The sequence below is a fragment of the Mus musculus genome, chromosome Y (genome assembly GCF_000001635.26).
Source record: "Mus musculus strain C57BL/6J chromosome Y, GRCm38.p6 C57BL/6J".
Classification (NCBI taxonomy): domain Eukaryota; kingdom Metazoa; phylum Chordata; class Mammalia; order Rodentia; family Muridae; genus Mus; species Mus musculus.
Window position 1 is genome coordinate 64,256,136 of NC_000087.7, and position 144,179 is coordinate 64,400,314.

Below are 144,179 nucleotides of genomic sequence, written 5' to 3' on the forward strand. Positions count from 1 at the left end.
GGCTGGCTTTCTATTGCCTGAAAAGCGTGCTGCCTCAGTGGTTCTGTGGCTCCGCCTGTCCCAGAAGCTGTCCAGTTCTGTGGTGCACTCTCTTTCCTGTTCAGATTAATTTCCTAAGTTCGGCATAGTCCCTGAACCCCCGCTATTATAATTAAGGCTGCTGTAAACACTGAAGGTTTACTCATGATATGGTAGAGCATTTTGGGGTATATGCCCAGAAGTTGTATATATGAATATTCAGATAGACTTATTTCCAATTTTGTGAAGAAATGCCAGAATATTTTCCAGATTATGGAATCTGGAAAACACTTTGCAATCCCACTAGCAAAGATAAAGTGTTCTTTTTTATCTACATTTGCTCTAGCAGCTATTTTCACCTGACATTTTGGTCTCAACCATTCTGATTGGTTTAGGATGGGATCTCAGCGTGGTTTTGATTTTTATTTCACAATAAATGAGGATGTTGAACATTTCTTTAGGTGCTTCTCAGGCTTTTGAGATTCCTAAATTGAGAATTTTGTTTAGCTCTAGAGCTCATTTTTTCATTAGGTTGTTTTTTGTTTTTTGTTTTTTGTTTTTGTTTTTTTTTTTTTTTTGGAGTCTAGCTTCTTGAATTCTTTGTATATTTTGAATATTAGCCTTCGATCAGATGTAGGGTTAGTAAAGAACTTTTCTCCATTACTAGGTTGCCATTTTGTCCTATTGACAGTGTCCTTTGCCTTACAGAACCTTTTCAGTTTCAGAAGGTACCATTTGTTAATTGACCAAGATATGCTTTCAGACATGAACATGGCATGACTGTCCTAAAAGAGGCTATGCCATCAACTGACTGAGACAGATGCAGATATTTACAGCCAATCATTGGTCTAAACCCAGGAACCCCTATGGAAGAGTTTGATCAAAGACTGAAGGAACTGAAGGGAATTACAACCCTATTGGAAGAACAACACCATGAAAAAACTAGATTTCTCAGAATTCTCAGGTACTAAGCCACCAACCAAAAAGCATACATGTACTAGTACATAACCCCTACTATACATATGTAGCAGAGGATTGCATTGTCTGGCCTCAGTGCGATGAGGGTGTGTGCTTGTCCTGTGGAAGCTTTATGTCCCCAGAAAAGTTGAATTCTAGAGAGGTGGGTGGGAGAGTAACATTTTAGAGAATGGAGGGAAGTGTGGTAGGGGCCTCATGGAGGGAGTATGCTGAAGGGGATCACATTTGAAATATAAATAAATAAAATAATTAGTAAAATTGATAGTATGATATAGTTTAGAATATCTTCAAAACAGGAGCATGAAAGTAATTGGATATAGGAAGATAAATTTAATTTTAGAGATTTTAGGTATGGTAGTCAAAATTCTTTAAAGAAAAAACTGGAATAATTATGTGTGTGTGTGTGTGTGTGTGTGTGTGTGTGTGTGTGTGTGTGTGTGTGTGTGTGTGTGTGTGTGTGTTTGTAGAGGGATTTATACACTGTGGTCCAGCCCAGGTATTTAAAAATAGATGTCTATGGTCAGATAGTAAAGGAATCCAATAGATCTTCTGTCCACAAGACTGAGTTTCCCAGATGTTCTTCAGTATATGTTGGGCTCTCAAAGAAATATACTCTAAAACCTTCAAAAGAACAAGCATACCTGTGAGAATGAAGACAAAAAGGCAAAAACCAAAGGGGTCTTCTATGTGCTTTACATAGGCTAGCACAAGAATATGTGTCCCAGAGTTAGGATAGGTTTTTAGACCTCAAATGAGGTAATGAACCGAAAATCACTTATATCCAGTGCTTTTCACTTTCAGTTAATTCAATATTCAGTAAAGTTAATAACTAAGACTAGCAATCAAAAAGGTAGAAGTCATAGAAGTAATATGCCTGGCAACCTATCTCCTATATAACAACCAAATAGACAAGTAATAAAGTTCAGACAAGTAAGCTTTATTCAATAATAAAATATTGGGAAGACAAACAAGGGAATAGGTGTTGCAAATTCTGTCTTACAGTTTAAACACAGTGTACACGTTTAAACAGGAGGTGGTATATTTATGCCCACCACTGACATGTTAACTCAGTGCCTGTTCTATGGTCACAGTTGTCCATTTAGTGTGAAAATTTTACTCAGAAGCAATTTACGCCTCTAGCTGTCACCATAGCTTCAGTCTTATTATGATTTGAATATATAATATTTTGAGTAGGCTAATATATTTAAACAGTTGGTCTCCAGGTAGAGACAGTGTTTGGGAAGGTTATGGAACATTTAGGAATGTTTTTTATGAACATTTCACATATTGTTCTATAATGAATATTAGCAAAAAATCCAATATATCTAGAAAAGAAAGAAAAAGTAGTTCAAGTCTAAGTGGATCCCTGATGCAGGAACACAAAGTCTAACCCTTGTATGTTCTGTTCAACTATCTCAGCCAGGGAATCTACATTTCACTCTAGGTGTGCAATGGATTTTTCTAAGCATTGGCTGTCTTGATCTGTATCTAATATAAGGCTGTATATTTATTCTCTTACAATGTTAGAGCTGCTATCCCAGTGCCTGCACTAGGTAGCCCTGCTCCCAAAATTATAGCCAACGTTAGGGAAATATTTTCTCTCTTCTGTCTTTTGAGGTCTCCCCCAACATGCCCTATTAGGTTCTTCAGCACTATTTCCTCTGAATAATAGGTTATGGATGGCACCAATTGGACTAGAATAGAGAACTCCTTTGCAGTAGGGGAATTAAGAACCTCTCCATGCACACACAGAGTCAACCCTGTTGAACAGGCCCACCATGCCTGTTCAGGGGGAAATAACCCATTTGGAATGCACCATGAGGGTATTTTGGTTACAAATATGTTGATGTGACAAGGGAACTTTTCCCAGGCAGGTCCCCTGTCCTGATATGGTCTGTATGGTTAAGGTTCTTCTCTTGGGACCATATGCATGCAGTGTCTCTCTCGGACTCATTATATTTAGACATAAAACCAACATCTTCATAAAAAGGGTTTCTGGCATAATAACACAGCCAGCAGAAGATGGTTAGCTCTGGTTGGGAACTGGTCAAAATCTGAAAGGTTTTTAGCATCCTTGACCAGAGCAGATCTACGGGGGCGCAGAGCCTGCTGGGGAAGGACTGGGAGGTCAACAAACACTGGTTTGAGAATAGACTTTGGCATAGGTTTTTCAGGGCAAGACCTCTTGGTATAGGTTTAGTGTTTGCCAAAATTCGGTTTGGTCCTACAGTCACATTCAGGGGGTTTACTATTGGTTTTATCAGGAGCCTAATTGTGAAAATGAGTTTGAGGTTTTTCCCCCCAATAATATAAAATCGGAGGCCCCAAGGTTTCCCAGTTTCCCAGCCCTTTTCCTGCTTTCCTAGGCTGGTGAACTTTAGTTGAACTTCAGATTCCCTCCCCTGTCAGGTGACTGCAATAAAATTTTCCATTGATGCCTTCTATCCCGATGTTTCACAATCCCAAAAAGCATAATAGAATTGTTCTGGTTCCCCATATGCCACAGTTCTCTTTTCCCCAGACATATACAAAATTCTCCCTAAGTCTACTTCGTGTATGAATGTTGTAAAGTCTGTTGGGAGTCAGGCCATGAGTTATCAGCAAGCCTGCACAGATCAAACGTTAAATATGGAAATCATGACATCCCAAGTGGTTTTTCTTTATTAGCCAGTTGGGCCCAATAACCCATTTCAGTATTCTCAATTGTCCTAGTCAAGTCATAAGGCTGCTGCTGGTTTTTGATCTGAATGGAGACATGGACTGGGAACAGCAGCACATGCAGTCAGTAAAAACAGCAATCTTAGGACCTAGGTAATTTTAACATGGAGGGATGAATAGGACTCCAGCTCTTTTAATAGTATGAAAAGTGATCATTGCAGAAAACAAGGATGAACCAGTTTTGTGATACCTTAGTTCTAGGATTGTCATAGACTTCATAAAAAATGAAAATTTAGCACCAAATATGTGGAAACTAATGAGGGCAGGGGAAGGAAGGGTAGGAAGGATAGCCCACATCTGGCCAGAGTTCCTCCTATGCTCTGGGCAGGCAGACTTGGGAGAGCTGCTAACCCTCATGGCCTCTCTCCTGCCTTCCCATACCTGAATGTGTTCATTTTTTTCCTCCCCCTCCCATCTCCCACCTAGTTCTCCCTCCCTCTCTCTCTCTCCCTCTCCCTCTCTCTCTCTCTCTCTCTCTCTCTCTCTCTCTCTCTCTCTCTCTCTCTCTCTCTGCCTCGTGTGATTTCTTTCTTCTCCCTTACAAGTATGATTGAAGCATTCTCACTTGGACCCTTCTTGTTGTTAAGTTTGTTGAGTTCTGTGGATTGTATCTTAGGAAATCTGTACGTCTTTGGCTAATATCCTCTTATTACAGTTCATTTTTCTTTGAGATTTTATTTGTATTTGAAACAAGAACAGTGTTACATTTATGATAAAAATGATAAAATGTTGAATAGATTCACAAAAAGAAATCTTAGTAATTTACTGTTTATTTACTATTACCTGGACGTTTTAATCATTATCATAGAGTATAAAATAAAATGTGAATGTGGGAAAGAAATTTAGAGAATGAATTGGAGGGTAAGGATGGAAGGTGTCGAAATTTCAGTTTTGTTGTTATGAAGAGACACTATGACCACAGTAATTCCTATAAAGCAAAGAACGTTGCTGGGGCTGCCTTACAGTTTCAGAGGTTAATTTCATTATTGTCTTGCCAAGAATCATGGTAGTTTTCAGGAAGATTTTTGTTAGAGCCGGAGATGAAGCCAAGAGCTATAAATTTTCATCCACAGGCAGCAAAAAGAGGCTGTCTACACACTGGCCAGACATGAGCATATATGATCTCAAAACCTGCCTCTAGTGACAGCCTTCCTTGATTGAGCAGCAGAGTAGAGCTGGCCCTAGATTTGGGGCTTTCTGATGAGCTGCCTGGTGGGCATGGGCATGGGTACCTGGTCCTGACTCTTGTTTGATGTGCAGTGGTTTGGACAAAGGAGAGACCCTTTCCATCCCTTCTGCCCTCACCACCCTTGGCAAGAGAGCTGTCCCTGATGGGGCCATGAGCCCAATCACCTCTTGCAGCACTTGGGAGATTAGGCCATGCACCTCATCTGAGCAGCAGGGAGGGAGTTGGCCCTGGTTTGGGGGGTTACTGGTGAGCATGCTCAGAGGGAGTGAGAATTAGAGACCTGGCTCCATCCCTTACCTGCTGTAGCACTGTAGAGTATGACCCCTCTACCATGTCTGGGAAGCACAGTAAAGCTGGCTTTGATGGCAGGGGCACAAATGAGAGAGCACTGAGGGTATGGTAGCATGAAAGTTGTTTCTGCCCCTTTTTGGCTGCAACTTTGGAAAGGGAAGCTTGGGAAGGGCAGGAAATCTCTCCCAGATGGTGGTAGTGTGGCAGAGCTGGTGGTCTGATTAGTCAGATCTCTCTCAGGCCCAGATCCTGGGGTTTGAATTGCCCCACCACAACATTGACCCCCATTGGTGAACTGCTGAAGTAGATTAAAATGGCCACCCTACAGATCCCATACTACAGGATCTCCATAAAAAAGGGCAACAACAGGATATCTGAGAGGAGTTACAGTTATGCATTAGTACTGATAGTATAGTAGAAGGCAGAGAGCTCTTAAGACTCATTAAAATGAACAACTTGGAAACAAAGAAGTGTAGATAAAAGTGCACACTGTGGGATATACACTGTGACATTATAAATTCCAGGATGAGATTCTTATTCTGGTGGGGTGGTTGCAATGATGGAAGCGGAATACAAGGTGATGAGGAGATAAGTGGGACTGGGTGCATGATTTAAAACTCAGGAAGATCAAACAAAAAGTTTGAAAAAGAGTACCAAATTTTCAAACCATTATTCATTTCTATGTTAAAGGGAAAAAGTAAAATATACACAGGGGTATACAACTATCTTCATAATATAAAAATAAAAAAATACTAACTTTTCTGACATCTAGGTTTCTACCCTAAAAATTGAACTAATATCATGTAAACATGACATTTTGTGAGTTAACATATTTTATTTTGAAGAGTTATAGTAAGCTATAGGTTTAGAAATAAGTTAGATACGTGCACAAGTGTGTGCATGTGCATGTGTGTGCGGACACACACACACAAATACACATAAGCTTATGCACATAATCCTGGATATATGGTATATAAATCATGATATTTTTTTTTCTGTTCAGGAAATGTGCAACAAAACTGAATTTTTTAACATATTCTATTTTATTAATATTTTATTCTTCTTTTTCTTACAAAATCTACGGTGCAGATACCTATATCCCAGCTAATAGTTTTCTTGTAAATATCTAAAACAATTCTTGCTGGTATGGTAGTTAATACTCATAGCTACAGCCATAATTGGAAGACCTTTGAGTTAAAAAAAAAAGCCTAAGGTAATTGTTGAGATTCTCTTTCACGACAGTAAACTATGCACAAATACTTCATTACTCAATATTTTAAATGTTAGCAAGATAAATATCTATGTTACTATTTTAATTTTTTTACATATGTGTGGTTCATAATAAGAATGTCAGTGTTCAAATACAATTTTCTTTACTGATTTTTATTTTGGGCGTTTTAGTTTGCATAAACATTTTCAGAGTAGCAGAAGCCTTATGAAACAAAGGCTTGAAACATCTGTTATTCCTCCTAAATTATACGTCCCTACTGAATATTCATAAAAGGAAAGTATATCTCAAGCTTAATTATTTAATCTTCAATTTTTGTTTTAGATTATTTTTATATATGCAGAAACATTGTCAGGATAAAGTTTTCATATACCATTTATCTCTTTTTTCTTTAATAGTAATACTTTAAATAACCATAGTACATTTCTGAAAGTAACATCACTACTATACTACTTGCTAAAGTATAAAGTATAAAGAAATATGAAGAATGTCTTTATGCCAGGATACACCAAGAAAGTAAATCCATAGTCAGCTAAACTATACATAGACTAAACAAAACTAGATATAGACCTTTATGTTATGGGCAGTAGAGATGGCTCAACTGGTAAAGTGTTTCCTGCCAACCCTGACAGCCTGAGTTTGACTCTTATGTCCTATATTGTAGAGAAATAAAAGTGACATCTGATGTCATCTGAGCTATACATGCACACCATGGCATTTCTTCACAGGCATGTGTGTGTTCACATGCAAACACACACACACACACACACACACACACACACACACACACACACACACACACACACACACACACAATCTCCACCACCACAACCACCACCATACCAAACCACACAACCGAGGGGGAGGGATGGAGGGAGAGATGAAGGAAAGGAGAGGGAGAGACAGAGACAGAGACAGAGACAGACAGACAGAAACAGAGAAAGAGGGAGAGAATACTTCATTATCTCTCTTTAAATAATATATTTAGTCTCGACAGGTTTTCCCGTCCCCTTTGTGGGAGTATTTTAGCTAATGCCATCCTTCTGGAGTCCTGGGAAGCTCTTGCTTTCTTAGCATCTGGGACTTTCTGTTTTTTACCACCAGTTCCTCATCCCCCAGTTGCTATACACCCCTGTTCAATGTCCTTACCCTCTGAACAACTCTCCTGTCTTCTCCCATTCCTGATTCTTCCCCTCTTTTTTGCCCCCCCTCTTCTCTTCTTCACAATTCCCTCCCATCATCTACGTCCCTTGAGTATTTTGTTCCCCGTTTAATTAGGATGGAAGCATCCACTCTTTGGTCTTACTTCCTCCTGAAGTTCATGTAGTTCATGAGTTGTATCGTGGTTATTCCACACTCTATGCCTAATGCTAGAGCGGTGAGGTAGGAGTGGGTTGGAGGTTGGAGGATCACCCTCATAAAATCAGGGAAAGGGGAGATGGGATATAGGGGTTGTAGATGGAAAACATGGAATGGAGATAACATTTGAAATGCAAATAAGTAAAGTGTCCAATTAAAAAGAAAGTATTTAGAAACAGTGTGAATAAGGATGGCCCCCATAAGGTTCATATATTTGAATAAGTACTGAGTAACATAATTGAAAGAGTAAGCAGGTATGGCCTTGTTGGAATAAGTATGACCTTGTTGAAATGGGTATAACATTTTTGGAAGTATTGACACTGGGTATTATTTTGATATTTCAAAATGTACATTACAAGACCAGAGTTTCTCTCTTCTTTCTACCTGAAGATTCTCTCGCTACTGTTCAATTAACATGTCTGTCTACATGCTACTGCACTTCCACCACAGTAAGAATGAACTAAATCTCTGAAACTGTAAGCAAGTCATGATTAAATGGTTTCAGTTTACAATATTTTCCTGGTGATGGTATCTTGTATTAATAGAACACTTATTAAGCCATAGGATCTCACTACATAGCTCAAATTTCCTTGGAAAGTATGATTTTGCTGCATTAGCCTACTGAATACTGGAAATAAAAATTATGTCTTACCAATACCAGTTACTTTCCCCTATTGGAACAGACTAGCCTAAAGATCTAGTGTAGAAAATTATTTTCTCCACAAAAATTTCGTTTTTTAACAACTTCACTAACAATTACTATCTCTCATTTTAAATTCCATTTTAAAAATAATTTTGTAAATTAATTAGTAATGTCAAAACTATCTTCCATTCACTTTCCTATTCTGTTTATTTTCTTATTCTGTGTAATGCTTAAGACAAATATTCATGTATATTCTGATATGGTATAATTCAACATGTGAAGCATTAACCAAAGTGGAAAATGGTCCATGATCAAGCACTTACCTTTGCCAAACCTCTAATCATTAATAGGTCCTTATGATATCTTGTTGAAATTCATAGCTATCATAAAGCTCTAAAACTAGAAGAATTTTATTATTTGTCTGTGTTCACAAAAGAGTATTTAAAGAGATGTCTTAGTAGTTAACTGAGATTGCTATTGAATGACAAGGGCAGAGTTTGAATTTACAGCATCCATATTGTTCATACAGCAACAATTTGGGCAATGGGTGTAGGGATATGATTCAAATTTAGAAGGGGATATTAGCAATACTATTGTTAGAGTTTGCTGGCTTCAAATATAGCCAAATCCTGTTGTGTATAACTCCAGAGGAGACACCCCAACCTAACCTTCCTGGACTGCTTGGTTCATAACGCTTTCTCTTCGCACCCTCACAAAGTTCAAATACACTCACAGAAAGACACACACATACAATGCATACATACATATATACATACATACACATAATACACCCTATTTCAGATAATAAAGGACACAAGTTTAGGGCTTTTCAATGATCTCTCTGTTAAAATATAGTTCACTGCTAAAACATTTTATCACATAAGGTATCTTATGGATATCTTCATTGTGAGAATAATCATATGTTATATTTTGCATTAATTTTAAATGCATCAATTCACACAATAAAATCAGACTTCTTTTTTATTTTTTTTAATTTTTATTTTATTTATTTATTTATTTATTTATTTATTTATTTATTTATTTATTTATTTATTATGGTTTTGTGAGACAGAGTTTCACTCTATAGCTCTGGCTGTCCTGGAACTCACTTTGTAGACCAGGCTGGCCTTGAACTCAGAAATACACCTGCCTCTGCCTCCCATGTGCTGGGAATAAAGGCGTGCACAACCATGCACAGCATAACATCAGACTATTTATTTAGTCTACAATAACCTGCATGAAAAATGAAATGAAAAATAGTTATTAATGTTGTTTAGTGACAGTTAACATTTTAAATTAATCTAGTATTTAAGGTACAGATGGGAAACATATTCTCAGACAATTAGCATCATGTTACAAAAGATTTTATCTATAATTTCCAATATAAGAACTTCAAGAAAAGACATCTTGTCTTAAAGAAATAATATTCTTGAATTGGAGAGATTGCTCAGTGGTTAGGAGTGATAGCCAGTACTCTTCGAGAGAAAACATTTGTTTCTCTACACATTCTTTGTAAGTTGAAATCATCCATGATTCCAATTTCAGGCGGTCTGATCCATGTACCAGACGTGTAATCTGGTGGTGGGGAGCTCTTAGGAACTCTAGAAAGTCCCAGAGAGCTGGGATGTGAGAGGCTCCCGGAACTGGGTGGTGATCTTAGCCGAAATGCCCAACAGTGCGGAGATGGAACCTGGAAAGACCACCTCCAGTTAATAGACAGGGCCCCTAGTGTCTCTAAAAACAACTGACTGAGACACATGCAGATAATTATAGTTAATCATTGGACGCATACAGAAGAGTTAGAGAAAAGTTTGAAAGAACTGAAGAAGATGACAACCCCATAGGATTACCAAGAGTGTCAATTAACCCAAACTCCCAGGAAGATCTGAGAGACTAAGCCACCAGACAAAGAGCATACTTGGGCTAGTCCATGGCCCCTGGCACATATGTAGCAGAGTATTGCTTTTTCCAGCCCAGTGGGAAAGGATAGACTGAATCCTGGAGAGACTTGATGCATCAGGGATGCTGGTGTGGGATATGTTGAGGTGAGATGGGGTGGGTGTCTTGTGGAACACCCTCTCAGAGGAAATGGGGAAGATGAATGGGTTGAAGAACTGTAGGAAGTGGGATCAGGAGGTGGGATATTTGGAATGTAAATAAATTAAAATAAAATACAAACTTACTGCAGCATCAATAGCTAGTCAAGTCATTGCTTTCTTCATACTTGTCAGCAGTGTTGATGTTATGAAAATTTTAGAGAGAATATGATTTCATTAAATGCATCCGTGTCTCAAAAGAAGGCATTCCAATTTTGGCATACTATTAATAACTCCAAAGATAAGCTAACGTTTTAGTGTGGGCTTTAGTCTGCTCATTGCCACATGCTTTCAAATAGTTTTTTATTAATAAATATTTCACTAAGTTTTGAAATTACACTTTTATTTAGCAAATGCTGTCTATTTTAATGTTTTGTGTGACTTTGAATCTTATGTTGACTTCTATCCCATTGTCACTATTTTTTCTACAGTCTCATGCAACATTAAACAAATGAGAAATTAAAATTTTCACATCCCTAATTTTAAAAAGGTTTTTTGTTTCATAGCTCTTTTGACCTTAATGTTGAAACTTTGCTGGTTTTCTCAATATTAGTATCTGGTTTTGCCAATAAAGCATATTAATTAGGTTTACTTACCCAATAGTTAACTTAATTTTAATTTGTCTTGTTGTATTTATCTTCTAGCCATTCTAATCCAAAAGTTGTTAATCCAATCAAGACATGTTCATGCTTGCATCTCATGCAAACAAATATTATTTTTAATTTCCAGGTGCAGTATTTATAGTCAATTGTTGGGAATGACTGTGGGTGAAGTTAACTGCCTTGTCAGCCAGAAGTCCTTACTAACAAAGTTTTGGCCTTAGTGGAAAAGTCCTATCTTAGTTGAGATTTCTGTGGGAAAAGTTGAGGCCTGTATAGGAAAGTACTAGTCCCAGTTAAGAACAAATAGCTATAGATCTTGTGGACAGGTACTTAGCAACCCACTCTGTTTTGTTCCTCCTGCTGAACTTTTTTTACCTAGTCAATATCCTGCTTTGGGGAATAGGTGCTTTCCCCCAGAAACAAAGTGATTTCGCATCATTTTCACTCCCCATTTCCTGTTTCTATTGGTATAAAACCTGCCTGGGAAAAACAAAATTTGTCAGCTTGATCAGGTTTTTTGTTGTTGTTGTTTTTTTTTTTTTTTTTTTTTTTTTTTTTTGTCTTGCTGTCCATTCTTTGTGTTTCTTGTTCCCCATTCTCTCCTTAGGTGGTTTCTCAGACCCTGTTCGATTGTTTCATGGGTCAGGACTGTTGAGATTCAAGAATGCTCATGGTAAAAAGAAATTCTAAATGTTACTGAAGGACTCACCCATCTCTAAGCTCAAAGAAAAAAATTACCCTAATTCCTTCCAGGGCTGTGTCTAATGAACATTAAGATATTTTTCTAACAGATGCAGAATATAAAAATCCCTTCAACATATTAAAAACATTGTAGTTATTTGGTGAGTATATTGATGATTTTAATATTCTTACACATCATTGTCATTCACAAAGAACAATTTAACAAATTAAGAATCTGTTGAATAATGCCTTGCTATGTAGTATAGGAGGTAGCATAAGATTTTAAAATTTGAAAAAAAGTGATTCAAAAAGCTTTAGTGTAGTAACCAATTGATTTAATATTAGTATTATAAAAACACAATAAGTATAAAAATCAAATCCAGTTTCCTCCCAGTCATCTAACATCTCTAGTTATTATTTCAGCACTGAAATTCAGCATGTCATCTAATCCCAGATGCATAAAATGAAGACTATAATATCTTAAAATAGTATTGATGAATATGAGATACAATCTATATTAAGTAAAATTGTTACTTCACTTATGTTAATTTTATTAAGGCAATATTTTCTGATAGCAATCATACTTATTTTTATACCTTAGTAATTTTAATAAACAGGTATTTAATTTTCAAATTGGTAATGTCAGTTTTGAATTGATTTACCAAATCAGTTGAATTGTAAATATTTACCAATATTGGAAGATAACTAAAAGTTTACATTATTATATTAGTTATTTCGTACTTGGAATGAACACATGTCTGTAATGAGATGGTCTCTTTGAAAAGAGAGATGTTATAACTCTAACAACAAATTTGTTCTTATTCTTAAGTGGAGAAAACTTATTTATTAAGTTTCATAAAAATATGGTTTCCTCTTCATTCTCTTCCAGACAAAATGGTGTTGAACATAAGAATTCACAAGACTGTGGTAGCACAAATGAAACCTGTACAAGTTCAAGATAGATGAGATCCCAACACTTAGATGGGGAAATGTACATAGACTCTGTTCTAAATTGAGACCCTCAGGCATATGAAAGAACTCTTTTTTTCTGATGGAATATTGCTGTGCATGTCAACCAAATTCCAGAGTTGACTAATACCTACAGAGAGTTGACCAACACATGTTATTTTTGTGGACTTCTTTGATGTTGTTTGGTTTGGCTTTCTCTCTCTCTCTCTCTCTCTCTCTCTCTCTCTCTCTCTCTCTCTCTCTCTCTCTCTCTCTGTGTGTGTGTGTGTATATGTGTGTGTGTTTTGTGTGTGTGTGTGTGTGATTTTCTGAGGCTTTTTGATTTCATGATTTTTTGTTGTTGTTGATTCAGGCTTTTTTGTTTTTTTCATTTAGAGAGAGAAAGAAAAAGAGAGAGAAAGAAAGAGAAAGAACATTAAATTGGGTATGATGGTTGGAAAAAATCTGGGAGGTATTCAGGGATGGGACACATGCTCAAAATATATTGTATGAAAAATTGTTAATAATAATAATAATACAAATTACTTTATCCTAATCTCTCTCTCTCTCACACAAACACAAATACACATGTAGTTATGTATACCTTTTAAATTCCCACAAATCATCATTGCAAAAAAACCTCTTAAGTTCTTAGAGCAGCAACAAGGCAGTTCATCTCATTTTTTGACTCACCATGTTAACCCTCCAAAACTAGAGTACTTTCTGTTATTGAAACTCTTTGTTCAAATTAATGAGCTTTATTTTCTGTCAGACATAATTATCTCTATAAACTGGGCTTAGAAAAAAATAGCATAATATATGTAACAGGATAGGGTGTTGTCTTAGTCAGGGTTTTTATTCCTGGACAGAACATCATGACCACGAAGCAATTTGGGGAGGAAGGAGAGATTTATTGGCTTACATCCCTAAGGAGGTCAGGTCTGGAACTCAAACAGGTCAGGAAGCAGAAGGTGACGCAGAGGCCATGGAGGGATGTTCTTTACTGTCTTGCTTCCCCTGGCTTGCTCAGCCTGCTCTCTTATAGAACCCAAGACTACCAGCCCACAGATGGTCCCACCCACAAACGGCCTTTTCACCTTGTTCATTAATTGAGAACATGTCTTAGAGTTGGATCTCATGGAGGAATTTCCTCAACTGAAGCTCCTTTCTCTGTGATAACCCCAGCTGTGTGAAGTTGACATAAAACTAGCCAGTACAGGTCTATATACTATAAAATCTGCAAGACAATATGTTTTTTCAAGGGTTGCAGATTTCTAAAGATATTTTGGTTACTTTGGATTTGTAGGAACTTGACTGAATATTATAAAATTACTTACCAGCACTTCTCAGGGTACCCTTAAATGTGAGTCAAACTCTATAAAGTAGAGAGCATATCAAATACTCGAAATAGTTTAAAGCACAGCACGATCAACTTGAGTTTTCCATCAAACAGAAATGCATTCTTTTAAACTGAATTGGCTTTTATTTTATTTTATTTTATTGAATTTGGAAAAAAATATTTTCAGAAAGAAGGTGTTTATCATTAATCCCCTTGAGTTAAGGCAACATTAAATGGAGAATGGAGGCTAGAAAATGTAAGACATATTGAGAGAATTTGGATGTCTGTGGACAAAACATTTCATTGTGCATACATTTTATGTTTTTTTTTTAACATCTTATGTTCATATTTTTAATCACAAAGTCACAAGTCCTTGAAATGGAACTTTGTACAATGAAGTTCATACCAAAAATATATATGTTGAATTTGTTTAAAAATAAATTAACATACCTTAGAATTGGGAATGATTAAAAAGCTTTGGGAACTCTGTATGTTTTACATTCGCCAATGATACTAGTGTTGATGAAACATGGTCAAACGTTTCAGATACATTAACTGAGATATGATGTTACAGCTATGGTCCAATGAAACTAGGTTACCTCTTGGGCCAGTCATGAAATTTGGTGGCAATGTCTACATTTTTCTAAATTTAATATATGAAAGATGCAATACTAAGACAGTCTTTAAGAAGAGCTGAGGCCAGAACTGTGTGACAGAGTTTGAATCCTGGCAAAGAAGCCCCAAGAGGCTGTTGCATGAAGTTATGAAGGTAAAGTTTAAGCTACTGTAGAGATTCCAGAGTATTAGAAAGGCCAGGATGATGGGACATGATCTAATATCTGGACAAGGACATCTGAAGGTGAGAAATGGAATCAGTTTAAATGCTGAGAAATTCTGTGTGTGCTGAAGATAGCATATGTAGAGGAATTGGGACACCAAAGCTGATTTCTCCATGGAAAGCCCCAGAAATGGAGGATTTCCTTTCTCTGCTTGATTTTGGCTTTTTGTATAATCATCACTTTCTATTCCTAATACTTATTTTTATTTTGTGATAATAATTTTTACATTATTCTATTACGCATAGCAATAACATAATTTTTTACAAGATATCACAATACATTTTTTGATGTGGTAAAAATTTTAAAGACTATGAGGACTTTTAAAGTTGAACTGTATTTTGCATTATTAAACACACAGAGAACTTTGGAAATAAGGGTTGGTAGTTCATGTCTAAAACATAATGTGATGTGTCTATGTGACCGGTTAACAATGAATGAAGCTGTGATGGTTAATGTTATATACATAAAACAATATAGAATTGCCTGGGAGGGAAATCAGAATGAAGGATTGTCTATACTACTTAGTCTGTGAGCATGGTTGTGTGCCTGCATCTTGATTACTTTTAATTTATATGGGAAGAACTTCCCTTGTTGTGGCACCATTATTTACGATGGGGATTCTGGAGTGTATGAGAATAAAGAAAGCAAATTAAGTTCTAGTAACCATACACGCATCAATTCCTTGATCTATACTCTTGATTTGTGTCAAGTTTCTGCTACTTCCTGTTGCACTGATGCCCCAACAGTGATGGACTATAGTCTGAATTTGTGTGTAAAATAAACTTTCATGTATCTTGTTTTGGGCAGGATACCTACAGAAAGTTATAAGGTGCTAACATTCTTAATGCAGTTCATGCTTGCCTCAAACTTTCAATACTACTCCAATTTCTCTTCCTCAGTGCTAGTTTTTTTATAAGCCTAATATAATATGACTGAATAAATTTTCTTTTCATTTTTAAACACATTTATTATTATTATTATTATTATTATTATTATTATTATTACTACTACTACTACTACTATTATTATTATGTGGTAGCATATGTGATCTATAGCACATGTGGAAGTCAGAGCATCACTTTGCTGAATGCAGTTCCCTCTTTACATTCATGTATGTTCTGAGAATGGAATGAAGGCCATCACAATTGCTTAGCAAGTGCTTTATTTGTTTAGCATCTCATTAACCTCCCGTTTTGTGTTTTTTTTGTTTTGTTTTGTTTTTGATATTGTTTTTGTTTTTGTTTTGTTTTGTTTTGGACTCAGAACCTCCCTATGTAGCTCAGCATTGCATTGAACTTACACTCATCCTCCTGTCTTTCACGTACATAGATATTAGGTATGCATTATCATGACCAGTGAAGTTCATTATTTCTATGCTCTATCTGGACCACCGTGAACATTCAGTACTTGGTATTCCATATGAGCTACATTGGCATACTAACTTGCCTTAGTAAGGGATTGTATTTAGGTGATAAGACATTATGAACAACATCAACTGGGAGAGAAAATGTTTTGGTTCATAGTTCAGTTTGTAATTCATCATACATGAAAGTCACACCAGAAACCCTAGACTGGAATTTGGAGCAGGTAAGACCTGAAGTAGAGGACATGTAGAAAAATTGCATACTGGCATATTCCCCATGTTTTGATCATCCTACTTTTTTTTTTTATAGCATCCAGTACCATCAGTCCAGAGCTGATACTGCCAACTGGGATATCCTTCTATAGAAATCATTAATTAATAAAATTCAACAAAGCCTTTTCCAGGCAAAAGTTTGGTGGGGTTATTTTCTCAATTGAAATTCAATATTCTCAAATGGTTCTGGCTTGTGTGAAGTTGATATTGATTTAGACAGAAGAGGACATTAATGATTATAGCCATAGGCATGATGTGTTAAGGGTAAGAAATGTTGTCTTGGACTTATCATTAACAGGAAGGCTTGCAGCTGGCGAAGTAGATTTGGTAGAGTACTTTATTCTCATGCATGAAGCCTTGGGTTTTATCTCTAAAACTGTATCAAGTAGAGCATGCTGGTACCTCTCTTTAATACTAGCTGCTCTGGAAAATGAAAGCAGGAGGATCAGTGGTTCATAGTCATATTGAGCTATTAAGTGAGATAAAGGACAGTCTGAACTATATGGAATATATCTCGAAAGCAAGTAAGGATTATAATACTATATAATACCAACACACAAACAAAAGCCAGCTTATATCACGAGACTGTGACTCTCTCAGTTTTATTTAAGCCTCCCCTTACATAATCCAATAGCTCTACCATTGATCTCTATCCACAGTTTACCAGTGGACCTCATGGCTGCACATGTCTAGGGTGTAATTTATTTTTTTCCATTTTTTATTAGGTATTTAGCTCATTTACATTTCCAATGTTATACCAAAGTACCCCATACCCACCCACCCCCACTCCCCTACCCACCTACTCCCCCTTTTTAGCCCTGGCGTTCCCCTGTACTGGGGCATATAAAGTGTACAAGTCCAATAGGCCTCTCTTTGCAGTGATGGCCGACTAGACCATCTTTTGATACATATGCAGCTTGAGACAGGAGCTCCGTGTTACTGCTTAGTTCATATTGTTGTTACACCTATAGGGTTGCAATTCCCTTAGTTCGTGGGATGCTTTCTCTAGTTCCTCCATTGGGGGCCCTGTGATCCATTCAATAGCTGACTGTGAGCATCCAGTTCTGTGATTGCTAGGCGCTGACATAGTCTCACAAGACACAGCTATATCTGGGTCCTTTCAGCAAAATCTTGCTAGTGTATGCCATAGCGTCAGCATTTGGAAGCTGATCAGGGGATGGTTCTCTGGATATGGCATACACTAGATGGTCCATCCTTTCGTCACACTTCCAAATTTTGTCTCTGTAACTCCTTCCATGGGTGTTTCATTTCATATTCTGAGAAGGGGCAAAGTGTCCACACTTTGGTCTTCGTTCTCTTGAGTTTAATGTTTTTAGCAAATTATATCTTGTATCGGGTATCCTAAGGTTCTGGGCTAATATCCAATTATCACTGAGTACATATTGTGAGAGATTCTTTGTGTTTGGGTTACCTCACTCAGGATGATGCCCTCAAGGTCCATCCATTTGGTTAGGAATTTCATAAATTCATGCTTTTTAATAGCTGAGTAGTACTCCATTGTGTAAATGTACCACATTTCCTGTATCCATTCCTCTGTTGAGGGGCATCTGGGTTCTTTCCAGCTTCTGGCTATTATAAATAAGGCTGCTATGAACATAGTGGAGCATGTGTCCTTCTTACCGGTTGGGGCATCTTCTGGATATATGCCCAGAAGAGGTATTGCTGAATCTTCTGGTAGTACTATGTCCAATTTTCTAAGGAACCGCCAGACTGATTTCCAGAGTGGTTGTACAAGCTTACAATCCCACCAACAACGGAGGAGTGTTCCTCTTTCTCAACATCTGCGCCAGCATCTGCTGTCACCTGAATTTTTGATCTTAGCTATTCTGACTTGTGTGAGGTGGAAGCTCAGGGATGTTTTGATTTGCATTTCCCTGATGATTAAGATGTTAAACATTTTTTCAGGTGCTTCTCTGCCATTCGGTATTCCTCGGGTGAGAAATCATTGTTCTGTTCTGAGCCCCATTTTTAAATGAGGTTATTTGATTTTATAGGGTGTAATTTATTTGAGCAGTGGCTCTGAGTCACCTAATTTGTGGAAGACTAGCAGATTTCATACTTTGGTTATGAGGCACCTCTTTTAAGTACATTCAACTCAAACTTCCTTTAAACTGATAGATAAAGCAAAGTACTTTTCCCTATTATTTAAATGTGTGTGTGTGTGTGTGTGTGTGTGTGTGTGTGTGTGTGTGTGTGTGTGTGTTCGTACGTACATATGTATGTAAGGAAATGCACATGCCCACAGTTGCCAGAGGCCTCCTGAACCTCAAGGTAAAGGTGACTGTGAGCTAACCAATGTGAGTCCTGTGTAAGAGCAATACTCACTCCTCATTACTGACCACTCTAAACTCAAAGTGCTTTTATTCCCTGGCAACATAATCATGCCCCTAAAAATAACTCTTAAATTATTTTTGTTTGGGGAAATTCTTTTTATACTTTCTGGTACTGATAGACCTTGTACTTCTGATATTGCTCATGATTCAGTATCCAAAGTAGAGGATTCATAAAGATAAACTACTGGTTCCAGTAATTTCATATTTTCAGACAGGATGTCATATAGCCTAGGCTGGCCCCAACTTAGAATGTAACCAAGGATAGCTTCGAACTTCTAATCCTTCCAATACTAAATTGTTCCATGCAAACCATTCTATTTTTGAAAGCACCCATAGAGTAAATATTATTTTTTGTCAAATTTCTATTTATAAAAGGTCAATTCAACTAAAGACTATGTCATTTATATTCGACCTCTTTTGTAATCTTGTAAAGAATTCTTTGACAAACTATATAAATCTGTTCCTGTGACAGTTAGGACCTCTATTCTATATCATGAAAGAAATATCTGTGCAGAGGGGTTTTACTTCACCAAAGTGGACAAATATAAATTTTATTAACTATCTTTTCAGAGTTATTTATTATCAGCTATCTTTGTCTGGGCATCTCTAAGGGATAAAGTTTGATGTCTTGCTTTATCTATATATTATTCAGTAATTATGTTAGGGATATTATATACTTATTATAACTGACATACATTGTTCTGATAAATTAGAATAGAGGCTGGATAGCTATCTCAATATATTTCAAAAGCCCAAGTACACATATTTCAGGGATTCATATCTAGGGGCTAAACAAATTAAGTACAGGACTGAAAAATATTATTTATGATAATTAAATCAATGGAAAACATATTCTCACAAAAATATACTTACATATTTTTACTATATTTGTTTGTAATCGTTGATAGCTAAAAGCAGGTGTTTTATCTGGGAAATGACCAAAGCACTGGTGTGTCTAGTGCATAGATTATTTCTCAGCAAATAAAAAACAATGAGAACTCCCACCTTATCCTCTCTTTCTCCATTTATTGTTCTCCCTCTGATACACAGACGCAAAATTTTCAATTAATAGGAACTCCTCTGTAAGTATCAGGAAAGTGCTACACACTACAAAACAAGCATTGGGAAATTTCCAGGACAATACTCTCATTTTAATTTTGTAGGAAAAAAAAAACTCCCTTAGATACCTTAAAGAGGCAGAGACTCACCCCTTCTAAACATAGGTAGAATAATAGGTGACTGTTGATAAATATTCTGGAGCAAAGCAGCAAGTGAGAAATAGGAAGAGAAGGAAGAGGAGAAAGGAGAGAGAAAGAGAGAGAGAGAGAGAGAGAGAGAGAGAGAGAGAGAGAGAGAGAGAGAATGTACTCAAAAGAAAGAAACCTTTAAAAGCCAGTGTTCATTAAGAATTTATTTATTTATTTATTTATTTATTTATTTATTTATTTATTTATTTATTTATTTATCTTTTTTGATTTATTTAATCTTTTCTTCATACTCCAGGTGTTATACCCCTCTAGGTCCCCCCTCTGATTGTTCCACATTCCATACCACCGCCCACCAATTCCACAAAATTGTCTTCAACCCCCACCTCACCAGAACTACCCAAGAGACTGTCTGTGGCCTCCAGTCTCTTGAGGGTTTGGTGCATCTTCTCTGACTAAACCTAGACCTGGCAGTCCTCTGCTGTATGTGTGTTTGGGGCATCATGTCAGCTTGTATATTTTGCCTGATTGGTGGCTCAGTGTCAGAGAGGTCTTGGAGATCCAGGTTAAATGAGACTGCTTGTCCTCATACAGGGTTGCCCTCCTCCTCAGCTTCTTCCAGCTTTTCCCTCATTGAACCAGAGGGATCAGCAGCTTCTGTCCATTGGCTGGGTGTAAATATCTGCACCTGACTCTTCCAGTTGCTTTTTGGGTCATTCGGGTACAGTCATAATAGGCCCCCTTTTGTGAGCACTTCATAGCCTCAGTAGTAGTGTAAGGCCTTGGGGCCTTTCCCCAAGCTGGGCCCCACCTTGATCCATTCACTGGACCTCATTTCCATCAGGCTCTTCTCTGTTTTTGTTCTTGAAGTTCTTTTTGACAGGAATAGTTCTGGGTCAGAGCTTTTGACGTGGGATGGAAACCCCATCACTCACTTCATGCCTTCCTTATCTTTCTACTGGATGTGGATTCTACAAGTTCCTGCTTCCCATCTACAAGTTCCTACTCCCCACTGTAGGGCATTTCATCTAAGATACCTCCATTTGAGTCCTGAGAGTCTCTCACCTCCCAGGGCTCTGGTACATTCTGGGAGGTCCCCAACGCCATACTTCCATAGGTTGCCTGTTTTCATTCTTTCTGCTGTACCTCAGGGCTTCAGTTTTTTTTTTTCTAACCAATACCTGATCATGTTCTTCTCTAGTACTCCTGGTCCCCATCCCCACTTGAGACCCTCCCACCACCCCCACTCGCTCTGTGATTTCTTTTTCTCCCTTCCAAGTGGGATTGAGGTGTCCTCACTTGGGACTTGTGGCTTGATAACTTTTTTAAGTTTTGCGGAATGAATACAGGGTGTTCTGCACTTTTTTGGTTAATATCCACTTACTAATGAGGATATACCATGCATGTCCTTTTGGTTCTGAGCTGCCTTACTCAGAATGATATTTCCGAGTTACATCCATTTGCCTGAAAAACTCAGGATGTCTTCGTTTCTTAATAGCTGAGTAGTATTTCATTGTGTAAATGAGCCACATTTTCTGTATCCATTCTTCTGTTTTGGGACATCTGGGTTATTTGCAGCTTCTAGCTATAATAAACAAGGCTGTTATGAACATAGAAAAACATGTGCCTTGGGGCATGGTGGGACATCTTTTTGGTATATGCCCAAGAGTGGTACATCTGGGTCTTCAGGTAGACCTATTTCCAATGTTCTGAGGAATCTCCACACTGAATTCCAGAGAAGTTGTACCTGCTTCCGTCCCACCAGCAGTGGAGGAGTGTTCCTTTTTCTCCACATTTTCACGAACATGTGCTGTCATCTGAGGTTTTGATCTTAGCCAATTTGATTGGTGTAAAGTACAATCTCAGGGTTGTTTTGATTTGAATTAACCTGAGCACTAAGGACTTTAAACATATCTTTAAGTGTTCCTTAGCCATTTTAGACTCTTCTGTCTTGACATCTCTATTTAGATATATACCCCATATTTGATTGGTTTATTTCGTTTCTTGAGTTCTTTATATATTTTGGATATTAGCCCTTTATCTGATGTGAGGTTAGTTGAGATTTTTTTCTCCAGTCTGTAGGTTGATGATTAGTACCATTGCCTATATGGTTTGCTTACAGAAGCTTTCCAGTTTCATGAGGTCACATTTATGAATTGATGATCTTAGAGCATGAGCCATGGGAGTAGTTTTTAGGACATTTCCCTCTCTGTGTCAATGAGTTTATCTTCTATTAGATTCAGTGGATCTTATTTTATGTTGATAATCTTGATCAATTTGAAAATGAGCTTTGTGCAAGGTGATAAGCATGGATTTATTTTTATTTTTCAACATACAGACTGCAAATTAGAACAGCACCATTTATTGAAAATCCTTTCTTTTTTCCGTCATATATATATATATATATATATATATATATATATATATATATATATATATATATATATATATATATATATATATATATATATATATATATATATATATATATATATATATATATATATATATATATATATATATATATATATATATATATATATATATATATATATATATATATATCTTCTTTCCAAATATCAAGTGTCTATAAATGTGTGGTTTTCTTTCTGGTTCTTCAGTTCTAGTCCACTGATCCATCTGTCAATCTCTGTATCAATACCATGTAGGTTTTTTTTTTTTTATCACTACTGCTCTATACTAGAGTTTGAGGTCCAGGATTGCTCTGAGCCAGGATAGCAGTGGAGTCACAGAGTAGGACCCTGGCAATGGCTTTAAAATCAAAATGTCTCAGGGCTTTCTAGCTCTCAAATTGTACTGAAATGCTGATGATAACTTCTAAAAAGTACTTGGTTTTTCTGAGGGTAGGCTGGCTTAGGTGATTAACACCTGTAGCCTAACAGAGGAGGATTAAGCAATGCAGCCTTTTTTCTAGCTCAGCAGGAATTGCTGGGCTCTAACTTTGAGCCAACAAGCCAGGTGTCACTGGAAGAGAAGGAATTTAGAGAAGTGATTATAGAAGTTATTACTAAGTTATAAAAATATTTTTATGAAATTTATATAAGGGCAAAGCAGAAAGATCCTAAGTGCGGAAAGGGAAAAATTCTTCTAAGTGAGTAAAAGGAAAAAAAAAATAGTCTAAGTGGAGAAAGGCAAAAAAAAAAAAATTTTTTTCTCTCTCGATTTTCCTTGTCTCTTTGTCCTCAGCACTTATAAATATTTCAGAATACATGACCTCATGTTACAAAGTTCATCAACTGTCTCAGATCAACAGGTTCACTGAAGTTATCAAACCATAATTATGATATTAGTGAAGTTTTGTATAGGTAAACCCAATCAATATTTTATCTTTTACCCTAGAACCTATAATAAATCATTAGTTCCCTTCTGATGACCTTTGGTTAATTGTTATACAACCTCTTGGAATGTGCTCTGAATAGGAGAAAGCCTAGTTACTATCTAATAGCAATTAGCCAGTGACACTAGGAAAACTGGCAGTTCTCATTGCAGTTTTGACTATCAGAAAAAGGACCTAATAGCCCTTTTAGTTTGGGGAGAATTTTATTGAGTATTTTGCATTGATATGCATAAAAGAAGTTGGTCTGAAGTTGCCTTAATCTGGAATCAATTCACCAATAAAAACAAATAGACTAACAGACTGGCTATATAAACAATACACAACATTTTGCTGCATAAAAGAAACCCACCTCGCCCTTCCGCTCGACTCGAGACTCGAGCCCCGGGATACCTTGCCAGCAGAGTCTTGCCCAACACCCACAAGGGCCCACACGGGACTCCCCACGGGACCCTAAGACCTCTGGTGAGTGGAACACAGCGCCTGCTCCAATCCAATCGCACGGAACTTGAGACTGCGGTACATAGGGAAGTAGGCTACCCGGGCTTGATCTGGGGCACAAACCCCTTTCACTCCACTCGAGCCCCGGGCTACCTTGCCAGCTGAGTCGCCTGACACCCGCAAGGGCCCACACAGGATTCCACACGTGATCCTAAGACCTCTAGTGAATGGAACACAACTTCTGCCAGGAGTCTGGTTCGAACACCAGATATCTGGGTACCTGCCTTGCAAGAAGAGAGCTTGCCTGCAGAGATTACTCTGCCCACTGAAACTAAGGAGAGTGCTACCCTCCAGGTCTGCTCATAGAGGCTAACAGAGTCACCTGAAGAACAAGCTCTTAACAGTGACAACTAAAACAGCTAGCTTCAGAGATTACCAGATGGCGAAAGGCAAACGTAAGAATCCTACTAACAGAAATCAAGACCACTCACCATCATCAGAACGCAGCACTCCCACCCCACCTAGTCCTGGGCACCCCAACACAACCGAAAATCTAGACCCAGATTTAAAAACATTTCTCATGATGATGATAGAGGACATCAAGAAGGACTTTCATAAGTCACTTAAAGAATTACAGGAGAGCACTGCTAAAGAGTTACAGGCCCTTAAAGAAAAGCAGGAAAACACAGCCAAACAGGTAGAAATCATTAAAGAAAAACAGGAAAACACATCCAAACAGGTGATGGAAATGAACAAAACCATACTAGAACTAAAAGGGGAAGTAGACACAATAAAGAAAACCCAAAGCGAGGCAACGCTGGAGATAGAAACCCTAGGAAAGAGATCTGGAACCATAGAGGCGAGCATCAGCAACAGAATACAAGAAATGGAAGAGAGAATCTCAGGTGCAGAAGATTCCATAGAGAACATCGACACAACAGTCAAAGAAAATACAAAATGCAAAAGGATCCTAACTCAAAACATCCAGGTAATCCAGGACACAATGAGAAGACCAAACCTACGGATAATAGGAATTGATGAGAATGAAGATTTTCAATGTAAAGGGCCAGCTAATATCTTCAACAAAATAATAGAAGAAAACTTCCCAAACATAAAAAAAGAGATGCCCATGATCATACAAGAAGCCTACAGAACTCCAAATAGACTGGACCAGAAAAGAAATTCCTCCCGACACATAATAATCAGAACAACAAATGCACTAAATAAAGATAGAATATTAAAAGCAGTAAGGGAGAAAGGTCAAGTAACATATAAAGGCAGGCCTATCAGAATTACACCAGACTTTTCACCAGAGACTATGAAAGCCAGAAGAGCCTGGACAGATGTTATACAGACACTAAGAGAACACAAATGCTAGCCCAGGCTACTATACCCGGCCAAACTCTCAATTACCATAGATGGAGAAACCAAAGTATTCCACGACAAAACCAAATTCACACAATATCTTTCCACGAATCCAGCCCTTCAAAGGATAATAACAGAAAAGAAGCAATACAAGGACGGAAATCACGCCCTAGAACAACCAAGAAAGTAATCATTCAACAAACCAAAAAGAAGACAGCCACAAGAACAGAATGCCAACTCTAACAACAAAAATAAAAGGGAGAAACAATTACTTTTCCTTAATATCTCTTAATATCAATGGACTCAATTCCCCAATAAAAAGACATAGACTAACAGACTGGCTACACAAACAGGACCCAACATTCTGCTGCTTACAGGAAACCCATCTCAGGGAAAAAGACAGACACTACCTCAGAGTGAAAGGCTGGAAAACAATTTTCCAAGCAAATGGACTGAAGAAACAAGCTGGAGTAGCCATTTTAATATCGGATAAAATCGACTTCCAACCCAAAGTTATCAAAAAAGACAAGGAGGGACACTTCATACTCATCAAAGGTAAAATCCTCCAAGAGGAACTCTCAATTCTGAATATCCACGCACCAAATGCAAGGGCAGCCACATTCATTAGAGACACTTTAGTAAAGCTCAAAGCATACATTGCACCTCACACAATAATAGTGGGAGACTTCAACACACCACTTTCTTCAAAGGACAGATCGTGGAAACAGAAACTAAACAGGGACACAGTGAAACTAACAGAAGTTATGAAACAAATGGACCTGACAGATATCTACAGAACATTTTATCCTGAAACAAAAGGATATACCTTCTTCTCAGCACCTCAAGGGACCTTCTCCAAAATTGACCATATAATTGGTCACAAAACAGGCCTCAATAGATACAAAAATATTGAAATTGTCCCATGTATCCTATCAGACCACCATGGCCTAAGACTGATCTTCAATAACAATATAAATAATGGAAAGCCAACATTCACGTGGAAACTGAATAACACTCTTCTCAATGATACCTTGGTCAAGGAAGGAATAAAGAAAGAAATTAAAGACTTTTTAGAGTTTAATGAAAATGAAGCCACAATGTACCAAAACCTATGGGACACAATGAAAGCATTTCTAAGAGGGAAACTCATAGCTCTGAGTGCCTCCATGAAGAAACGGGAGAGAGCACATACTAGCAGCTTGACAACACATCTAAAAGCTCTAGAAAAAAAGGAAGCAAATTCACCCAAGAGGAGTAGACGGCAGGAAATAATCAAACTCAGGGGTGAAATCAGCCAAGTGGAAACAAGAAGAACTATTCAAAGAATTAACCAAACGAGGAGTTGGTTCTTTGAGAAAATCAACAACATAGATAAACCCTTAGCTAGACTTACTAAAGGGCACAGGGACAAAATCCTAATTAACAAAATCAGAACTGAAAAGGGAGACATAACAACAGATCCTGAAGAAATCCAAAACACCATCAGATCCTTCTACAAAAGGCTATACTCAACAAAACTGGAAAACCTGGACGAAATGGACAAATTTCTGGACAGATACCAGGTACCAAAGTTGAATCAGGATCAAGTTGACCATCTAAACAGTCCCATATCACCTAAAGAAATAGAAGCAGTTATTAATAGTCTCCCAACCAAAAAAAGCCCAGGACCAGATGGGTTTAGTGCAGAGTTCTATCAGACCTTCAAAGAAGATCTAATTCCAATTCTGCACAAAATATTTCAAAAAATAGAAGTAGAAGTTACTCTACCCAACTCATTTTATGAAGCCACTATTACTCTGATACCTAAACCACAGAAAGATCCAACAAAGATAGAGAACTTCAGACCAATTTCTCTTATGAATATCGATGCAAAAATCCTCAATAAAATTCTCGCTAACTGAATCCAAGAACACATTAAAGCAATCATCCATCCTGACCAAGTAGGTTTTATTCCAGGGATGCAGGGATGGTTTAATATACGAAAATCCATCAATGTAATACATTATATAAACAAACTCAAAGACAAAAACCACATGATCATCTCATTAGATGCAGAAAAAGCATTTGACAAGATCCAACACCCATTCATGATAAAAGTTCTGGAAAGACCAGGAATTCAAGGCCCATACCTAAACATGATAAAAGCAATCTACAGCAAACCAGTAGCCAACATAAAAGTAAATGGAAAGAAGCTGGAAGCAATCCCACTAAAATCAGGGACTAGACAAGGCTGTCCACTTTCTCCCTACCTTTTCAACATAGTACTTGAAGTATTAGCCAGAGCAATTCGACAACAAAAGGAGATCAAGGGGATACAAATTGGAAAAGAGAAAGTCAAAATATCACTTTTTGCAGATGATATGATAGTATATATAAGTGACCCTAAAAATTCTACCAGAGAACTCCTAAACCTGATAAACAGCTTCGGTGAAGTAGCTGGATATAAAATAAACTCAAACAAGTCAATGGCCTTTCTCTATACAAAGAATAAACAGGCTGAGAAAGAAATTAGGGAAACAACACCCTTCTCAATAGTCACAAATAATATAAAATATCTTGGCGTGACTCTAACTAAGGAAGTGAAAGATCTGTATGATAAAAACTTCAAATCTCTGAAGAAAGAAATTAAGGAAGATCTCAGAAGATGGAAAGATCTCCCATGCTCATGGATTGGCAGGATCAATATTGTAAAAATGGCTATCTTGCCAAAAGCAATCTACAGATTCAATGCAATCCCCATCAAAATTCCAACTCAATTCTTCAACGAATTGGAAGGAGCAATTTGCAAATTTGTCTGGAATAACAAAAAACCTAGGATAGCAAAAAGTCTTCTCAAGGATAAAAGAACTTCTGGCGGAATCACCATGCCAGACCTAAAGCTTTACTACAGAGCAATTGTGATAAAAACTGCATGGTACTGGTATAGAGACAGACAAGTAGACCAATGGAATAGAATTGAAGACCCAGAAATGAACCCACACACCTATGGTCACTTGATCTTCGACAAGGGAGCTAAAACCATCCAGTGGAAGAAAGACAGCATTTTCAACAATTGGTGCTGGCACAACTGGTTGTTATCGTGTAGAAGAATGCGAATCGATCCATACTTATCTCCTTGTACTAAGGTCAAATCTAAGTGGATCAAGGAACTTCACATAAAACCAGAGACACTGAAACTTATAGAGGAGAAAGTGGGGAAAAGCCTTGAAGATATGGGCACAGGGGGAAAATTCCTGAACAGAACAGCAATGGCTTGTGCTGTATCGAGAATTGACAAATGGGACCTAATGAAACTCCAAAGTTTCTGCAAGGCAAAAGACACTGTCAATAAGACAAAAAGACCACCAACAGATTGGGAAAGGATCTTTACCTATCCTAAATCAGATAGGGGACTAATATCCAACATATATAAAGAACTCAAGAAGGTGGACTTCAGAAAATCAAATAACCCCATTAAAAAATGGGGCTCAGTACTGAACAAAGAATTCTCACCTGAGGAATACCGAATGGCAGAGAAGCACTTGAAAAAATGTTCAACATCCTTAATCATCAGGGAAATGCAAATCAAAACAACCCTGAGTTTCCACCTCACACAAGTCAGAATGGCTAAGATCAAAAATTCAGGTGACAGCAGATGCTGGCGTGGATGTGGAGAAAGAGGAACACTCCTCCATTGTTTTTGGGAGTGCAGGCTTGTACAACCACTCTGGAAATCAGTCTGGCGGTTCCTCAGAAAACTGGACATAGTACTACCGGAGGATCCAGCAATACCTCTCCTGGGCATATATCCAGAAGATGCCCCAACTGGTAGGAAGGACACATGCTCCACTATGTTCATAGCAGCCTTATTTATAATAGCCAGAAGCTGGAAAGAACCTAGATGCCCCTCAACAGAGGAATGGATACAGAAAATGTGGTACATCTACACAATGGAGTACTACTCAGCTATTAAAAAGAATGAATTTATGAAATTCCTAGCCAAATGGATGGACCTGGAGGGCATCATCCTGAGTGAGGTAACACATTCACAAAGAAACTCACACAATATGTACTCACTGATAAGTGGATATTAGCCCCAAACCTAGGATACCCAAGATATAAGATATAATTTGCTAAACACATGAAACTCAAGAAGAATAAAGACTGAAGTGTGGACACTATGCCCCTCCTTAGATTTGGGAACAAAACACCCATGGAAGGAGTTACAGAGACAAAGTTTGGAGCTGAGATGAAAGGATGGACCATGTAGAGACTGCCATATCCAGGGATCCACCCCATAATCAGCATCCAAACGCTGACACCATTGCATACACTAGCAAGATTTTATTGAAAGGACCCAGATGTAGCTGTCTCTTGTGAGACTATGCCGGGGCCTAGCAAACACAGAAGTGGATTCTCACAGTCAGCTAATGGATGGATCATAGGGCTCCCAATGGAGGAGCTAGAGAAAGTAGCCAAGGAGCTAAAGGGATCTGCAACCCTATAGGTGGAACAACATTATGAACTAACCAGTACCCCGGAGCTCTTGACTCTAGCTGCATATATATCAAAAGATGGCCTAGTCGGACATCACTGGAAAGAGAGGCCCATTGGACTTGCAAACTTTATATGCCCCAGTACAGGGGAACACCAGGGCCAAAAAGGGGGAGTGGGTGGGCAGGGGAGTGGGGGTGGGTGGATATGGGGGACTTTTGGTATAGCATTGGAAATGTAAATGAGAAAAAATAAAAAATAATAAAAATGGAAAAAAAAAAGAAAAAAAAAAAAAAAAAGAAAGAAACCCACCTCAGGGACAAAAGCAGACACTACCTCAGAGTAAAAGGCTGGAAAACAATTTTCCTAGCAAATGGTCTGAAGAAATAAGCTGGAGTAGCCATTCTAATATAGAATAAAATCAATTTCCAACCCAAAGTTATCAAAAAAGACAAGAAGGGACAGTTAATGATCATGAAAGGCAAAATCTTCCAAGATGAACCCTCAATTCTGAATATCTATGCTCCAAATGCAATGGCATCCACATTCATTAAAGAAACTTTAGTAAACCTCAAATCATTCATTGCACTGCACACCATAATAGAGGGAGACTTCACAACCCACTCTTATCTATAGAGAGATCGGGGAAATAGAAACTAAACAGAGACACATTGAAGATAAAAGAATTTATGAAACAAATGGATTTAATAGATATCTACAGAACATTTTACCCTAAAACAAAAGCATATAACTTCTTCTCAGCACCTCATGGTACCGTCTCCACAATAGACCATATAATCAGTCACAAAACAGGACTCAACAAAAATATTGAAAGTATCCCATACACTCTATCACATCACCATGGAGGAAGGCTGATCTTCAATAACAACATAAATAATAGGAAGCCAACATTCATGTGAAAGCTGAACAACACTCTACTCAATGATAACTTGGTCAAGGAAGAAATAAAAAAGAAATTAAACACTTTTTAGAGTTTAATGAAAATGAAGGGACAATATACCCAAACTTATGGGACACAATGAATGTAGTCCCACAAAGAAAACCAACAGCTCTGAGTGCCACCAAAAAGAAACAAGAGAGAGCACACACTAAGAGCTTGACAGCACACCTAAAAGCTCTAGAACAAAAGGAGGCAAATTTACAAGGGGGAGTAGATAGCAGAAAATAATCAAACTCAGTGCTGGAATCAACCAAGTGGGCACAAAAAGAACTATTCAAAGTATCAACCAAACCAGGAGCCTGTTCTTTGAAAGTAGTATCAAGATAGATACACCCTTAGCAAGATGAACTTGAGGGCACAGGGATAGTATCCTAATTAACAAAATCATAAATGAAAAGTGAGACATAAGACCAGAACCTGAGGAAATCCTAGGCATCATCACATCCTACTACAAAAGGCTATACTAAAAAAACTGGAAAACTTGGACAAAATGGACAATTTTGTAGACAGAAATCAGGTACCAAAGTTAAATCCAGATAAGAATCTAAAGATCTAAACAGCCCCATATCCCCTAAAGAAATAGAAGCAGTCACTAATAGTCTCCTAACCAAATAATGCCCAGGACCACCCACATGGGTTTAGTGCAGAGTTCTATCAGACCTTCAAAAAAGAACTAATTCCAACTGTTCTCAAACTATTTCACAAAATAGAAACAGAACGTACCCTATTCAATTCATTCTATAGATACCACAATTACTCTGATAACTAAACCATATAAAGTCCCAACAAAATAGAAGACTTCAGACCAATTTCCCTTATGAATATTGATGCAAAAAATATTCAATAAAGTCCATGCAAACTGAATCTCAGAACATATCACAAAGATCATCAATAATGATCAAGTACGCTTCATCCCAGGGATGCAGGGATGGATTAATATAAGGAAACACATCAACGTAATCCACTATATAAGCAAACTGAAAAACAAAAACCGCATGATCATCTCCTTACATGCTGAGAAATCATTTAACGAAATCCAACACCCATTCATGAAAAAAGTCATGGAAAGATCAGGAATTCAAGGCCCATACTTGAACATAATAAAAGCAGTATATAGCAAAACAGTAGTCAACATCAAACTAAATGGAGAGAAACTAAACCCAATCCCACTAAAATCAGGGACTAGACAAGGCTGCCACTTTCTTCCTATCTATTCAATATATCACTTGAAATCCTAGCCAGAGCAATTGGACAACAGAAGTAGATCAAGGGAGCACCATGGTCCCTGGACCGGGGGATTCTGTGGACACCCACAAGGACCCACACAGGATCCTCCACGGGATCCTAAGACCTCTGGTGGGTGGAACACAGCGCCTGGTCCAATCAAATTGCCCAGGACCCTAGACTGCACATTATTATTATGCACATCCGATAGGCATGTGTGTGTGTGTGTGTGTGTGTGTGTGTGTGTGTGTGTGTGTGTGTGTGTGTGTGTGTGTGTGTGTGTGTGTGTGTGTGTGTGTGTGTGTGTGTTTGTGTGTGCATATAAGCGTGTAGGTATGTAGCACTTGTGACCAGAGGAATGCAATCATGCAGTGTCTTTCTTTATTTCTCTCTGCCATTTTCCTATGATGCAGTGTGTTGATTAGAATATCTTTTGCCCATGGGATGTGGCACTATTACAAGGTGTTGGCTTGTTTGAGGAAGTGTATCATTGTGTAGGCTTGCTTTTATGTAGTGCACAATCTCTGCCCAGTGACAAAAATTGATCCTCTTCCTTGCTAACTGTGGCCACAAGCTTCCACATTGTTGCCTTCAGACTAAGATATAGACCAATTACTTCCTTCCCCAGCACCTCCTCTTCCTGGATGCTGCCATGCTTCCTACCAAGATAATAATGTACTGACACTCTGAATCTGTAAGACAACCTCAATTAAGTTTTCCCTATAAGAGTTTCCTGTGTCATGATGTCTCTTCACATCAATGAAACCCTGTTGAACATAGGCAGTATGTTAGCCTAATTTTTAATGCTTACAAGATAATTGCAACCAGCATGCAAGCACAAAGTAAAGATGATGAATGAGTTTCTGTATTTTTTGAACTTCTGAATTTTTGAATGAATGAGGGGATTGGGAAAATTAGAAAGTTTTGGGAAGGAGATAGAGAGAGGACCTTTTGGGCTCCTGCCACTTGCTTTTGCATTCAATATATCTATTTTAAAACAACACCAACAACTAAAACAACCAACGACAGGGCATCCATACAACAGATTCACAGAGAAGACACCAAAGGGCAATACATTCTTGTAAATCATTTTTCAGCTAATGTCTGGTGTATTGAGCCTAAGGATTTTACTGTCAAACCCTGATGATTAATCACTAGATTGTATCCCCTAATAAAATGATGAATGACACTGTGGTCAATAGGACAGTTAACGTGTATAAATACATCGTTTTTCACACAGTCAGTTTGAATTGTTACTATATTTCCCAGTTTGTTTTTTTTTTTTTTTGCATTTTATCTCCATTAGTGTGTTGTTTTCAGCCCTCACTTGCTACATAGAAAACGGAATCTTTTACAATATATTTCATTTAGGGTGCACAATGGAACCTAAAGACTATTTCAGTCCATTTCAAAGTAGAGCTCTCTGTTCGCTTTCCAAAATTGAATTTAAACTGTTTCAAATATATTTTGCAGTTGTGTGGCTTAGTTTAATTAAGATTGGGGGGGGGTTATTTCTCCCACAGTCCCAGTTGTCTAAAACTGGGAAAACTGTCTAGAAATGTTGTGGAACCTTTGTGACTGTGCCCTAGGAGAAGTAGATCCGTGGGGCAAGAAGGAGCAAGCTGGGTGGTTCTGAACTAAATCTTGGATTCTAAATCTAACCAAATGTGAGAAGGGCCCATTCAGGCTCTCAATGCCACAGATGAACTTGTTGTTTCCTCCTATGTTCTCTTTATCATGACAGTCTGTTCCTCGTGAGTGTTTGCCATATACATCTCTTCCTGAACATTGATTGTGTCAGGAGTTTTGACAACTTGACTTAAAAATAAGTATTGTAAGTGTACATCTGTCTCTCCACCTCTTCCTCTTCCCCCTCCCTCCCTCCCTCCCTCCCTCCCTCCCTCCCTCTCTCTCTCTCTCTCTTTCTCTCTCTTTCTCTCTCTCTCTCTCTCTCTCTCTCTCCCTCTCTCTCTCTCTCTCTCTCTCTCTCTGTGGGTGTGTGTAGGTGTGTGTGGGTGGGTGTTGTGTCAAATATATTGCTGTCAATTTTGCCTTCATGTATTTTTTTAATGTGTGTGTGTGGAATGATTTTTCACATTAAAAATTATTCTCACTTTTCATAAATTTCAGTGTAATCTTCAATTTTAGGGAGATAAGCTTCCAAATGGCTTTTTTTCTGGAACTCAAGAAATTGGAATGCTCCATAGTTTTATGACCTGAGTGAGAATTGTCAATAGGTTCCCAGTGATGCTGTGGGGCCATACTTAAGATCTGTGTAGCAGCTAGAGGAGCCTCTGTGTTCTTTGAGCCCTGCATTTGGAGAATAACTACGAATTGTTTGTACAGTTGGCTCTAGCATAGAGACTCTTCTTTAAAATTGTTTTCTCTTTCTCACTAGATGCCATGCATTGGAAAGTCCTTCCACATGGAAACTACTGACCATATTGAATGGTGGAGAAAGGAGATTCACAGTAAATTATAAACGAAGAAAACAAAAGTTACAGCCCTATAACTGATACTCCCACAGCTAAAGCTGTGTGGAAGCATGGAGAATGTTGGAGGACTTGCAAAATTTGTTTGGATTTCATTCCTCCTCATTGCTCACATAATTTAGTACTTAATATCCTCATGATTTCATAGATATAGTTTTCTAAATACTTCTTAATTAAGTTGTGTGAATGTGTGTAACTCTGTGAATGTCTCTGTGCATATCTCTCTTTCTATGTATATTTTTCTCTGTCTCTGTGCCTACTTGTGTGTCTCTGTGTGAATGTTTATGTGCATGTCTCACTCTGTATGTCTAAGGTTCTCTGTCTTTCTGTCTCTGTCTGTCTATCTATGCCTCACATCTAAACTCATTTCTTCTCTTTGCTTACCTTCTTCTTCTATTGTTTTTCCTTCTTTGCCTTATCCTTCTCCTCCTTATTCTTTTCTCCTTCGCCTTCTCCTCCTACTCCTGTTTCTTTCTTTCTTTCTTTCTTTCTTCTTCTTCTTCTTCTTCTTCTTCTTCTTCTTCTTCTTCTTCTTCTTCTTCTTCTTCTTCTTCTTCTTCTTCTTCTTCTTCTTCTTCTTCTATGCCTTTGACTTTTTCTTCTCTCATTCTTCTTCTCTCCTTCTCTCCTCCTTATTTAACCTTCTCCTTTTCTACTTCTCCAAGTCCTCCTCCTTCCTTTTGCTCTTCCTCTTCCTCTTCTCTTGTTCTTCTTCCTTCTCCTTCTCCTTGTCGTTCTGCTCCACCTATTCCTCTTCCCTTCCTTCTTCTCCTCTTCCTCTCCATATTCTTCTCTTTCTTTTTCTCCTTCTACTTTTTTCTCTATCTCACCCTCCCTCACTCCCTCCTACCCTTACCCTACCCTCCCTGATGCATTCACAGACTCTCCTCCAGTACTACTGGTCATTTGAATTTTGTCTTGCCAAGCTATGAAGACAAGGATGGTCTCCTGAGGCATCCCCTGTTACTGGTCTTTTCCATATGTCTTTTCAATTGTCCTTTCACTGTTTTACAGATTTCTTCTAAGATCATTTTACCCCACCCCACCTCCATGCCTTGATTTCTTCTGGTGGGAGTCTCCAGAGTTTCAAACTCACATCCTCTCTGATGGTGTTCTGCCTGAGAAACCACAAAATCTGGAGGCTAGAGTTAAATTTGATCATTGAGCTTGGGGCATTGTGCTATGTACCAAGTGCCTGGTCTCCAGTCATGCTGAAGTCCTTAAACCTGATGAAACCTAATGGGTCGTAATTTTCACCTACATGGGAAGGAAGGCATTTCCTCCGTATTTCTGGAACCCTGGCTCCTGGTGAATTTACCATACCCACAAGCACTCCCGCCCTGCAGTGGCTAATGGCTAGCAGTCACATACAAAATGACCAAAGGTTCTGATTTCAGGTTAGATAACTTCTAGTTACCTAGCAACAGCAAGATAACAAGCCCAATATATGAGAGGCTACTTGGCCCTACATCAGTCTCTCATTCTCTCTCTCTCTCTCTCTCTCTCTCTCTCTCTCTCTCTCTCTCTCTCTCTCTCTCTCTAACTTTTACAATCCTTACTCTCTGTAAACGTTTACCTCTTTCTCTAAGCGTTCAACTTTCTTACTCTCTAACTTGCTTTCTGTCTTTCCTTCTATGTCTTTCCCCATCTCTCCTTTTGGCCATAGCAAGTCTAACAATCTTTTTACTCTTTTTTTTTTCTCCTTGCTGTCTAAAATAAAGCTCTAAAACATTAGACTGTCTATGTTTTTTAGGCCCAATATGGGATGCCAGAGACAAAGAATCTGGTACCATTGTCTTCCCCTAGTTCACCCCCATCCGTGTAGTTTCAGTGGATTTACACAGCCAGATGCACAATCAGGTATGCATGGTAATTATCCTTCACTCCTCCCATGTCAGCCTTCACAGAGCACAGAACCTTCTGCCGTCCATGTTCTCTCTCACTTCACCAACTTGCCCTACACCCACAGTTTCACACTGGACACTTAACATTACTACAAATTATTAAAATGTAACTGCATTTAAATTTAAAAATCATCTCCTCATTTGAGTTGGTAACAATCAATGCTTAACAGATATTTGTTAGTAGTGCTTACCTGTTGACATTGATACCATGAACTTCTTATTACTTCTGGTGCTATGTGATTTTTTTTTTCAAGCAAGATGAGGACTTGAACAATTTCTGAAATCATGTCTTTGGACTCACAGCACTTACGTGATGTAGTTCTAGTTTCCCAGAGACTTCCAGTATCTGTGATGAGCCATGAACTTGGGACATCTGCAGCATGACCCAGAGTTTCATTGGGCTGAGCAGAGAGATCTCAAGATTTGATTGCTTTCTCTGTCCAAAGTATATATATACGATTAAATTACAACTGCATAGTGGTTTTTATTACTCTGTGTTATTATCATTTCAAATCCTCTTATTTCTTGGCTGAGTTGCTAAATGATACCTTGTTCTGTGAACCAGCTGCCATTTTTGTTCTAAAGCAATTTGATGGATCTTTTCAGCTTTCCTAGTTCCATTTACTGAGAAAGGTAGCTTCTCTCTGAGGTTATGGTCTCAGAAGTTGTTGGATGTTTCAAACCCTTCCCTGGAATGTCTGGGACTCTGCAAAAAAGGAATTAAGAATTTTGAAACAAAAGTGAGGAACTACTTGGTGTCTTCTTCTTGTCCTGTGAAAATTCTGAGATCCATTCTTACAACTGGAAATATTCAAACACATTAAAATTATTCTACAATGAGAAAATCAACTGCATTATAATCCTGATACTTACTGACACATGAGTTATAAGGATGTTCTTTATTAAAAAATCTTACACTCTTTATTTCGTTCTAGAAAACATTTTCCCCCTTTTAACAGCTGAAATATCTATTTTACTTCAATTTCATTTTTAAAAATCCGTATTATTTTAAAAATTTTTGTGGTAATTGTAATAAGTATCTATAAAGTGTTGCAGATGGATCATGCCCCCTCTTTATGTGGCTAATGGAAGGTTATTTTAAAAAATTCTTCCTAATGAACATCTATTCTTGTTGTTGTTTTTGTTGTTGTTGTTATTGATGTTGTTAGATGTTATTACTTGACTTCAGGAATGTTTAATGCTAATGAGGGTCTTATTGTTCTCCAGATGTCTCCTTTCACCCTCCCAATATATATAATATATATATATATATATATATATATATATATATATATATATATTTATATATGTTTGTAAAAATGTGGTGAGTCCCTGTATGCACATTATCAAATGTTTCTGATTCAACTTGTGCACAAAGCAATCTACATTTTGTCTTTTTACATTGGTGTTCTTTTGCAGGGAAATGAAATATCAAAGCCTATCTGAAAGTAAGGATTTTTCAAAAGTCTCATTTCCTTGGGAATTCTAAATAAAAGTTTATATTCATTATGGAGAATGTATTATGAGCTTGTCAAGAGCATTTGAATATGAATTTCTTTCCTGTTATGTTTATTTTTCTTTGGTGATTTGAAGTGGAAGCTACTCACAGGAAAAAAAAAGAGAGGTATCTAAAACTACTTCTCATTATCTCACTTTCTTTAAATTGAGATTTCTGATGTTGAAGAGGAATGAAGTGAGTGTGCAGATTTTGTCCACATAACTCCCAAAAGAAAGAGCAATAGTCATGTTCCACAAACACATGTATTCAACACCCCAATTAAATTGCATGGGTACTGGCTGAATCTAAAGTCCCTGTAAATGAATGTGTGTGTGTGTCTGTGTGTGTGTGTGTGTGTGTGTGTGTGTGTGTGTGTGTGTGTGTGTGTGTGTGTGAATGTTTCCATGTGTGTGTGTGTCTGTGACTCAGTATATCTAGGTGTATATGTACATGTGTGTGTTAGGATTATATTGCTGTAAACAGACACACTTATCAATGCATGTTTTATTAGAAAACCATTTAATTGGGGCTGGCTTACAGGTTCAGAATTTCAGTCCATTATCATCAAGGTAAGAATATGTCAGGATCCAGGCAGGCATGGTTCATTTGGAGCTGAGAGTTCTACATCTTCATCTGATAGCTGCTTGGAAATGAATAGCTTCCTGGCAGTAGGCAGAGGGCATTAAAGTCTGTTCCCACTCAACATCAAATGTGTTTTTGAGTGTTTATGTGAGTATTAGTATGGGTTCTATTGACATGAAGTGTCACCAGGATCATAGTAAATTTTGAACACTTTGTAACTTCTTTTCAGATGTTTACTCCATTATTTTCATGGCTGGAAACATGGTTGCCTTCAGACAGACACAGTGTTGGAGAAGGAGATGAGTTTTAGGTCTTGATATACAGGAAGCAGATGGAGACTGTGTCAAACTGGAGATTGCTTAAGGACAGCAGACATCCAAGCCTACCACCAAATTGTTGCATTTCTTCCAACAAGATCACACCAACTCAACAAAGACACATCTCCATCAGTGTCCCAACTACTCCACCAATGTCACACCTCATGAAACTATTTCACACTTCCTGAGAGTGCCACGCCTATTGGCACTATTTATTTGGGCCCATTAACATTATTCTTAAAACTGTTCAATGGACAAAAGGTAACTTTAATGAAAGAAATAAAGAATGTTTCAAAAAATAAACAGGAGTATGTATGTCTTGGTTACTGTTCTATGCTGTGAGAGACATCATGACCAAACAAACTTATAAGAGGAAACATTTAATTGTGGTCTTAGAGTTCCAGAGGGCAAGTCCAGGATATCATGGTAGACACCATGGCAACACAGAGGCAAAACATGTAGAGCAGTAGTTGAGAGCGAACAACTTATGATGGAGATGGCAGAGAGTAATGAAAGAGGGAGAGAGAGAGAGAGAGAGAGAGAGAAAGAGAGAAAGAGAGAGAGATAGAGAGAGTCTGATGGGTTTTTGATATTTCAAGGCTCTGTGACAAATCTCCTTTAATAATAAAACAACTCCTAATTCATTCTAAACAGCCCATCACCCGGAAAACTAACACATTTGAACGTGTGATCATCTGTGGCACACATTTATTCAAAAGAATAAAGGAATGAAAAAGAAAATGAAATCAACTAATAAGTGGCCATGACACTTGGTAGTATAGTTTATATCATTACTTTTCATTTCTCTCAGGTTAGGGTTATTTGCATAACATATTTCTGATCAGCAATCATTCTCAAATAATACAAAGGCATCCTAACCCCACCACACACACACACACACACACACATTTCTACTTGATTAACGATATTGGCATTACTTATTTTTATGGAAACATATCCCTTATTCCTGATTTAGTTCAAATCGTGGGAAATGTTGATGTATAATTAATTCCTATTCATAATGGGATAATACAGAAGTCAACAATATTGAATCCATTGTTCCTTGGAGCTGAAGATTTTCCATCGATTTAGTAAAATATAAATATGATTTTAAAAGAAGGCAACACCCTGAAAAAGTCTTATTTTCATCTTTTCATTATTTACAGACCATTCTGTGGTATAAATAGGAATCTAGAGGAAGAAAGGTGTTTAAAGTCACTGACACACACACTTAACTTAGGTTTCCTTTGCACAGGAAGAAGATATATCAATCCTCTATATATGGAGAGTTTCTCCAGGACCATTAATATATAAAAGTCTTCAGGTCTCTAGGTTAAAACAACATTGCTTTTGCCTATAATTTATGCAAAGTAACCTCTTTTATACAGTTATCATATTGATGTGTGTATGCATACAGAATTATACAGGTAAGTCCAGAGGATAGGGAAGGGTATACTGTTTTTTGCTACTTCACTCCCTAATTTTCCCCTTGTGACAGGGTTTCTTGCTGAGCTAGGAGTGAGGCTGACATTCAGGAAGCCACAGTCATTCTTCTGTCTCTGCCACTCCAATTCCTAAGCACTGGTGTTTAGGTGAATGTTTGACCAAACACTTGGCTTTACCACTGGGCCATCTCCCTAGATTCTTCTTTATTTTAAATAACCTCTGGATGACTTTTGCCCTCAATGTAATGAAACTGCTCTATAAGAATTTGTTATTTAGAAGATGGCAATATAAGTGGTCTGTGTGTGTTCAGTACATGGTATATTAAGAACTACTTTCCTTAATACCTTGAGAATTGCATACAAATATTTTGATGGAATTTAATTTCCAATTATTTTAGTAACTCCTCCCAGAACAAAACCTGGCCCACTCCCACCTAACTCCTCCTGCCAACTTCATATCTCGTCTTCTCCCCTTTGTTACAACCCATTCAAATCATTTGTGTTTCCCATAAACTCTTAGACATCTGGCTACCAGTAGAGCATGAACAATCTATAACCTTCAAAGTCAATGCCTTTGATGAAAACTTACTATTCATCCTTCATCAACTGTCTATACCTTATCAGATAGCGATAAGGGATAGTGAGCCTTCCCATTCAGTGATGGAAGACAGAATGTCCTGATTTTGTGCAGAAAGACACAGTTTTTCTCTTACCTCTGTGCCTTACAAGATTTTCATTCTCTTCCTTGAGGATTTCTAAGTTTCAGCTCCTCTACTTCTTGCCTCTTTCTGTGAGTATTTGTGAATATGCATGTGTGTCTATATTACAGATGTCTCAGTATATATACAACTCAACTCATAGTGGGATTTTGCAATTAACTGCTGGCACTATCTCACACTAGACCATATTCCTTAATGCAGACTTGGTGTGGGTAAGTACCAGAAAGGAACTGGAGATTGCTAGATATCTTCAGAGTTAGTTGTAGTATAGGTGAAGTTTAGACTTCTGACCTTACATTCTGGCTAGCCCCTATGGGTTTAAGATGCATGGATAAGGGATCAAGATCCTGAACTTGGATTGCATTTTTCTCCTTTTTGAACAAAACAGAGATATACTTGAAGAGATAGATGGATCTTATCACTTTGTTTCAAATAAAGAATTCTGTGGTTAAATTGTTTTGAAATGTCAGTCATGGGTCTTAGATGAAGGCTTTGGTCCACAGTACAATGTTCATAGGTAGTACAATATGCACTCTGAAAAGTGATTGGAACCTGAGGGCTTTAATCAATGAGTTAATCAACCAATGGATATACAAGGAATGGGTAAGAAACTTGTAAATGAACGCGGTCATTTGGACATGTCTTCAAAGCTGTTTATTGTCTTTGGTCCCTTCTTGTGTTAATGCTGACTAGCTGCCAATAATTTGAACAATTGTGCTGCTTCATGCCCCTTTCATATTCATGTGATCATGGATCCTTCTTTCATTTGTGATAGTCACATGTCAGGTTCAGAGGAAACATTGCTTAATTCTTTAATTTTTTTTTCTAGAAACGGCATGCTAAGTGTAGAACCAATGTTACCTAGTTGTTGTAGTTGGAATATTCAGCCATGGTATCTGTTGTCTTTGAGACTCAAGAACTTTGCTGCTACCCACACCACTGGTCTTTCTTCTGAATTCACTATTGTATTTTAGTAGATTTCAATATCATATGAAGAACCAGAAAATGAGTGAAAAATGACAGTGGTGAAATATGTTTAGAATCATTAAATTACACACTTAAAAATAAATAAATCAATGGATTTATTTAGTATATAAATCAAACTCCAATAAAACTTCTGAAAAGGCTTAACCAAATGTGATGCTTCTCATGTGAGTTGTTATTTGTCATAGCACCTGTGATTTAGCTGTTAATAGTACTGGGTTTTATTACTTATGAATCAGACACCAATACATCCATGAAGGGGTTACACTCCATTCCCTCAGGAGAAAGAAATCAATTAAAAGTCATTGGATTAATTGATGAGAATTTTTCTGGTCAAAGCTGAGTTGGCAGGAAGTTGGACAGACTGGGGTGTCTCCCAGAAAGTGTAACACAAATTAGAATGTAGGTGTTGTGAGGCTATAAGGCATATTCACTACTTGTCACCTATTATTGAGTATTCTTGCTGTTGGAGGTACTTACCCTTCACTTCTGCCATGGAGGGAAGTGGGTCTACACCTAGGCAGAATGAGGAGATTGTGATGAGTAATGTTTGTGTGGGTTATGGAGCAGGATAAACCTTAATGTGCTGGGATTTTATTTATCTCCAACTTGACAATCTAGCGTCACCTTAGGAGAGAGAACAATTGAAGAATTGTCTCTATTCACTTGGTTTTTGGGTAAGTCTATGGGACATTTTCTTCATTGATGGTCGATGTGTGAGGGTAGGCAACTGTGGGTAAGCTCATCAGTAGTCATTTATAAAAGGAAAGCTTTTACTCTGTATTTAAAATAAAATATTCGATCAAGCCACTTGATTTTTGGTGGTTTGAATAAGAATATACCCTATAGATTCATATATATGGATATTTAGTCACCAGGGATTGGCAGTGTGTTTAAGGATTAGAAGGAATGAGAGAAGATGTGGCTTCATTGGAGGAAGTGGTTGTGTCAATAAGGGTGGTCTTTGAGTTTTCAAGAAACCAATGTAATGGCAGAATATCTTTTTCTGTCTAAGGATCAATAGTTCTCTATTGCTCCAGTGCTGCGGTCACTGACTTGATGTTTGACTAAACTTCTGTAAGTGTAATCAAGCCCCCAGTTAATGCTTTGTTTCATAATAGTTGTTTTATCCATGATGTCTCTTCACAGCAATAGAACAATGACTAAGATAGGGTCAAGCAATAAGCACTCTTTCCTGGTAATGCTTCAAGTTCCTGTTTTGCCTTCCTTGGTAATAGTCTGTAACATGTAAGCTAATAACCCTTATATTCCCAAGTTATGTTTGATGTTAGTATTCTTCAGTGTGAGAAAGAAGCAAACTAGAACAATTGCATGTCATTATATACATGAGAATATCTTACCTTTAAATTAAAATAAAATATCTACACATTATTTGTCCTTATAGGATAAGTGACAGTGGTAGTATTAGATATTTTGTTCCTCTAAGAAATTGTCTTACTTAAGGTTTCTATTGTTGTAAGAACATACCATGTCCAAAGCGCTAATTCCATAGCAAAAGTTTTATTCAGCTTATATTCCACATTGCTGTTCATCATCAAAGTAGTTTGGAAAGAAACTGAAACAACACAGGTTCCTGGAGCCAGAAGCTCATGCATAGGCCATGGAGTGGTGATGCTTATTGACATGCTCCTTAAGTCTTGCTTCCATAAGGAGCACAAGACTACCACCACAAGGGTGTCCCCACCCACAATGAACTGGGTCCTCTCCCACCAATTAAGAAAATTCCTAAAAGCTTGATCTTAATGAGGCATTTTCTCAACTGAGGCTCCTCCTCTTGCAAGACTCTAGATCTTTTCAAGTTGCTATGAAACCAGTATGGCACTCTGAATGTAGTTGGCCTATAAGGAGGTGTGGCCTTGTAGGAGTGGGTGTGGCCTTTTTGGAGGAAGCATATCACTGTGAGGCTTTAAAGCTCTGCTCAGTGTGGAAGACAACATCCCTGCATGCAGAAGACTCTAAGCTTCCTCTCCACCACTACATATGCCCAGACACTTGCATGTTCACTTCCTTGATGATAGTGGACTGAACCTCTGAAACTGCAATGAAATGTTGAAAAGCCCTAATGAAATGTTTCTAATGAGTTGTCTTAGTCATAGTGATTTTTCACAGCATTGAAACCCTAATTAAGACATCCAGCTAGCATAGAAACTCTCCCAGATATCAAAATTAATCAACAATAAAGAGTATTTTCAAGTCATTTGGCATTCAAACTTATTCTAGAGAAAAAACACAAATGATTGAGTCCATGACAAGCCTGACTAAAAACAAAAACAAAAAACAATACAAAAACAAACAAACAAAAAACAAACAAACAAACAAAACAAAAACAAACCAAAAAACCTACAACAACAATAAAACCAACCAAACAAACAAACAAAAGAAACACTCAGAGTGCATATGGGACCCATTAAGACCCCCATGAAGCACAGGGGCTACTCAGGAGTAGTGACCAACATATTGGGCAACCTCATAGAGTTTGAAACCCATGAGAACTGGCATAGAAAAGAGATCAGCACATATGCATTGAGTACACCTTCACTGTTTTATGAGAAAGAGGTCACACATAAATTTGAGACAGGAATTTCCAGGGAATAGACAGGCTGAAAAGGTACATAGGTATGTTGGGAGTCAGATGTTTGGAGGAGAGCCAGGGGAACAGGCCAGTGGTGAGCTTTTTGATGGTCATCTGGGGCACTCAACAGAGACCTCCAAAAGATCACAGGATTCATCCCAGGCAAAGATTGCACAGGGAAAGAACTCAGGATCCACGCCCTACCATATATTATCTCACAGTTTATTCATTTTCTCTTTTAAATTACTCTTTGATCTGATCAGCTGGCTATTTGTTAAGAAACCAAAGAACCTAATGTGGATATGCCCAATTTTAACTATTTGCACAAAATTTCTATTCTTCCTGGGTCTCCTGCTTCACATTTTGAGAACTTCATCTTAGAATTCATTTGTCCCTCAGTGTCCTCTAGTCCTTTGTGTGTCCTTTATTGTTTTTAAAGGTCACCATCAATTTAATCTTTCTTAACTTCTACCTGGTCTCTTTTCTGCATGTTAATATTGGATTTCTTAAAAAGATATCTCAATGGGAATAGATGACCATGTTGTCAAGAGCACTACTGTACCGCAAAAAAACTGGATTTGTATTCTTGAATTCATATCCAATGGTTAACAATCAGCTTTAATGCCAGCTCCATGGGATCTGACAACTCATGTCTCTGTGGTCACCTATACTCTCAAGCTCATGCCCTACTCCCACCCATATAAATAAAGATAATAAATCTTAAAATGAGAGACAAGTTTCATTTGGTTTCATTATTCAAATGAAACCTTATTTTGTCTGATTTCTGAATCTCTTTGGATCAGTTTTCTGGGTTGCACTTTGTGTAACAAGGCCACATTCCTTTTATCTATCACTCTTTCCCCAACTTGTTGTTTCTCCCTCAGACTTCATACCAGAGATTCTATCTATGTCCTGTCTTTCTCTGCTTCTTCCTAAAAATCCATTTTTTGATGCCATCCCTGCTCCTCTAAGTCATATCTCCAATTCCTTGCTCACTATGCAGACCACAGAATCTAAGTCCTGTCCATTTTAGCCTGTGTGATATTAGATGTATGCACTGTTCACAGCCTGCGTTGCAACTTTCATCTTCCTTTGATGTTCTTTCTTCATAGTCCATCTCTTCCAACAAAGTGTTCACTAAAAGCATGTCATGTCACACGTATTAATTTTTAGAACAAAACAAATTTTATTGACAAAGATACTGAGGTTGTCAAAGACCCATAGGTACCCAACACAGGAAAACAAACATTTTTTTTCAATCCTATAAGTTTACATTTCTGTACTTTGTGATTTTTTTTCAATTTAAGTGATATTTGACACCAGAGTATAGACATAGATATGGAGGTCACCGAGAAATTTGATAAAGTACACAGTAGGATTGGCTAGAACTTTGTAAACAACCTTTCCGAACTTTTTGGATCCATCATCTCTGGTGTACTGCACCCAGGAACCTATTAAGAAGTCATTGTCATCACCTGATCTCGCCTCAGCCAGAGGGGTCTCTGGAATGATGTGGAGGTTACCTTCCTTGTAGTCATCCAGGAGCTGATAGACGTAGAGGACCGGATCCTTCTTGTAGGAAATGTAAAAATAGTCCTGTAAGAATGGCACCTGGGCTAGCACCATCCCACTCCAGTTGTCCTCAGAGCCATCTTTCCCCTCAAATTTGTGTTGTACCTCTCTGCCAACCAGTGCGCCTGCAAGGTGGACATCCCTCACCTGAGGAAAAACTACTTTGTGAGGCAAGACCTTAAGATTTAAAATCCTCTCATCGCTGTGGAGCTCCTGTCCGTAGACACTGTCAATTCCGTCATACTTCACCAAATAAAGAGAAGGGTTTGTTGGCAGTTGACCTAGAATGATGGCCTTCCAATGGGTGACAGGCTCATTACCTTCCTTCCACCCGTGAGAAATTCTGCAGCCAACAATATTCCCCAGGGCCTGGGAAGAAGGCTTCCTCCTACTCTTCTTCTTGAGTGATGTCATGCTCAGACTCTTCAGATGTATTGTCTTCTACCTGGCTGTAGACCTGTTGTGGTAGATCACACTGTCTTGTGGCTTCCATTCCCTTCAAATATCATACTTGCTCATTGCCTGGGACTGAAGATCTTGCCCGTTTACGCCAGACACAATGCTGTTGCCTCTGTCATATATATGAATTCCTGATGGGCAATGGTTATGGGTTGGGAGTGAATGCTGGACCAAGACTCTTCTCTACGAGAACTTCTGAGCAGGTGAAGAAGACTATGCTAAACAGATTTGAGCTCCTAAAATTAATTTTATAAAAATAAGAAGTTAATAAGTCAGCCATGGTGGTACATGCATTTAATCCCAGAACTCAGAAGGCAAGGACAGGCAGATTTCTAAATTAGAGACCAGCCTGGTCTACAAAGTGAGTTCCAGGGCAGTCAGTGCTATAGAGAGGAACCCTGTCTCAACAACAAACAACAACAACAACATCAAGTAAAAGAAAACAAACGAAAATCAAACGAAAAACAAACAAAACAGAAATACAAACAAAAAATAACAAAACAAACAATCAAATGGAGAAGTTAATAGGAAGTGGTAGTGACCCATAACTTTAATCATAGTACTCAAGAGGCAGAGTGAGGCAGACCTTAGTGAGAGAAAGACAAGTCTGGTCTACACAGTGATTTTCCTAACAGCCAAATCTAAACATACAGAAACTCAAATAAAATTAACCAAGCAAGCAAACAAACAAACAAAGAAACAAAGAAACAAGGGAAACAAGGAAATAAAAATAGTGTAATTAACAAGTAATTCTCTAGAGCTCAGAATAACATACTCAGATCAACATTTATTTCTTCAGACCTGAGTAAATTTGTCTCTGATGAGGATCCTCTCCTTGAATTTCTATGTCAATTTAGGTGGTGCTATGACAATTACCCCCAATGATCAAGAAGAAGAGAAAAAAAAAAAAAGGCCAGAGGGGTCACCATGATTCTCTTGTAAGCGTAAGCTCTGAGCTAAGTTCTTGCATTCACAAATATCTTCCCAGGGACACAGCACACCACTGTCCTTCTTTATTGTTTCTCCTGACCCAGCTTCAGAATTATTCGATGAAGCCATTGCATCACTGAACTCAAGAACAACTCAAAAAGTCGAGGCAATATCAGCCTTTTAGAACTAATAACTTCTAACATGCACATGGACAAACAGGAGCTTTGGTATTTTAGTGGAATTGTGATCTAGATATGGTTAGCAAGGATAATAAATTCAGGAGATAAACTAACCTAGACCATTCATCTCCCTTGCTAATAAACATGGGGAAAGTAAAATGTACAGTAACTCACTGTAGAAGAGAAAATTTTTAGCTTTCTGTAGCTATGAGGGTCCCAATTATTTCATAAATGTACTTACCCATAGAAAAATATCCTAGTCGTCAAGATCTCCTGATAGAGACCAGGCACCAAAAGCCTGTGGGAAAAAATGACCTGGCTTTGACACACCACTGTGAAGATAGTGAACTCACCTTGAATGGATTCTAGCGCCTCCAAGTGGAATAGATGCACAACCTCCAGCCAGTGCTCTGTGACATCACCCTAGTTCAGCTTACATCACAGAACCCCTCTCAGGCTGGTTCCTTCCCTAGTTACACTCAGAAACATTCAGCATCTCGAATTTACCTTTTCATATGGCCTCCTAGAAATAATAAATGAAATCCCAACTGAAAGGCCTGATGATCTGAGTAATATTCTGCCAAAGAATTACACCCTTGCATGGTTTTTATTGTTTGGTTGTTGAATTTTTATTTATTTGTTTGGTTTGTGTTTTGTTTTGTTTCATTTTTGTTTTTATTTTCGTTCTGAGAAAGTCTTCGGTTTCTGCCTTGACAACATCCATGGTGGTTATTTTTCATGTTCCAACCTTTCCCTTGGTTATCTTTAAGCTGTGCTTCTTATCATAAATATTGCCAGATTCTTTGAGGCAGCACACTGGATAGCACACCAATTTTCACTTTATGAAAACCCACAGTTAGAGGAGGACTATTTTTATGCAAACAAACCTGGAATTTGACAGGGATAAATGACATGTATTGAAACCAATGGCAATCATGAATTATGGATTCTTTGGAAAGTAAGAGGACAACATAGATCTTGGGCATGCTTACAAAGTTGTGATAAAATTAAAAAAAAAAACCTGATATCTCCCAGTCATATTTTAAAGGTTTTTAAAATTTACCAGCACTTCTGATTATAAGTAATTTCATAGATTAAATGCAGTAAAACAGGATGAAATAGATGAGGTAATTTTACTTTTGAAATATGTGTAGACAGAATACTGGACACAGGTATGTATAAAATTTACTTACAAATTAGAGGACACTTTAATTGTTCATGGCACATAGATCTTCAGTTCTTCAAAAAAAATCGTTTTCAGTACATTCCACGGTCCCCACCACACCCTGTACATCATCTTCATAGAATATGACACTATCCATAGAGAGCTAGATCCTTCAACAACAGTCATAAAAAAAATCATTCCTTAAGGTGTGGCCACAGGCCAATGTGATGGAGGATCTTTATCTGAGATTCTATCTTCCCAGGTTGATTTAAGTTCACAAAAAAAAAAAAAAATCTAAGAAGGACCACTACATATCCATATCATCAATATTGATTGCCTCACTGTATGAAACATACATGCTATGGAGTGATTTAAAATGTCAACTACTGGATGAATGCCTTAAAAATGAGAGACAGAAGGAGAGAGAGAGAGAGAGAGAGAGAGAGAGAGAGAGAGAGAGAAATATATTTCTCATCTATGTGTATTAGTGCAGCGCTTTGTTTTCAAAAAATGGATGGAATGGTTAAATACTATATATTAGGTTAGACAAGTAAAACTCAAAATGACTATTGTAAAAATATAAATTTAATAAGGGACATTAAAAAATAGGAGGTATTTTGGAAGAGTAAGCGCAGCAGGAGGGGGGAGATCTGATAGCAATGGAGGATAGTGGGGAGGATGAAGATGGTAAAAGGACACTGTAAACCTGTGCAAAGGGTCACAGAAAAGGCCTGCGACTTGTACACTAAAAAAAAACACTGGTATAAAGTAACAGAGTCCAAATAATATTTTGATTAATTTGGGGATTATAGCTTCAAGACACTAAAAAATATATTTGTATTTTTCAACTCACTTGTGGTTCTTGCTATGTTGAACATGATATGGGTGACAGGATATGGTAAGGTGCTTCAAAGTTTGTGTATCATTTATCATCAAATGCACATGTCACTCAGTGAGCTGCAAGGCTATCACAGGGAAGGAGGTATCTAGAGATCTTAAGTGTACATGACGTAGGGAGAATAATGCCCCCACACTACTATAGATGTTGAAATAATCACATGTTTTTCCCAAAAATAATTTTCTGAAGATTAATCCCCAGGTGTGAATTTTAAATAACTGCCCTAAAGTCTGGATTTAAGATTCCTTGAGAATCTTCCAAAACAAAAGGAAATGAAGAATCTTGGTGCTGTAATTGGAGAAACAAGAGAAAAGCAAACAAGAATTCATCACATAAAAACAGACAGAAGAAGTAGGAATAAAGACATATTTAGGCAAGATGAATAGTGAAGTAGAGATTAGAGCAAGCAGAAAGGACTGAGGAGATAGCTCACTGCTTAGGCCCACTGATTGCTTTTGCACAGGACCAGGGTTCAATTTCTAACACCCACATGGTTGTTCACAACCACCTGCAATTCTAGTTCTAGACGATCTGATGACCTCTTTGGACAACACACACACACGCACACACACATATACTCACCCACAGAGAAAAAAAATATTTTAGAAAACAATTATACAAACAAAAAGGAGTCAGGTATAGTTTTATTCCCCTTTAATACCAGCACTCAGAATCAGGCTAAACTCTGTAAGTTGAATGACTGCCTAGCTAATAGGTGTGTTTTCAGAATTTTATTTTTCTCTTCTTTTTCTTTTTTTTCTTTTTCTTTTTTTTTTTTTTTTTTGTATTTTAGGACTATTTCAGTATTTGTTTAAAGATTCTAGATTTTTTTTCTTTTGATTTACTTTTTCTAATGTTTTAGGCTTTTTTCGGGCTTTTTAGTATTTTACAGTTTTCAGGTTTTTTTTTTTTTAGAGGGGGGGGTGTGTGGGAGGGTAAAGCCCTTTGTGTTATTTAGAGTTTTAGGGTTTTAATGGTTTTAAATTTGGTAGGTTTTTTGTCCTTATAAGTTTTTTGTTTGCTTGTTTGTTTGTTTGTTTTGGGTAGGGTTGAGGTTTATTTTTATTTTATTTATTTATTTATTTATTCATTTATTTATTTATTTATTTAAGGTATTTCAGGGTTTTAGGGCTTTTTAGTGTTTATAAATAATTTTAGGAGAATTGTAATTTTTGTGTGATTTTGTTCTTCTTGTTGTTGTGTTTTGTTTTGTTTTTGTTTCTTTTTATACTTTTAGTGTTTTATAGGGTTTTAGGATTTTGTAAGGGTTTTTTGTTTTCTTTTGTGTGTGTGTTTGCTTTTTTTTATAGGCTTAGGATTATTTTTTTATCTTAGGATTTTAGTTAATGTTTCAGGGTTTTGTAGGTATTTTGGGGGAGGGTAGGATTGATTTTATAGTCTCAGGATTTTACTTAGGGTTTCAGGGTATTGTAGGTTTTTTGTTGTTGTTGTTTGTTTGTTTGTATGTTTGTTTTTTTGTTTTGCTTTTTAAAGCGGGTTTTCAAGGATTTTATTTTGAGTTTCAGAGTTTTGATGTGTTTTTAGAACTTTTTAAAGGAACTTTTTTTTAGGGTTTTACAGTTCTTGTGGGTCTTTTTACTGTTGTTGAGTGAGTTGCCAGGTCACTGCATTGCAATGTAAGCCTGGTCCCAGCAACTTTTCTCATAACACTTGTACAGTACTGCTTTTCAACTTGGCTTTGTTACAAGGTTTAATGAGTGTCTTGGTCTGAATAAGACAACCTCACGTAGGCTTATATGCTTGACTGCTTGATTCCCTGGTTAATGGAAGTGTTTGGGAAGGATTAGGAGGTGTGGCCTTGTTGGAACAGGTGTGATCACTCCTAGTAAGGAGTGATCTTTAAGGTTTCAAAGTCCATACCAGGACTTTGAAACTATGTCTCTGTCTCTGTCTCTGTTTCTCTCTGTCTCTCTCTCTCTCTGTCTCTCTCTCTCTCTCTCTGTCTGTCTCTCTCTCTCTCTGTCTCTCTCTGTCTCTCCCCCTCACTCTCTCTCCTGGCTGCTTTCAGATCAGGATTCGAAGCTCTCAGCTACCTCTCCTCCACCATGCCTGTCTGCTTCCCACCATGATGATAATGGACTAACCCTTTCAAACTGTGAGCAAGCCCCCAAATAAATGTTTTCTTTTATAAAAAAAAAAAGAATTTTAGGGTATTTCTTTATTTTTTAGTTTTGTTTTGTTTTTTAATTTAATTAAGGAATTTTTAAAAATTGTTTTAAGCATTTTTTTTAATAAGGTTTGGAAAATGATTTTCTTTTCCAGTGTTTTTGGCGATTTTTTAAGGCAGAAGAATTTGTAGTTGTTGGGGTGGTGGTTTTGTATCTTTTCATTTTCTTTTTTTTTTTTAATTGTTTTTTTATTGTCTCATTAGGGATCTAGACTTGTAGAGTTTTTGGATTTTTTTTTTTAGGGTTTTATAATTTTTTAGGGTCTTTTTAGAGTTCTTGTGTTTTCTTATTTATAGAATTTTAGGGTTTTAAAAATGTTAATTAAGAATTTAAAAAATAGCTTTTTTGGGTCATTTAGTGTTTGTTTAATAATTTTAGGGTTTTTTAGGGTTTTAGGTTTTGCTTTATTGTTTTAGGGTTTTTTTTTACGGTTTTTAAATGATTTTAGGGTTGTTCTCAGTGTATTTGGCAAGATTTTTTTTTTAAGGCTTAGTGTGGCTATTGTTCTTTCCTTGTTTGTTTGTTTGTGGTAATTATTTTATGGTTTTTTGGGTCTTTGTAGAGATCTAGAATTTTTTTGTTGATTTTTTTTGTTTGTTTTTTTTTCTTTAGGGTTTTAGGTTCTTTTAGTTTTATTTTTTCAAAAATTTTATGTTTTTGTTTGTTTGTTTGTTTGTTTGTTTTAGGGTTTTTATTGTTTATTTAAAGCTTCAAGTTTATTTTCTTTTCTCTTCTTTTTTCTTTTTTCTTTTTTAGAGTTTTTAGGGTCTTTAAGGTTCTGTCTCTAAGAACATAGAAACTGAACCTATTGCTTTTAGATTATTTATAAAATGTATTCCATTCTGAAAACAAGAAACACTATAAAGTCATGTTTGTTCATTTGCGTGTATGTCCCCAGGAGCTATAGATTATGTGTGCCTAATACAGAGCTCTAAATATGTCCTGATCATACAGATTTAATTGTCACATCATGAAAGTTCAAGAACTATACTATAAAGCTATATCTATGTATCCTAGTTTATTCATCTTTCAAACAAATATAGTAGATATGTCACAGAGAGCAGAATTTATTGATCATGATTTCGAAAAAGGACCTCAAAAGTCATTAAATCAAGTATCTTATACTAGCCAAACTCTACCCATTTATCCAGTTCACTCCTGTAAGAATAATTGCACCTGGGTTTTGGTTAATTCTTATTAAATTCTCCAGTTAAAAAGGGTCTTTATTAGCCCCCTTCCAGCTTAGTGAAAAACTCCATTCACTCTCCTTCTGAAAGCAAAAGCATTTTTCTTTCACAGACTATGTTAATTTTACAACATTTGCCCCTGGATGGTTTCCATTTCCACAGTTGTGTTTGCCATGACTCAATATTTCATCTCTCTTCAGACAACTCCTCTCATATACCACAGGATAATACACAAAGGCTCATTTGTGAGTCATGCCAAGAAAGCGGAATGAACTTGGGGGATACAGAAGAGGGAAAGACACAAGAGCAACAGAAGTATCATTAAGCTGGATACTACTCTAGAATACTGCATGCTATTCATGTATCCTGGGGATCCAGAAATTCATCTAGACTGGACCCTATTTATCCATTGGTAGGATGTAGTCTGAAGCTTAGCCTATTAACTGGCAGCTCCCAAAGCTTTGAACTGATCCAATGATTGTTATCTTCCACACAATACCCAGTAGTATCCAAGCTACATTCCCTGTCACAGGCAAAAGCCCGGAAAAAGAAAAGAAAGCACTGTACTGTGTGCTAGGGTAGTGTTCATAGTGTCAATCTGCACTGAATCTATTACCACAACTGCAAAGGTATATGGCACAGGCAATCCAAGGATCACCATGCTTCCCATTTTATCTCTCCAGTCTATATATCCTCTCCCAACTCTACACACTATGCTCCTATTCCTAGGGATCATTTAGAGGTCTCATAAATACCACCATGTATAACCCCGGAAGATGAGAGATGTTTGAAGCACATCAATAGATTTTAAGTCTGACAATTGTTGATGTCATCAAAACAATTTTCTGAGGTGTGCTGTGCTTTTGTCAAACGATGGGGCTAGAATGGCCCTGCCAAGATCTAAAGCAGAAATACTAGTTTTTTGTTTGTTTGTTTGTTTTTCTATTATTATATTGGAACATGTCATCATCAATTGAACTTCCTCAGTCTAAAATAACAGGTGATACTTATAGTTATTTGCTGCCATCTCTAAAGTCTGGGCAAGGCAACTCCTGTGATTCTCCAAGCCTTGCTTCTTACCAGTTCTGGGCTATATGCTGTCAGGATAATGTTCTAAACAGGGAACTCTATGGATATCCAGATTTCAATAGTTTTCCCTTCAAAATTATAGTAAAAAAATTCCAATTGTACATTTATTTTAGTATTTCTGGTCAACAATTTCCTACTGAAGTGACAGCAATATTTACTATTTTTATATCTTTATACTAACATTATATTTCTGTTTGATTTGTAGGGGACAGGTTTATTTGAGACAGTCCTACATTACTCATGCTGACCTCAAACTTGCTATATAGCTATGGACAGTCAAAGGCCTTGATCCTCTTGCATTCAACTGCCAAGTGCTGGGATTACAGATTAGAGTATCATAGCTATTAAAAGATTTTCTATGACTGATAAAAGAGGTGAGGATTTGACTTTAGGATTTCAGTATTTTTCTAATTGTAGTCATAGTTTACATTGAATAGAGTCATTATGTGAAAGGCAACAGAGATTCTGGTCTTTCAGATTTCTACTCATTAGTAGATCAGTTAATACATTTAAATATCTGCTAAAAATGTCATGGCCTACAGGAGAACAGTAGTTTAAGATCTTGCCTAGCGAGGTTTCTGATTTTAAGAGATTCAGAAAATAGGAGTAGATTTATGAGTTTAACATGAATGAGCATGTCTTATCTAATTTGCCAATGTTATACATAATAATACAAAACATGCATTTTAAGTTTTTAGAATTATTTTCCTAAAAACATATATATTTATGACCAAATGATCTAGAATTACTCATAACAAATATTTAATATTATAAAAAGCCTAAATTTTTTTGAAATAAAATGAAACTGATTCTCTTGAATTTATTGTAGTCTGTTATTTTGATAAGTTTTTCTGAGGTTTTTAGAGATCTAAAGACAAAATATTCAGTGTATGTTTTTATGATAATTTTCAAGTAAGTTAGTATACTGAGACTAGGATGGTAAGCCCAATGCCAACACTACAAAGAGGTTCTAGCTTTTGGTATGTAAATGACTACAGTGTTTTTTGCCATGCTATGAAAGGTTTAAAAATTGCCTTCATTTGGAGTATTTATTTATTTTTTATCTTTAGTCCCTATCTGTTTCCTGAACTGACTCAAAATGGCAGCTCCCTCCACGTTGTTCTCATGCAGGAAATGATCTCCTGTTTATTTCAAATTGAATACCCCCCAAACAATTAACCAACCAAAAAAAAATGGTTAATATGGTAATTGCCTCAGATCTTACTTGGAAACCATTTGATGACTACAATGATTGTTACATTAACGGGGAGACGATCTAAAATAGTTTGGTGATATTATTACACAGGATTATTTTGCCATGGTTGTTAGGAAAGTTGTTTCCATACACTTTTTTTTTTTTTTTTTTTTTTTTTTTTACTAAATAGGGACTAAGTTTAGGATTTTAAAACTACTTTGCTAGTTTGATTTGGTTTTCTAAAATTAACGACAGAGTCCAGATGACAACAGTAAGTAATCTTTATCTTTCAACTATACCTGAGGCTGACATATTGTAAAAACTGGTAATCCTCTCTTCATCTCTCAGCAAATGTCTGTCTCTTGGAAATTTATGATCTCGTCTCCATTAAAATTCTTAGTGGTTTTCATTGGTATAGTATGTGACCATACCTCTCTGATTTACAATTCAGTAGGACTTGAACAGAACCAAGGATAGTTAGATAATGAGACTTAATTTAGTTTCAAGTGTCGAACACAAGGTTAGTTTCTCCATTCCTAATTGATACATAGGTATACGAGGTTAATTATAAAGTTACTTACTATACCAACCACTTGTTTTTCTTGTTCTTTATCGAATTTCTCTACACCCACATACAACTTCTGAAACATATTTTTATACTGCTCATATAATTTGTTGTTGATCATGACCCTGTAAAGCAAAGTAATGAAAGCAGTCAAATTTATACAAATAGGAAAAGAACGCTCAAAAAAATTAAATTGTTCTTTTCATACTATAAAAAGAAAAATAGCAGTAAAAAATCATCTAATGGGAAGTAATTGCAGATTTTTTTTCTAAGAGATTATCAGAGAAGTTTTATTTTATGTTTTAGATTTTCAAAATTAAAGTTTACAGACAGACAGATAGATAGATAGATAGATGATAGATAGATAGAAAATAGAGAGGTAGATAGATGATAGATAGATAGATAGATAGATAGATAGATAGATAGATAGATAGATAGATAGATAGATAGATAGATAGGTAATCTTTTTTAGTAAATTAATTGTATTTCAAAGTAGGGTTTTATTCTGTTCTACCAAATAGAAAGTCTAATTTTTTTTTCCTATATTGACTCAGTTAAGACTTAGTGTAAAACATAATTCAATTAAAATATACAAATTGCCTGATTATGTAACTGATTTTTTCTATACTGTTAAACATAATAAACCATAAAGTACATTTCTAAAACTTTGTGCAATACTTCCGTATTTCCACAACAAATGTAAATCAAAATTTAAAGTCTCATTAACATTTACTTAAAGTAGAAAATACTTTTCTGTTACTCGCACCAAGCAAGTGAAAGATCTGTGTGACAAGAACTTCAAGTCTCTGAAGAAAGAAATTGAAAATCTCAGAAAATGGAAAGACCTACCATGCTCATAGATTGGCACGATTAATTCAGTAAAAATGGTGATCTTACCAAAAGCAATCTATAAATTCAGTGAAATCACAATCAAAATTCAAGCTCAATTATTCATAAAGATAGAAAGAACAATTTACAAAATCATCTGAAATAAAAAAAAAATCCAGGATATTGAAAAACTATTCTCAACAATAAAAGAAGTACAGGGGGAAACATCCTCGACCTCAAGCTGTAGAATAGAGCAATAGAGATAAAAATATATGCAAATGATACAAAGACAATGACTTTATTAAATACACAGGCAAATGGAAGGATATAAAATATATCATCCTGTGCGAGGTAACCCAATCCCAAAATTACAAACATGGTACACACTCACTGATAAAGGGATACTATTCTAAAAATTCAGAATATCCAAAATGTAATTCACAGACCACATGAAGCTCAAGCAGAAGGAAGATGAGAGTGTGGGTGTTTCAATCCCTCTTAGAATGGGGAACAAAATACTCCTTGGAAAATAATATGGAGACAAAGTGCAGAGCAGAGACTGAAGGAATAACTATCCATTGTTTGCCCAACCTGTGGATCCATCCCATATACAGACACCAAACCCAGTCACTATTGTGGATACCAACACTTGCTTGCTGACAGGAGCCAAATATGGCTATCTCCTGAGAAGCTCAGCCATTTCTTGGCAAGAAAAGAGGCTGATGCTCACAGACAAATATCAGACTGATCATGGGGTTCCCAGTAGACAAGATACAGGAAGAACTGAAGGAGCTGAATGGGTTTGCAACCTTATAGGAATAACAACAATATGAACCAACCAGACTGTCCAGAGCACCCAGGGACTAAGCACCAACCCATGGTTCCAGCTGCATATATAGCAGAGTATGACCTTGTCAGACATCTGTGGGAGGAGAGGTTCTTGGTCCTGTGAAGGCTTGATTCCCCAGTGTAGGCATGTACCAGGGTGGGGAGGGTAAAATTGAAAGATGGAGGAGACCCTCATAAAAACACAGAGAGGGTAAATGGAATAGGGATTATCTGGGGTGAAACAAAGAAATGACTAATATTTGAAATGTAAAGAAACATAATATCTAGTAAAAATAAATAAATAAATAGATAGATAGATAAATAAATAAAAATAAAAATAGTTACAAAATACTACATATAAAAAGAATAATTCACTATGATGTCATACAGTATATTAACTAATATTTCCTAATATAGAAATTATGCTAATACTATATAGTTTAAAAAATTATATATCCAAAAATGTACCTTCAAATTTTCCCTGAAGATTTTGTACTGGAAATCTATAAAGAAATTAATGTTTTAAAAAGTACAGATGCAGATCTTAGAGTTTGATGGCTCAGCTTTTGACATACAGGCATGACAATGAGAGTTTGACCCACAACACTATACCCTCCAAGAAAACCATTAAAATTAAAGATTAATCATACAGAATTATTGTTTGGAATATACATCATATACAAAATGTTAACATAGATTACTTGCTATACAATCAATTATACTTTCATTGAAATACTTACACTAAGAAGGAAATAATAAGTTTGAACATAATACACTGTATCTCCAATTACTTCTTCAGAATTTGCATTTTAATTATCATTAGTTACTGAAGATTCTGTTCTTGTTTGGTAATACAACAAGATATATAAACAATTATTATTATTATTATTATTATTTTTGCAAATATTAATGAAATACTTTTCGCCTGACTGGACTTATATTTTAATGCTACACAAAGAAGCTCTGGATTCAATCTTCAACAATGAAAAAATAAATAAATAAAAAATAAAATTTAAGTATAAAAAATATAGAAGACATGTTTCCTTAGGCCCCAGTAAATTTGTAAGGCTGAGTACTTCATTTTCAAGGCCAGTCCAAACTGCACATGTGCTAAGATAATACTGAGATACAGAGTTAGAGCTTACCTTCCTATACCAAAACAACACATACATAAACACAGCCTTCCCTGAATCATGTCTGAAGTACCAGCTCTTCTGAGGTTGAGAGGAGCCTCTGGATTTGGAAGCACTTTGGCGCCTATATACGCAAATTTTGGAAATCTGGCCTTTCAAAACCAGGTAAAGGAAAATGAAGACTGGTCTTCAGTTTGTTTTTTGAATTCCTGGTGGGCAGCAGCAGTACAGAAAAGGATCTAGTCTGTTTCCACCAGTAACTGACCGCCAGTTTACTCACAACTCACATCCCCAGGCCCCAAGAATACTTTTAGGGTCTCCAATTCCCTAGCCTTCCTGGTTTCAGCTAGGTGATAATTTGTTCAATCTCCTGCCCATAGCGAAAAAGTTCTCTGTTTTTCTTGGGTAAAGTGGATTGTGAACCCAGAAGCATTAACCACAGGAGTCCAATGAGGGTCACCTGCTCTCCTTTCTCCTTTAGTAACACCTCCATCCCTCCACCATCATCCCACTGGTACCCCCAGCTGAACCAGGATTAACCATCTTTCAACAGTTCACTGACTCCCTCCACAGAGACTTCTGCCTACCATGCTTCCTCCAGAACTTTACTTCCTCAGGAACTCAGCTTCCTGGCCACCACAAAGCATACTGAGTAACAGGGTTTGGACAGCAGGAAAACAATCTTAGCCAAACCCATTGCTGATTGTTCCTTTTTACACATTCCTACAAAGAGTGAGAGAGGATTTATCAGTCATCTGTCATCACAGTAGCAAAAAGGTGGTTGTATTTTAGCTTCCACTTCTACTCTGAGTTTTTCCATTTTTCAAGTTTGCAATAAAGTTACTATTATTCTGAGATGAATGCTTTTGCAAAAAACATCACATCCAATGAAACTGAATTCTATCATCAACTAACGTCTGTGACTCTCTCGAAGCAGAACAATTCTTCATTGAAACTGTTGATCAATGACATCATGGATAGACCATCTTAATAAACACCCATTCCTTAAGTGAATGTACCCTGTTACCTGTGGCCTGAGAATGACAACAATCACTCAAATCAAATAGCTTTGTACATAGCAGGAAATTAGTATCCAAAAATAATGCCTACAGTTCATTCCTTGCTGCAGCAGATATGTCAACTCTTCCCTTAGCTACTATGGAGGTAAAATACTTTGGTGATGTGAGGGACATTCAAGTACAGCCTTATTACAATGAAATCCAGTGTCCATAAACTGTTCTTCTTTTTTTCTTTTTTTTTTTGTATCACAGTAAGCCAAGATTTTATATTAATTTTATATTTATTAGATACTTTCTTCATTTACATTCCAAAAGTCCCCTCCCGCCTCCCCTCTCCCCCCTCCTTGATCCCCAAAATACCTATTCCCACCTCCAGGCCCTAGTAGTACCTTGAGCTGAGGCATATAACCTTCACAAAACCATAGGCCTCTCCCCCCACACATGGCCTACCAGGCCATCCCCTGCTACACATTCAACTAGAGACATGAGCTCTGGAGGTACTGGTTAGTTAATATTGTTGTTCTTATTTAGGGTTTCAAACAACCTCAGTTCCTAGGGTACTTTCTCTAGCTCCTCCATTGGGGGTCCTGTGTTCCATCCAATAGATGATTGTGAGCATCCACTTCTGTATTTGCCAGTCACTGGACTATCCTCACACAAGACAACTTCAGGGTCCTGTTAGCATAATCTGTAAGTCAAGAATTTTAAGATCTCCTAAAAACAAAACAAACAAACAACAAACAAACCAAAAGACTATTTATGTTCACCAAAAAAACTAATAGTGATATATTATTTTAATATATCATACAGTTAATATATTTGGAGTTATTTAAAATTTATGAGAGAAATGTATTTTCAGTATTGCTGCAGACAAACATATCAATAAGACTATTCAATTGATTGTTGTTTTATATCAAACAACTTTTTTAATATTCATTTTTATTGTTAAATATTTTATAAATATTAAGGAACATGATAAAAATGAAAGGTTTGATAGGTTTTGAGTGGGCATCAGCTGGAGGAGTTGGGGTACAAAATAAAAAGAAGAATGTGATGTAAGTCTGTTTACTCAAAATATGTTTTTAGTTGTTAACAAATTCAGATAAATTGAAATTATGTATATTTTCTTATCATAATGCAATAAAAATTAAATCAAAACATATTTCTAGAACTGGTGGGATTGCTTAGCAGTTATGAGAAGGGGCTGTTATTTTACAGTTGCTGATTTCAATTCCCAGCAATAACATGGTGGCTTACTACCATATATAAAGTGATCTGATGTCCCCTTCTTTCATGAAGGTGAACCCATAAACAGAGCACTCATACATTTTAAAAATGATAGACTTAAACACATTAAAATGTTTCTATTATTATTATTATTATTATTATTATTATTATTATTATTATTATTATTAAAGTGCCTAACTACTTCCTTTCATTTCTTTTCACCAAACCAGCCTTGAAAATCTAATGCACAAGTAGGAAAACACTGCAAGTAAATGGGCGGAATGCTCTAGGATACATGAAATACACACTAGACTAGTTGAAAAAATGGAAAAACTAGCTGTTAAGAGCAACTGTTGGTTGGGCAGTGGTGGTTCATGCCTTCAATCACAGCACTTGGGAAGCAGAGGACAAGGATTTTTGAGTTCAAAGCCAGCCTGGTGTAAGTTCCAGGAAAGACAGTGCTACACTGAGAATCCCTGTCTTGAAATTTAATAATAATAATAACAACAATAATAATAATAATAATAATAATAATAATAATAATAATAATAATAATAATAATAATAATAAAAACAAAAAAAAAGAAAAGCACCTGTTCTATGTAGAGGACCAGGCACAAAGCACCCACATTGTGGCTCATAACATATGCACAATCACAGTTTCAGAGAATCAGTGCTCTCTTGCGGCATAAGTGAGAGAGAGGGGCTTCTCAGCCTAGCACATAAGTGAGAGAGGTGACCTGGGCAGCTAGCACATAAGTGAGAGAGAGGCCCTGCCCAGCCTAGCACATAAGTGAGAAAGAGGGCCTGCAAGGACTAACATCTAAGTGAGAGAGAGGTCCTGGGAAGCCTAGCATATAAGAGAGAGAGGGGCCCTGGGCAGTCTAGCACATAAGAGAGAGAGAGAGGACATGTGCAGCCTAGCACTTAAGTGAGAGAGAGTGAGAGAGAGAGAGAGAGAGAGAGAGAGAGAGAGAGAGACAGAGACAGAGACAGAGACAGAGACAGAGACAGAGACAGAGACAGAGACAGAGAGACAAAGAGACAAAGAGACAAAGAGAGAGACAGAGAGAGAGACAGAGAGAGACAGAGAGAGAAAGAGAGAGACAGAGAGTGCCTGCCCAGCCTAATGCCTAAGTGAGAGAGTGGGCCTGAGTGGCCAAGCACATAAGTGAGAGAGAGAGGGCCTGCACTGCATAGCACACTCTTCTAATCAAGCTGAGGACTAGGAAAGTAGAGACAGGAGAGTACCAGGGGTTGAAGGAAATGTGTATGCTCCCTTCTGAACTCTTAGGGCAGCATAGACTCTTCTGGTGTGCGTGTGTACATGCAGAAGTCCACATTATTAAATGTTTATGCACATAAATAAATAAAAAACCAAAAATGCGTACAAGAGCCTCTACAGCTGAAATTAAGTAGAGCCATTTGCTGTATTTCATATGTTTCATATTTGTTCTGGATTTTCAAGTTTGTAAGCAATTATCAACCAACAAACTGGAAATCATTTGCCTTAAAGCCAGTGGCTTATTCCCACCTTCTAAAATCTCCCTTCAAAGTGTTGGTACTTGGTATTCCATGAACGCATGTGCAGGGGGTATTTAGCCAATCAGCACAGTCCTTTGGTGAGACCTGTTTGCTCCAGCTGGCATCACAAAGGATCCTCTTAGGCTTCTGTCCGGGTCTGGCTCCTGACAACTTTTTTTTTTTTTTTTTTTTTTTTTTTTTTTGCCATTGAGGAGCTAAGCACAGAAGGGTGCAGTTGTGAAGGTGTTCTCCTCATACATGACCTGTAAGTGATAATCTGCCCTGATCAGGGTTGTTGTACAGTTAATCGAGGTGTGACAGGGTGGGGAATCTCAGGCCCAGGAGGCCACTAAGTGAGGAAAAGCCTCCTGATCGCCATTTCCTGTGGAATCTGAGGGTGAATGGAAGGTGGAGGACCGTATTCATGGAAGAGGATTGAACAGGTCAGGGCCATAGAGAATTCGGAACCCTTGGAAGAGAAAAGCTTTGGGCCTGGAGATAGGATCAGAGAACCAGCTGCAGGACTGTGGGTCAGGGAACAGGGAGCCATGGATGAGATGCCTTGGCGCTTGTCCTGTGTGCTGTACAGGATCCCTTAGAAACACACTGAGGATTCGTCCCTCCTCATTGTCTTCTCTATGGTGTGTTCCTTTGGTATAGACTGTATGAACATTGCAGAGAGTAGAATGGCATAGGAAGATGAATGAAAAGAAGAAGAGGAGATATTGTAAGAGATTCATAAGTCATTGGGGATGGATTCTGACCACAGATCCTTCTGTCCCAATCTCCCATGTATTGGGATTAAAGACTTGCACCACCAAGTTCAGCTTTTTCTCTCAGTTTAGGTTCTGTAGGATGGGATCTATCTTTGTAGTTTCAGCTGGCCCAGCTTGGTCTGGCCTTTAACTTACAATCTTCAGATGTTTGAAATCCTCGGCTTCCCCAAATCCCTAATTTCTCCAATATAAGGTCTTTCTGTGTGGGTGGTGGTGGTAGTTCATGTTTTTTTGTAGACTTAGTGGTGGATCTTTTTGATATGAATATACAGTTACCATGTTCTTTATCTTTCTGGATAGAACTGTGAGTATACCTTAGACTGAGATAAACTGTTAAACAGAATTGCTGATGTTTTGTTTAAAAAGAATCTGTGGGAGATAGGACCAAAATTCAGATGCCTCAAAGGTTAAAGGATGTTGCTCATTGTTTATTGGGAGGAGGGGAGGACTCACATGTTGAAGGTTGGCCAGTTTTTGTTTTGTTTTTTTTTTTTAAACTGAGAAATGGCAGATTGATAACTTTGGTTCTAAAGGAGGTTTTTAAAGAAGTGAGTTAAAGAAGTTTTTAAAACAAGTTGTGAGGGAGAGGGACATGATAAATGGGATACATGGAGAAAATGGTACGGGTAAGTATATATATATGCATCACCATATTGAATATGTATACAGAACTCTCTGATAAAGGCAATTGATTAAAAATATACATGTTAAGTAACAAAAGAAATTATCTTTCATTGAGCTAAAATAATTATTTGATGTTTTGTTATTTTTAATTATTTAAATGATAATTTTTAGTCAGGTAACTAAGTTCTTTTTTTTCCTTTTTATTTTAATTGTTTGTTTTTTAACTAAGACTACTGAGTTCTTAAGAGAAGAATGGCACTTAAGAAATTGATGGTGATACCAAAGGAAGGTTACTTATTACACTTGGACTTTGATGATGAGCACGATGACATAAAAGTTTCAGAGGAGGCTCTTTTGGAAGGTATAGCATTTCCAGTGTCAGGTATTAATTGTGTCCTGCAGTTCATTAGATTTTACCTAGTCACCTGAAATGGAGGAAGTCTTGTTAAGTTTACATATACTTCATTTCTAATTTTACCTATATTTATCTATTCTTATATACAAGGTTTAGCAGCACATATACCTACTCTTGGAACTATATCACCATATTTTGAGAAAGAAGAACTTTTTTGATTTTGCCTCAACAAAAGACCTGAACATTGTTCGTATAATATGTTTGCCAAACATGAATTTATCTCATAAAACCTTCAAATAAATTATTTCCTTTCTTTTTCTATTGTATATTTTCCTTATTTACATTTCAAATATTATCCCCGTTTCTAGTTTACACTCCAAAAATCTCCTGTCCTCTCCCTTCTCCCCCATCTCCCCAACACACCATCTAACAATTCCAGCCCAGGTATTCCCCCATACTGGGGCATAGGATCTTTACAGGAAAAAGTGTCTCTCCTCTCATTGATGCCTGACTAGTCCATCCTCTGCTACATAGAAAGCTGGAATCATATGTCCCATTGTTTGTTTTCATTGATTGGTGGTTTAGTCCCAGGGAATTGTGGGGTACTTATACACACTTTGGTCTATCTTCTTCAGTTTCATGGGTTTTGCATATTTTACCTTGGTTATTCTGAGCTTCAGGGATAATATCCACTCACCAATGAGTGAATATCATGTGTGATTTTTGTGATTGGGTTATCTCACTTAGAAAGATATCATACAGATCCATCCATTTGTATAAAAATTTCATGAATTCATTGTTTTTAATAGCTGTGTAGTAATTCATTAAATAAATGTACCATATTTTCTATATACATTCCTCTAAAGAGAGTCATCAGGGTTCATTTCAGCTTCTTGTTATTATACATAAGGACATAGTGAAGCATGTATCCTTATTACAAGTTTGAACTTCTGGGTATAATCTTATCAATTTTATGAGGTCCCATTTGTCCTTTTTTAATCTTATAGCACAAGATATTGCTGGTATTTTTTTTTCAAGAATATTCCCCCTTTGCCCATGTATTCCAGGCTATTCCCCACTTTCTCTTCTATAAGTTTCAGTGTCTCTGGTTTTATGTGCAGTTCCTTGATCGACTTAGACTTGAGCATTGTACAGGGGATGAGAATAGATCAATTTACATTCTACTACATGCTAACTGCCAATTAAGCCAGCACCATTTGTTGAAAATGCTGTCTTCTTTCCACTAGATGGTTTTAGCTCCTTTGTCAAAGATCAAGTGACTATAGGTGTGTGGGTTTATTTTTCTGACTTCAGTTCTATTTCATTTATATACCTGCCTACCACTAAACCTGTACCATGTAGTTTTTATCACAATTGCTTTGTAGTGCAGCTTGAGTTCAGGCATGGTGATTCCACAAGAGGTTCTTTTATTGTTGGGAATAGTTTTCTTATACTAGGTTTTTTTTGTTGTTGTTGTTGTTGGGTTTTTTTTTAAATTCCAGGTGAATTTGTAAATTGCCTTTTCTAACTCAGTAAAGAATTGAGTTGGAATTTTGATGGGGATTGCATTGAATCTTTAAACTACTTTTGGCAGAACACACATTTTTACTATATTAATCCTTCCAATCCATGAGCATGGGAGATCTTTCCATGTTCTGAGATCTTGTTTCATTTCTTTCTTCAGAGACTTGAAGTTTTTATCATATGTATCTTTCACTTTCTAAGTTAGAATCACACAAAGCTTTTTTATATTATTTGTGAGTATTGTGAAGGGTGTTTTTTCCCTAATTTCTTTCTCATCCTCCTTTTCCTTTGTGTAGGGAAAGCCCACTGATATGTTTGAGTTAATTTTATATTCACCTACTGCACTGAAGTCGTATATAAGGTTTATGATTTCTCTTTTTTGCATTTTTGGGTCACTGATACATACTATCATATATTCTGGAAATAGTGATATTTTGACTTCTTCCTTTCCAATTTGTATTCATTTGTTTTCCTTTTGTTGTCTAATTGCTCTGGTTAGGACTTCAACTACTATATTCAATAGGTATGAAGAAAGTGGGCAGTCTTGTCTCGTCCCTGATTTTAATGCGATTGTTTCTTTTAGTTTAATGTTTCCTACTGGTTTGCTGACTTTTTTTTTTTATATATTAGGTATGGGCCTTGAATTCCTGACCTTTCCTGGACTTTTATTATGAATGGGTGTTGTATTTTGTCAAATACTTTCTCAGCATCTAATGAGGTGATCATGTTGTTTTCGTCTTTGAGTTTGTTTCTATAGTGGATTAAGTTGACAAATTTCCATATATTAAACCATCCCTGCATCACAGGGATGAAGCCTACTTGACCATGATGGATGATCGTTTTGATGTATTCTTTTATTTGGTTTGCAGTGATTTTATTGAGTATTATTGCTTCGATATTCATAAGGGAAAATGATCTGAAGTTTCCTTTCTTCATTGAGTTTTTGTATGGTTTGAATATAATTGTAATCTGGCTTCATAGAACAAATTCAATAGTGTTCCTTCTCTTTTGATTTTGCATAATAGTTTGAAGAATTTTGGTCTTAGGTCTCCATGTGTAAGACCCTGAAGATGGACCTCCTCTCAAGTCCATTAAAGTCCTCAGATGAGATGGCCAGCACCCAAATGACTTGAGAGAAATCCACACCTGATGCAAACTGTAAGAGGTTTTATTATCAGCTAGCTAAGGACAAACTCCTTCCACTGTGCAGGGCAGGGGCGTATGACTCTGAGATGTGACAGAAGAGGGTTTTTATTAGCTACCTGAGGAATTGAGATGAGTTGGGAGGAGAGTTTGGAGAGTTGGGAAGAGTCGGGAGGAGTGTTCTTCTCTGCCCAGATGTCCTTGGCAAAACTCCAATTTTCGAATCTCTAGCTGTAAGGCTCAGAAACCAAAATGCTTTTTGGTGGCTGTAGAGAACATAGAGCTTCTTTCTGGCTGTATTTTTAGAGCTCAGGGAATAAAAGCTTGGAGAATGTCCAGGGGCTTCACCTTCCAGGGAGAAATGCTCTAAGTTGGGTTCTCACATTTCCCACTCCTTCTAGTACATAGTTCTAATTTTATAAGTTAGAAAATTAAACCTCTGGCCCAGCTGCCAAATAAAGCCAACCTGAGGTCACAGCTTTAGGATTTGTAAGATTGAGAACCTCAGAAGCCCCTTGAATGAGACGAAAGAGACTCTTGCCAGTGGGAGGAGGGAAGAAGGGGGGATCCTGTGCAGTGCCAGGCCAGTGGGCCATGGCAGGCCAGAAGCGGTTACATGCTGGAGGTGCGGCAGCAGGGCTTGTCAGAAGCACCAGGGAGCATCCTTTTGATCTGAGTTCAAGTTTCCCAGAATGGTGGCACCGGACCCGGACAGGATCTTCTGTTTGAAATTTATGTGGCACGAAGATGGTTCCTGGTTAGTATGTTTTTTTGTTTTTTTGTTTTTGTTTTTGTTTTTTATTGTGTTTCAGCATTTCCAAGGCATCTTTTCTGACCAATTGTAGGGCCTTCAAGTGAGCTAGAGGGGGTTCTGAAAAAGAAATATCAAGTTCAAACATTGCACCTGCTTCTGTTAAAGGGAGGGGCGTCCCAAGTTGAGGAGTTTGAATGGTGTAAGTTTAAATTTCCCTGTGGTGTTCCATACTCAGAACAAGGCAAAGGGAAAAAGAGCTGCATAATCTTTTCTGTAGGTCTCTAAAACCAATTTAGTCAAGGTTTCTTTTAATGCTCTATTCATCCACTCTACCTGTCCTGAAGTCTGGAATCTGTAAGAACAATGTATCTTCCAATGAATCCCCCATTGTCTGGCTAACCCTTGGCTTACCTGGACAATGAAGGAGGGGCCATTGTCTGATGAAAGTACCTTAGAGATGCCAAATCTTGGGAAATTTTCCTCTAATATCTTCTTTCCCATGGCATGGGTGTTCTTGTTATTAGTGGGGAAGGCTTCGACCAAGCCTGAAAAGGTGTTTACAAAAAAACAAATAGATATTTATTACTGTACTTGGCTGGTTTAACTTCAGTAAAGTCTACTTTTCAGTATGCTCATAGCCAGTCAACTCTTATCCACCTTCTGGGGGGGGGTGTTCTTGTGGTGCCCAGCAATGGTGAGGGCACATGCTTGGCATTCATTAACAATCCCCTGGGCAACATCTGGCAATCTTATAACATTGCAGTTTTAGCTCTCAACATTTTCTTTGACCTTCTCAATTTCCAAGTGCATGAGGTGGTTTAGATTGGAGACATATTGTTACCTTTCTATTGTGGGCAGGACAGAGCAACCATCTTGGTCCTAGAGACTCCCTGGGTAGTACACCCACATATATCAGGTATTTTGCCTGTTAATTTCTGATCTTCTGGAGTATAGTCAAAGCCTGCATCTTTGAGTTTATAATGGTCTTCACGTTCTTTATTTTATTCATTTATTTTTTTTTGGCCAGTCAGTTCAGGCATCAGATTTCCCTTCACTATGTCCTCATGGACTTTGTGGTGACAATGGCAATGTATGATGTCCAGTTTTTTGCAAAGTGTATGGCTTCTAATAGTCTCAAGGTTTCCTTTTTATTTTTAATATCTTCCCCAGTAGAAGTGAGTAGCATCCTTTTTCTACAGATACTACCATGCGTGTGGCAAAGGCATACATGCTGTCTGTTTAGATATTGATGTTCTTTTCTATGGCCAGCTGCAAGGCTTGGGTATGTGTGATTAGCTCTTCTCCCTGGACTGTCATTTCTTCAGTAAAGCTGCTTACACGGATGGTTTCTTTTCCGTTGACCACTGCTGGCACCACTTTTCTTTTACCTTCAATCAAAAAGCTGATACCATCTGTGTACCAATTGGGGCAACCTGACCATGGCTGGTCAATGACTTCTTTCTTAGTTTTGGTTTCTTCTGCCAGGATGTCTATACACCTTCACTGGTAGGGAGTTGTCAGCTTCAGGCAGCAAGGTGGAAGGATTCAGGATAGCAGGGGTGCAAATTACACTCTCTCTACACTCTCTCAGTCAGAAAGAGGCTCTGATAATGGGTCCTGTGAGCATTAGTCATTCAGCAATCTGGCAGCTGCCTAACAATGCTTTCTAAGGCATGGGGGCAGAGGGGGGCTACTACTATAGTTCCTTGACCTAGAGTCAGTTTGTCAGCATCTTTGAGAAGTATTGATATCTTTTAAGAAAGACGGCCATCCACTGGGCATTGGGTCTATTTTTTTTTTACAAGTAGGCCACAAGTCTTTTCTATGTCCCCAGAGCTTAGTTCAGGACCTATCTCACTATTTCTGCTCTTTTATCTAAATAGAGAGTGAATGGCTCGGTCACATCTGTCAGGACTAGGGCTGAGGCACTAAGCACGATTTTTTAATCTTTTTAAAGGCCTCCCCATATATTGGGTCCATGAGAAAGTCCCATTCTCTTTAGTAAGGGGGGATTATTAGGGAGTGCCAGGTGGCAAAGCCTTGCTTTTTAACTGGTAGCAACAGAGTATTCCAGGAAGACTGACAAAGGACCAAACACGCCTAGTTCTAAGAGCCCTTGAAGGTGAGGTCTGATGCCCTCACTGGCCTCTTTGCTCATGGTGTATTGTTGTACCCCGAAAGGAATCTCACCAGATTTCAATGTCACAATGATGGGGGGGACACCATTTTTGTCTCAATTATACCACCAGTCTCTGCCCAGGCTGTTGGATATCTCTCTAAATAGGTCCATTCTAGTACTTTTCTTGACGGGGCTTGAGACTCATGTAATCTATATTCTTCTTCTAATTTTAAAGTTAAATTTATAGGGACAGGCTTGCCAAGGGATTGAAGTTCCTTCCAAAGAGCAGCTTATTTGGGATTTTAAATATGCTAGTATGTCTCTCCACAACAATGTGGTGGGGCTTGAGGAATGATGAGGGAGGAATGAGTTACTTGGCTTATTCATAGATTAACTTTCTTATCAGTGGTCTAAGAGTATGGTTTCTGACCAGTAGCCCCGAATACTAAGGATTTCTGGGTCCTCAATTTCTCCAGTGGCTCTGTCAGGACTAAAAACTCTGCTCTGATATCATGAAGGGAAGCCATAAGGGTCTCTTCCACAGCTGGGGTTACCCTAGTGTCACGTAGGGTGTCTGTTCCCCATATCATGTAGTCATCATCCTCTGAGAAAAGGACTTAGGTGGTCTGGTATCTGTCTCTTTCTTGGGGCAGTCTCTTGCTCAGTGTCTCTTTTCTTTACAGTACCCACATTGCAAATAAGTCCTACCCTCCCCAACTTGTGCTTGGGTTATAGTTTTTGGTGACAGCAATAGAAACATTAAGACATTCAACATTACATATGTGATGGCCTGTCTACAATCTGTAGATCCAGTGAAGTTAGGTATAGAGGAAGGACTTGGGTGCATACATGGATGCCCATGGTATGGAGAAATAGAATGGATTTATTAGTGTACAAAGGTGGACAAGAAGGAGAAGATCAGGTGGCATGGTGGAGGGAGATGGGGTTGAATAAGGAAATGCAGGAAGAGATATTTGAAAGAGAAGTATTTGATGAATGATGACCGAAAGGGGGAGGAACTGGAGAGGATGGGAGGTAGTAAAAGAACCGTGGGGAGTAAAATTTGGGGGGACTGTAAGCAGGGTCTATTAAATGAGAAATTAATATTATTTTTAATTTTATTAGAATATTAAGCATGGCAGAGGGGCTCCCCAGAATGTACATTTTACCTCCAAAATACAGGGCTTTGATGGATTCTTGGTGAGGTGAACCACTTAAAACTCTTACCACTCTTAAACACTTAAAAGCTGGTACCACTCTGTTACCACTCATGCTGTTGTAGAGTTTCTCCCTACTTGCTGCCCTCACATCACATTCCTCATAATCTATGGATTGTATGAAAATTTAAGGGGGGTTCCAGCCCCTCACTGGGCAATATCATTGCCACACACAGTGTTATTTAGATCGAACTTTCTCAAGGATTGCAGCTGATGCGATTAATACTTCAACCACAATCTTGGAAAGAATTACTACAAAATCATGCCTTTTTTTTTTCAAAGTCAGGCTGGTGTTCAGATGATTATTATTTCCTTGTACCTATTTCCTCATTCTGATTCCTGATATGATTTAAGAAAAACATGGTTAATGAACAGATGTGCACCCTGAGGATTCAAAGTAGAAAGGGATGATAGGTTTTTATATATAAGTTTAGTTTTGTGATTCTTTTAAGATTTTTGAAGGATTAATTTTTGAGATAGATAAAAACTAATCCTTTCTGTATAACGGCAAATTTCAGTCTACCAGTAAGAGAAACTGGCTGAAATAAAAATTACCCTACTTGCTTACAACTTGTTAATCTATAACAAGTTTTTTAGTTAGAAATGCGTGTTGGTTCTTGGGAATAATATTGGATATTTATAAACATAATTTATAAATAGCTCATCATAAAAGTATAGTGAGAAGATGCTTCTCCTTATACATACTCATAATTATTCACTAGAAGAAAATAGAAAGTAACCAGTATAAATTTTATACTAATTGAAAGATTGTGCAGAGATATATAAGCAGTGTGAGAAAAATAAAGTTAGTGCTTTGTTCCATCCACCAAATGTGAGTATATATTTAAAGTGGTTGAAGCTTTGCACTGTCCAACAAATGTGTGTGTGTGTGTGTGTGTGTGTGATTGTTTGTGCTTCTTAAAGCTTGCTTCTTCTAACATGTATGTAAATGTGTCTTGCCTGCTTTATATGCCATCTAACCAACATCCCCTCCTTGAATCACTGAACACTCTATCACAGCTACTCTTGGAAAGACAGAGAGACAGCAAACACACAGAGCCCTACTGGGCATAACTAACTTGAACATGTGTGAGACCACCCACCTCCTCCAGTGACACCCTTCCTCCAACAAGGAAACACCTAGTCCAACAAGGTTAATCATCCTAATACAGCCTATGGGCCGATGGGAACCAATTACATTAAAAATACCACACCTACCTAGCTACATGCATGCATATATTCATGCATAAGAGATAAACAGAGAAAGAGGGTGAGAGAAATAGAAAGAGAGAGAGATAGGTAGATGATAGAGAAATAGTTGCATACATATCTATATAAATACATTCAATCATTACTTCATACATACATACATACATACATACATACATAGATGACAGATAGACAGATAATTATATGTGAAATTAATCTAAACACTAAAGACATGGTGCCCTTTAATTCACATGCACACACTCTGAGCACTGTTTACAATCATCAATTAAGACATAAAGGTTGGACATTCGAACTACAAAGACATATACAAACAAACCCACAAAACCCACAATGTTCATTTGGTGTGCATAGATTTGATTAATATCTAGGATTTCCTTTTTTTCTGTATATTATGAGAGATTTCACCCTAAAATCTTTCTCAAATTGTCCATTATTTTAGTTACTACTGTGTACAACCTGATACTTATAATCCACTAGATAGTAATGTTATAGAAGGTGTTTATTGTGCTGAAGGTATTCAGCCATACCCCTCAGCTCCAAAATATATCTTTTAAAGACACATAGTAAGGAACGATCTTTCAAATGACCTCAAATGAAACTGTCATCTGGTGAAAAATAACACAGCACAGGAAGAAGTTTACACATAAAATTTATATTCATGTGAATATTGGTCAAATGTTTACAATTGTAAAGTTGAATTACATAGTGGTATGTCTTTGAAACAATAGGAAAAAATGATGTGCATACGTTGTGTTTTCCAAAAAGAGTAGGAAATGTAAAACATTTAAACAGTGGGATGTTGGTTTCTAATGCCAGGAGATGACTAACATAGCAACAGACTAATAAAGTATCCTCTTCAAAAGTTAAAAGAAAACAACAACAACAAGAAGAGAACAACAATCACAAGGAACCATGTCATCTGTGGCATCTTCAGGAGGATGTGCAGCAATCTGAACATGGTTCCAAGGACGTTAGTAGATGTCTAGTTCTTTATCAGCCTGACAGGTTTGTGTTCAACCATCCATGTCTGTATACTAAGGTTGCAAACAACCCATCGATGCTGAGTGACCTAAAGATGATGAGTTCTACTCCCCACTCTCTTTGCTGCTCTGGAGACTTCAAACCTGAGGGGAGGAATGTTATATTAATGAGTATGAGAATGCTCAATGCATCTTTGTCTACATTGTGTAAATTTGGCATCTCTTTAAGTGAAGTATAAGACCTGCTTAGGCCAGAAGGTACAACTAGAGGCCTGATGAACAAAGATGCTACTGTAGAGACCCCATGTAATGAGAAAAGTCTTTCAGAAGTACACTTGGACAATGGTGGAATTTAAGATCCAATTATTCAGAAATGGCATGTAGGCACTATTGTTGGCCTTAGTGTCATACCGAGAACACCCCCAACACTAATCAGAGATGTATGGCTAGTGGTCAGAAGTGAGCCAGTAATGGACATTGGGAAGAAATGAGACCCTATGAGCCATGAAAAATAGATAGGAACTCAATGGTAAGAGGGGTATCTTTGTGAGAAATTGGAAATCTAAATCCCCTTTGTACAGGTAAACTAGTATGTTTGGTTGGGTAGAGTTCAAATTTGCATGTTCTTTCCTTGACGTGAGATCAAAGACACAGCTTACCTCATGCAGTGGAGCCCATTCCAGGTTTTTCCTAACAGCTAGCAACTCCTCATCAGAGACTAGAGCATCTGTCCACTATAGTAAATGTGGTGCCGGATCAGGAAGCAGTCTGAGCACTCATCAAAAACCTGGCTGACAGTTCCACACTAGTTCTTCTTCTCAGGCATATGTTCATCTCCTGGGTCTAGGTATGAATGGTGAGGAGAACATCATTTTAGTTTCTGCCTTGAGGAAATGAGCTTTTGTTCTGGGCTGTACTTCTTAATGTTCGGCTCAGGTACTTTAAGCTTGGGTGGTCTGGAGGTCCATTTGGGAGTTAAAATTGGAGGGGGGGTGTCTAAGTGTCTGCATCAGAGGAGAACATTGCAAGGTCATTATTGGTCAGAAAGGGACATCTGATGACCACTTGGGGAAAATGAGATCTGAGGCCCCTGGTAACTCAGAGTCAGTAGATTGAAATCCTTTTGGTCAAAGCAGAAGGATCTGAGGCCCAATTAAATAGACTTAGTAAGTTTACTCCCACAGGGGCATATTTAGAATGTCTGAGAACCCTTTGGATATTGGTGGACTGTAGCTCTCTATTAGAACAGGGAGGGCTGGTAGATCCTTTGGTGAAAAGTGGAATATTTCAGGTATAGTCTAAAAGCCAATTCAGTAAAAGACAGTAAGTTGAATACTTTGGGTAAGGGGAGACATATGCAGTACCCCTATGTGCAGGAGAAGAATTGTTTCTGCCTGTCTCAGGATTAGTGATAGATCTAAGATTCTCTAAAATAGGAGGATGGTGATAGGAGCTTCATAGGATTGTATAGAATAGTTTTATCCTGTTATTCCTATGTCTGCAGCACTATTGAGCAGAAATTGAACACTGATTGATACCTTGAGAATTCTAGGACATTCCAGGTACTTTCTCCTTCATCAGCTAGAAAAATGAAATCACAATCAAGAATACACATCATCTGAATGTCTGTGGTAGGCATGACAACAATCTTAGAAGTCTTTTAAGAGGGTGTAATGTGGTATTTTCTGGTTTAGTGTCTTCCTTAAATATATGTCCATCCACACATTCCTCTGCATGGAGGCCATGATGTCTCTGTCTAAGGTAACAAAACAAAGATAGTAATCTGATTTACCCTTACCTTGATACTCTTCTGTTTGGGATTTCAGTCCAGAGTGTTCAGAAATATCTTAGGTCAGAACAGTGCTTCCCAGACCACGGAAATTAGAAGTTATAGGTAGGACATACACTGGGAAGATGGTGAATCTGGGGGATTTCCTCAAACACACTGTGCTCAACACAGGTTGGAGTACTCTCTGTTGTGAATGTCTAAATCTTCCTAAAGTAAGATAGGGGAGGAGCTTGGGCAATTTTGCACAGAAGTAGGATGGTTGTGCCCTTCATCAAGGAGGTAATGTGACAAACTTCATGAGAATAAGGAAGTTTAAGCACTCTGGTCATAAGCAGCATTTCTGTGACACTTTGCAAATGTGAAATTGAATGTGAAGGATTGGCTAGAATTTGGTAAACAACCTTTCTGAACTATTTGGAACCACCTTTTCTGGTGTACTGCACCCAGTTACCTATCAACACATCACTGTCATCTCCTGATCTCTCCTCAGCCAGAGGAGTGTCTGGAATGATGTGGAGGTTCCCTTTCTTGTAGTCATCCAGGAGCTGATAGAAGTAGAGAGCTGGATCCTTCTTGTAGGTACTGTAAAACAAATCCTTCATGATTGGCACCTGGGCTAGCACAACCTTCCTCCAGTTGTCCTCAGAGCCAACTTCACCCTTAAATTTGTGTTTTACCGCTCTGCCAACCAGGGCTCTGGCGAGGTGGGCATCCCTTACCTGAGGAAATCTTACTTTGGGAGGCAAAACCTTAAGGTTTAAAATCCTGTCATCATTGTAGAGCTCCTGTCCATAGACGCTGTCATTTCCATCATACTTCACCAAATAAAGAGAAGGGTTTGTTGGCAGTTGACCTAGAACTATGGTCTTCCATTGAGTGACAGGCTCATTACCTTCCTTCCAACCTTGAGAAATTCTGCAGCCAACAATATTCCTCAAGACGTTGGAAGAAGACATCCTCCTCTTTTTCTTCATGAGGGATGTCATGCTAAGACTCTTCAGAGGTATTGTCTTCTACATGGCTGTAGCCCTGGTGTGGTAGACCACACCAACCCTGGGCAGATGTCTTGTGGTTATCATTCTGTGTTCAAATATCATACTTGCCCATTGCCTTGGATTGAAGGTATTGCCTGTTTACACCAGACACAATGCTGTTGCTACTGTCATATATATGAGTTACTGAAAGGCAATGAGTGTAGGATGGGAGAGAATGCTGGAGAAATGCTCTTCTCTAATGGAATTTTTGAGTAGGTCAAGAAGGCTATGCTAAACATGTTTGGGCTTCTAAACTTAATTTGATCCAAATAAGAAGTTCATAATCCAGCTATGGTGGCACAAGCATTTAAACTCAGCATTCAGAAGGCAGGATATTGCAGATTTCTGACTTAGAGACCAGCCTGGTCTACAAAGTGAGTTCCAGGGCAGCCAGTGGTAGACAAAGGAACCATGTCTCCAAATCAGCAACAACATTAACAACTTAAACAAAACAACAACAACAACAACAAACAAACAAACAAACAAAACAAAAAAATGAAAAACAAACAAAAAACAAAACAAACAATCAAATCAGAAGTTAATAGGAGGTGTTAGTGACCCAAGTCTTAAATCCTAGTACTCAAGAGGCAGAGGGAGGCAAACCTTAGTGAGATAAAGGCTAGTCTATTCTACAGAGTGATTTTCCTAACAGCCAAAGCTACACAAAAACACACTCAAATTAAAATTAATCACCCATCCAAAGAAAAAATGAACAAACAAAACAAAAAATAAATAAATAAATAAATAAATAAATAAATAAATAAATAAATAAATAAGGGAAACAAGGAAATTATCGAAGGGAAATTAACAAGTAATTCTCGAGAGCTCAGAATAACATACTCAGATGAATATGTCTTCAGCCCTGAGCTAATTTGCCTCTGCTGAGGAACATCTCCTTGCATGTCTATGTCAATGTGGAAGTTGGTATGCCTGTTACAAAATGATCAAGGATTAAAGAATAAAGAAAATGAGTCAGAGTTGTCACCTACCCTCTCTTGTACCTGCAAGCTCTGAATTAGGTGGCAATATTCACAAATATCCCAGGGACACAGCACACCACTGGCCTTCTGTATTATGTCACCTGACCCAGCCTCAGGATTATTTGGTGATTATTTGCCACTGCAACTCTGGCCTAAACAAGTCCAGGCAATATCAGCCATTTAGAACTAACATTTTCTAAAATACATACGGACAAAGAAGAGCTTTGACATTTTAATGGAATTGTGAAGGAGATATTGTTAGCAAGGATAATAAATTCAGGAGATCAACTAAACTGTATCAACCATGCCCCTGGCCCCAAACATGGGAGAATTTAGAATGTACAGTTACTCAGTGTGGGAGGGAAAACTTTCAGCTTTCTATAGCTATGAGGGTCCCATTCACTTCATAAATGTACTTACCCAAAGAAAATGTCTTAGTCATCAAGATTCTGTCTTTTGATACAGACCAGGCAAAAAAAACTTGAGGAACAACGTTGGGGTTCAGGAGCTGGCCTGCCTTTCATACACCACTGGGAAAATAGTGGACACACCTTCTAGGGATTCTAGTGCCTCCAAGTGGAATAGATGTGCAATCTATGGCCAGTGCTCTGTGACATCACCTAGTTCAGCTTGCATGATAGAACACCACTCATGCTGGTTCCTTCCCTAATTACAACAGAGACATTAACCATCTAGGCTTTACCTTTTCATATGGCCTTCTCGAAATACAAAATATAATCCCTACTGAAATGTCCTGATGACTTGAGTCACATTCTGCCCAAGTAATTCACTCCTGTATTGTTTTTATCATTTTGGTGGTTGGGTTTCTGTTTATTCATTTGTTGATCGTTTGTTTTGTTTTTGTTTTTATTTTCCTCCTGTGAAAGCCTTCAGTTTCTGACTCACCAACATCCTTGGTGGTTATTTTCCCTGTTCCAACCTTTCCCTGGTTATCTTTAAACTGTTCTTAGTGTCAGAAATTGTGCCAGACTCTTTGAGGCAGCACATTGGATAGCACATCAAAATTCTGTTTATGAAAACCCAAAGTTAGAGCAATAAATATTTTATTCAAACAAAGCAGGAATTTTACAGGGTTAAGTACCTTGTATTGAAGCTATTTGCAACCGTGAATCATGGATTCTTTGGAAAATGAGAAGGCAATCTAGCTCTTGTTCCTGCTTACAAAGTTGTGATGAAGTTAAACACAATATCAACCAGTCATGTTTTAAAGGCCTTTAAAAATTATTAGTATTTCTGGTTACAAGTAATTTAATAGATTAAATGCAGTAAAACAGGGTGAAATAGATTTGATAATTTTACTTTTGAAATATGGGTAGACAAAATATTGAATGCTGGTAAGTATGGAATTTACTTACAAATTATCAGGCACTTTAATTTTTCATGCCATATAGATCTTTAGTTCTTCCAGAAAAATTAATTTCAGGCCCTTACACGATAACCACCACACCTTGTATATTTTTTTCATAGATGTTGACACTACCCATAGTGGGCTAGACCCTTCAACATCAGCCATCCAAAAAAGATCATTCCTTACAGGTGTGGCAACTGACCAATGTGATGGAGGCAGTTCTTTATCTGCGGTTCTATATTCCCAGGTTGAGTTAACTAAAAAAAAAAAAAAAAAATGCAAGAAGGACCATTTCACATCCATATCATAAATGTTGATTGCCTTACTGTGTGCAATAAACATGCGATGGATTAGTACTAGATGTCAACCACTGGATGGATGGCTTAAAACATGAGAGAGAGAGAGAGAGTGACAGAGAGAGAGAGAGAGAGAAAGAAAGAATGAGAGAGAGTTTTTGATATGCCAAAGGGTGTTTGATATTTCAAGCCCAGTGCCAAATCACTTTTAATGAAAACACAAATCCTAATTCTTTCTAAACATCCCACCACCTAGAAAACTAACTCCTTTGAATATTTGATCTTCTGTGAGCCACAATTATTCAAACTAATAAAGTATGTAAAAGAAATTGAAATCAAGTAATAATTGTCCATGCCACTTCTTGGAATATTCTATATCATTACTTTTCTTTTCTTAGAGGTTAGGGTTATTTGCATAACAAGAGACTAATCAGTCATCATTGTCACATCAGCCAAAGGCATCCTAACCCTGCCACATTTCTACTTGATTAATCACATTGGCATTACTTATTTGTATGGAAACATATCCCTTCATCCTGATTTAGTTAAAACCGTGGGAATTGTCAATGTGCAATTAATTTTGTTCATAATGGGACAAAACAGAAGCCTACAGGATTGTTCCTGGGAGCTGAAGATTTCCCTTCCATTTAGTAAAATGTTATAAATATTATTTTAACACAAGCCTAAATTCGTGAAAAAGCTTTGTTTTCATATTTTAATTATTTACAGGTCGTTCTGTGCCATATAAAGAAAGGTAGAGAAGAAAAGCTGTTTTGGAGTCACTGACATACATTTAACTGAGGTCTCTTTGCATAGTACAAGATATACCCATCGCTATATCTGGGGAGTTTGCTTCAGGAACTCTAATGATATAAAGTCCTCAGGATTCTAGGCTAAGATAACAGAACACTGCTTATAAGCTATGAAAGATAAACTCTTGTATATTTTATTTATATTCATGTGTGTCTGCACACAGATCTGTACAGGTAAGTTCAAAGGTAGCGAAGGGTATAGTGTGATTTGCTCCTTCACTCCCTAATTTATCCCCTTTCTACAGGGTTTCTTGCTGAGCTAATATTGAGGCTGGCTTTCAGGAAGCTACAGTCATCTTCCTGTCTCTGCCGCTCCCAAAATCCTAAGCACTGGTGTTGTAAGTAAATAAACACAGGCATGAATTTGCCCCTGGGCCATAACCTCTGATCCTTCTTTATTTTAAATAATCTCTGGATTACTTTTGCCCTTAATGTAATGAAACTGCTACACAAGGGTTTGTTATTTAGGAAATGGAAATATAAGTCGTCTGTATATGTTCAGTACAGACATTATATATTAAGAACTACATTCATTAATTCCTTGAGAAATTCATACAATGTATTTTGATGGAATTTATTTTCCAGTTCTCTTAATAACTCCTCCCGGACCAAAACCAGATCCATTCCCACCTTAATCCTCCTTCCAACTTCATGTCTCCTTTTCTCCCTTTTGATAAAACCCATTCAAATCAATTGTGTTGCCCATAAACTCTTGGACATGGAGCTACCAGTAGTGCCTGGCCAACCTATAACCTTCAAAGGGCATACCTTTGATGAAAACTGACTCTCCATCTTTCATTAACTGTCCATACATTCTCAGATGGGGATGATTGATAGTGAGAACCTACCACTTATTGATGGAAGGCAGACTGGCCTGATTTTGTGCAGATAGAGACATACAGTTTCTCAATGACCTCTCTACCTTACAAGATTTCCACTATCTCTTCATTGAGGGATCCTAAGACTCAGCTCCTCTACTTCTTGCCTCTTTCTGTGAGTATGTGTGTGTGTACAAGTGTGTCTATATTATAGATGTCTCATTTTACATCCAAGTCAACGCATAGTGGGGTTTGCAATCAACTGCTGGCACTATTTCACACTAGGCAATATACTGTGATGCAGATGGTGGGACTAAATACCACACTGAAACTGGAGATGGCTAGAAATCATCACAGTTGGTTGTAGTATAGGTGAAATTTACACTTTTGACCTAAACTTCTGGGTCCACCCTATGGCTTTAAAATAGAGGGATGTGGGATCAAGAACCTTAACTTTCATTGCACTTTCCTTCTTCTTGAACTCATATTTTAAAATACCTCATGGAGGTGATGATTCTGTTGGCCTGGACGTTTTGCTTTTGTAACTGCTATACAGAGATATCCTCAAAGAGACAGATAGATCCTATCACTTTTTGTAACATAAAGAATTGTGTGGTGAAATGGGTTTGCAATGTCAGTCGTGGTTTTTTGATGAAGGTTTTGGCCCCAAGTACAATGTTCAAAGATAGAACACTATACACAATCTGAAAAGTGATTGGACCCTGAGGGCTTTAATCAATGAGTTAATTGATTGATGGGTGTGCATTGAAGGGGTGAGACACTTGTAAAGGAACTTGGATATTGGGAACATGTCTTGGAAGTTATTTATTGTCTTTGGTCACTTCCTGTGTTGATGCTTACTGGGTAATAATAAGTTGGACAACTGTTCTGCTTCATGCCCCTTTCATACTCTTGTGACTATGGACCTGTTTTCCTTGTTGCTAGGCATATCGGAACAGTGATGAAAATTATTTACATGAGTGTGTCTCACTAGTGATACTGACTTTTCTGGTCCATTGTAACCATGCCTTAATTCTTTAAGCTTTTTTCTAGAAGAATCATGCTAACATTAGACCGAAAGTTACCAAATAGTTGTACCTGGAAGATTCTGCCAGTGTATCTGTTGTCTTTGTAATAAAGAACTTTGATTCTTCCCACACTGTTTTTTCCACTGTATTCATTACTGTATTTTAATAGATTGCAATATCATATGAAGTAGCAGAAAATGAGGGGAAATGGAAGGAGATGAAAATGTGTTAGAATCATTAAATTACACACTTAAAAATAAAGAAATCAATGTATTTTTTATTATAGAAAGGATACTACAAAAAAAGCTGCTGAAAAGGTTTGGCCAACTCATGGGAGATGGTATTTGTCATACCTCCTGTGATGTAGCTGTAAATAGTAGTGGGTTTATTACAGATGAATCAAACACCAATATAAGCATGAAGGGATAATACTCAGTTGCCTCAGGAGAAAGAAATCAGGTAAAATTCATTAGATTTCTTGATGAGGAGTCTTTTTGTCATAGCTTTGGTGGCATAAAATTGGACAGATTGGCAAGTCCCCCAGTAAGTGTAATACACAGTAGAATTTCGGGGTTGTGAGGCTATAGGAAATATTCAGCTCATGTCACCTATTATTGAGTATCCTTGCTGATGGAGGTAGTCACCCTTCACTTATGCCATACATGGAAGTGTGTCTATGCAGGGGCAGAATGCAATAGATGGTGTTGAGTAATGTTTTTGTAGGTTATGGTGTAAGTTAAACATTACTGTGATGGGATATTATTTTTTTTTCCAATTTTGACAATCCACAGTTACCTAAGAAGAGAGAACAATTGAAGATCAGTCTCTATTCACTTACTTGTTCATTAGGTAAGTCTATGGGATATTCTCTTGGCTAATGATTGATGTGGGAGGGCCCATCACTGTGGCTAAGCTCATCAGTAGTCCTTAGTAAATGGGAGCCTTTTAGGCTGTATTTTAAAAAAAATAGCTGAACGAGCCATGGGAAAAGTGGTGGTTTGAATAATAAAGTCACCTATAGACACATATATATGAATATTTAGTCACCAGGAAGTGGCAGTGAGTTTAAATTTAGAAGGAATAAGAGAAGGTGTGGCTTCATTGGAGAAAGTGGGCGTATCAACAAGGATGGGTTTGAGTTTTCAAGAAGCCAATGCAATGGCAGAATCTATCTCTTTGCCTAAGGATCAATAGTTCTCTATTGCTCCAGTGATGGGGTCCCTCTCGTGATGATTGTACAATCTTCTGAAAATGTAAGCAAGCCTCCAGTTAAATGCCGTGTTTTCTTCTTTTTCTTTTTTTTCCCATTTTTTTATTAGGTATTTATCTCATTTACATTTCAAATGCTATACCAAAAGTCCCCCATACCCACCCACCCCTACTCCCCTAACCACCCACTCCCCCTTTTTGGCTCTGGCATTCCTCTGTACTGGGGCATATAAAGTTTGCTTGTCCAATGGGCCTCTCTTTCCAGTGATGGCTGACTAGGCCATCTTTTGATACATATGCAGCTAGAGTCAAGAGCTCCGGGGTACTGGTTAGTTCATAATGTTGTTCCACCTATAGGGTTGCAGATCCCTTTAGCTCCCTGGGTACTTTATCTAACTCCTCCATTGGGAGCTCTGTGATCCATCCATTAGCTGACTGTGAGCATCCACATCTGTGTTTGCTAGGCCCCGCATAGTCTCACAAGAGACAGCTACATCTGGGTCCTTTCGATAAAATCTTGCTAGTGTATGCAATGGTGTCAGCTTTTGGATGCTGATTATGGGGTGAATCCCTGGATATGGCAGTCTCTACATGGTCCATCCTTTCATCTCAGCTCCAAACTTTGTAACTCCTTCCATGGGAGTTTTGTTCCCACTTCTAAGGAGAAGAATAGTGTCCACACTTCAGTCTTCATTTTTCTTGAGTTTCATGTGTTTAGGAAATTGTATCTTATATCTTGGGTATCCTAGGTTTTGGGCTAATATCCACTTATCAGTGAGTACATATTGTGTGAGTTCCTTTGTGAATGTGTTACCTCACTCAGGATGATGCCCTCCAGGTCCATCCATTTGGCTAGGAATTTCATAAATTCATTCTTTTTAATAGCTGAGTAGTACTCCATTGTGTAGATGTACCACATTTTCTGTATCCATTCCTCTGTTGAGGGGTATCTGAGTTCTTTCCAGCTTCTGACTATTATAAATAAGGTGGCGATGAACATAGTGGAGCATGTGTCCTTCTTACAAGTTGGGGCATCTTCTGGATATATGCCCTGGAGAGGTATTGCTGGATCCTCTGGTAGTACTATGACCAATTTTCTGAGGAACCGCCAGACTGATTTCCAGAGTGGTTGTACAAGCCTGCAATCCCACCAACAATGGAGGAGTGTTCCTCTTTCTCCACATCCACGCCAGCATCTGCTGTCACCTGAATTTTTGATCTTAGCCATTCTGACTGGTGTAAATTGGAATCTCAGGGTTGTTTTGATTTGCATTTCCCTGATGATTAAGGATGTTGAACATTTTTTCAGGTGCTTCTCTGCCATTCGGTATTCCTCAGGTGAGAAATCTTTGTTCAGTTCTGAGCCCCATTTTTTAATGGGGTTATTTGATTTTCTGAAGTCCACCTTCTTGAGTTCTTTATATATGTTGGATATTAGTCCCCTATCTGATTTAGGATAGGTAAAGATCCTTTCCCAATCTGTTGGTGGTCTTTTTGTCTTATTGACGGTGCCTTTTGCCTTGCAGAAAATTTAGAGTTTCATTAGGTCCCGTTTGTCAATTTTCGATCTTACAGCACAAGCCATTGCTGTTCCGTTCAGGAATTTTTCCCCTGTGCCCATATCTTCAAGGCTTTTCCCCACTTTCTCCTCTATAAGTTTCAGTGTCTCTGGTTTTATGTGAAGTTCCTTGATCCACTTAGATTTGACCTTACTACAAGGAGATATGTATGGATCGATTCGCATTCTTCTACATGATAACAACCAGTTGTGCCAGCACCAATTGTTGAAAATGCTGTCTTTCTTCCACTGGATGGTTTTAGCTCTCTTGTCGAAGATCAAGTGACCATAGGTGTGTGGGTTCATTTCTGGATCTTCAATTCTGTTCCATTGGTGTACTTGTCTGTCTCTATACCAGTATCATGCAGTTTTTATCACAATTGCTCTGTAGTAAAGCTTTAGATCAGGCATGGTGATTCCACCAGAGGTTCTTTTATCCTTGAGATGAGTTTTTGCTATCCTAGGTTTTTTGTTATTCCAGATGAATTTGCAAATTGCTCCTTCTAATTCGTTGAAGAATTGAGTTGGAATTTTGATGGGGATTGCATTGAAACTGTAGATTGCTTTTGGCATGATAGCCATTTTTACAATGTTGATCCTGCCAATCCATGAGCATGGGAGATCTTTCCATCTTCTGAGATCTTCTTTAATTTCTTTCTTCAGAGACTTGAAGATTTTATCACACAGATCTTTCACTTCTTTAGTTAGAGTCACGCCGAGATATTTTTTATTATTTGTGAGTATTGAGAAGGGTGTTGTTTCCCTAATTTCTTTCTCATCCTGTTTATTATATAGTACTTGAAGAATGAGCCAGAGCAATTTGACAACAAAAGGAGATCAAGTGGATATAAATTGGAAAAGAGGAAGTAAAAATATCACTTTTTGCAGATGATATGATAGTATATATAAGTGACCCTAAAAATTCCACCAGAGAACACCAAAACCTGATAAACAGTTTCGGTGAAGTAGCTGGATATAAAATTAACTCAAACAAGTCAATGGCCTTTCTCTACACAAAGAATGCCTTGTTTTCTAATAGTTGCCGTCACCAAATGTGTCTCTTCATAGCAATAGAACAGTGGCTAAGACAGTGGCAAGCCAATAAGCAGTGTTTGCTGTTACTGACTCAACTTTCTGTTTTGTCTTCCTCAGTGACAATCTGTATCATTTTTATTTCCAAGTTATTTTTTATTGTAGTATTCTACATGGTGAGAAAGAAGAAAACTAGAACAATTACATCTCAGGTAGGTACATGAGTATAGCTTATCTCTAAGTAAAAATAAAATGTCTACACATTATTATTTGTGGTTATAAGACAAGTGACATTGGCACTGTTAGACATTTTTTCCCTAAGAATACCTTACTGTTTTTTATTGTTGTAAGGATTCACCATGTCCAAAGAGCAAATTCCATAGCAAAGGTTTTATTCAGCTTATACTTCCACATTGCTGTTTATCACCAAATAAGTTGGGACAGAAACTGAAACAACACAGGATCCTGGAATCAGAGGCTCATTCATAGGCTATGGAGTGGTGATGCTTATTGTCTTGCTCCTCTAATCTTGCTTAGCTTGCTTTCTTAAAGAACCCAGGACTACCACCACAAGGATGTCAACACCCACAATGGAGTGGGTGCTCTCCCATCAATTAAGAAAATTCCTAACAGCTGGATCTTATGGAGGCATCTTCTCAACTGAGTCTCCTTCTCTTTGAAGACTCTAGATCTTGTCAAGTTGCTATGAAACCAGTGTGGCATTCTAAATATAGTTGGCCTATGAGGATGTGTGGCTTTGTAGGAGTAGGTCTGGCCTTGCTGGAGGAAGCATATCACTCTGGGGCTTTAAAGCTCTACCAGTGTGGAAGAGACCCTCCCTGTTTGCAAAATACATAGTTTTTCCTCGAAGCATTTGGATGAAGGTGCATAATCGAAACTTCCTCTCCACCACCATGTCTGCCTAGACAGTGCCATATTTTTTGCCTTGATGATCATGGAGTGAACCTCTGAACGTGTAATGAAATGTAGAAAAGCCCTAATGAAATGAGTCTCTTATGAGTGGCCTTGGTCATGGTGTCTTTTCACAGCAACTAATCACTAACTAATAGAATCAGTTACTGCAGAAACTCACAGATATTAAAATAAATCAACAATCGAGATTATTATCAAGTGCTAAAGCATGCAAACTTATTCTAGAGAGAAAAACTGTTATGAATGAGTCCATGGCATGCCTGTCTCAAAAAAGCAAAAGAAAAAAAAAGTAAGAAGGACCATTTCACAGTCATATCATCAATATTGATTGCCTCACTGTGTGAAATAGACAAGAAATGGATTAACATTAGATGCCAACCACTGGATGAATGGCTTAAAACGAGAGAGAGAGAGAGAGAGAGAGAGAGAGAGAGAGAGAGAGAGAGAAAGAGAGAGAAAGAGAGAGAAAGAGAGAGAAAGAGAGAGAAAGAGAGAGAAAGAGAGAGAGAAAGAGAGAGAGAATGAGGAGAGAGAAAAAATGAGAGAGAGTGAAAGAATGAGAAAGAGAGAGAAAGAATGAGAGAGAGATAGCCTGATGGGTTTTTGATACTTCAAGCCTCAGTGGCCAATATCCTCAGAAAATTACAAGCTGATAAGGAATTAGTTGAAGAACAATACCTTTTGGGTCATTTTCAACCTTCTGTATCTCCATGGAATACCCCATTTTTTTTTATCAGAAAGATGCATTTTCAATTAAAAGTACCTTCCTTGAAATTTTGATCTCATTTTTGGTACAAAGGACTCATAATCTAATTTTTTAAAAGAATCATATTTCCAAGTGGTGGTGGCAAACAACTTTAACCCCAGCACTCGAAAAGCAGAGACAGGTGAATTTCTAAGTTCGAGGCCAACCTGGTCTACAGGGTGATTTCCAGAACAACATGGCTACACAGAGAAACACTGTCTTGAAAACTCAAAGAGAGAGAGAGAGAGAGAGAGAGAGAGAGAGAGAGAGAGAGAGAGAGAGAGAGAGAGAGAGAGTTTCTATACAGAGAACAAATATGAAAGGTTTTCAAACTGACTTTCATTTTCCAAGTATGGGAAGAACCCTAGAGTTAGTAACAAAGAACACAGAACACAACACATAGCAGACAAAAGTACAAAGCACACTCAAATAGAAAGAAAGGCATCAAAATAGTGAATGTGAGTACCTTTTTAATGGAGCACAAACACTCTCCCATTCTCCATGAGAACCCAATAAAATCCCTGTTGTCTCCAAAGACTTTGAGTAGGAATTCATCCAGTATCCTTTCTCTTCTATTTCGTTAGAACTGACTCAAACCTGCAAGGTCCAGGACAGAAAAAATAGACTCCCTCATCCAATTTGGTATGTGTGTTTCCAGGTAGTGTTACAGATCCTAACATGCTTAGACCACTAAAATAGAGCACATCTATTCTACCACAGTTACGGAAGGCAACATTGTAAAAATCAAGGGGCTGGCTAGTTTTCCTAGTTGCTGGCACTGTGGTTGGCAACCTGTAGGTTGCTAGTCCTTGTGACAAATTTCACAGGAGTTGTCTAAGACTATCTGTATGTCAGAAATGTATGTTACAATTCATATCAGTAAGACATTTCAGTTATGAAGCAGCAAAAAATATTTTTACGGTTGGGGCACCACACAGCATAAGGAAGTATATATATGAAGGAACCGCAGTATTAAAAAGGTGGAGAACCACTCTATTGAACTTTGAAAACCGAAGCATGGTGTGCCTCCCAGACTGTCTTTGACATGAGTCTGAGATATACTTCTGACTCTGATCTTCTTGTTACCTTTTGTTTCTTGTGATCATATGGGGTTAACCTAGAAAGTATATTCAAATGCACTATGTGAGAGCATGTTCAGAATTCATTTTGTGAAGCAATGTGCTCTAGTATATTTAGGACAGAGCTGTCTTTGGGACCAGTCCTCTTCTGTATGCCTGTGTGTCATTCATTTTCTCTTTATTTGTTTATTGTTTTTTGTTTTTTCGAGGCAGGGATTCTCTGTTTAGCCCTGGTTGTCATGGAATTCAATCTGGAGTTCAGGCTGGCCTTGAACTCATAAATTTGCCTGCCCCTGCCTCTGCCTACCAAGAGCAGGGATAAAAGGTATGCACCACTACACTGTCTTATTTATCATTCTGCTATTAACTTATTGTGTCTAGGTGGTTGTTTTCAATCTATTTTGTTTTATTTTATTTTATTTTATGAGGCATTTTCTTTATTTTCATTTCAAATGTTATCCCCTTCCCTGGTTTCCCCTCTGAAAACCCACTATGCCATCCCTCCTCTCAGTAATCAACAAAATACCCACTCCTACTTCCTAGTCCTGATATTCCCTTACACTGGGGTATAGAGCCTTCTCTTGAACAGGAGCTTCACCTCTCACTGGTGTCCAAATAGGCCATTCTCTGCTACATATGAAGCTGCAGCCATGGGCCCCGCCCTATGTACTCTTTGGTTGGTCTTTTTTTAATTGTATATTTTCTTTATATACATTTCAAATGATGTCCGTTTTCAGTTTCCCACCCTTCCAGAAACCCTCTATCCCATCCCCTCCCCACTGTTTCATGAGGGTCTTCCTCCATCTGGATACCCATTCCCACATCGCATTGTGGTGGCTAGCAAGGTTACCTCTCTGTCTCCTCATCATTCTACAGCATATTGGTGATCCTGTGGATGATGGGGAAAAGAACACTGGATTCTGACCATTGCAGAGTACCATCCAGTACATCAATCTCAAGCCACACGTGGGTACATCTTCCTCAAAAGTATCTTGTCCTGTTCATAGCAGCTAGTTGGCTATTTGTGTACCTGGGCCAAGATTGAGGTGTCTGCTACCTGCACAAGCACTTCCCAATACACTTTGGGGATCATCTGTGCCAGGAAGTCAGGGTTGAACTCCACAGGGTTTTTGAGGATTTAAGTGGCCTGCAGGCTCAGACAGAACACTTGCATGCCCACACCCCGCACATGTGAGTTTAGCAGGTTGTAGATAAGCAGTTTCACACTGTCACATTGGAGTTCTTGACAGGACTTATTTTTTTCATCATTAATTTAGTTATCTATTTACAATTTAAATGATAACTTCCTTCACAGTTTCCCATCAACAAATCCCCATTCCAATCCCCCTCTCCTCCCTTCTCTTTTGAACAAGATTAGTTTGTGTTATTCTTCCACATCACACTCCATCACTGAGTGAAATCAGGGCAGGAACCCATGTAGGATTATAGGCAGGGTACATGGAGCAAGGCTGCTTATTGGCTTGTTTCTCAACACAGTTTTCTCAGCTTTTCTACTTACAAAATTTAAAAATGCCTTTTAACTTTTATTTTAATATCATATATGTATATATAAAAATGTTTTGTTTGCGTGAATGTCTGTGGGCCTTTTTTGTCCAGGGTTCACAGAGTCCATAAGAGGGAGCTTGGTCCCTTGATATTGGAGCTTCATGAGGCTGTGAGCTGCCACCTGAGTTCTGTGATTCTAATCCTGTCCTTCTAAGAGAGCAGCCAGTTCTCTTAAACACTGACTCATTTTTCAAACACTACCCTCAGGTTGCTTTCTTATATATTTTATCACCATCTTTGCAGAGATAGCACCACTCACTGAGTACTGGATCCTCTCCCATCAACTGTTAATCAGCTGTCTCATGTGAGACTATGCCAGGGCCTAGCAAACACAGACGTGGATACTCACAGTCAGCTATTATATGGATCACAGGGCTCCCAATGGAGGACTAGAGAAAGTACACAAGAAGCTAAAGGAATCTGCAACCCTACAGATGGAACCACATTATTAACTTATCAGTACCACGGAGCTCTGGACTCTAGCTACATTTGTATCAAAAGGTGACCTAGTCAGCCATCACTGAAAGAGAGGCCCATTGGACAACCAAACTTTATATGCCCCAGTACAGGGCAACGCCAGAGCCAAAAAATAAATGGGAATTGGTGGGTAGGGAACTGGGGAGGAGGGTATGGGGAACTTTTGGTGTAGCATTGGAAATGTAATTGAGGAAAATACGTAATAAAAATATTTTTTTTAAAAAAGAAGGATTGAAGTATCAAAAAAAAAACAAAAACAAAAACAAAAAAAAAACCAAAAAAACAAAAAAAGGGAAAATATCCAACAGTCAAATCAGACCCAGAACGACACAAATGGAATGTTTTCACCTATGTATGGAGTTAGCTTGTAAGGTTTATATATGTTTGTTTTTCATTTAGGGTAACAGAGATGAGCTATCTAGTAAGGAACCATAAAGAAGGAGGAGCTCTTCCAAGGAAGGGGAAGTAGAATATAGTGGTATAAAGGAATGAAGAAGACACTAAAATAGGAGGGTTAAATGTGGAGGGAAATATCAGGCCAAGATCTGAGACTAGAAAGGTCATAAAACACTAAGTGAAAATCTGCCATCATAAATTTTGTTAAATAACCACAGCAGTAAAATGACTTCTCATGAATCCTAATGGCTCCACCCATATGTTAGTATATATGCCTCAGCCTTCATCAGAGGTGAGTTTCCTACAAAACTGGTAATAATCACAGAAAGACACAACTGGACAATGCACAGAGAGTGAGAGACTCAGAGAATTAAAGATTAAAGAGGATGCCTTTATCGAGCTCTCTCCTTCAAGAATCAGGAATCTATACAAAGAAAAATCAGAAAAATAATCCTGACCATAGGTAGAGATAATGGATAGTATCAATGAATTGTATCATGGGTATTCCATGTTTTTTTTTTGCCTAATATACATTTAAGAATGAGTGCATATTATGTGTGTTCTTGTTTTTGGGTGATGTTCTATAGGTATCTGTTAAATTCATTTGGCCCATAACTTCTGTTAGTTTCACTGTGTCTCTGAGTTCGATGGTAGGAGGATAAACAGGGAGATGGATACTTTCAGGTCACATAAGATGGAAAATTTAAAGAAAAATTTCTAAGAAAACAAATAAACATGGCTATAGCCTCATCTAATGTAGACAGATCCAATTTGAGGTTCCCTCTTCCCAGGTGACTTTAGCTTCATGTTAAGAAGGCAAACACTTACTAGCACACACAGGTTAACATAAAAGCATTTACAGCCATGTATAAAAACATCACACAAATGAACTAAGATATTATGTGGACGTTCCATGGCATAAATTTCAGAAAGACATAATTTTTTTACAGTTTATCTCAGCTTTAAAGTGTAAATCCTCAAAGGAGGGCCATGGTCCAGTGCTGTTCTCAATAGACAGCTCCTGATTTTCTAGACTCACCTCTTATATTAATCTGTGAAGTCACCTCACAATCTCACATTTCTTCTGCACAGCATTAGAGATGCCAATTAAAACTAGACTTTGGAAGTATATTAATAAGTTGGCCTTATCTTCATATTCCCTGCCCTTAATCATGGGAAACTCGCCCAGACTAGATGTCTCAGCCATTCTCACTGACAGTTTTCCTGATAAATAGGTGTTTGAGAGAAAGAAATTATTTTAAGACCCAACCAGTTTAGTTTATCAGGATATTTGAAATGAAGCTGGCATCATTTGGCACAAAAAATAAAGAGAGTCTCCTGTTTTGTGGAGAACTGAGAGAGAATTAGGGACTGGGGCCAGGAGGGTAAGTGACTATCCTTAAGGAGAGTCAGTCCAGACCTGGAGGCTGGTTCTGACAGCATGCAGAGGAGTTCAATTCCCAGCAGCTTCCTGGAAGGAGCACTGTTTCTCTTCAAAATGTGACAGGGATGGCACCCACAAGGGGGCAGAATGCAGTGGTGTTCTAGACTTCTTTTGAGCCATCATGGTACTGATTACCACTCTTTCACTTGCTATTACAGATGAGCAAACTCAATAGGGTGACAAGTAAGATCTGCTGACACCAGAATCTCTAATTGCAAAACCCTTACAGGGAATGCCAGCTTCCCTCCATGCTTGGAATAAAAAGAAAGGATTGGGCTCACAGGACTAAGCATCCTCTGACTAGCTTTTAGAGAAGAGGCTGCACTGAAGTCCAAAATTGAGACTTTGGTGTTTACTGAGAGTTTAAAAGCTAAGAACCTGTAACATTTGCTCTGTGGTACTGAAAAATATTGTTATGAAAAGTGTAGGAGAAAATAAAGATGAACATGTAGCTTAAGGAGCACCATTACCCTGATAGAACATCAGGCACCTGACATTCATTTAATACACTGAAGTACCCTCCAAATCCCAAAAAAACCCTCCTCAAGTGTACATTACAAGTTTCTGCTCCGGCTCATAAGATACAAGTCTTCAAGAAAACACAATATGGCACTAGTCAGAAAAAAAAAGTCATTTATTGATCAACTTGCCTTATTGACAAAAAATATCAGCAATGGGTTGACGTTGCTTAGCACCTACATAAATTTGGAGTAAATAGAAATAAAATTTCAGTAACAGATCAGGAGTACAATAAAAACATTATAATGTTACAGTAATATGGAGAGAAATAACTAGTGTTAAAGAATTCAAAACCCTGTCTAAGCTAGAGATGTGACTCGATGGTAGTGTTTGATTTACATACATGCTAAACCCACCACCAGAAAAGAAAAACAAAACAGACACCAAAAAAAAAGATACTCACAATTCACTTTATCTGTTTGTTGTGAGTAAATCCACAGCAAATATGAATGGTTAACAACACAGGAAGGTATTATGCAAAGGAAGTCACACACACTCACCCTCATGCACACACACACACACACACACACACACACACACACACACACACAAGGAAAAAGAACACAGAAGAAAAAAGAACAGTCCAGTCAGGAAGCTATTGAAGAGAGTCCTTTAAAACTTATGATAAAGAAGATAAAGTGTATTTCTTCACAATTGGTGGTTTCTGGTGGACAGTAATTAAGGATTCATTTTTATAGTTGGTGTTTGATATTTTCTAGGATCTTCTTTTTATAACCCCTAAAGCTAGATAGAACAGAAATAAGGGTATATTAGAGAGAGGAATTAGAAAATCTCTGAATTTAATTTTTTTCCTTGTTCTTCTCCTTTAATTATGGCTACTAACAAACCACAACCAACTTGTGTAACCAACCACCAACCACCAGACTAAAAGTACAAGTTTTGAAAATAAATCTTGTGCAAAGTTAATGCAGCAGGAGTTCTTCACTAATGGATGTTGTGAGTATGTAAATATAGTATTCCACCAAAGTCTTACTAACTCTGATTTCTATACTTCTTGCAGTCAGCTGTTTACTATTTTAATATTAGTCATACCTGTTCTATGCAGTGCCATGTGTGTTGATGAAAATAATTTTCATCTCGGGAACACAAATGAAATGCAAATATTGTGTGTAAATCTCTGTTAGTGTTACTTCATGAACATGATTTATCCATGGAGTTACAGTACTAATGCTTTGTGCATTCAGTATACTGTGTTTGTGATGATAAAGAGTCTCACCGTCGATAACACACACACACAGGACACACTCAGATCCTTCTGCAGCATAGCTTTAATCCATCTCAAGAGAAAGATGATTAGCTTTTGGGCGAGGAGGCTTAGAACACAGGAAACTCGGTCCTTAAATAGACCACAAGAAGTGTTAGAGACATATTTCACCCTAAGGGCTGCTCACTATCAGCCCATATGACGCCACAGAACAGGAAGGGCACAAAGAATGGAAAAATACCCCAGCACATACACAGACTATTTCTTTACCAGTTAGAACAACGGATGTCAGCGCCATCTTGTAATGGAGATTGAAAGGGCAGCTCCTCACAGTATACATTCAGTGTACATAGCTAGATATTCCTATTTAGTATTTTATGATATACTATACATAACATACAGTGTATACTTAGAAGATGAATCCAGTAGAGGATTTTTAAAAAGTTGTGTGAGAGCTTTGTGATAATATATATATCTTAATAGACTTGGCTGAGTTTCTGGAGCCATTTATGTGTTCTTTTCCAATGAATCATAATTTCCTTTTATTCTGTGACTGGGAGAAGCAGACTTATTATAAGAAAGAAAACCATTAGCCTGGGATCTCTCCTATTATAAGTATTCCTTGGGTCTGGGTGGCCAATTAGACAGAAACCATGTCTTGGTATACTGGTTGTAATCTGAGAAATTTGTTGCAACCAATCACTCCATCTCTCAGGACACTTGAGTTAATGTAACTTCCTAAAAGGTCTAAAAATTAGAAAGACACACACTAGGTACATGCACACCACACATTCTGACTCTGTCTCTGATTCTGAATCTCCCTTTGACTGTCCCTGTGACTCTGCCTGCCCTTCCTTTTCTCCTTCTTCATTCTCTATCTCAGCCTGTTTCTCAACCTCTGCATCTGTGTCTGCCTGTGTTTCTTCCTTTTCCTCTTCTTTTGCTTGTGCAGCTGCCTATTCATTAGTGCTGAGATATCATGCAGAATAATGTAGTTTTAGAACTGATCTACTGTGGAATTTGTTTTACCTCAACACTAGGTGCCTGTCTACCTACTACTAAAACCATTTAATTGAATTTGAACTTCAATATAATCAGAGATGTATCCAAATTCATAGGGCAACAATTGCTATGTAACTGTCTGATGCTCATCAGTCACTGCACTGTTTTGAACAAAGAGTTTTTTAGTCAGAAGTTTAAGCACAGGCAGATAACATTATTGCAAGCATACAGTCCTGTCTTGATTTCAATGAGGTAAAAATTGGGACCCAAATCTACCAAATGATGTAATGGATTCTTTCTGTTTTCAACTTTCAGGTTTTAAACTGTGTTATCTAGGGAAGTCTGGACAACACCTTAATCAGAGCTGGTAAGTGGAGACAGGAACTGAAGCAAAGACTATGGAAGAACTCTGGCTTACTCTCCTCCAGGTCATTGGGATGTGGGGTCCTAGGTGGTGTAAAACAGAAAAGAAAGAAAAAATAAGTATCAAATATATCAAAATTTTTGACCTACATCCACATTTTGAGGTCCTCTCCTAATAGTATGTGTGATCATTTGGAAATCAAGTTTTATATGGCAATTGTTAAACTGTAGAATTTTCATTATTTCTATTTTATGAATGTTTTACCTGAAGGGGTGTGTCTGCTGCCTGTGCACTAAACTGGACCGTGTAGAGATCAGAAGTTAGATAGTATTAGATCCCCTGCAACAGCACTTACCTGTGGCTGTGACAAACAAGATGGGCCCTGGTAATTGAATCCTGTAACCTGTGCACAGGGGCCAATGATCTTATACTCTAAGCCATGTACCACCTCCCCATTTTCTCATGAGCGAAAAATGGTGTAGGAATACAATCTTTCTCAAAAGGTCCAAATTCATCTAAGAGTAAATTAATTCTTATAAGGCTCTCTTAAAAAATCACCACCACTACAGCAAGAAAAAATTGATAAAGAGAGAGAAATCTGAATAGGATGTTTGTGATCTATGGTGAATTCTGACCAAGAGTAAGCTAATACACTATATAAAGCTGTACTGAGAAGCATTAAGAAGGCAGGTATCTCACTCTGACCAGGGCTAAGGTTGTTTCGACTGTATTGGCTTTATTCTTCTGGAGATTCTTGTCAGGAATTGCGAGCATTTACCAGACCACAACAGGAAACCTTCCATATGTCTCCTTTGGTGTCTGGGCATAGGATATGTGAGATGCATCAAGACTGATTAAAGGTCATGTTCCCTAGATGTGAAACTGTTTCCAGGAATACGATGATATACAAAAGGTCAGCTCCAGAATACATAGCATCAGGTCTTTCTTGGCCAATTAAAATTGGAGCCAAAATCTCAAGAGACAATGTATGTATTGGACAGACTTGCTGCTATCACACAGGTCGTGGCTTCAATTTCCAGCAATTACATTGTGACTGTTTCTCTGTCTCTCTATCTGTCTCTCTGTCTCTCTGTCTCTCTGCCTCTCTCTCTTTCCTTCTAACTTTCCCACTCTCTGTATTGCTATCTCCATGTATCTCAGTCTCAGTCTGTGTTTCTCTCTTTCCCTCTCACTCCCTGCCCCCCCTTTCTTTCTCATCCTCCCTGTAATTCCAGCAGCATATGCTGCTGTATCCTCTTCTGTCCTCTGATGTATTACATATATGAAGTGTCCATGCAAACGTAATGTTAGCAAACAACCATATCTGCCTTCGCAGATTGAAAAAATAAATAAATAAATAATGTCTAGATTAGGAGTCTCAATCATCTGTGAAAGATAGGAGAGAGTGATCACTGTGTGTCACCTCATTTAGAAACAGAGTACCCAAGGAATAGAGCCTACTCCCCACACCCATGGAATGAACACCACATGCAAGAGGAGGGATTTTGGAAGAGGAACTCATTCCTGGTCTTTCCAAGAGGAGTGTTTTGGTGGGTGAGCACATCAACAGAACAGAGTTCTCACAGCATGTAATTGCCCCCTCCCACCAGAAACCAAAGTCACCTTGGTGGGACCAGGAGCAGTTCACCTGCCTCTTCAGGTTGCTTTTGTTTAACTGCCTTTGGAGACAACAGTTGGAGCTGCTGCTACCTGCTGGAAAGTTGGCTTCTAATGGGACAATTCATTGGTCTGTAGAATTCAAACAATTTTGGACCCTATGAAAGTAATGGATTGTCCAAATGCTTCCGGACTGAGAATCTTAGGGAAGCTCCATGTTTTTTCTTAATCTGCAATGTCATTTAGACATTAGAGCAAGCAGAGATGATTTGCTCCTTCTCTTAGGCAATCAGATTTTATTCTGGAAGACAACCGTTGTGAGCCTTGAGAGGGTTTGCTGGAGGAGAAGGGATATTGACAGTGCTCTACCCAACCTGCAAGGCACACAGCTAGACCTTGTTCCCTCTGATGCATAGAAGTATCTGATGGTATTAGATGGGATTCTTGATGAGGACAGAATCTGAGGAAAGGTTCCTGTAGAGAAATGAAGTGCAGTTATACAACCTAGAAAGTATATACCATTGATCATTGTGAGCCTGAAACAGAAAGCACCCAAGCATTGGACCTAATGTATGATTGGTGAGACAGATTGAAGAGATTTTGTTTATTTTGAATTCTCTGTATAGGTATGGATACATTGTCTCATGGGAAGGGGGAGTGTGGATTCCCTGTGGTTACTAAAATAGAAGAAGTTGTAAACAGCCAATGGAAATGTGGCAAGTCCAAGTGTATGCTGTGCATGAGCTGCCAGTGTTCAGAAATGCTGAGCCATCACTTCAGATTCAATAAGATATTTGAAGAAGAAAACCAGAAGAAAAAACTTAAGGGGACTGTTGTGAATTTTAATGAGACATTTTTAATTATTTTTACTGATTTATATAACATATGCCAAATGGTGTGTCCAGTCTTTTAAACATGGCTTGATTGTTCCTTTCAAAGTATCTTGATTATTACTCCCAGAGACAGGATTTACAATCTGTACATTCAAATTCTTATTTGTACTTTCCAATTCCTCCCTGTTTCTTCCCTGAATTCATCTCTACCTGGTTTTGATTCCCATATCCTGAGATTAAAGTCCTTTCTAAGCAGATCTCAACACCTTTTTTTAAAATTTTCTGTCTCACAGTTCTTGAAGAATAGATGGGGGAGCAGAGAAAATTTCACCCCAAAAAATTGGCAATTAGTGGCTGCAGGTGTGAGGGCCAGTTTTCTTCATAGATTTGGCTCCTCAGAGGCTGCCCATGTTCCAGTGGATGTGTTTCCCTAACCCCACATATGTAGTCAGCACTAAATTCACTCAGTGGTCTTTATTAAAATGTGCATGGAATTAAAGCTAAAAGTGATACAGGAGAAATGGAGAGCAATTCAAGGAGGAGAAGATGGGGATGGATTTACTCAAACTCATTATGTTTATGTACAAAGTTCTTCAGCAAAACATTTAAAACTAAGTAAGTAAGTAAATAAGTAAATAAGTAAGTAATAAGCAAGCAAGCAAGTAAGTAAAAAATAAATATATGAGTAAATAAACAAATATATTTTTATGCAATATCACGTGCAATAGGCATGAAAGTGTGTGTGTGTGTTTGTGTGTGTGTGTCTTTGTGTGTGTGTGCATACATGCATACAGGAGTGTTTGCAGGTATGTAGCAGTTTGATGATTAGAATATCCTTGGCCCATGGGAAGTGGCACTATTAGCAGATGTGGCCTTGATCATTGTGTAGGCTGGCTTTTATCTAGTGCTCAAACTCTGCCCAGTGATGAAGAGAGATTCTTTTCCTTGCTGCTTTGGCCACAAGCTTCCTCCTGTATGCTTTCAGATTAAGATATAGAAAACTTCTTTCCTTCTACATCACCCCTTCTACCTGGATGTTGCCATGCTTCCCACCATGATAATAATGTACTGACCTGACCCTCTAAAACTGTAAGACAACCTCTATTAAATTTTCCTTTATAAGAGTTGCCTGAGTCATGGTGTCTCTTCACAGCAATGAAACCCTATCAAACATAGGCAGAATCTTAGCCTGATTTTTAATGTTTTCAAGATGATTACAGCCAACATGCAAGCACAAAGTAAAGATGATGAAGGAGTCTTATTTTCACATTGTTTCTTTATGTTTGAATGAAAGCTGGGGATTGGAAGAATTGGAGAGTGATGGAAAGGAGAAAGTAAGAATGCAAAGACCTGTTGGGCTCCTGCCACTTGCTTTTGCATTCAATATTTCAAATTTTAAAACAACAACCAACAACAATAACAAACAATGACAGGACGCCCATATAACAGACTCAGAGAGAAGAAACCAAAGGACATGACCTACTTGTACCTCACTTTCCAGCTAATGTCTGGTGTATTGAGCCGATGGATTTTGCTGTCAAACCCTGATGATTAATTCCTAGATTGGGTCCACTAACACAATGATGAATGAAACTGTGGCCAATACGGACAGACTATTGTTTTTTTTATCCTGTACAATCAAACCAGTAGGAAAATAACAAGCACAACTCACATATATGTATATTTGTTTTTTCACACTTACAATTGGAATTGTTACTATATATCCCGGTTCTTTGCATTTTATCTCCATTAGTGTGTTGTTTTCACTCTTTACTTGCTGCATAGAAAACTGCTTCGTTTACACTATGTTTCATTTAGGGTGCACAATGGAAGCTAAAGACTAACTCCATCCATTAAAAGCAGGGCTCTCTGTCCTTTTTCCTGAATTGAAATGAAACTATTTTCAAAAAGTATTTTACACATGCCTGGTTCAGTTTCATTAAGATTGGGTGTGAAATTTTCCCACAGTCTCAGGTGTCTCAAACTAGTGGAACAGTCTAGCAAGTTTGTGGAACATTTGGGACTGTTCCCTAGCAGAAATAGGTTACTTTGGCATAATTGAGGGCGCTGGCTATTTCTGACCTAACTCTTGGCTGCTTATTCCACAAAAGTGTAAGAAGGCCCCATGCTGGCCCTCAATGAAACAGATCAACATTTTGTTTCCTGCCATGCTGTCCCAGTCATGACAGTTTGTCCCCGGTGAGTGTGTGCTCTAAATATCTCTTCTTGGACATTGATTGTATCAGGAGTTTTGACCCCTTGATATAAAAATAATTATTGTAATTGTAATCTCTGCTTGTGTGTTTTGTGACATATAGAAGGCTGTCAATTTTGCCTACATGAATTTTTAATGTGTGTTTTTTCTTTCATATTTAAAATTGTTCTCAATTTTCATAAGAGTTTCAGCACAACCTTCACATTTAGGGACACAATCTTCCAAATGGCTACTCCTCTGGATCTCAGTAAATGGGAATATTCCATAGCTTCATGGCCTGAGTGAGAATTGTCAATTGTTTCTATTTCCATTTTTAGATTATGGATGGTTTTGTTCTGCTCCTTCACCTGTTTGATTGTGTTTTCCTGAATCTATTTAACAGATTTTTGTGTATCCTCTTTAAGGACTTCTACATGTTTATCTGTGTTCTCCTGCATTTCGTTAAGAGAGTTACTAATGTCCTTCTTAAAGTCCTTCATCATCACTATGAGAAGTGACTTTAGATCCATGTCTTACTTTTAGGGTGTGTTGGGGTATCCACTTGATATGGTGCAAGTGTTGGGTGCTGATTATTCCAAATAACTTTGGTTTCTCTTGCTTATTAACTTATCCTTGCCTCTCACCATCTGGATATCTCAAGTGCTACATGCCCTGGCTACATCAGACTGTCCTTCCTGTGATATTGGTTGTGTCATAACTCTTCAAAGTCTAGCTGTCTCTGTGATCCTGTTATTACGGTATACTGTGATTATGAGATGCTGGGTGGGTCTGACATCCTGGGAGTCAAGCTGCCCTTGGAACCTTGAGATCCTGGTGTGACTAAGCTCCTAGGATCCTGGGATCCTCTGACCCTGGCCATATTAGATCTTCAGGTAGTGGAGCTTCCTCTGGGTGTTATGGGGCTGGCTGCTGAGTTTGCATCCAAGGACTGCTCAGGGCGCTGTCCCAGACAGAATGGATGCAATCCATACCACTGGTCTGGTGGAGTTCCTGCATGCCTGTGTCTTTCTGGTACCCTCTACTCCAGGTGTTGGGGAATGATGTTGTGTCTTCCTCTTGTCTGATCATCGGATCCTATGAATGTTAGATGATTGGCAGTGGAGTTGCCTCCGGGTGTTATAAGGCTAGCTACAGAGTTTGCATGCAAGGTCTACTCAAGGTTTTGGCTCCAGAAATAAAATATTTTTTAAATGATGTTTCTTGTAAACTTACCTGTCTCCAAAAGTACCTGAAATATTTTTACAGGATTGATTTAATCTCATAAATTGATAAAGGAAAAATGACATCTTGATGATTTTGATATATCCGAACAGGAAAAAAATAATGGACATCTCCCACTAAGTAAAAAATATTTCGGAAGCCAGGTGGTGGTGGCACACACCTTTTATCTCAGTTTTTGGAAGGTAGAGGTAGGCAAATCTCAGTTTGAGGACATTCTAGTCTACAAAGTAAGTTTCAGAATTGCCATATATATTAATAATAATAATAAAATAAATGAAAAACAGAGTATTGAAAAGGAATGATAATTTTAAATTATGTACATATGTGCCACATGTCCCTGTGTACATATGTGAATACACTTAAGTTTGTTTTTTCAATTAGATGTTTCCTTCATTTAGATTTCAAATGCTATCCCAAAATTCCCCTGTATGTTCCCCCAACCCTTCCCCTTACCCACTCACTCTCATGTCGTAGGCCTGGCATTCCCCTGTTCGAGAGCATCAATAATAATGGGAACAGAGAGAAGCGGCTGAGCCTGGAAACCAGAGAGGGGGCTAATCATGGCACTCAGTTTGCAGTTTAGTTTGTTTCAAGAAACAAATATACTTTCTATCAATGAGGTTTGTAAATGAAGAGGAAATATTTTCATCTCTCAGACTGGAAGGTGTTTATTTTATAGTGTTTATAGATATTTTGGGACTATTTTATTATAAGCAATTAAAGCCAGGTAAGTTTTTACATACCTGTAATGGTACTAGCATGGAATGCTGAACCTCAACACTCTAGACCTTCCTGGAGAATACAAAACATACTAACTGCCTATCTCAAAAATCAAATGAAATGAAATAAAATTAAACCAATGTACCTTTGGTATTTGTATATCATCCCTTTGGAAACTAATAAGATAATGAATCAAAAAAATAAACTTCAATTATTTTATTAGTCATAAACATAATTAGAAATGATAAGAAGGTTAAAAAATCAATACAGATAGGGGAAGGGAGAGACCTGGGTGGGAAATGGGACAAGAAGGAGAATAGAGGAATTTTATCAGGTACTGTGGTTGTGGGAAACAGGACTGAATTGATGAAGACCAGCGAAAAGAATGGAAACAGGCAACTTTGTGAAGGAGGAAATGAGAAAACGCTCTAGAGTATACCAGAGACCTGGGATGTGAGAGACTCTCAGGAATTAAAAAAAAAAAAAAAAAAAAAAAAAAACATTAGATGAAATGCCCTCCAGTGGGGAGAGTGGAATTGTAGAGTTCTCCTCCCAGCAATCCTCTCCTGTATGTGTGTTGGAGGCCTCATATCAGCAGGTGCATTCTGTCTCTTTGTTGGGCCACAATTTCAGACATCTTGGGGGAACACTTCAATTGAGACAGGTATCCTACCACAGGGATGCCCTCTTCTTTAATATCTTTGACCTCATTAATTCAACAACAGGGGTCAGATGCTTCAATCCATTGATTGGGTGAAAATATCTGCATCTGAATCATAAAGCTGCTATTTGGGTCACTAGGAATATTTCTTAAACTTGTTGCAGTGGGTATAATAGCTAATAAATAAAAAAAATCTCTAAAAATATATATTGTATATTGTAACAGAAATAAAATGTTGGTTCTAAGGCCCCTGTTTGCATTCAGTTCAAGATACAGGCATTAATCTGTGTTTCTCTGTGTTTCTTATAATGATTGTGGGTAACTGAAATAAGCAAAGCTAAACCAAACCAAACCAAAAGAAACAACCGTGTCTATACATTGTCTTTTCTTCTACTGATTCACAAGTTGTTAAAGTCCATGCTCTTGGATGTAACTACAGTTTGGAATTGTCCTCCCCCTACTCTGACTCAGAATAACAGTTTGCATGAGCTCAGATACCTTACTTTGTAATCTGAGTGCATGTGTGATTTAGATATTAGTTGATTGCTAAGAGAAAGCACAAACTGTGTAGGAAAGTGAATGAATGTTGCAGATGACATGCCAATATCATCCCCTTTGTAGGAGAGAATATAAGAGAATCTTTATTCATACTAAGTGTTAGAGGAATATATATATTGAGAGAGAGAGAGAAAGAGAGAGAGAGATATTTCATCACATAGAATAGAATATTGTAGAGCACTGATATCAATTTTAGTACTTATATTATATATTGCTTTTGCAGAAGACCTGCTTGCAGTACACAGCCTCTGTATGTTTCTGAATTCAGATACTTGTAATATTAATGCTAGGATGACTGTACTTATGAAGAAATAATGAGCAGGTGAAACAGTGAGATGCAGATGTATGCAAACAACCAATGGACAGAATCTGCAGAACCATTGGTTTAATTTGAGAAAGACTGAAGGAGGCTGACAGGACCAGTTGTCTCAAATACTATGGACCTAGAATTCTCCCAAATGCTAGACAACCAAACAGGCAGCATATATGAACTATCAGAAGGTCTCTAAAACATACACAGAAAAAAATCTGCTTGATCTCTATTCAATCAGAAATGATGTACCAAATTCTCAACAAACTAGAGACATCAAGGTGTTTAGAGATCCGGTAGGATGGGGACTTGCCCTTGGAGACAGGGGATGGGCAGTAGATATGGGATGTGGAACAGTAGGAAGGTGGACAATGAATGAACTAATTAATAAAAAATAATAGTGCCACATAATCAGGTCCCCTATACTCTAATTCTGCAATCGGAATCCAAGAAAACTCACATGTTCCCATAATAACATACTCAAAATAATTAAATATATATAACTGAAATGGCATGATTTTCAACGTTATTTTACAAAGAAATTCACTGGAACAAAGATTTTCTTTGGTTGAACTCATTTACATGCATTTGCTCTCCTAGTGTACTGAAAATATAGGTTATTCTCCATATAAATGGCCAAAAATATACTAACATAGCTTTCATCTGGATACACTCCAATTTTATCTTTCATTAGAATGTAATCTGATTCATTTGGACATAAATTAAATTTATATTTAAAATTCATTTAGTTGGTGTAAGGTGGAGGTAAGATAAAATATCAGGGTCATGTTGGTTTTCATTTCTCTACTGATATGATCATTGATTTCAATAAACAATACCCTGCTGGGGGCTGAGAAGATGGCTCAGTGGAGTTCATGTATTCTCAGCACCTCTGTAAAATTCCAGGCATGTCTATTCATATCTGCAACACTGTGGGGTGGAGACAGGTAGATATCCCAATAGTGTATTGGACAGTCAAACTAGTCAAAATGGTGAGAGGGTTTCACTCTAAGAGAGCAAGTGTTGAAGATATTCTACTCATTACTGAACATATGTGTATGTGTGACATCAGACTTGGGAACAGACACTGCACTCATATACAGACACTAATCACTCTACCATACCACCCATAAAACCTTGAGTTCCGCAGATCTATAACCCATGTGTCTCTAAGTATGAAATACGAAGTTTTATATTCTCATTGTCTTGTTAATTCTGTTTTCTGTCAAATGCTAGAAGCTAAACCAATGTATTCTCAGACTCTGGATGGTACGTCATAACTTTTGGTCTTTCTGGAATAGCAACCAACTATCAGCAGAGACACTTTTCAATTTACCCTGGCTTACAGGTTCAGAAATTCAGTCCATTATCATCAAGGTAGGAATATGGCAGGATCCTGGCAGGCACGTGCATTTGGAGCTGAGAGTTCTACATCTTCATCTGAAGGGTGCTAGGAAATGATTAGCTTTCAGGCAGCTAGGCAGAGGGCATTAAAGTCCATGTTCACAAAGATAAATTTCTTTCAACAAGGCCAAACTTACTTCAACAAGGTTATTAGCTCCCAGTAGTGCCACTCCCTATGCCAAGAATAGTCAAAATATCAAATGTGTTTTTGAATGTTTGTGTTTGTGTTAGTTTGGGTTTTATTGCCATGAAGAGTCTCCAGGATCACAGTAACTCTTGAACACTTTGTAACTTGTTTTCAGAGGTTTACTCCATTATTATCATGACTGGAAATATGGAAGCATTCTGACAGACACAATGCTAGAGAAGGAGCTGAGAGTTTTACATCTTGATACACAGGTAGAAGATGGAGACTGTGTGTCACACTGGGGACAGCTTAAGCATAACGGACCTCAAAGTCCACAAGCACAGTATTACATTTCCTCCAACAAGGCCACATCTACTCCAACAGGGTCACACATACTTCAACAAGGCCACACCTCCTAACAGTGCCACTCCTACTGGCACTATTTGTTCAGGATCTTTAAAAGTATTCTTAAAACTTTTCAATGGACAAAAGGTAACTTTAATGAAATAAATACAGAACGATTGAAAAAATTAACTGGAATATGGATGTCTTGGTTACTGTTCTAATGATGTGAGACATCATGACCACACCAAATTATAAGATGAAATATTTAATTGTGGTCTTACAGTTTCAGAAGGCGACTCCAGGACATCATGGTAAACACCATGGCAACACGCAGGCACACATGTGTAGAGCAGTAGCTGAGAGCTCACAAGCAATACTACAGACAACAAACAGAGACAGAGAAAGACAGAGAATGAAAGAGAGAGAGAGCGACAGAGATAGAGACAGAGACAGAGACAAAGAGACAGAGACAGAGAGAATGAGGAGAGAGTAAGAATGAGAGAGAGAGAGCCTGATGGATTTTTGATATTTCAAAGAATAGTGACAAATCTCCTTTAATAAAAATACAAATCCTAATTCTTTCTTAACATCTCACCACCTGGAAAACTAACACCTTTGAATATTTGAGCTTCTGTGGGCCACAATTTTTCAAACAACTAAAGTATGTAAAGGAAAATGAAATCTAGTAATAAGTGTCCATGTCACTTTGTAGTATATCTTATATCATTACTTGTCTTTTCTCAGAGGTAAGGGTTATTTGAATAACAAGAGACTAATCAGTCATCACTATCACATAAGCCAAACGCATCCTAACCCTGCCAGATTTCTACTTGAATAATCACATTGACATTACTTATTTGTACGGAAACATAGCCCTTCTCCCTGATTTAGTTAAAAGTGTGGGACCTGTTGATGTGCAATTAATTTTGTTCACAATGGGACAAAACAGAAGCCTACAGCATTGACTGTATTGTTCCTGAGAGCTGAAGATTTCACTTCCATTTAATACAATGTTATAAATATGATTTTAACACAAGCCTAAAATCTCAAAAAAGCTTTGTTTTCATATTTTCATTATTTACAGATCATTCTATGCTATATAAAGTAACATAGAGGAGGAAAGCTGTTTGGAGTCACTGACACACACACTTAACTGAGGTTTCCTTTGCACAGTAAGAAGATATACCCATCATCTATATCTTGGGAGTTTGCTCCAGGAACTATAATGATATAAAGTCCTCAGGTTTCTAGTCTAAAACAACATTGCTTTTGAATATAAGCTATGCAAAATAACCTCTTGCATATTTTAATCATATTTATGTGAGTCTGCATAGAGAACTGTACAGGTAAGTTCAGAGGCTAGGGAAGGGTATAGTGTGATCTACTCTTTTCCTACATAACTTATCCCCTTGTGACTGGGTTTCTTGCTGAGCTGGCTTTCAGGAAGCCACAGTCATCTTCCTATCTCTGCCCCTCCCAAAATCATAAGCACTGGTGTTGTAGGTGAATGTTTGAACACACACATGGCATTGTCTCTGGGCCATATCCCCTGATCCTTCTTTATTTTAAATAATCTCTGGATTACTTTTGCACTTAATGTAATGTAAGTGCTACAAAATGAGTTGCTATTTAGGAGATTGAAATATAAGTGGTCTGTATATGTTCAGTAAAGACATTGTATATTAAGAACTACATTAATTAATTCCTTGAGAACTTCATACAATTTTTTTGATGGAATTCACTTTCCAATTCTCTTGATAACTCCTCCCAGACTAAAACCAGACCCATTCCCACCTTAATCCTCCTCCCAAGTTCAAGTCTACTTTTCTCCCCTTTGATACAACCCAATTCAAATCAATTGTGTTGCCCCTAAACTCTTGGACATGCGGAAACCAGTAGAGCATGGCAAACCTATCACATACAAAAGCCTTACCTTTGATGAAAACTGATTCTCCATCCTTCATCAATAGTCCATATATTCGCAGATGGGGATGATGGATAGTGATACCATACCACTTAGGGATGCAAGGCAGACTGGCCTGATTTTGTGCAGATAGAGACATACAGTGTCTCAGTGACCTCTCTGCCTTACAAGATTTCTACCATCTCTTCCGTGAGAGTTCCTAAGACAAAGCTCCTCTACTGCTTGCCTCTTTCTGTGAGTATGTGTGTATGTACAAATATGTCTATATTATACATGTCTCATTTTACATGCAAGTCAACACAAAGTGTTGTTTGCAATCAACTGCTGGCACTATTTAACACTAGGCAATATGCCTTGAGGCAGACATGGTGGACTCCGTAACAGACAGAACGTAGAGATGGCTAGAAATCATCCAAATTAGTTGTAGTATAGGTGCAATTTACACTTTTGACCTACATTTCTGTGTTCACCCTATGGTTTTAAGATGCAGAGATGGGGGACAAAGACCCTTAAATTGCATTGCAATTTCGCTCTTCTTGAACTCACATTTATAAAAGCTCCTGGAGGTGCTGATGCTGTTTACCTGGACATTTTCCTTTTGGAACTGCTTGATAGAGATACCCTTAAAGAGACAGATAGATCCTATCACTTTGTGTAGCATAAAGAATGCTGTGGTGAAATGGGTTTGAAATGTCTGTCCTGGGTCTTTGATGAAGGTTTTGTTCCGAAGTACAATGTTCAAAGGTAGAACAATATATACAATCTGAAAAGTGATTGGACCCTGAGGCCTTTAATCTATGCGTTGATTAATGGGTGTGAATGGAAGGGGTGAGAAACTTGTAAAGGAACTTGGTCATTGGGAACATGTCTTGGAAGGTGTTTATTGTATTTGGTTGCTTCCTGTGTTGATGTTTACTGTCTGCCAATAATTTGGACAATTGTGCTCATTCATGCCCCTTTCATACTCTTGTGACCATGGACCTGTTTTCCTTGTTGCTAGTCATCTTGTAACAGTGATGAAAATGATTGACATGAATATGACTCATTAGTGATACTAAACTCTCTGGTCCAGAGGAACCATGGCTTAATTCTTTAAGTTTTTTTTTCTAGAAATTTCATGCTAACAGTAGACCCAAAGTTACCAAAAAGTTGTATCTGGAATATTCAGACAGTGTATCTGTTGTTTTAGAATTAAAGAACTTTGCAGCTTCCCACACTGATCCTCCCTCTGCCTTCAGTACTGTATTTTAATAGATTGCAATATCATATGAAGAAGCAGAAAATGAGGGGAAATGGAATGGAGGTGAAAATGTGTTAGAATCATTAAATTATACACTTAAAGAAATCAATTGATTTTTTAGTATACAAAGGAAACTTCAAAAAAGCACTGAAAAGGCTTGGCCAACTGTGCAGCTGCTCATGGGGGTTGGTATTTGTCATATCTCCTGTGATGTATCTATTAATAGTAGTGGTTTTAGTACAGATGAATAAGACACCAATATATGCATGAAGGGATAACACTGAGTTGCCCCAGGAGAAAGAAATCAGGTAAAATTCATTGGATCTATTGATGAGGAGATTTTTTTTTCTCATAGCTGAGTTGGCAGGAAATTGGACAGATTGGGTTGTACCCCAGTAAGTGTAACACACAGTAGAATGTGGGGGGTTGTGTGGCTATAGGACATATTCACATCATTTCACCTATTATTGAGTATCAATGCTGATGAAAGAAGTTATCCTTCACTTATGCCATGCATGGAAGTGGGTCTATGAAGGGGCAGAGAGGAGGAAATGCTGTTCAGTAATGTTTGGGTAGGTTGTGGAGTCAGTAAAATATTCCTGTGATGGGACTTTATTTTTTCCCAATCTTGACAATCAACGGATACCTTATCAGAGAGAGCAATTGAAGATCTGTCTCTATTCACTTGGTTATTAGGTAAGTCTATAGGATATTTTCTTGGGTAATGATTGATGTGGGAGGGCCCACCACTGTGGCTAAGCTCAACAGTAGTCATTTTAATTGGGAGCCTTTTAGACTGTACTAAAATAATAAAAGCTGATCAAGCCATAGAAAATTGGTAGTTTGAATAAGAAAGTTCTCTATAGACACATATATATGAATACTTAGTCACTGGGAAGTGGCAGTGAGTTTAAAGATTAGAAGGAATAAGAGAAGGTGTGGCTTTATTGGAGGAAGTGGGTGTGTCAACAAGGATGGGTTTGAGTTTTCAAGAAGCCAAAGCAATGGCAGAATCTCTCTCTTTGCTTAAGGATCAATAGTTCTCTATTGCTCAAGTGTTGGGATCCCTCCCTTGGTGAATGACCAAACTTCTGAATATGTAAGCAAGCCTCTAGTTAAATGTTTTGTTTTCTAATAGTTGCCTTATCCATGGTATCTCTTCACATCATTAAAAGAGTGACTAAGACAGTGGCAAGCCAATAAGCAGTTTTTTGCTGTTACTGATACAACTTCCTGTTTTGTCTTCCTCGGTGATAGACTATAACCCTTCTATTTCCAAGTAATTTTTGATTGTAGTATTCTACATAGTGAGAAAGAAGCAAACTAGAACATTTACATCTCAGGTAGGTACACGAGTATATCTTACCTTTAAATAAAATAAAATGTCTACACATTATTATTTGTGGTTTTAAGATAAGTGGCATTGGCACTGTTAGATATTTTTCTGATGAATGTCTTACTATGTTTATTGTTGTAAGGATCCACCATGTCCAAAGAGCAAATTCCATAGCAAAGGTTTTATTCAGCTTATACTTCCACATTGTTGTTAATTATCAAAGAAGTTGGGACAGAAACTGAAACAACAAAGGATCCTGGAGCCAGGAGCTTATTCAGAGGCTATGGTGTGGTGATGCTTATTGTCTTGCTCCTCTAGTCTTGCTTAGCTTGCTTTCTTAAAGAACCCAGGACTACTAATACAAGGATGTCAACACCCACAATGGAGTGGGTGCTCTCCCACCAATTATGAAATTTCCTAACAGCTGGATCTTGTGGAGGCATCTTCTCAACTGAGGCTCCTCCTCTTTGATGAACCTAGATCTGGTCAATTGTTATGAAACCAGTGTGGCATTCTAAATGTATTATGTCTATGAGGAGGTGTGGCCTTGTAGGAATAGGTCGGGCCTTGCTGGAGGAAGCATATCATTTTGGGGCTTTAAAGCTCTACCAGTGTGGAAGAGACCCTCCCTGCATACAGAATACATAGTTTTTCCTGGAAGCATTTGGATGAAGATGCATAATTCTAAACTTCCTCTCCACCACCATGTCTGCCTAGACAGTGCCATATTTTCTGCCTTGATGATCGTGGAGTAAATCTCTGAACGTGTAATGAAATGTAGAAAAGCCCTAATGAAATGTTGTCTCTTATGAGTGGCCTTTGACATGGTGTCTTTTCACAGCAACTAATCCCTAAGAGAATCAGTTACTGCAGAAACTATCCCAGATATTAAAATTAATCAACAATAGAGATTATTATCAAATGCTGAAGCATACAAACTTATTCTAGAGAGGAAAATTGTAATGACTGAGTCCATGGCATTCCTGCCTCAAAAAAGAAAAAAAAAAAAAACCTCTCAGAGTATAGATGGAACCCAGGCAGACCTCCATGAAGTACACGGGCTCCTCAGGAAGTGACCCACAAAGTGGGCAAACTCATAACATTTGAAACCCATGTCAACTGGCGTATAAAAGAGGTAAGCATATATGCATTGGTTACACCTTCAGTGTTTTCTGAGAATGAGGTCACATATAAGTAAAAGACTAGAATTTCCAGGCTATAGACAGGCTGAAGTTATACATAGGTATGTAGGGGGTCATGTGTTTAGAGGAGAGCTAGGTGGAACAGGCCACTGTGGGGCTTTTTATGGTTATCTGGGGATCTCATTGGAGACCTGCAAAAGATCACAGGATTCATCACAGGGAAAGAGTGCTCACGGAAGGAACTCAGGATCCATTCCAACCCAAAATTATCTCACAGCATATTCATTTTCTGTTTTACTTTACTTTTGGAACTGATTACACAAAATCAAGGTTTCTGTGATGATTTAGGGAGTCTCATAAATATAAACATTCACTAGTCTAGATTGCCTGTGTAAAAATGGACACACACACTCACAAACACACACACACACACACACACACACACACACACACACACAAACACACCCATCTGTAATGACAGGCTGGCTATTTGTTAAGAAAACAAAGAAGCCAATGTGGATATGGCCCAAGTTTGACTATTTCCTTAAAATTTCTCTTCTTTCTGTGTCTCCAGCTTAACTTTTTGAGAACTCCAACTTAGAATTCATTTGTCTCTCAGTGTCCTCTACTCTTTGTGTGTCCCTTATTACTTTTAATGGTCACCATCAATTAGAACTTTCTTATCTTCAATCTGGTCTGTTTTATGAATGTGAATTTTGGATTTCTTAAAAAAGATATCTTTGTGGGATTAGAGAGATGAATCAATGGTAGCAAGCACTTTTGCACCACAAGAAAAATGGATTTGGTTTCTTGATTTCATATCCAATGGCAAATAATCACCTTTAATGGCAGCTCCAGAGTACCTGACAACGCATGTCTCTATGTTCACCTGTACTCAAAAGCACATGCCATATCCCCACCCACATAAGTAAAGATAATAAATCTTAAAATGTGAGACAGGTTTCTTTAAGTGTCATTATTCAAAGAAAACCTGATTTTCTCTGCTTTCTGAGTCTATTTCAATCAGTTTTCTGGGTTTCACCTTGTGCAACAAGGCCACATTTCTTTTAAATGTCCCACTTTCCCAAAAATTTTGTTTCTCCTTCAGTCTTCACATCAGAGGTTCTACCTATGTCCTGTCCTTCTCCCCTACTTCCTAAACATCCATCTTTTTCTGCCATCCCTGCTCCTCCAAGTTCCATCTCCATTTCCTTATTCTTCATGCAGACCAGAGAAGCTGTTCATTTTAGCATGTATGATTTTAGGTTTATGTACTGTTCACCGCCTGAAATGAAACTTTCATCTTCATTTGACGTTCCTTCCACTGTAGGCCATCTCTTCCAGCAAATTGTTCACTCACAGCATGTCATGTCACACATTTACATTTTTAGAACAAAATACATTTTATTGGCAAAGATACTGGGATTGTCAAAGACCCTTATATAGCTAACACAGGAAAAAAAAACTTTTTTTTTCTTCCAGTCCTATATGTTTACATTTCTGTACTTTATGATTTTTCAACTTCAAGAATCTTTGGCACCATAGTATAGACATAGATATGGATGTCACCATGAAACTTGATAAAGTACACGGAAGGATTGTCTAGAACTTGGTAAACAACCTTTCCGAACTTTTTAGAACCATCTTTTCTGGTGTACTGCATCCAGTTACCTATCAACACATCACTGTCACCTCCTGATCTCTCCTCAGCCGGAGGAGTGTCTGGAATCATGTGGAGGTTACCTTCCTTGTAGTCATCCAGGAGCTGTTAAGCATAGAGAGCTGGATCCTTCTTGTAGGTAATGTAAAACAAATCCTTCATGGTTGGCACCTGGGCTAGCACCACCCCCCTCCAGTTGACCTCAGAGCCATCTTTCCCCTCAAATTTTTGTTGTACCGCTCTGCCAACCAGGGCTCTGGCAAGGTGGGCATCCCTCACCTGAGGAAATACTACTATGGGAGGCAAAACCTTAAGGTTTAAAATCCTGTCATCACTGTAGAGCTCCTGTCCATAGATGCCGTCAATTCCATCATACTTCACCAAGTAAAGAGAAGGGTTTGTTGGCAGTTGACCTAGAACTATGGCCTTCCATTGGGTGACAGGCTCATTACCTTCCTTCCAACAATGAGAAATTCTGCAGCCGACAATATTCCTCAGGGTGTTGGAAGAAGACTTCCTCCTCCTCTTCTTCATGAGGGAGGACATGCTAAGCCTCTTCAAAGGTATTTTCTTCTACATGGCTGTAGCCTTGCTGTGGTATACCATACCAAACCCAGGCAGATGTCTTGTGGCTATCATTCTGTGTTCAAATATACTTGCCCATTGCCTTGGATTGAAGATATTGCCTGTTTAAACCAGACACAATGCTGTTGCTACTGTCATATATATGAGTTACTAAAAGGCAATGGGTGTAGGGTTGGAGAGAATGCTGGACCAAGGCTCTTCTCTAATGGAAATTTTGAGCAGGTCAAGAAGGCTATGATAAACATGTTTGGGCTTCTAAACTTAATTTGATCAAAATAAGTAGATCATAATCTAGCTATGGTGGCACACTCATTTAATCCCAGCTTTTAGAAGGCAGGGTCAGGCAGATTTCTGACTTAGAGACCAGCCTGGTCTACAAAGTGAGTTCCAGGGCAGCCAGTGGTAGACAAAGGAAAAATGTCTGCAAATCAGCTACAACATTAACAACTAAAACAAAAAACCAACAAAAACAAAACAAAACAAACAAAAAACAAAAAAGAAAAACAAACAAAACAAAACAAAACAAAAAATCAAATCAGAAGTTAATAGGAGATGGTAGTAACCCAAGTCTTTAATCCTAGTACTCAAGAGGCAGAGGGAGGCAAAACTTAGTGAGATAAAGGCTAGTCTATTCTACAAAGTGATTTTCCTAACAGTCAAAGCTACACACAAACACACTCAAAGTAAAATTAAACACCCATCCAAAGAAAAAACAAACAAACAAAACAACAACAACAACAACAACAAACAAATAAATAAGGGAAACAAGGAAATTATCAAAGGGAAAATAACAAGTAATTCTCCACAGCTCAGAATAACATACTCAGATGAATATGTCTTCAGCCCTGAGCTAATTTGCCTCTTCTGAGGAACATCTCCTTGCATGTCTATGTCAATGTGGAAGTTGGTATGCCTTTTACCCAAAATGATCAAGGAGAGAACAGAATAAAGAAAATGAGCCAGAGTTGTTACCTACCCTCTCTTGTACCTGCAAGATGTCAAATAGGTGGCAATATTCACAAATATCCCAGGGACACAGCACAACACTGGCCTTCTGTATTGTGTTACCTGACCCAGACTCAGGATTATTTGGTGATTATATGCCACTGCAACTCCGGCCTCAACAAGTCCAGGCAATATCAGCCATTTTTTTTTAAGATTTCTTTTATTATTGTATCTAAATACACTGTAGCTGTCCTCAGACATTCCAGAAGAGGGTGTCAGATCTCATTAGTATGGTTGTGAGCCACCATGTGGTTGCTGGGATTTGAACTCATGACCTCTGGAAGAGCAGTCAGTGCTCCTAACTGCTGAGCCATCGCTCCAGGCCCAATATCAGCCATTTAGAAGTAACATTTTCTAAAATACATACGGACAAAGAAGAGCTTTGGCATTTTGATGGAATTGTGAAGGAGATATTGTTAGCAAGGATAATAAATTCAGGAGATCAACTAAACTGGATCAGCCATGCCCCTGGCCCCAAACATGGGAGAATTTAGAATGTACAGTTACTCAGTGTGGGAGGGAAAACTTTCAGCTTTCTATAGCTATGATGGTCCCAGTTACTTCATAAATGTTTTTACCCAAAGAAAATGTCTTAGTCGTCAAGATTCTGTCTTTTGATACAGACCAGGGCACAAAAGCTTGAGGAACAAGTTGGGGTTCAGGAGCTGGCCTGCCTTTCACACACCACTGGGAAAATAGTGGACACACCGTCTAGGGATTCTAGTGTCTCTAAGTGGAATAGATGTGCAATCTATGACCAGTGCTCTGTGACATCACCTAGTTCAGCTCGTATCATAGAACCCCAGTCATGCTGGTTCCTTCCCTAATTACACTCAGAAACATTAACCATCTAGGCTTTACCTTTTCATATGGCCTCTTTGAAAGCCAAAATGAAATCCCTGCAGAAATGTCCTGATGACCTGAGTCACATTCTGCCCAAGTAAATCACTCTTGTATTGTTTTTATTTTTTTGGTGGTTGGGTTTCTGTTTATTTGTTTGTTGATTGCTTTGTTTTGCTTTTGTTATTATTTTCCTCCTGTGAAAGCCTTCAGTTTCTGATTCACCAACATCCTTGGTGGTTATTTTCCCTGTTCCAAACTTTCCCTGGTTATCTTTCAACTGTTCTTAGTGTCAGAAATGGTGCCAGACTCTTTAAGGCAGCACACTGGATAGCACATCAAAATTCTGTTTATGAAAACCCAAAGTTAGAGCAATTACTATTTTATTCAAACAAAGCAGAAATTTTACAGTGTTAAGTACCTTGTATTGAAGCCAGTTGCAACCTTGAATCATGGATTCTTTGTAAATGAGAAGACAATCTAGCTCTTGGTCCTGCCTTCAAAGTTGTGATAAAGTTAAACAAACCCAATATCAACCAGTCATGTTTTAAAGGCCTTTAAATTTTTTCAGTATTTCTGGTTACAAGTAATTTCATAGATTAAATGCAGTAAAACAGGGTGAAATATATTCGATAATTTTACTTTTGAATTATGGGTAGACAAAATATTGTACGCTGGTAAGTATGGAATTTACTTACAAATTAGCGGGCACTTTAATTTTTCATGCCATATAGATCTTCAGTTCTTCCAGAAACATCAATTTCTGGCCCTTCCACGGTCACCACCACACTTTGTATATCCTTTTCATAGATGATGACACTACCCATAGTGGGCTAGACCCTTCAACAACAGCCATCCAAGAAAGATCCTTCCTTAAAGGTGTGGCAACTGGCCAATGTGATGGAGGCAGTTCTTTATCTGAGGTTCTATATTCCCAGGTTGAGTTAACTAAAAAAAAAAAAAAAAAGCAAGAAGGACCATTTCACATCCATATCATAAATGTTGATTGCCTTACTGTGTATAATTAACACGCAATGGATTAATACTAGATGTCAACCACTTGATGAATGGCTTAAAACATGAGAGAGAATGAGAGAGAGTGACAGAGAGAGAGAGAGAAAGAGAGAGAGAAATAGAGAGAGAAAGAGAGAGAGAGAGAGAATGAGAGAGAGTTTTTGATATTTCAATGGTTGTTTGATATTTCAAGCCCAGTGCCAAATCACTTTTAATGAAAACACAAATCCTAATTCTTTCTAAACGTCCCACCACCTGGAAAAATAACTCCTTTGAATATTTGATCTTCTGTGAGCCACAATTATTCAAACTAATAAAGTATGTAAAAGAAATTGTAATCAAGTAATAATTTTCCATACCACTTCTTGGAATATTTTATATCATTACTTTTCTTTTCTTAGAGGTTAGGGTTATTTGCATAACAAGAGACTAATCAGTCATCATTGTCACATCAGCCAAAGGCATCCTAACCCTGCCACATTTCTACTTGATTAATCACTTTGGCATTACTTACTTGTATGGAAACATATCCCTTCATCCTGATTTACTTAAAAGTGTGGGAACTGTCGATTTGCAATTAATTTTTTTCATAATGGGACAAAACAGAAGCCTACAGGATTCACTGTATTTCTTCTGGGAGCTGAAGATTTCTGTTCCATTCAATAAAATGTTATAAATATTATTTTAACACAAGCCTAAATTCGTGAAAAAGCTTTGTTTTCATATTTTAATAATTTACAGGTCGTTCTGTGCCATATAAAGGAAGGTAGAGAAGGAAAGGTGTTTTGGAGTCACTGACACACACATTTAACTGAGGTCTCTTTGCATAGTAACAAGATATACCCATCCACTATATCTGGGGAGTTTGCTTCAGGAACTGTAATGATATAAAGTCCTCAGGACTCTAGGCTAAGATAACAAAACACTGCATATAAGCTATGCAAGATAAGCTCTTGTATATTTTAATTATATTCATGTGTTTCTGCACACAGATCTGTACAGGTAAGTTCAGAGGCTAGGGAAGGGCATAGTATGATTTGCTCCTTCACTCCCTAATTTATCTGCTTTTGATAGGGTTTCCTGCTGAGCTAATATTGAGACTGGCTTTCGGGAAGTCATATTCATCTTCCTGTCTCTGCCCCTCTAAAAATCCTAAGCACTGGTGTTGTAAGTAAATGAACACACACATGAATTTACCCCTGGGCCATCACCTCTGATCCTTCTTTATTTTAAATAATCTCTGGATTACTTTTGCCCTTAATGTAATGAAACTGCTATACAAGGGTTTGTTATTTAGGAGATGGAAATATAAGTCGTCTGTATAGGTTCAGTACAGATATTGTATATTAAGAACTACATTCATTAATAACTTGAGAAATTCATACAATATATTTTGATGGAATTTACTTTCCAGTTCTCTTAATAACTCCTCCCGAACCAAAACCAGATCCATTTCCACCTAAATCCTCCTTCCAAATTCATGTCTCCTTTTCTCCCTTTTGATAAAACCCATTCAAATCAATTGTGTTGCCCATAAAATCTTGGATATGGGGCTACCAGTAGTGCCTGGCCAACCTATAACCTTCAAAGGGCATACCTTTGATGAAAACTGACTCTCCATCTTTCATTAACTGTCCATACCTTCTCAAATGGGGATGATGGATAGTGAGAACCTACAACTCATTGATGGAAGGCAGACTGGCCTGATTTTGTGCAGATAGAGACATACAGTGTCTCAATGACCTCTCTGCCTTACAAGATTTCCACTATCTCTTCATTGAGGGATCCTAAGATTCAGCTCCTCTACTTCTTGCCTCTTTCTGTGAGTATGTGTACGTGTACAAGTGTATCTATATTATAGATGTCTCATTTTACATCCAAGTCAACACATAGTGGTTTTTGCAATAAACAGCTGGCATTATTTCACATTAGGCAATATGCCTTGATGTAGATGGTGGGACTAAATACCACACTGAAACTGGAGATGGCTAGAAATCATCACAGTTGTTTGTAGTATAGGTGAAATTTACACTTTTGACCTAAATTTCTGGGTCCACCCTATGGCTTTAAGATGGATGGATAAGGGATCAAGACCCTTAACTTGCATTGCATTTTCCTTCTTCTTGAACTCATATTAAAAAAAAAAAAAAAAAAAAAAGCTCATGGTGGTGATGATTCTGTTGGCCTGGACGTTCTGATTTGTAACTGCTAGACAGATATACCCTTAAAGAGACAGATAGATCCTATCACATTTTGTAACATAAAGAATTCGGTGGTGAAATGGGTTTGCAATGTCAGTCGTGGGTCTTTGATGAAGATTTTGTTCCGAAGTACAATGTTCAAAGGTAGAACAATATATACAATCTGAAAAGTGATTGGACCCTGAGGGCTTTAATCAATGAGTTAATTGATTGATGGGTGTGCATTGAAGGGGTGAGACACTTGTAAAGGAACATGGTCATTGGGAACATGTCTTGGAAGGTATTTATTGTCTTTGGTCGCTTCCTGTGTTGATGCTTACTGGCTGCTAATAAGTTGGACAACTGTGCTCCTTGATGCCTCTTTCATACTCTTGTGACCATGGACCTGTTTTCCTTGCTGCTAAGGCACATTGTAACAGTGATGAAAATGATTTACATGAATGTTTTTCACTAGTGATACTGACTTGTCTGGTCCAGAGTAACCATGGTTTAATTCTTTAAGCTTTTTTCTGGAAGAATCATGCTAACATTAGACACAAAGTTACCAAGCAGTTGTACCTGGAAGATTCTGGCACTGTATCTGTTGTCTGAGAAATAAAGAAATTTGCTGCTTCACACACTGGTCCTTTCGCTGTATTCACTACTATATTTTAATAGATTGCAATATCATATGAAGTAGCAGAAAATGATGGGAAAATGGAACGGAGGTGAAAATGTGTTAAAATCATTAAATGATTTTATGATGAGGATTTTTTTTGTCATAGCTTTGGTGGCAGGATATTGGACAGATTAGCAAGTCCCCCAATAAGTGTAACACACAGTAGAATGTGGGGGTTGTGAGGCTATAGGAAATATTCAGTTCATGTCACATATTATTGAGTATCCTTGCTGATGGAGGTAGTCACCCTTCACTTATGCCATACATGGAAGTGTGTCTATGCAGGGGCAGAATGCAATAGATGATGTTGAGTAATGTTTGTGTAGGTTATGGAGTAAGTTAAACATTACTGTGATGGAACATTATTTTTTTCCCATCTTGACAATCTACAGTTACCTGAGAAGAGAGAACAATTGAACATCTGTCTCCAATCACTTAGTCATTAGGTAAGTCTATGGGTTATTTTCTAGTCTAATGATTGATGTGGGAGGGCCCATCACTGTGGCTAAGCTCATAAGTAGTCCTTAATAAATGGGAGCCCTTTAGGTTATATTTAAAAAAAAATAGCTGATCGAGCCATGGGAAAATTGGTGGTTTGAATAATAAATACCCTATAGACACATTTATATGAATATTTCATTACCAGGAAGTGGCAGTGAGTTTAAAGATTAGAAGGAATACGAGAAGGTGTGGCTTCATTGGAGGATAGGTGTGTCAACAAGGATGAGTTTGAGTTTTCAAGAAGCCAATACAATGGCGGAATCTCTCTCTTTGCCTAAGGATCAATAGTTCTCTATTGCTCCAGTGATGGGGTACCTCCCATGATGATTGACCAATCTTCTGAAAATGTAACAAAGCCTCCAATTAAATGCTTTGTTTTCTAATAGTTGCCATAACGATGGTCAGGTGATTATGTTAGCCTCTATCAGCAGACTTCGGAGACTAGTTTTCTCCTGAGTTTGAGTGTTCAGAGTACTCTCTGCAGGCAAGATCTCCTCTTGCAGAGAAGGGTCCCAGATATCTGGTGTTCGAACCTTCCTCCTGGCAGATGTTGTAATCCACTCACTAGAGGTACTAAGATCCCATGGAGAGTCCTGTGGGGACCTTTGGGTTGTCCACAGACTCTGTCCCCAAGGTGCCCGGTGCTGTAATGGATTGGAAGGGACTTGTGACCCTGGTCAGGCCGGTTTATCTGCTTCCCTAATGAATGCAGTCTCAGGTCCTGCATGATAGGATTGGAGCAGAAGTGGTTTTCCATTCACAAAGGTCTTAAGATCTCGTGGATGTTTCTGTGAGGACCTTGGGGCTGTCCTCAGACTCTGTCCAACAAGTTGGCCAGGTGCTGGCACAGACCAGAGGGACTTGTGACCATTGTCAGGCCAGTTTTTCTGCTTCCCTAATTAATGCAGTCTCAGAACCTGTGAGATTGGATTGGAGCAGAGGTTGTGTTCCGTTCACCAGAGGTCTTATGATCCCATTTAGGGTCTTTTGGGGACCTTAAGCGTGTCTGCAGACTCAGAGCACAATATACCCTGGTGCTGACCTGTCACTCTCTCTCTTATGGTACACTTTCTCTGACTCCTTAAACAGATGTTGTAAAGATAATGTTTTCGGACTCTCTAGACGCTGTAACCTTTTCCTAATGTCAGAAGAATACTGCCCAATGGAAGCCATGACACCTGTCACCTGCTGGCACGCCGAAGTAGGGTCAAAGGTAGTGTAACACCTCTATACCTTTCAGAGGTATTCTAAAAACACTGCTGGGGGCTCCTTTTTCTCTTGTAGGATCTCTCTTACCTTGGCCAAATTGGTGGGGCAACTGCCAGCTCCTTTCAGTCCTATTATCAGAGCCCAGCAGAAAATTGTCAATTGCTCCATATGGTCAGTCCTGTCAGGACATGTCAGAGGGAAGGCTGCATCCATTTCATTCAGAAGTTTTATTGGTAGTCAATTGGCCCCCAGCATGCTCTTTCTTTCCTCTCAGAATCCTCTCCTCCTCTGTGGTGAAAGAATCAGTAGCTGCTGACAGTCATCCCAAGTAGGCTGAAGAGAGAATATGAGAGATTCCATTAGATTAGCAGGCTAGAGGGGTTTTCAAAGAAGGGAGGTGTGATTAGCCTTCCAGTTATAGAGTTCAGAGGAGGAAAAGGGCCATTACTGAAGGGTCAGCAGTTGTCTGGGGCCTGCTGGAGGAGGGTCATAAGTACATAAAGGCAGTGCAATGGTTGAATCTGGTCACTCTGGGCTTCGAGCTCGCTGGCCTTGGGCTTTAGCAACTGGTCCCTCCCCAAATATCTAGTGGCACCCTGTTGAGAGTTCTTGGAGGGGACCAGTTGGGAATATGGGGGTGGGGTGCTATGCCATTTTGGAGGTTCTTCTAACTCTGGATAGATCTTGGGAGAAACCGAGGGCTGCAGTTCAACCTGTGCCAGTTTTAACTTTTTTTTTCACCTCTGGGTGGCAGAGGGCCAGGACTGGGGACCCTGGATTATTCTTTTTAACCCAAGGCTTTAAACAGGATGGGAGAGGGGGGAACCGGTGCTAAATTTTTCTAGATGAGAATGTATGGCACGTAATCTGGCTGAGACCCTGGTCCCCTCTGTAAAACAACTTTAAGAGCTGAAAACAGAACCAAACAAAGAGTGCCCTCTAGTGGCCAACTATCATCAAAGCTGGCCATTTTGTAGATCAGAAAGTTCTCTAAAATCGATTTCAGACATCCACAGAGAGAATGTGTTAGTCTTAATTTCAGTCGAGTGATCAAGGGTCAGTCCAAGGGGCATGATAATAGTCGGTCCCATCATCAGAGTCACATACAGGGAAAAAAAACATATACACAAAAAAGATTACAATAACCAAGACCAGGCCCCAATAAGATGGCCAAGAAAGCAGACACTCACTTGGCACCCAGTAACAGAAACAGACAGCCGAGTGAGCACACTCTCACTTGGCACACTGATAGGAGATCTCCAGGTATCCCTAGAACTCCCTCAGAACTCCAGGGATGTCCCAAAGGGTGGCAGCTGGTTTCTCCTGACATGTCTGTCAGTAACCCTTTTCCATCTGAAAAAGGGAGTTCGTTGCTCTCACGAGCATTTACAACTGCAAACGGAGAATAGTGAATTCAAACAGAGCTGGCACAAATATTAGAGACAAAGATAGAGGAAAGTTATAGAAAAAGATAGAGACAAAGATACAGACAAAGATAGAATCCTACCTCCAAGCAGGGTCTCTGAGAATTGGGGTAGGCCACAAATCATGGTGGAGAAGCCCCCAAATGTAAGACCTCAGAAGCTGGGCCTCCTCTCAAGTCCCGGGATGAGCTGGCCAGCACCCCAATGACCCAAGAGAAAACCACAACTGATGCAAACTGCAAGAGGTTTTACTATTAGCTGGCTGAGGACAAAGTCACTCTGCCTAGCAGGGCAGGGGAGTTTGACACCGAGCTGTGACAGTAAGGGGCTTTTAGCAGCTAGCTGGGGAATTGGGAGGAGTTGGGAGGAGAGTTGGGTGGAGTTGGGAAATGTGGGCAAGGGAGTTCTTCTCTTCCTGATGTTCTTGGTGAAATTTACAAGGCAGGAGTGGGGCGTGAGTCCTTTCTAAATTTTTATCTCCTTGTCCTTGGCACAGGAAGGCAGGCATCTCTGGTTGAAAAGTATAGAAACAAAAAGCCTTTTTGCTGGCTATAGAGAACAAAGAGCTTCTTCCTAGCTGTATTTTCAGAGATCAGGGAAAACAAGCTTGGAAAACGTCTAGGGGATTTACCTTCTTGCGAGATACACTTTAAGTTGGAGTCTCACCATAGGACATTTTTTCTACCACACACAAAACTTTACACAGAAAATTATTTTAATTATTTTTAATGAATATATAATATTTGATTTGAACCATATGTCATATCCATATAAAATACATGGTAGAATTCCAAAAAAAAACTTGTAATATTTACTTTAAACAATTCATACATTTACACCTCACAGCACTTCTTCATAACTGTACTACCATTGCTGAGATCCTTCTTCTTCCCAAATGGTTCTTCTATTATTTTTATAATGGTTCTCCTTTTCTTTGTGTGTATATCTGGGAACATCTCATGCAGGTGGTTGTATTGTACTAGTTGCTATGTTTTTGTGATCACAAGGTCTAAAGGACCACAATCTGGTCTTGAACTACACATATAAGAGCATCTGACCCTGAATTACTCTTTTTCCTGAATCTACTTCTCCAGTCAAGGGATCACAAACACCACTTTTGAAGTACTCTATTGAAATGGGAAAAAATTGAAAATATTACACCGTATCTTCATCTGTTTCTACCTGAGGTGATATATTCTCATCTTTGTCAAATGCTGGGCTCTGTACTATATGGACAACAGAAAATGGAAACATAATATGCTATATTAGTAAAAGGGAATAAAGTATTAATGATTTGAATTTCTCAGGAAATACTGCCCAGGTGAATTTTTGAAACAGCTTTTAGAAATGACATAATTACGTACATGAAATCCAGTATAGGCATAGATAAGAAGTAAGGTTTCCAAATTATAGGGCTAGTGAATATTTTTACCAATATTATGGAAAAAAAATCCCTAACTTAAAGAAAGATATGCTCATGAATAAACAAGGAGACTACAGAACGCCAAATTATTTGGACCGGAAAAAAAATAATTTCTGCCATCATATAATAGTCAAAACACCAAATGCACAAAACAAAGAAAGAATATTAAAAGCAGTAAGGGAAAATGGTCAAGTAATATATAAAGCAAGATCTATCAGGATTACACATAACTTCTCCCCTGAGACTATGAAAGGAGAAAATCTAGGGCTGAAGTCATACAGAATGTAAGAGAGCAGAAATGCCAGCCAAGACATGAAGCAAAACTCTTTTAACATAGCTTGGGAAAACAAGGTATTCTGTGACAAAACAATATTTACACAATATCTTCCAATGCATCCAGCACATCAAACGATAATAAAGGGACAATTTCAATATAAAGAGGGAAATTACACTCGAGAAAAAAGAAGAAATTAAAGGTGAAGGAAACCTAAAAGAAGATAGCTACATGAACAAAATTCCAACTCTAATAACAAAAATAACAAAAAGCAACAAGGACTTTTCTTAGGATCTCTTAATATCAGTGGACTCAGTTCACCAGTAAAAAGGCATAGAATAAAAAAATGGATGTGTAAGCAATATTCAGCATACCAAAAACAAACACCAAGGACAAAGTCAGACATTATCTCAGACTAAAAGGCTGGAAAAGAACTTTCCAAGCAAATGATCCGAAGAAATAAGGTGGAGCAGCCATTCTAATATCAAATAAAATTGACTTTCAACCAAAAGTTATTAAAATAGGCAAGGCGGGAAATGTCATATTCATTAAAGTTAATATTTACCAAGATGGACTCCCAAATCTAAACATATATACTCCAAATGCAATGACATCCACATTCATAAAAGAAACTTTAGTAAAGCTCAAAACTCACATTGTACCACACACAATAATATTGGAAGACTTCAACACCCCTCCCTCATTAATGGACAGATCCTGGAAACTAAAACTAAAAAGATACATGGTGAAACTTGCAGAATTTATGAAGCAAATACGTTTAGGTGATATCTATAGAACATTTTATCCTAAAACAAACGAATGTCCCTTCTTCTCAGGACTTCACGATGCCTTCTCCAAAATTGACCATACACTCAGTCACATAACATGCCTCAACAGATATAAAATTATTGAAATAATTTTCTGCTTCCTATCAGATCACCACAGACTAACTTCAACAATAATATAAATAATTGAAAACGCACATACACGTGGAATGTGTACAACAATCTAGTCAGTGACAAAACAGTCAAGGAAGAAATATAGAACTAAATTAAAGACTTTTCAGAGTTTAATGAAAATGTAGCTACAACATACTGCAAGTAATGGAACACAATGAAAATAGCCCTAAGAGGAACACTCATAGCTCTCTCTGAATGCCTCTAAAAAAAACCGGAGAGAGGATATAGGAGTAGGTTGACATCACACCTTAACACTATAGAACAAAAGGAAGCAAATTCACCCAAAAGGAGTTGAAGTCAGGAAATAATCAAACTCAGTGCTAAAATCAACCAAGTGGAAACAAAGGAACAATACAAAAATAATCAAACAAACTGGGAGCTTTTTCTTTGAGAAAATCAACAAGATAGATAAACCATTAGACAGACTAAATAAAGAACACAAGGACAGCATCCAATTTAGCAAAATCAGAAATGAAAAGTGAGAAATAACACCAGAAATTTAGTAAATTTTAAATATCATCAGATCCTACTATTCAAGGCTGTACTCAACAAAACTTGAAAGTCTGGATAAAATGGACACTTATCTAGACAGATATCAGGTACCAAATTTAAATCAGGATCAGAGAAACCCTGCAATTACTTCTACCACTGTGAGGAGCCGCCCTCACGGTCACCAATACAAGATGGTGCTGACAACACCATTGTCAACATTGCTCATGGTGAGTACGCTCATGCGTCAGGGTATCGTTCCATTACCTGAGCCCTGCCACTCCAATGGCGTCATCAGGCTGATGGTGGGCAGACAATTCCGGTGATTCACGTCTCCAACCGTATTTCTAACAATACTTTGCAACCTATATAAGGGAGGGGTTTTCTGCTCTCTGGGTCTCCTGTCTTGAAGCTGTTCATCTATCTCTGGAGATGTATTAAAGCTTTACTGCAGAAAGATCTGAGTGTCCTGCATGTGTTCTTGCTGGCGAGATGGTAGCGCAGGTCATCCGGTGCCATAAAGCCAGGATCAACATCGCTGGCATTGAGGAAAACCCCTGGAAATGGGGTGGATTCAGAACTTCAGGGAAAAGGTAAGTTTGGAGAGGTATGTCTCATCGTGACCCTCTTATCCCTATTGATTTCGGTCTTAATCTAGATGCACCCTAGGAAGGGGCAGTAGAAGCTCTATTCTTGGTTGCCCTGGCCCTCATTCTGTTTCTTATTCTGTCCATTGAGGCTGGTGCTGAAATTTGAGGTCCATCGAGGCTGGTGCTGAAAAATGAGGTGTTGTCAGTCCGACGTAGATAAGTGGCAGCACTGAGGTATCTTCTAAGCCTTCCGTAGACAAGGGAACAGAGCACTGTGTTTACTTTCGCTTTGCTTAAGGAGTACTATAAATGGGGTGTAGATCGTAGCAGGGACTCACTCTATCATGGCCTCCTCACAGTCAGTGATCACTGCATTACAGGCAGGTTGCCTCCAGTACACTGCAGAACTTTGTTAAGGAAGTGGATCGCATTTCTCCCTGGTATTCTTGTTCGGGGTCTCTAACTGTAGCCTTATGTAGTAAGCTAGGAAGTGACCTTGACCTTAAGCATGAAGAGGGAGACTTAAGCCTGGGCACCAAGGCATTTGCAAGCTGATATAAAACTGTCTAGAGGATGAAACCTGCCAAACAGCCAATGTGGAGGGACAGGGAATACTAGAAAAGGTTCAGGACAGTATGTCAGAAACCTAACAGAATGAGAGAATGGGAGCTCGAAAAAAGAAAGACATGTCAAAGAAAAAGGGCCCTCCCAGGGATTCAGAAGGAAGGGGAGAGAGAAAAGAGGGCAGTAAAACTGATCCTCTACTAAGAAAAAGCCACACATGTCATTCAACTTTGCCTTGAAGCTTGGAGTGCTTGGGGACAAACCAAATTTCTTAGAACAGATAATGGACTGGACTACACATCTCAAAATTTTCAACAATTCTGTCTACAGAGGAATGTAACTTATTTAACTGGTTTGCCATACAGGGACAAGACATTGTGGAACGTTCCCACCACACTGTTAAAACTTACCTTATCAAAAAGAAAGGGTGAGTTGATGAGGCTCTTACCCTTAACACTGAGAGTGGACATCTCCATGGTACTCTTTACTCTTAATTTTTTGAATATTGATGAGCAAGGCCACACTGCAGCTGATCATCACTGTTCAGAACCAAACAGATCTAGAGAAATGATCAAATGGAAAGTTGTCTTAACTGGAAAATGTAGAGGCCTGCATCCTATTTTAATAAGATCCAAAGGAGTTATTTGTGTCTTTCCACAGGAAGAAGACAATCCCCTTTGGGTTCCAGAATGCCTCATCTGAAGGATCTCCCCTTCAGAAGATGTGGACAAAAGAGGGAATTCTGGAAACAACGATGGATAATGACCCTTCTACTGGAGATCATGGTTCCTAGTATATCGGGGGAATTGTGTTGGGGTATTATGTCTAGCATTCTGTTCATGCCTGTCATGCACAGTGCACAAGTTTTTCCACATTTCTTTACTACTGATAGGGAGCTGGGACTTGCCTTTTTACCATTAGATGGACAAATTCAGGTTCTGATGGAAAACAGAACTTCTCCCTCAAAGGAAGCCTGTGCTTTGTAATGATCTCTGAATTGAAAGACCAACGCCAGTGTATATCCTTATAAAATCAATCAGTGGCCTGGTTGAAAGCAGCTGCTTGGGGAACCCACTCTGAAATAATAGCCAATGCCTTGATAATCCAAGGCTGGAGGCCTAGTCATAAATCCAGGAAAGCACTGCCCCAGCAACCCAGAATGGCACCCTTTTGTAAAGGAAGATCCTCGGAGGACTCCATGCTTCCTTGGACTGGGTGCCAGGCCAGAAAAACTTTTTGGGTGGTTGAAGGATTTTTTTTTTCCTTTTCCCCACATGTAAGTGTAGAGATTAATGAAATCCTTGCTGGACATGATTTTAACTTCATGGATTCTGATCGGGCAGATGCTAACCCTTTTGATCAATGGTTACTTTGTGGGGTTAATGAGAGCTGTACCGATCTTTCACCTATGGCCATGATTGAAGGTGGATATAGTGAAAAGGGCCAAATGGGTTTTGAGTGGTAGGGCACTTTGAGTGCTGGTTTGGGGTCATTCGATCACTCCTCCTCTAATACTAAATATAAAGCATTTAAAAGGGTGAATTATACTGTCACCCCGGTTTGTGTTTGGCCCCCTTTCTGTGGGTGGTAAGTAATAAAAGTTTAAATAATAATCAATTAGAGTTAGATTGTTTGCTTAATTAAAGTTTCTATACCCTTGTTGGGATGCTACTAAGTATCCCTTTGCTTTGGTTACTCATGTGCCTAGATTTGTTCCAGTTCCTGTGGAAGCCTCTAGAATTTAAGCTTTTTTAGAGAAAAGAGAGATTTTGGAATCTCTGCTATTATAGTTGGCTTGGTAGCAATAGCAGCAATAGCTGCCTCTGTCACTGTTTCGGCCCTTGCCTTGTCTGCTACGGTTCAGACAACACAAACTATAAAATGACCTTTCGGCAAGAGTGACATTGGCCCTGAACAGCCAGACCATGGCCAACTCCCAGATACAGAGAGGCCTCATGTTGGTAAACCAACAGATCGATCTGGTCCAAGAGCAGGTGTATATTCTTTGGCAAATGCCTCAGCTGGGTTGCAAACATAAGCTGCCTAGGGTCTGTATCACCTTACTACAATTTCAGAATTTTACAAGAGCAGCTAACCTGTAAAAGGCTTTGTCTTGTTATTTGTTACAGAATTGGACCATAGAATTTGAACAGACACTCCGGGAGCTGAGGATCACCATCTTATAAGTCGATTCGACATGTCTTGACCTGTCATTGATGGAAGGATTTTCTACCTGGATTTCTGCAGCATTCTCCTACTTCAAGCAATGGGTGGGGGTGGTTTGTTTGGCGTGGCTGTGTACAGTGGAGTACTGCTCCTACTATGGATGATCTGCAAACTTAAATCCCAAACAAGGAGGGACAGGATGGTAGTAACCCAGGCACTTGTTGCTTTGGAGCAGGGTGTTTCCCCCAATATATGAATATTGATGATGCTCAAGCAATAAGGTTGCTGGACATCCAGCTCCACAAAACCCTGAGGCGAGTCTTGCTGCATGGGTTGGAGCGGGTGTGCTTTAACAGCCCAGGAGAGTTTTGGAGCTAAGCACTGCACTGGAATGGCGTTGTGGTGTAATTTGAGCTTCTTTCTGGGAGATATGTCATCTTTCAAGAAGGTTGAGTGTCCTAGTGTCCTTCCCCCAGGAAAAACGACAGGGGAGCTGACCAAGACCCCTCTGGGTGACGAGCCTGGGAGGAGGTTTTGTGTAAGGCCCCTATGCTTGCACACTCGGAATTTGACCTCTATCTCCACTCTCCATACTGTGTGGCCTGTTGCTTCTAACATAAAAAAAAGGGTGAGATGTGAGGAGCCGTCCTCACGGCCACCATTACAAGATGGTGCTCACAACACCATTGTCACTATTGCTCTTGGTGAGTGTGCACAGGCATCGGGGTATCTTTCCATTACCTGAGCCCTGTCTCTCCAATGGCATCATCAGGCTGATGGTGGGCAGACAATTCCGGTGGTGCACGTCTCCAACCATACTTCTAACTGTCTTCACAGCCTATATAAGGGAGGGGTTTTCTGCTCTCTGGGTCTCTTGTCCTGAAGCTGATCATCTATCTCTCGAGATGCCTTAAAGCTTTACTGCAGAAGGATCCGAGTGTCCTGTGGGCATTCTTTCTGGCAAGACTGTAGTGTGGGTCATAACACCCCTAAAGAATTAGAAGCAATCGTTAATAGTCTCCCAACCAAAAATAAGCCCAGGGTCTGATGGGTTTAGTTCAGAATTCTATCAGATATTCATGGAGACCTAATACCAATACTCCTCAAACTATTATGCAAAATTAAAAGAGAAGGAACACTATTTAATATGTTCTATGAAGCAAGATTACAACTATACAAAACCTAATGGAGAAAGGAAACTTTATTCCAATTTCCATTATGAATATCGATGCAAAAATACTAAATAAAATCCTTTCAAAACGCGTCCGAGAATACATCAAAAGGATAAACCATCATGACCTAGTTGGCCTCCTTCTTATGATTCAGGGAGAGTTTAATATCGAAAATCCATCAATTAAATCCATTATAGAAAAAACAAAAACAAAAACAAAAACAAAACAAAAAAACTCAAGTACAAAAACCCCATGATTATTCGATTAGATGCTGAGCAAATAGTTGGATAAATACAATGGCCATTCATAATAAGTCCAGGAAAGACCAGGAATTCAAGGCATACACCTAAAAAAAAATAAAAAGAAGGAGAAGAAAAGAAAAGAAAAAAAAAGAAAAGAAAAGAAGGCCCAGGATTTAACTTTAATCTAAATGGTCAGAAACCAGAAGGAATCCAACTAAAATCTGGGACTGGACAAGGCTGCCCACTTTCTCCCTACCTATTTAATAGAATACTTGAAATACTAGCCAGAGCAATTACACAAAAAAACAAAACAAAACAAAACAAAATAAAACAAAACAAAACAACAACAACAAAAACAAAACAAAACAAAACAAAACAAAACGAAAACAGATGAATACAAATTGGAAAGGAAGAAGTCAAAATTTCTCTATTTCCAGAAGATATGATAGCATGTATATATGACCCCAAAAATTACAACAGAGAAAACCTAATCCTGATACACATTTTCAGCTTAGGAGCTGAATTTAGAATAAATTTAAACATAACAGTGGAATTTCTCTGCAGAAAAGACACATAGTATGAGAAAGAAATTAGGAAAAAACGTGCTTCATAGTAGTCACAAATAATATAAAATTCCTTGGTGTGACTCTGAGAAAGTGAAATATATGTATGATAAACACTTCAAGATTCTTCAAGAAAGAAATCAAAGAAGATCTCTGAAGATGGTAAAATCTCCCATGCTAATGATTTGGCAGGATTAATATAGTAAAAATGGCTATCTTTCAAAAAGCAATCTGATATGCATTGCAATCACCATCAAAACTCCAACTCATTTCTTCACTGAGTTAGAAAGGGCAATTTGCAAATTCATCTTGAAAAAAAAAAAACCTACTATATCCAAAACTATACTCAACAATAGAAGAATGTCTTTTGTAATCACCATGCCTGACCTCAAGCTGTACTACAGAGCAATTATGATAAAAACTTCATGGTACAGGAATAGTGTTAGACAGGTAGATAAATGGAACAGAACTGAAGACAGAGAAATGAACCCAAACTCATGTGGTCACTTGATCTTTTACAAAGGAGATAAAACCACCCAGTGGAAAGAAAATGGCATTTTCAAAAAATGGTGCTGGCTCAACTGGCAGTTAGCATATTGAGGAAAGCAAATTGATCTGTTCTCATCTCCTTGTACAATGCTCAAGTCTAATTGGATCAAGGAACTGCACATAAAACCAGAGACACTGAAACTTATAGAGGAGAAAGTGTGGAAGAGCCTCGAAGACAAGGTTAAATGGGGAATATTCCTGAACAAAACAGCAATGGCTGTTATTATAAGATTAAAAATAGACAAATGGGACCTCAAAAATTGCAAAACTTCTGTAAGGCAAGGGGCACTATCATTAGAACAAATCGAGGAAAAAGTCTTTATCAATGCTAAATCAGATAAGGGACTAATATTCAATATATACAAAGAACTCAAGAAGCTGGATTCCAGAAAATCAGATAACACTATTTTAAAAAAAGGGGACGGTTCTAAACAAAGAATTCTAAATTAAGAAACACTGAATGGCTGAGAATCACCTCATAAATGTTCAAAATCCTTAATCATCAGGGAACAGAAAGTCAAAATAACCCTAAGATTCCACCTCACAGAGTCAGAATGGCTAAGATCTAAAACTCAGATGACAATAGTTGCTGGTGGGTATGTGATGAAGTAGGAACACTCCTCCATTGCTTGTGGAATTGCAAGTTGGTACTACCACTCTGGAAAGCAGATGGGGTTTCCTCGGAAATGTGGTAATAGTTCTACTGAAGATCCAGCAATAGTCCTCCTTGGCATATATCCAGAAGATATTCCAACTTGTAATAAGGATACATGCATCACTATGTTCATAGCAAACTTATTTATAATAGCAAGAAGCTGAAAATAAACCTGATGCCTGTCTTCAGAGGAATGAATACAGAAAATATAGTACATTTACATAATGAAATACTACATCACTATTAAAATCAATGAATTCATGAAATTCTTAGACAAATGGATGGATCTGGATGATATGTTCCTAAGTGAGATAACTCAATCACAAAAGAAAGCACATGATATATACTCACTGATAAGTGGATATTATCCTTGAAGCTCAGAAAAAAACAAGGTAAAATTTGCAAAACCCATGAAACTCAACAAGAAGGAAGACCAAAGTGTGGATATGTCGTTCCTTCTTAGAATTGGGAACAAAAGATCCATGGAAAGAGTTACAGAGAAAAAGTTTGGAAATAAGACTGAAGGAATCCAGACACTGCTTCATTCTGTGATCCATACCATAAACAACCACCAAACCCAGATACTGTTGAAAAGCCAAACAAGAGCTTAGGGACAGAAGACTGATATAGTTGTCTCCTGAGACGATCTGCCATTTCCTGACAAATACAGAAGTGGATGCTCAAAGAAATCCATTGGACTGAGCACAGGGTCCCTAATTATGGAGCTAGAGAAAGTACACAAGGAACATTCTATGAGGAAAAACAACTAACAAGTACTCCCAGAGTTCCCTGAGATTAAATCTCCAATCAAAGTAAACATAAGTTGTGACTTATGCCTACAGCTGCATATGTAGCAGAGGATGGACTAGTATGTCATCAATGGGAGGAGAGACACTTGTTCTTGTAAAGTTCCTATGACCAAGTTTTGGGAATGCCTGGGCCAGGAATTGGGAGTAGGTGTGTTGGAAAGCAGGGATAGAGGGGAGAGGACTGGGATTTTTTGAGGGGAAAACAGAAAAGGGAATAACATTTGAAATGTAAAAAAAAGAAAAAAAGAAAATAAATAATAAAAAAAAAGAATGAAATAAATTATTTGTAATGTTCTTGAAATAAATTCAAGTTTTGCAAACATATTATTGGAACAATGTTCAGGTATTTTCCGGTGGCAAAATCATAACAAGTTATTTTTTATCAACATATTCTGACTACAATGTCAAGAGTAGTTATATGTGTTGCTAAAACTCGGGTATAGGAATATATAGATATAGATAGATAGGTAAAATTTCAAATGAACTATATAAAATCTCTGAGAAAAGACTTCTTCCATTTCAGGTGACTAGGTAAAAGTCTAGTGAACTGCACAACACACAATTAATACCCAACACTGAATATGCAGTAACCTTCAGAAAGAGACTCCTCCGAAATATTTATGTCATCTTCTTCATCATCAAAGTCCAAAAGTAATAAGTAATCTTTCTTTGGAATCACCATTATTTTCTTAAGAGCCATTCTTCTCTTAAAAACTATAATGTCTTCTTAGTTAAAAAAAAAAGGAAAAATAAATAAATATGATCTTCCTCCTTCATTTAACCCTCAGAAGCCTTGGAAATGCAGATCGGGAGGTTTTTCCTCACATAGTGGCCTCTTGCGACTGAGATTTCCCTCCAGTCACACATCCTTTAACAGTCCAATAACCCTGATCAGAGCTGGTTATCTCTTCCAGGTCATTCAGAAGTGAACTCCTTCACAACCGCACCTTTCCTTGCTTGTCTGCTCAATGGGAAAAACAAACAAACAAACAAACAAACAAAAACAAAAACAAAAACAAAAAACAAAACAAAAATAAAACAAATAAAAAACAAAACAATAACAAAAATAAAAAACAAAACAAAATCAAACAAACAAACAAACAAATAAATAAAACGTTATCAGGAGAGACCCACATGTCTCTGAGGACCCTTTGTGATGCCAGATATAGAAAACAGGTCTCATCCAGGGATTTCACCCTTTGGCTGAATATACCCTGTGTATGCTGTCATGGAGTACCAGGCACCATTGATTAGAAGGGAGGTCTCAGGAGGTGGAAATGAGCTACCATCTTTAAGACAAATGATTTCCAGTTTCTAGGTTGATAAGCATTTGCAGAATTGAAAAAACATGAACAAATGTGTAACATGAAAGTACTGGAAATGGCACTGCTAATTTCAACTGTAATAATTTTTGTTATTTATTTATGTGCATAAAAATTAAAATGTGTGTACTTTTTCTGTATGTACATACCCACAACAGAACAGTCCATGCTGTCCTAATAGATCAGAAGAGAACATCCAGATTCCCTACAATCCCTGGTAAACTCCCACCTCAACCTTCCTAGTACTGAGCTTGATTACAAGAGTGTGCTAGGATGTGCAGGCCCTCTCTCCCTCACTTATGTGCTTGGATGCCCAGCCCCTTTTTCTCCCTTATGTGCTAGAGTGCTCAGGAACTCTCTCTCACCTATGTGCTATGCCCTCTCTCACTTCTGTGCTAGTCTGCTCATGCCCTCTCTCTCACTTATGCCTCTATAGCCTACAGAGGCTAAAAGAGAGCAGTGATTCTCTAAAACTGTAGCTGTGCATAAATTGTAAGCCACTATGTGGGTGCATTGTGCCAGGTCCTCTTCATAGAACAGGTGCTTGTTGTTTGTTTGTTTGTTTGTTTATTTTTTGAGAGAGGGTTTCTCTGTGTAGACCTGGCTGTCTTGGAACACACTCTGTATACCAAGCTGGTCTCAGACTCAGACATTCTTGGCCTCTGCCAACCAAGTGATAGGATTAAAGACATAAAGCACCACTGCCCAAACAACAGTTGCTCTTATCAGCTAATTTTCCACTTTTCAACTAATCTAGTGTGTACTTCATGTATCTTTAGGGCATTTCTCCCATTTACTTTCAAGGTGGAGGGTGTTTCCACCAGAACAGGGACCCAAAGTGGGATCCGTGGCACCATGGCATGGGTGTTTATTGTTACATGCCAACATTGAGAAATCCATCAAGAATCATTGGAACAGACTTCAAATGAATCACGTGAAAGAATATAAACAAGAAAGGGGGGTAAACACAGACTGGGGGAGATGTATAATTAATCTGGTTTACCAAAGTTTTATTGAACCCAGTGATCTCTACTCTGATATTAGTATGTCCATAAGAGTCCTGGGAGGCATCATGTATTCCCCAGTGCTGAGCAAATCTTGAGATGCCAGTAAAAGAAGCCTTTACAACTGCTCCTCCCTGGATAAAAATCAAAGGATTGAAATCTGTACAATTGCCATTGACTCCTCAAAGCACACACTTGTGAAAGGAATGCATTCTAAAGTCCTGAATGAAAAATCTCTTTTTCATAAAAAATTCATTCTTTGGGTCATCTGTCATGTTGGAAGAAAAGGAAAAAGTTTTATTCTGATCTGCCCAACAAGTGATGGAGGATTGACAATCAGACCAAGGCAGGATCAGACCTTCATCTTCCAAGACACAATGAGGGGCTATTTTTGGTTGGTGGGGACGTTCTTTGTCTGAAAAGTTAGGTGGTACAAACGTACCATTAACCCAAATTGCATCCTGCCAAAAGGTCCGATTTGTAAAGGTTATATCTACATTAGAAGTATCTTGGGTTGTGCTCACCCAACCTCCTCGGTGCTCATTAAACCTCCCTAAAGCTCAGGCTGGGAGGTTGATACAATGTCCTTGTCCATTAATTTGAAAACATAAAAAACCCTGTTCTAGTAAGGAGTGATTTTCTCCTAATGATAATAACGAGTTGGATCATAGGGTAAATATGGCAAATCTACTGTTTTATTAGTAGTAAAGAATTTTGGAAAAACTATAGTATCATGGCGAACTGACATTGGTTTAGGGAAAGTCGAGAGAATAGCACATATCTGTTCACCCATTATACTAGGAACCTGAGACAAGTTCAGCATTGTCAGGATCAGGAACAGTCCTAAGGAGGTCAGCATTTTTGCACCATCGTTGATGAATATCCTGCGGGTGAGTCAATCCGGTAGCAAAAATGGGTTGTCTTCACTCTGTGGAAAAACACAAACAGCCCCCCGGGATCTGATTAAGATAGGATCCGGGCCTTTCCAGAGACTAGTTAAAACATCCTTCCGTTTGACCATTTCTTTTGGTCTATCAGGGTCTGAGCTATGTCGCTCAGCTGCAGAACGTCCCTGCTCGTCAAGATTCAAAAAATTAAGTGTAAAGAGTGACATAGATACTGCTACTCTTGGCACTGAGGGCAGAGTCTCATCAACTCCCCCTTTTTGTTTTATAAGATAAGACTTGAGTGTGTGGTGGGCACATTCCACAATGCCTTGTCCTTGAGGATTATAAGGAAGGCCAGTCAAGTGAGTGACATCCATTTAATGACAAAATTGTTGAAATTTAGTAGAAGTATATGCTACTCCATTAACCGTTTTAAGAATTGTGGCCTTGCCCCAGCACTCCACACTTGTAGGCAGTGCTGTATAACATGAGAGGCTTTTTCCCCTGTTAAAGGTGTGGCAAACATTACAGCATTGCAGGTGTCAAAGGAAATATGTAAGTACTGATTTCTCCCAAAGGAGGAAATATGAGTGTCATCCATTTGCCAGACTTGTAATGGCCTGATGCCTCGAGGGTTTACCCCTACATGAGGTGTAGGCAAAAATTGACAACTACCTATGCACATAAGGCAGAGGTTCACTAGGACACTGAAGCCAACAATTCCGAGGCCGAGCAGCAAGCTGGCTTTCACCAGTCGTTGTTGGACTTTTTCTGTACTGAGTAGCTTGCATTTTATCTTGCAGGTACCTTTCTCCCTTATAATGAACTGCTTCCTCCTCCAAGTCCGTTTCTTCAGAGGAGCTAAGCCCTTCATCAGATTCTGAGCTACTAAGAGCTAGCTGCTTAAACTCATCTAGTGGCACGTAGAGGCTCCTTTCCTTATGTGCCTCTCCAGCTGGATCTCCCTTCTTCTCTCCCTTTCCATCCCTTTTCTAATCTCTCCCAAGGCATTCTTTTCTTTTTATATCTTTTCCTCGGGATCAAGGCCCATGAAAAGTCCTAAATGACCCTAAGCAAGCATACCATGGTGCCACATGGTCTATCTCCCTGACAAATCCCTCTAAGGTATTAGTGGCACATTTTAGGCCACACTGCTTCAGGACCGAGTGTAAGGCCACTATTATAGAATGCGAGATTCTCATACTGCCGCTGTACAGGCCTGACTGTGACTGAAAATGGACGCTGTCCAGGCACTGTCCAGTCCTGACCGTGACTGAAACTGGTCGCTGTCCAGGCGCTATCCAGGCCTGACCGTGACTAAGAACCAGTCAGCAGTGGAAGCAGTGGAAGAAAAACGAAACTGAAAGGAAAAGTGCAATCGCTGTGCAAACAATCAAAAGGGTGTCTAACTCTGGAGAAATTTCAAAACTGTATGTACCTTACAGAGCCTTTCATCCCGCAGTTCTGATAACGCCCCGCGAACAAGGGATCTTCCTTGCACTGGTGTGATGGTATAAAGTTCCCGGGTTCCTCGGTGCCACTTATTGCATCCCACTCGGCCGGCAAGAAAGAAGTAACAAACCGGAATCTTCTGTGGCAAAAGATTTATTGCTTACTTATCAGGAAGACCATGATCCGGGAAAATGGCGCCAACAGCATGACGTTTCAACACCTGATGTGACGTGACAGCTCCTGATTCGTTGCTTGCCCATCACCCCACTATTATGCCCCGAGAATGGGCAGTGACTAGGAGTGAGTTCACTCTTGCACCTGCGTACAAGGCTTGTTTACTAGTTAGGCACAGGGGAGGCCAGCACCATCTTATAATGGCGATTGCTCATGGCATGCACTGCTCTTCTCAGTGATTGCTTGCGGCATGCACGCGATTGCTCAGGGCATGGCACTACACAGCCGTCTATATAAAAATGAAAATGTAATTAAGGATAAAAGTGATACAGGAGAAATGGGTAACAATTCAAGGAGGAGAAGATAGGGATGAATTTGCTAAAACTCATTTATGTGTATGTAGAAAGTTCTTACCCAACAAATTTAAAACAAAGTAAGTAAGTAAGTAAGTAAGTAAGTAAGTAAGTAAATAAATAGACAAATATATATGTATGCACGTGCATATCTGATTGGTGTGTGTGTGTGTGTGTGTGTGTGTGTGTGTGTGTGTGTGTGTGTTCATATAAGCTTGTAGGTATGTCGCACCTGTGACTAGAGGAATGCAATCATGCAGTATCTTTCTTTATGTCCTATGACGCAATGTGTTGATTAGAATATCTTTTGCCCATAGTATGTGGCATTATTACAAGGTGTTGGCTTGTTAGAGGAAGTGTATCATTGTGTAGGCTTGCTTTTGTGTAGTGCTCAATCTCTGCTCAGAGACAAAAATCAATCCTCTTCCTTGCTACCTGTGGCCACAAGCTTACTTCTGGTAGCCTTCAGACTAAGATATAGACCACTTAGTTCCTTCTCCAGGACCTCTTCTACCGGGGTGCTGCCATGCTTCCTACAAAGATAATAATGTACTGACCCTCTGAAACTGTAAGACAACATCATTTAAATTTTCCTTATAAGAGTTGCCTGAGTCATGATGTCTCCTCACATCAATGAAACCCTATGGAACATAGGCAGTATGTTAGACTGATTTTTAATGCTTACAAGATAATTGCAACCAGCCTGCAAGCACAAAGTAAAGATGATGAATGAGTTGCTGTATTTTTTGCTCCATCTACCCAAGGGACTTCAGACACTCCCAGATATGCTGGATTGCACCTGAATCTTACTACATCACTAGAGGTGTCCCCATCATCTTTGAGATCTGAGCAAGGAACTGTGGGACCTTTCTCATCTAAAGCAACTAAATCTAAGGAAACAACTGTAGGGTTTTCTGCATCTGCTCAGGGTACTAGGGGGCATTCCTTATCTGCACAAGACACAGTAGAAAAGCCAATGTCTGCAAAGCAGTCTGTGGGAACTTTGCCTCCCACTCCAGGACCTTTAGGGTCTACCCAAATCACTCGGATCTGATCAGAAGCCTCTGGGAATTTCTTCCTCTTCACCAGGAACTCTAGGCTCTTCTTCTTCCATAGAGCCTTCTGGACATTGCCTTTCTGACCAAGCGTCTTTAAATCTGTCCACAACTAGGCAAGGGAGTGTACAAACTGTGCCGTCTTCTCCAAAGACTGTGCAACATCCAACTTATTGCCAGAAATGTATGAGATTTTCTCCCCTTTCTGAACCTTCTGGACAAAGATCCCCAGCTTCCTCAAGGGATATTGGGCCGTTACTACCTAGCCAGAAATCTCAAAAATCCTTTTCATATTCACCAGCAGATGGGAAACACTCACCATCTGTACTAGGATCTCAGGAGCATTCTCTATCTAGTAAAAACTCTCAAGGATATGTGCTATCCTCTCAAAAGTGTAAGGACTTTTCCACAGCTGCAGAGGGGATTTTGCCTGTGCAAAGTTCTTTGTCATCCACACGAATGAATCTAGAACCTTCCGTAGATTCCACAGGGATATTGGTCATGGGACAATGTAAACACACAGAGACTACCTCGGGCCCTTTGCCTCTAGTGAGGGAGAATACTGAATCTTCTACATATTCTTTTCCTACTCTTGGACCTTTGCCACCATCACCTCGAGAACCTGGTACACATTCATCTTTTACTCAAGGAGGTGCAGAAACATTCCCATCTAGTCCCGGGAACCTAGCACATTTGGAATCATCCCAGGGGCCTCTGACACATTCCATCTCAGCCCAGGCAATGACTCATATCTCTGTATCTGCTGAAGGGGCTCTACTGCATTCAGCTCCTTCCCCAGCAGTTTCAGAAACAAATGAATATTCTCCTTCTACCTGAGGGACTTCAGACACTTCCAGATGTGCTGAACTGCACCTGGATCATACTACATTATTACAGGTTTCACCATCATCTTTGAGATCTGAGCAAGGATCTCTGGGACCTTGCATACCTGAAGGGACTAAATCTAAGGAAACAACTGTAGGGTTTTATGCATCTGCTCAGGGCACTAGGGGTCATTCCTTATTGGCACAAGCCAAAGCAGGAAAGTCCATGTCTGCAAGGTAGACAGTGGGAACTTTGCCTCCCACTCCAGGACCTTTAGGGTCCACCCAAATCACTCGGGTGGTCTCAGAGTCTTTTCCATCTGATCAGAAGCCTCTGGGAATTTCTTCCTCTTTACCAGGAACTCTAAGCTCTTCATCTTCCATAGAGGCTTCTGGAAATTCCCTTTCTGACCAAGGTCTCTAAAACTGTCCACAACTAAGCAAGGGAGTGTAAAAACTGTGCCATTTTCTCCAAAGACTGTGCAACATCCAACTTATTGCCAGAAAGGTATGAGATTTTCTCCCCCTTCTGAACATTCTAGACAAAGATCCCAAATTTCCTCAAGGGACTTTGGGACATTACTACCTAGCCAGAAATCTCAAAAATCCATTCCATATTCACAAGCATATGTAACACATTCACCATCTGTACTAGGTTCTCAGGAGTATCCTCTATGTAGTAAAGACTCTCAAGGATATGTGCTAACCTCTCAAAAGTGTAAGGACTTTTCCACAGCTGCAGAGGGGACTTTGTCTGTGCTAAGTTCTTTGTCATCCACCCGAAGGAAAATAGAACCTTCGGCAGATTCCTCAGGGATATTGGGCTTGGGGCAATGTAATCACACAGAGACTACCTCGGGCCCTTTGCCTCTAGTGAGGGAGAATACAGAATCTTCTACATCTGCTTTGTCTACTCTAGGACCTTTGCCACCATCACCTCGAGAACCTGGTACACATTCATCTTTTACTCAAGGAGGTGCAGAAACATTCCCATCTAGTCCCGGGAACCTAGCACATTTGCAATCATCCCAGGGGCCTCTGACACATTCCATCTCACCCCAGGCAATGACTCATATCTCTGTATCTGCTGAAGGGGCTCTACTGCATTCAGTTCCTTCCCCAGCAGTTTCAGAAACAAATGAATATTCTCCTTCTACCTGAGGGACTTCAGACACTTCCAGATGTGCTGAACTGCACCTGGATCATACTACATTATTACAGGTGTCACCATCATCTTTGAGATCTGAGCAAGGATCTCTGGGACCTTGCATACCTGAAGGGACTAAATCTAAGGAAACAACTGTAGGGTTTTATGCATCTGCTCAGGGCACTAGGGGTCATTCCTTATTGGCACAAGCCAAAGCAGGAAAGTCCATGTCTGCAAGGTAGACATTGGGAACTTTGCCTCCCACTCCAGGACCTTTAGGGTCCACCCAAATCACTCGGTTGGTCTCAGAGTCTTTTCCATCTGATCAGAAGCCTCTGGGAATTTCTTCCTCTTTACCAGGAACTCTAAGCTCTTCATCTTCCATAGAGGCTTCTGGAAATTCCCTTTCTGACCAAGGGTCTCTAAAACTGCCCACAACTAAGCAAGGGAGTGTAAAAACTGTGCCATTTTCTCCAAAGACTGTGCAACATCCAACTTATTGCCAGAAAGGTATGAGATTTTCTCCCCCTTCTGAACATTCTAGACAAAGATCCCAACTTTCCTCAAGGGACTTTGGGACATTACTACCTAGCCAGAAATCTCAAAAATCCATTCCATATTCACAAGCATATGTAACACATTCACCATCTGTACTAGGTTCTCAGGAGCATCCTCTATGTAGTAAAGACTCTCAAGGATATGTGCTAACCTCTCAAAAGTGTAAGGACTTTTCCACAGCTGCAGAGGGGACTTTGCCTGTGCTAAGTTCTTTGTCATCCACCCGAAGGAAAATAGAACCTTCGGCAGATTCCTCAGGGATATTGGGCTTGGGGCAATGTAATCACACACAGACTACCTCAGGCCCTTTGCCTCTAGTGAGGGAGAATACAGAATCTTCTACATCTGCTTTGTCTACTCTAGGACCTTTGCCACCATCACCTCGAGAACCTGGTACACATTCATCTTTTACTCAAGGAGGTGCAGAAACATTCCCATCTGGTCCTGGGACCCTAGCACATTTGCAGTCAGCCCAGGGGCCTCTGACACTTTCAAGCTCAGCCCAGGCAATGACCCATATTCTGGATATGCTGAAGGGGCTCTACTGCATTCAACTCCTTCCCCAACAGTTTCAGAAACAAATGAATGTTCTCCATCTACCCAAGGGACTTCAGACACTTTCAGATGTGCTGGACTGCTCCTGGATCTTACTACATCACTACAGTTGTCACCATCATTATTGAGATCTGAGCAAGGAACTCTAGGACTTTGTTCAACTGAATAATGCCATCTAGAAGTGACTAAATCTAAAGAAACAACTCTAGGGTCTTCCACATCTGCTCAGGGCACTGAGGGGATTTTTTTATCTGCAGAAGCCACAGTAGGAAAGTCCCTGTCTGCAAAGGAGACTGTGGGAGCTTTGCTTCCCACTCCAGGACATCTGGGGTCTACCCAAAATACTCAGGTGCGACCAGAATCTGTGTCATCTGAGCAGATGTCTCTGGGAATTTGTTTATCTTCACAAGGAACCCTAGGTTCTTCATCTTTCCAAGAGGCTTTCGGACATTTCTGTTTTTCCCAAGGGTATCTAAAAGCCCAATTTTAAACAGGGGAATACACAAAGTGTTTCATTTGCTCAAGATACTTTGCATCCTCCAACTTCTTGTCAGACAGAAATAGGATTTTCTCCAACTGCCCATCATTTTGCACAAAGATCCCCAGGTTTCCCAAGGGACACTCGAACTTTCCTACTTAGCCAGAAATCTCAAGAAACCTTTTATCCTACACCATCAGTACCGGGTGTTCAGGAGCATCTTGTATCTACTCCAGAGGTTCTAGAAGCTTTGTCATCTTTTCAAAAGCACAAGAAATTTTCCAGGGCACAAGAGGGAACTTTGCTCATGCAAAGTTCTTTTTTCCCCAAACAAAGAAATCGAGAAAATTCAACAGATGCCACAGGGATATTTGCACAATATGAAGAGTCACACAGTGCTATAGGCCTTTTTCCACAAGTGAGGCAGGCTGTAGCATCTTCTCAGTCTACTTCAGCAAATCTAGGAACATTGCCACCATCATCGCCAACACCTGGTAGACATTCCTGTTCTGACCAAGGAGGTGCAAAGACTTTCCCATTTGGTCAAGGGTATCTAGCACTTTTGCAATCTGCCCAGGGGCCTCTGAAACATTCTATCTCAGCCCAGGCAATGATGAATACATCACAATGCTATGAATGTTCTCATAATCCACTGGGTCTTTCATCCTCAGAACAAAGGACTCCAGGATCTTCTGATTCTGCTCAAGGAGGTGTGAGTCCCAGTCTCTGCACAAGGGGACCATACATCTGTCCACATGTCCACAAAGGTCTACCCAACATTCTACATCTTCCAAAAGGTTTTCAAGTCCTTCTTTACATACACAAGGTATAGGAACTCACTCCACATCTACACACTACACAGTAGCAGACTCACCATCTTTACCAGTGTGTCAGGGATATAACCACCCTGCTCAAAATACAGCAAGGATTTTGAGATCTGACCAGGGATCTCTGAGGATTTCAGCAAATACACAGGCTCTGTAGAAACATTGCTGCCTCCACAGGGGGCTCTAGGATATTCATCATTTGCATGAGGAGCACAAAAATTTTCAACAGCTACCCCAGGACATATGATATCCAATGACTCACCTCTGGAACTTGCAATTTCTGCCCAACTTAGTTCCTCACTTTCTTCCCTAAGCCTTTTGGATCTTCCCTTTCCACAGAAGAGCCTTTAGACCTCTCTAAACCTACAGAGGGACCTTTAACTTCATTCCAGGGACCAAATGAGTCTTTGAATTCTCTACAAGGGGTTCAACAAACAGATCCATCTACTTCAGATCCTTCAGGATCTATGCATTCTTCCAAAGGACCCATGGTAATTTCTTTATCTGATCGAGGAACACTAGGATCTATATCATCTGCCCTAGAGCCTTTGACATTGTCCCTATCTGCTCAAGGGAATCCAGGACATTTGTTATCTGTTCAAGAAGCTGGAGGCCCTTGGCTGTCTTTATAGGGGAACCTGGAAGTTTGTACCTGTACACATGGCAATCCAGGAATATCCAATGCTTCATCACGAGCTTTGGAAATTTCAGCATCTACCATAGTGAGTCTAGGACCTTCTCCATCTGTCCAATTGGATTTGAAAGAGTAACATTCTGTCTTAATGTCTTGGAGACCTTCCATGTCTGCCCAAGGTGTACTAGAAACATCAATATCTTCCCAAGGGCTTACAGAAACTTCCTTGTTACCTCAAGAGCCTCCAGGACACTGGTTGGAAAAGGAGGCTTTAGGATATTTACCATCCAATCCTGAAGATCTTGGACTTTCTGATTCTTCCCAGGACACACTAGAAATATGGGCATGTATGCAAAATAGTACAGAAATACCATCTGTCACCCAAGAGGTCATAGAATCTTTGTCAGCCACACAAGATTCTCCCAAATTACCAGTTCCTTCACCACTTAGTCCAGAGACAGAAGAACCTCTGACATATACACAATCCATTTCTAAGAGTTCAAAATCTGTGCCAGGGACTCCAGAAGCTTTGGCATCTGTGTTAGGGTCTCTGTGTTTTTTGAAACCCAATGAAGGTGCTCTGGGCCCTTTAGTATCTGAACAAGGGATCCTGAGAACACCAGCATTTCCCCAGGAAAGTCTAGAACTTTCTCAACCTGCCCAGGGGCCTCTAAAACCTGTGACATCTCACCAAGAAACCGTGGATACTTCCTTTTCAACAGAGTTTCAGGGACTGTCCCTTTGTGCAGAAGGGGACATTATGCCTACCCCTCCTCATGAAGATGGATGGAGAAATTTCTCTTATCTCAAAAAGAACCCTAGACGTTTGAAATCTAACCAAAGG

At 38.5% G+C, this 144,179-nt stretch overlaps 1 protein-coding gene across 1 annotated transcript; it reads right to left on the reverse strand.

Annotated features, from left to right (window-relative positions):
• Window positions 1-45,779: 45,779 nt before the first annotated feature.
• Gm20907 (predicted gene, 20907) lies at window positions 45,780-46,463 on the reverse strand. Its single transcript, XM_011251082.2, has one exon. It carries the CDS (start codon window positions 46,461-46,463, stop codon window positions 45,780-45,782), a length of 684 nt encoding a protein of 227 aa, XP_011249384.1.
• Window positions 46,464-144,179: the final 97,716 nt, after the last annotated feature.

Coding starts and splice junctions, on each gene's coding strand:
- Gm20907 (XM_011251082.2), bottom strand. CDS start 46,463: ATGACATCACTCAAGAAGAAGAGTAGGAGGAAGCCTTCTTCCCAGGCC.